Source organism: Monodon monoceros, unplaced genomic scaffold (genome assembly GCF_005190385.1).
Source record: "Monodon monoceros isolate NGI ecotype Baffin Bay Population unplaced genomic scaffold, NGI_Narwhal_1 Super_Scaffold_11, whole genome shotgun sequence".
In the NCBI taxonomy this organism is placed as follows: domain Eukaryota; kingdom Metazoa; phylum Chordata; class Mammalia; order Artiodactyla; family Monodontidae; genus Monodon; species Monodon monoceros.
In genome coordinates, this window is record NW_021703767.1 from 65,995,123 (window position 1) to 66,139,301 (window position 144,179).

The 144,179-nt window shown below is 41.0% G+C and overlaps 2 protein-coding genes across 5 annotated transcripts in view; both read right to left on the minus strand.

Annotated features, from left to right (window-relative positions):
- Positions 1–23,860: 23,860 nt before the first annotated feature.
- On the minus strand, positions 23,861–117,883 carry GPR156 (G protein-coupled receptor 156). Of its 3 annotated transcripts, XM_029215491.1 has the most exons (10): positions 117,757–117,883; positions 84,012–84,489; positions 83,660–83,796; positions 49,221–49,356; positions 48,891–49,001; positions 43,690–43,815; positions 42,592–42,687; positions 39,015–39,251; positions 31,490–31,648; positions 23,861–26,940 (listed from the first exon to the last, which is right to left on the minus strand). In XM_029215491.1, the coding sequence occupies exons 2-10, from the start codon at positions 84,105–84,107 to the stop codon at positions 25,591–25,593; spliced, it is 2,448 nt and encodes an 815-aa protein (XP_029071324.1). In that variant the 5' UTR covers positions 84,108–84,489; positions 117,757–117,883; the 3' UTR covers positions 23,861–25,590. The 3 variants fall into 3 exon arrangements, with proteins under 3 accessions (XP_029071324.1, XP_029071325.1, XP_029071326.1); XM_029215492.1 differs by lacking the exons at positions 83,660–83,796; positions 84,012–84,489; positions 117,757–117,883 and adding an exon at positions 74,386–74,463; XM_029215493.1 differs by lacking the exons at positions 39,015–39,251; positions 42,592–42,687; positions 43,690–43,815.
- Positions 117,884–142,769: 24,886 nt separating this feature from the next.
- LRRC58 (leucine rich repeat containing 58) overlaps positions 142,770–144,179 on the minus strand; it is a 20,223-nt gene continuing 18,813 nt past the window's right edge. For both annotated transcript variants that reach the window (XM_029215095.1, XM_029215094.1), the window contains one exon: positions 142,770–144,179. This exon is cut by the window's right edge and continues 2,700 nt beyond it. The gene's annotated coding sequence lies outside the window, so the exon portion shown is untranslated.

Here is a 144,179-nt window from a genome sequence, read left to right on the forward strand (position 1 = left end):
TCTCCTCCCTCTTGCATCTCCCTCCCACCCTCCCTATCTCACCCCTCTAGGTGGTCACAAAGCACCGAGCTGATCTCCCTGTGCTATGTGGATGCTTCCCACTAGCTATCTATTTTACATTTGGTAGTGTATATATGTCCATGTCACTCTCTCACTTCGTCCAGGCTTACCCTTCTCCCTCCCCATGTCCTCAAGTCCATTCTCTACAGCTGTGTCTTTATTTCTGTTCTGCACCTAGGCTCTTCAGAAATTTTTTTTTTTTAAGATTCCATATATATGTGTTAGCATATGGTATTTGTTTTTCTCTTTCTGATTTACTTCACTCTGTATGACAGACTCTAGGTCCATCACTCAGTATTTTTTTTTTTGCCATCAAAAATATAAATTTTTTAATTGTCAAGAAAATATGTACTTGGTACATTCACTAGAATTAGCAATAACTATATTTAAACAAGCAATTTAGAACAAGATTCAAATAAATCAAGTTGGACTTATTCCAGGGATGCAAGCGTGATTCAACATTCGCAAATCAATCAGTGTGCAACACCACATTAACAAAAGGAAGGATAAAATTAACACAATCAATTCAATAGATGCAGAAAAAGCATCTGACAAAATTCGACATCCATTCATGATAAAAGCTCTCATCAAAGTGTGTATAGAGGGAACATATCTCAACGTAATAAGGCCATTTATAACAAACCCACAGCCAACATCACACTCAATGTTGAAAAGCTAAAAGCCTTTCCTCTAAATTCAGGAACAAGACAAGGATGCCCACTCTTACCACTTCTATTTAACATAGTATTAGAAGTCCTAGCCACAGCAATCAGACAAGAAAAAGAAATAAAAAGTGTACAAATTGGAAGCAAAGAACTAATTGTCACTATTTGCAGATGACCTGATACTTTATATAGAAAACCCTAAAGTCTCCACCCCAAAACTATTAGAATAAACAAATTCAGTAAAGTTTCAGAATACAAGATTAATATAGAGAAATCTGTCACATTTCTATACACTAATAATGAACTATCAGAAAGAGAAAGTTAAGGGGAATTCCCTGGTGGTCCAGTGGTTAGGACTTGACGCTTTCACTGCCAGGGCTTGGGTTTAATCTCTGGTTGGGGAACTAAGATCCCCAAGCTGTGTGGTGCAACCAAAAAAAAAGAAAGAAAAAGTTTTAAAAAACTAAAAATGGAATTACTATATGATCCAGCAATTCCAATTCTGAGTAGATATCTAGAAAAAAATGAAAACACTATTTCAAAAAAACACTTGCACCCCAATCTACATAGCAGCACTATTTATAGTAGCCAAGATATGGAAGCAACCTAAATGCCCATCAACAGACTGAATCGATAAAGAAGATGTGTGTATACACACACACACACACACAGACACACACACACACACACACACACCGGAATGTTAGCCATAAAAAAGAATGAAATTCTGCCATTTGCAGCAACATGGATGGACCTAGAGAATATTATGCTTAGTGAAATAAGACAAAGAAAGACAAACATCATACAATGTCACTTATATGTGGAATCTAGAAAATAAAATAAACAAGCATAAATAACAAAACAGAAACAGCCTCACTGATATAGAAAACAAACCAGTGGTTACCAAAGGGGAGAGAGAAGGGGGAGGGGTAAATTAGGGGTATGGGATCAAGAGATACAGACTACTCTGTGTAAAATAGGTAAGTAACCAGGATATATTGTATAGCACAGGGAACTATAGCCATTATCTTACAATAACTTTTAATGGAATATAATCTGTAAAAATACTGAATCACTATGCTGTACACTTGAAACTAATACAATATTGTAAATCAGCTATACTTTAATAAATAGCATTTTAAAATTTATCAAGAACATTACAGGGGACTTCGCTGGTGGTCCTATGGTTAAGACTGCCTTCCAATGCAGGGGGTACAGGTTCGATCCCTGGTCAGGGAGCTAAGATCCCACATGCCTCAACGCCAAAAAACCAAAATGTAAAACAGAAGCAATATTGTAGCAAATAAAATAAAGATTTAAAAAATGGTCCACATCAAAAAACTCTTTAAAAAATATGTATTCAATATTCACTAAAATTAGCAATAACTATATTTAAACAAGCAATTTAAATCAAGATTCAAAGAAATCCAAAGACCTAGGTACAATATTTGTCTTTATCTGCTTCAGATTTTCTCTCCTATATTTTCTGAATACAAACACCAGAACAATTTTCTTTAAAATGCCAATTTCATCATGTCATTCATGTGCACAAAATCTTTCAATATCTCTCTGTGCCTTTAGGAAAAATCCAGACTCCTGAGCTGGCATTAAGACTTCTCTTCAATGTGGCAGTCCCAATCTATCTTTCCAGCTGCATCTCCCACTCCCATAGTTAAAGCCAAACGAGCCAATGAACAAGCCTTATGCTTTCCTGCCTCCGGGCTCTGTTCATACAGTCTTCTCCATACAATAAGCTTTCACCAGCTCTTCCTACCCATATCAATTTTACGTATCTCTAAAAACCGGGCTCATACCTCATGTTCCGTGCGGAGACCTCTCTGACTCTCAGCTTAGTTGAATCAATACTTTGAATTCCTATAGCAAAAACCATCCAACTATCCAGTTTAAAAATTTAATTAATTAATTTATGGCTGCATTGGGTGTTCGTTGCTGCACGCAGGCTTTCTCTAGTTGCAGCGAGTGGGGGCTACTCGTTGTTGCGGTGCACAGGCTTCTCATTGCAGTGGCTTCTCCTGTTGCGGAGCACAGGCTCTAGGTGTGCGGGCTTCAGTAGCTGTGGCTCATGGGCTCTAGAGCACAGGCTCAGTAGTTGTGGCGCACGGGCTTAGTTGCGCCGTGGCATGTGGGATCTTCCCGGACCAGGGCTCAAACCTGTGTCCCGTGCATTGACACGCAGATTCTTAACCACTGCGCCACCAGGGAAGTCCCAGCTTTCCAGTTCTTAATGGTGATGTCAGGTTGTGAGGTGTATCGCCATTTGTTACCACTAAGCATCAAAGCAGGAGATTGTAAATTTTAAAATAATTAATTAACTGAAGCAATTTTAAGATTCTCTCCCACATTAACACCACCCTCCATCACTTGAGCCCCAATAGGCTTTCTAGATGGGGAGCTACCTTTCAGCACTGGTGATTACACATAACCATGGGTCTGCCCAGGTGTGTGTCTCACTGTATGATTCTAAGTGCGGTATCCCATCATTCACTCAGCCTGCCTTTTCACCTAGTACTCAGGGATCATGTTGGAGGCCCAGAGGCTTGTAAGACATTGAGAGCCCCATGCAGAGATAAAGGTATGGGGGGGGCCTTTGAGATGACTCTAAATCTATAATGGGCATAGTTACCTATGGGGTGGAGATACTGGGGAAGGAGTTACAGTTTGGATGTAGAGACATGCAGGAGGTAACACCAAAACTTTCAGAACAGAGAGGGGTAGAAGGATGGATGGGAAAGATCACTCTGTAACAGAAAAAACCTTGTTTGGGAAAACACAAGAGACCACCTCCACCCCAATCCTAGCTTAGGGACTCCCAGAAATAGGTGGGTGGACTTTGAGAGTGGTCAGATTTCTCAAAATTGAAAGTGACAGCAAAGCCTGAGAAATGCCATTTTTACCATTACTGTGACTCTATTTTATTTCAGACAGGTGTGGCCTGGGACAACATGGGTTATATTCAGATATGTTTGTCATTTTAAGGCACACAGGAATGATAGATAAAAATACCTGTATTTAGGTGAAGGGGTTATGGGTAATTTTTGTGGTTTTACAACAAAGTTTAAATAAAGAATAAAAAGTTTAATAACAACTATATATAGTTATTATTAAGCTGTTACCACACAATAAATATTAAAAATTAAAATGTTATTAAACTGTTACCATAAAATTTTACATATAAAATATACATATTCATATATATGTATGTATGTAAAATGTATACACATTGTTCACATTGGTCTGGGAACAGTTTCTGACAGGACACTTCATGGGTCAGTGACGGCTTCCACACGAGGGACTGTTGGCAGATTCTGTCAGGAAAGCCAATGGGGTTGGAGACAGAGGAAGAAAGGGTTCTATTAGGACCCGAGTGGGAGAAAAGGGGCAAGCAGTCACTTCCTGCATACCAAGAGAAAGATAAAAAGGAGAAAGGAAACAATACAAGCCCTCTACACTCAAGGTCAGCTCAGGGTAAAATTGGGTTGTAAACAGAATAGGTCTTCAGTTCCAATCCCATTCTGTTTTTATCTCCTTGGATCTCATTTTCTTCCACTTCTACTTTGTATCTTTATTAAAACTTATGAAGTATGCTTCCTTTCTTCGCCCCACTTAGTTCTGTTTCTTGGAACTTGCTTAGCACAACAGCTCCTTCTCTGCCTGTCTCCTGAGGCCAGTTCTGGCTTTATTGTCCAGTCTGCACAATGCCTTGCAGGCCCTCAGGAGAGTCCTCACATTAAGCTGGCCATGAACACCACACTGGCTGCCTAACCCCCAGGCTGCCACCTGCTGTCTTGCCCTATAGATGTTCCTTTACCAGGGATGCACCCTGGCAATCTGTATACTTTCATGAATGGCATGGCCTCCTTTCCCAGGTGGACTCAATTCCTATCATCCCTGAGAACATGTTCTGCTCTGACCCCTTACTCATCTGACCTCGGAAGGCCTGGGAACAGTGTGTTGCCCCAATTACAGAAAGCAGAGTGTGGTTGAGGTCAGCCCCAGGCCATCCTTGCTGGACTACTACCCTGTGGAGGATTCCTGGGGTTGACCACGGTTTAGTTAGGGGCGTCTTCAGACTCCATGAATGTCACTCAAGTAAGCCCAGGCTGTAACTCTCCACAGGTCCCATGACTCCCTCACTCCCACCCCAAGTGGCCTGCTAATTCTCAGACTTGTTTGATACAGTTACTGAGAAAACCTCACCTGGACTGCAGTGGTTCTTCAATGCCTGTGAGAAAACCTTCATTTTGTCTTTACCTGGTCTATACGCTATGCCAGGTGACCACAGGTATCATGGCCTGGTTAATGTTGAAGAATATTCTGAAAGCCTGACAGAGACCATGGTCTGGGGTACAGGTTGCCACCAGTTGGGGCTTTATAGTTAACTCCTAATAAACTAAAGAAGTGTCCCGGCTGTTTAATGTCTGAACATTGCCAAATAACGGGCTTTCTGTTAAACATCTAAAGTGTGCAGAATTTGACTAATCCCACTGTGACCCTGACTTTTTGCGATGAGACAGAGCACCCCAGAGTTTACACAGACACCACGCCCACTATGAAATACTGTGGCCTCAAGGTATGCTGTAGATCAGTCTTCTTACACTTTATTGTGCATGTAAATCACCTGGGGATGTTTGTAGAAATGTAGATTCTGATCCAGCAGAACTGGGTGGGGCCTGAGATTCTGCATTTCTAGCAAGTTTCCAGGTGATATTAATACTGCTGCTCTGAGGACTATACTTTGAGTAACAAGACTCTGAAGGAAGCAGAGCAGGTGGAAAATATTCTAGGACATAATTCCAAATTGTGTCCTTCTATGGACAATTTTCTTGCAGCTAGAAAGGAAGTCAGCTTTGAGACAGACGGAAATGGCCTTCGTTCACTTGGCCACTTCTCCCAGACAGATGACATTTCCTTGTGAGCAAGCAGAGATAAGGGAACTGATTAGCATCCAAAAGGAACCCCGCCATATGTCAGCATTTCCACACCACAGCGCATATACCTCCTCAAATCCTCACCTAAACACACCCCATTCCTCAGCCACCCACCTAGTGATTCAGCTCTTTAGGCCCTAGGACAGGGCAGAAGAGATGACGTGAAATTGCCCAGTGACTGGATAATGCTTAGTTCTGATAGCTGGGATTTTCAGAGAAGGTAACAGGGTTCTCTTCTCTTCAGTCTCCATCTGCTGTCCAGGTGGTGGTTGGCAGCTCGCTGGGCTGGGCACGATGAAAATCAGAAATGAATAAAACCTTGTCCCTGCTCTCTAGACACTTGCCATCGAGTAAGGAAGACACGTGGGCAAATAATGATGGAATGATGAGTTAACGCTTTATAAGTCTTATGACAAGTAACTGTTTTGAACATATCTGGTGAAAGGGTGGGTCTAAGGTTTGGGAAAGGATGTAGAAAAGGCTTCACAGAAGAGGGGCATGGGAGCTAGGACTTTTCCAGGTGGAGAAGGAGGCACGGGAGGGTAGCCTAACCGGAGTATCCTGACAGGGCTCCTTGAGAGGAAAGCTGGGAAGAGAGGGCAGCTCCAAAGAGGAGTCCCTGGGACCAAGGTTTTCCAAAGCACACAACATAAGGAAGGCTCCTGCTTACTTATCTCCTACTGAGGTATAAGGGTTTTCTCTTTTCATTTTTAATGTTTCTCTGATTTTAGAAGTATTTCTAGTAAAGTTAAGATAGATAAGAAAGAGTTGATTGCTGTAATGAAAGGGTGTTTATGAGCTTCTCAAAGATCTTTGTCCCAGAAAGACATGCAAGTCAGACTGCAGTGCTCCAGGGACAGGCCTGTTATCCAGGGCTACCTGCAACAGTGGAGAGGGGTATAATTGCCATCTAGTGGCCCAAACCCACACGTGTGAGCTCCATTCGAGGCATCTGTAGTCTCTTCAGGTGTGGAATCACTATGGCCTCTACAAGTCATTTAGCATAACTTCCTCTATCCTCTTCCAGGGCCTAGCCCCTTAGTTTGCTTACTGGAGAATATTGATTCAACTATGAAAATATCAAATGGGCAGTATACACAAGAAATTAATTCATACTAAAGTGTAAAGAATTACTGAAAACATGTCAAGCCGCGGATGCTGCGCCCATGCCTAATTTGATGGAGGAGAGGAATTGATGGCCAAACCGTGGAGGGTAGGAAAAGCAGTGGGGTGGGGACGGGGGAATGGGTCCTCCCTGAGAGAAGAAACAAATACAGGAAGAGGCTGCTGGAGCAGCAGCTGCCTTTGATTTTACTTGTTTACCTTCTCCTGGGAAGGGGCAAATAGAAGCTACTCATGATACTATTTTTAGAGCTATTTTCAAACAGTGTGGCTAGAAAGGGCTGCTGTGCTCTTTGGCTATGAAGAATGTTTAGCATGCCTAATTTTCTTCCAGGAGGGCTTTGTCCCCGGGTGCACCAGCAATGTTAAACACTCTGAAGTGTTTAATCCATATCAGTGCCCCCGAATGATGTGTGGTGTCTCCTTTGGCACCGCGAGGGGCCCCGGCATGGCCTTCTTCTGGTGCCAGCAGGGGGTGGTCTAAATTACTGTTTCCCCCAGACTCCACTTCTCCAGGGTCCCTTACTATTTGCCAAATCCTTACATTACTCAGAGAGAGACCAAGGGCTCCTTTTAGCCTCCGAAGAAGGTCACTTCGGATGAGGAGGCTATAGCGAGGTAGAGCCGTTACAGAGTAGGTGAGAGAGAGGCCAGGGAGGCTACGACAAGGAAGCAGAAGGGGCAGGGACCAGGGATTTGACAGCCAGACATCCTGGCTTCTTAGGACCTGCGCGACCATTTAGGCAAGTTAGCTCATCTCCCCGGCCGGCCTTAGTTTCCTCTTCTACAAAATGGAGGTTAAAAACAATTAGTGTTATTGTGAAGATTTAAAGGAGAAGAAGAAAGTTAAAGCAGAGAGTCTGGCACCTAGTAGGTGCTCCATCATTTCCTTTCAATGCCTACCTTCAAATCTCCCTTCTAGTCACCGCATTTCCTCCGCCGCTTCTCTTTACTTCTTGTTGGAAGGGTACCTCAGTCTCCAGTGTTGAGCCAAGATCCCCGCCTTCTAGGAGTTCTCATTTGGTGCTAAACAAAAGGATGTGCTACAGCTGAGACTTTGGCGCTCCGCCAGGGGGCGGGGCCTTCTCCTTTCAGAATGTCCAGCTCCGCTTTGGAATCACTTCCTCCCTCCCAGGCCCTGGGGCTGTCAGGGGCCCCTTACCAAAAGGGGTGGGTGGCTCAGTCTGAGCGAGAGATGCTCTTTCCTGGGGCACTGATTCTTTGGTGCCCTTTCCAAAGGGGGTCTTTTCACGTTCTGAGCGTTAAAACCTCGGAGGTCTAGGTTAAGCATCTAGGCTTGAGGGGAAGATCCCAGAGAGATCCTCAGCTGCTCTTAGTTTGGGCTGGGATTTCTCATATTTAAGTAAGGTAGAGGCCTCTCTCTCTTTTTAATTTGGTAAAATAGAAATAACATAAAATCTACCATTTTAAGTGTTAAATTCAGTGGCAGTAAGTGCATTCATATTGTTGGGTAACCATCATCACATCTCTCTCCAGAAATCTTTCATCATCCCAAACTGAAATTTCACACCCATTAAATAATAACTCCCCATTCCCCCTTCCCCACAACCCCTAGTAACACTATTCTACTTTCTGTCTCTATAAATTTGACTATTCTAGGTACCTCACATAAGTAGAATTATAAAATATTTGTCCTTTTGTGTATGTACAGGCCTCTTTTTTTTTTTTTTTAAGCGGTGCGCTGGCCTCCCACTGCCGCGGCCCCTCCCGTTGCTCCGGACGCGCAGGCCCAGCGGCCATGGCCCACGGGCCCAGCCGCTCCGCGGTACGTGGGATCCTCCCGGACCGGGGCACGAACCCGCGTCCCCTGCATCGGCAGGCGGACCCTCAACCACTGTGCCACCAGGGAAGCCCTGTACAGAGCTCTTTTAAAGGAAAAATTATACATTACAGATAAACTCGGTCGCCTATTCTGATGTTGCACACACAGATGCACACATACACATATGTATGTGTAAAAGTAGGTATAGAATCCTATGTGTACAGCTCTGTTTACAGGTTAGGCAATTAGAAAACCAAATCATCAAACTGAACCTAAAAATCCACAAAATTCTATATAATTATTATTATTATTATTTTTTGGTATGCGGGCCTCTCACTGCTGTAGTCTCTCCGGTTGCAGAGCACAGGCTCCAGACGCGCAGGCTCTGCGGTCATGGCTCACGGGCCCAGCCGCTCCGCGGCATGTGGGATCTTCCCGGACCGGGGCACGAACCCGTGTCCCCTGCATCGGCAGGCGGACTCTCAACCACTGCGCCACCAGGGAAGCCCTGTATAATTAAGTTTAATGTGAGAGATGATATTTTGTTTTAGCAAAACAAAAGTTTTAGACCCAAAGTTGTTTAAAAATAGAAAACGTTTTGGTTCTGGATCCATGTTTAGTTTTTGTCTGCATTTTGACTTCATTTTAATGCAGAGAATAACTGTTTGCTTAAGTATGTTATAGGGAATGTCACTAGTATCATCAAAGCTTGGTTTGATAGTTCAGAATAATCAGACCACACACTTAACCATAATGATGCCAGCAAGCAAGTCTTGAAGACCAATTTTAAAGAAGTTTTACTAGATAATAATGTAAAATTATCTTTTCTTACAGATAAGATTAGCATTGTGATGTTACCGAAATCTGAATTAAAGGAGGCATCTAATCTAACTCTTATAGCGTTGGGAATGAAAAAAAAATCCTTTATTGTAATTACTTACTATGCTTGCTGCTAATGAACTGTTGCAAGTTGGTACATACAAAGGTAAACTCTGAGCATTAGAATCTGAATATGAAATCATCAGCGATGGCAAGGTCTTCCTGAATCCAGCATGCTTATAAAACTGTTTGAATCATCTACTGCTATGAAATAAGCCATCCCAAAATTAGTGGCTTAAGACAGCAACATTTATTTTGCTCAGAAATCTTTGATTTGGGTTGAGGCTTGGTGGTGACAGCTTGTGTCTGCACCCTAGGACTTACCTGGGGTGGCTTGAAGACCGGGGGGCTGGAATCATCTAATGCAGAGGTTGGTAAACTTTTTCTGTAAAAGATGAGATAGTAAATTATTTTTGCCTTTGCAGACCATATAGTTTCTGTTGCAACTACTAAACTCTGCATTATAGCACAAAAGAAGCCATAGACAAAAAAATGGGTGTGGTTGTATTCCAATAAAACTTATAAAAACAGGCAATAAGTCAGATTTGGCCTACAGGTAAAAATCTGCTAACCCCTGATCTAAAAGCTTGTTCACTCATGTGCCTGGCAGTTGACGCTGGCTTCTGACCCTTATCTGGGTCTTCCAGCCAGAATACCCACGTGTGGCCTCTCCATGGGGCCTGAGCTGTGTTCCAAGGGCAAGTGTTCAGAGAGAAAGAGCCAGGAGGAAGCTCTATCTTTTTCATGACCTAGCCTGAGAAGCTATGCAGCATCACTTCAACCACGTTCCATTTGTTGAAGCAGTCACAAAGGCCCACTGAGGTTAAAGGGGAGGAAATATAGACTCTACCTCTTAAGGGGATAGTGACAAGGTTCTGGAACAGCATTTAGACCAGGAATATCGCTGAGCCCATTTTTGGACAATACAATTGTCTACATTTACTATCTGCCATGTGATGATTCAATTCTCCCACTAGTTTTTTTACATTCAAACCATTTCAAAATCCTCGCTTATGCAGCAAGCCCTGACGTCATTTGAGCTTCATTTATTATGAAAACATTCACAAGCACAATCTTTGGTACTGAAGTTTCACGGAACATTCTAAAAGTCATCCAGATGATTCAAAACAAGCTAAAATTTGCTTTTATATTATCATTAAAATAAAAAGCCAAATTTCAAAAAAATCTCAAAGAGATCTTGAAAATATCGTCTCCATTTGAGAAACACTAATTCAAGCCTTAGGCCACAGGGGAAAACAAATTCCTTCCGGCCTTTACAGGATCCAGTCCAACTTCCCAGAGTGAAGGTCGAAAGTCCTGTAATTATAAGCTGTGTGCATTTGCTGCCAGAGTCCTCTCCCCAGAGCTCCCGGGGGAAGCTGTAGTCCAAGGATTTGGTCTCATTCCCTCAGAGACACTACTAACAGCCCCTCATTGTTTTTAACCATTTTCACTTGCACTGTGGTTCTTCAGCAGCCTCTTCACAGCAGTGAAAATGTTCTCTCCTTTATTATTGGCTGGAATTTGGAATGATATGCCGTAGCTTTCTGGATCATCTTCCAAAAGTTTCTCTTAGGGTTTTGCTTGGTGTCCAACCTGGAGAACTGAATATCTGCTATAGATGGAAGAGAAAGTATGGGAACTCTTTCCTGTGTAACCATCTGACTTCTTTTTTTTGATTATCTGAACAAACAGATCTTAAGAATGCTGCCCCACTTTGACAAAGCCTTGCTAAGATCTTCATTCAACAATTTTAGTGGTGAAAGAAGACATGGGAAGCATGTCTTCAGGTCTGGAATACCCCCATTCAGAGAATCTGAGGTGGTTGGACTGAGATGCCGTATCTGAAGTCTGTAGGGAATGATGTAAGCGCATAATAGAGCTCAGTGAGCGTCAGGCAGGATGGAGGTAACGGCTCACACCTCTCACACCCATGTGTCTTGTTTCTGGGTTGTTGGATGTTGAGCTTTTCACAGTTGGTCCAGGGACTGAGGGCGGGGGGCTCAGCTGGTGTAGAGCTTTGGAGACCTTTACTGAGCAGCTGGAAGGGAAGTAGCAGCATATCCAAGGTGCGAAGACACTTGGTTAAAGCTAATTGCTGTTTCTGTTGCATTTGGTAACTGAGAGGCTGAGCTGTGGGCCCTCCTTTTCTCCTGTACATCTTGGTAAGGGGTCTCTATCTTAAGATGCTCTCACTCTTTCCTGCTGTTCATTCCCCTACTGAGAGCCAGACCTTCTCTCTGTGACTCATGTAGTTGCTGTAGAGATAATTCTGATGTCAGAAGCAGAGGCCATTGATGTGAGAGGAAGAAAGTAATGACTATTCAGAAACAAGTCTCCTCTCATCATGCAAATACCCCTAATTAAGAAATCTAGACAGATTCTGTGTCATGGAAACATAATTTCCATTGACTCAGAGAATTCCAGGAATTGCTGTAGGCTATCAACCTTTCTTGATTTCCTGAGTTAAATGGCTTTGCCTTCACTCTGGGTTTTCTTCAATAAAAGTGAATTCAATCTGACATTTGTGAAATATCTTGCATGTGCCAGGAATGGTCCTAGTAACCTGAGAGATAGGTACGAACAAAGAGTTCCTGCCCTCAAGGAGCTTACAACTGAACAAAATAATCTTTTAGTGGTAAACTCTGTGGATCCTGTTAGAAAGGTGAAATCTTCGTTTGGACACTGTAATGGGTTGAACTGTGTTCCTCCAAAATTTGTATGTTGAAGTCCTAACCCCCGTACCTCAAATGTGACCTTAACTGGAGATAGGGTCTTTACAGAGGGAATTAAGTTACAGGGAGGTCATTAGGGTACACACTAGGGAGAGAGGCCTGGAACAGATCCCTCACAACTCTCAGAAGGAATCTTGCTGACATCTTGATTTAGACTTCTAGTCTCTAGAACTGAGATAATAAATTTCTGTTGTTTAAGTCACCCAGTATGTGGCGTTACCACAGCCCTAGCAAAATAATATAGACACTCAGTGGCCCCCTTCTGCTTTTGTACAAGCTGGTGAGGAAAACCCTGGGTGGATGTAAATTAAATGTTTGTGGAGTTTGCATTTACTAGACATTTGATAAATTCACTCATTGATTTATTTATTCATCCATTTCCTATCTCTTTACCCTGGTTTAATTATTTTTTATTACACTTGCCACTATCTGGGAAATTTTATCTTTTACTTACTTGTTCACTGTTTCTCCACCTGCTTTATGATAGAAGTGCAATAAATATTTGTTGAATAAGAATTTATCCTCTCTCATTCCCTTCCCTCTCTCTCTCTATTAATATTTAAGCACCTCGTATGTCTACTGTGTACACAGCATTCCATGCTCATCCCTGTCAGAGCATAAAGACATTCAAAGAATGGCTCTTGGACTTCCCTGGTGGCGCAGTGGTTAAGAATCTGCCTGCCAATGCAGGGGACACACTTTCGATCCCTGGTCAGGGAAGATCCCACATGCTGCGGAGCAACTAAGCCCGTGTACCACAACTACTGAGCCCAAGAGCCACAGCTACTGAGCCTGCATGCCACAACTACTGAAGCCCTCGCGCCTAGAGCCCATGCTCTGCAACAAGAGAAGCCACAGCAATGAGAAGCCCGTGCACTGCAATGAAGAGTAGCCCCTGCTCACCACAACTAGAGAAAGCCCACGTGCAGCAACGAAGACCCAAAGCAGCCAAAAATAAATTAATTAATTAATTTTAAAAAATGGCCATCTCTCAAACCACTAAAATAAAAAAAAAGAATGGCTCTTGTCTCCGAGGAGTTTGTGATTTCGGGAGAGAGATGAATATCCATGCGAGGGGCTGCACGCCTCACATGAGTGAGTGTGTGCTGGGCAGCTGTTGGATCACTGCTGTTGCAGAGGGAGGGCGAAGTGGGCTGAGGTGTGCGGGAAAGGGTCACGGAGGAAGAGGGACATACACCTGAGATGAAGGGAGAGAAGTGGAGAGAGTAAGGGGAGAATAGAATGTTTATAATCCATCTACCTTCCTAACCCCTGCGGTCTATGCTTAGGAAGGGGTAGGATTGCTCCAGGCCAGGAGTTGGGCAAAGCGTAGGGATGGAGATGGTGGCAGGACCCAGAAGCTTCATTCTGGTGTCCCAGGAGATCAGAGCCAAAGCCCAGGGGCTCTCAACTCTGGCTGCACATGAAAATCACTTTGGGAACTTAAAATACTAATGTCAAGACCCTACCTTGATCTGGGATGTCCTGGAAATTATAGGCAGGACTTCAGATGGAAGAAAGTTTTTAGCATGTGGCTTGAGAGCAGTGGCTTCTGTATGCAAGACTCAGGCCACTCTGGGCCAGTCGTGAGACTCCTGTAGTTCCAGAGTGACAGGGATAACTGTTGGAAATAAGACATCTGGCTACATTCCACTGGTACGGCCCGGCCTCCTTTTCCTGAGTGTAAAAGTGCCTGCTTGTGACATCAGAAGAATGTGTTGACAGATCTGTATCCTGTTTCCGACTCTCCATTATATTTTATGGTGGGAACAGTGGCAACAACAGCAGAAACAACCTGGTGTCCCTTTTCTTAAGGAGGCTTCAGCTTTCTTTAGGTGTTCATAGATGGGAACAATCCAGAGGAGTGGCTTTCACTGCTGCTGATTTTTATTTGTTTGTTTTGAGGATGTTGGGGAAATTGGGTCCAGAGTTTTAGGGATCTTACTACTTGGGTCCCGTTAGCTTGATTTCTTCCGGCATTATCTGCAAGCCTCTATCATAATGCTTGGCATGTAATGGACTCTCAACTAATGAGACAGCAGAGGTCCTCTGAAATGCTATACTTCAAGTACAGTCTGAGAGAAAAACACTGCAAACTCCTGTTTGTTTGCTCAAGACCCACTTGGTACAAACAGAAAGGTGGGAACAAAGAGAGAGTTGGTCAGTCTTCAAAATAAACCTAGAAATGTTGATTGAGATCTATGAGGCATCAGGCACTGCGCAAGATATTGTGGACGTGCAATGATAAATTGGACACGGCTTTTGACCTCCAGTCCCTAATAATCTAGTAGGAGAGGCAAGAAATGAACATGTGAAAAGTTAACAATGAAGGACTTATATAACAGCTCAAGATAATAAATTCCGAGACCAGTTGAAACTGGTCAGAGGAACGCAAGGTCACTTTAGGCTGGGGTGGTTAGAGGGAGGGAGGGGCTGGTGTGAACAAAAGTGAGAGCCTGAGGTGGGTGCTGGCATGCTCTGCTTAACGTACTGTAAACCCATTTGGCAGGAACCAGGAGGGGAGTTTTAGGCAAGTTGAGAATGGGGGAGGGTTGAGATCCATAAGCGAGGGCCTCGAATCCCAAACCAAGGTGACAGTTCATCCTGCAGGAAGTGGGAACAATGAAAGTTTTTCAGCAATGTAGAGACTTGGGTGGAAGAGATTCTATGGCCCTCCCCCAGTCTCTGCAGAAGCCCTGTGGTCTGCACCACTTCTAGTCATCATGGGGTCTTCTGGGACCCTTGCCTAGCATCATCTTTTTCTCCCACTTAAAGGGCATGACACTTGAGAAAACACTTTCAGCTTGGAGGACTTGGTTTTGTCTTTTTAAACAAGGGACTTGCTTGTTTTCAATATCCCGTGTGTTTGGCATTAACTTCCTGAAGGGGGCAGGAGTGACTGGGTAGCTTTAGAAAGTTTCCTTCCAGGGAGTGGCAGGATGTATTTAAAGTGATGAAAGGGAAAAACCTACAACCAAGATTACTCTACCCAGCAAGGATCACATTCAGATTCGACAGAGAAATTAAAACCTTTACAGACAAGCAAAAGCTAAGAGAATTCAGCACCACCAAACCAGCTTTACAACAAATGCTAAAGGAACTTCTCTAGGCAGGAAACACGAGAAAAGGAAAAGAACTACAGTAACAAACCCAAAACAATTAAGAAATGGTGATAAGAACATACATATTGATAACTAATGTAAATGTAAACGGATTAAATGCTCCAACCAAAAGACATAGACTGGCTGAATGCATACAAAAACAGACGCATATATATGCTGTCTACAAGACCCACTTCAGACCTAGGGACACATACAGACTGAAAGTGAGGGGATGGAAAAAGATATTCCATGCAAATGGAAATCAAAAGAAAGCTGGAATAGCCATTCTCATATCAGACAAAATAGACTTTAAAATAAAGACTGTTACAAGAGATAAGGAGGGACACTACATAATGATCAAAGGATCAATCCAACAAAAAGATATAACAATTATGAATGTTTATGCACCCAACATAGGAGCACCTCAATACATAAGGCAAATGCTAACCATGAAAGGAGAAATTGACAGCAACACAATAAGAGTAGGGGACTTTAACACCCCACTTACACCCATGGACAGACCATCAAAACAGGAAATAAATAAGGAAACACAAGCTTTAAATGACACAATAGACCAGATAGATCTAATTGATATTTATAGAACATTTCACCCAAAAGTGGCAGAATACACTTTCTTCTCAACTGCACATGGAACAGTCTCCAGGACAGATCACATCTTGGGTCACAAATCAAGCCTTGGTAAATTTAAGAAAATTGAAATCGTATCAAGTATCTTTTCCGACCACAATGCTATGAGACTAGATATCAATTACAGGAAAAAAAATCTGTAAAAAATACAAACACATGGAGGCTAACCAATACAGTACTAAATAACCAAGAGACCACTGAAGAAATCAAAGAGTAAATCAAAAATACCTAGAAACAAATGACAATGAAAACATGACAACCCAAAACCTATGGGATGCAGCAAAAGCAGTTCTAAGAGGGAAGCTGATAGCAATACAATCCTACCTCAAGAAACACAAAACATCTCAAATAAACAACCTAACCTTACACCTAAAGCAATGAGAGAAAGAAGAACAAAAAACCCCCAAAGTTAGCAGAAGGAAAGAAATCATAAACATTAGATCAGAAATAAATGAAAAAGAAATGAAGGAAATGACAACAAAGAACAATAAAACTAAAAGCTGGTACTTTGAGAAGATAAACAAATTGGTAAACCACTAGCCAGACTCATCAAGAAAAAAAGGGAGAAGACTCAAATCAATAGAATTACAAATGAAAAAGGAGAAGCAACAACTGACACTGCAGAAATAAAAAGGATCATGAGAGATTACTACAAGCAACTATATGCCAATAAAATGGATACCTAGAAGAAATGGACAAATTCTTAAAAAAGCACAACCTTCCAAGACTGAAACAGGAAGAAATAGAATATAGAAACAGACCAATCACAAGCACTGAAATTGAGACTGTGATTAAAAATAAATCTTCCAACAAACAAAAGCCCAGGACCAGATGGCTTCACAGGAGAATTCTACCAAAATTTAGAGAAGAGCTAACACCTATCCTTCTCAAACCCTTCCAAAATACAGCAGAGGGAGGAACACTCCCAAACTCATTCTACGAGGCCACCATCACCCTGATACCAAAACCAGACAAAGATGTCACAAAGAAAGAAAACTGCAGGCAAGGGCTTCCCTGGCGGCGCAGTGGTTGAGAGTCCGCCTGCCGATGCAGGGGTCACAGGTTTGTGCCCTGGTCTGGGAAGATCCCACATGCCGCGGAGTGGCTGGGCCCGTGAGCCATGGCTGCTGAGCCTGCACGTCCGGAGCCTGTGCTCCGCAACGGGAGAGACCACAACAGTGAGAGGCCCGCGTACCGCAAAAAAAACACAAAAAAACTGCAGGCCAGTATCACTGATGAACATAGATAAAAAATCCTCAACAAAATACTAGCAAACAGAATCCAACAGCACATTAAAAGGATCATACACCATGATTAAATGGGGTTTATCCCAGGAATGAAAGGATTCTTCAATATATGCAAATCAATCAATGTGATAAACCATTTTAACAAATTGAAGGAGAAAAACCATATGATCAACTCAATAGATGCAGAAAAAGCTTTCGACAAAATTCAACACCCATTTATGATAAAAACCCTCCAGAAAGTAGGCATAGAGGGAACTTACCTCAACATAATAAAGGCCATTTATGACAAACCCACAGCCAATATCGTTCTCAATGGTGAAAAACTGAAACCATTTCCTCTAAGATCAGGAACAAGACAAGGTTGTCCACTCTCACCACTATTTTTTTTTTTTTTTTTTTTGCGGTACACGGCCTCTAACTGTTGTGGCCTCTCCCGTTGTGGAGCGCAGGCTCTGGACGCGCAGGCTCAGCGGCCATGGCTCACGGGCGCAGCCGCTCCGCGGCATGTGGGATCTTCCCGGACCAGGGTGCGAACCTGTGTCCCCTGAATCGGCAGGCGGACTCTCAACCACTGTGCCACCAGGGAAGCCCCTCACCACTATTATTCAACATAGTTTTGGAAGTTTTAGCCACAGCAATCAGAGAAGAAAAAGAAATAAAAGGAATCCAAATTGGAAAAGAAGAAGTAAAGCTGTCACTGTTTGCAGATGACATGATACTATACATAGAGAATCCTAAAGATGCCACCAGAAAACTACTGGAGCTAATCAATGAATTTCGTGAAGTAGCAGGATACAAAATTAATGCACAGAAATCTCTTGCATTCCTATACACTAATGATGAAAAATCTGAAAGAAAAATTAAGGAAACACTCCCATTTACCACTGCAACAAAAAGAATAAAATACCTAGGAATAAACCTACCTAAGGAGACAAAAGACCTGTATGCAGAAAACTATAAGACACTGATGAAAGAAAGTAAAGATGATACAAACAGATGGAGAGATATATCATGTTCTTGGATTGGAAGAATCAACATTCTGAAAATGACTATACTACCCAAAGCAATCTACAGATTCAGTGCAATTCCTATCAAACTACCGATGGCATTTTTCACAGAATTAGAAAAAAATAGATCACAATTTGTATGGAAACACAAAAGATGCCGAATAGCCAAAGCAATCTTGAGAAAGAAAGATGGAGCTGGAGGAATCAGACTCCCGGACTTCAGATTATATTACAAAGCTACAGTAATCAAGACAGTATGGTACTGGCACAAAAACAGAAATATAGATCAGTGGGACAGGATAGAAAGCCCAGAGATAAACCCACACACCTATGGTCACCTTATTTTTGATAAAGGAGGCAAGAATATATAATGGAGAAAAGACAGCCTCTTCAATAAGTAGTGCTGGGAAAACTGGACAGCTACATGTAAAAGAATGAAATTAGGACACTCCCTAACACCATACACAAAAATAAACTCAAAATGGGTTAAAGACCTAAAGGTAAGGCCAGACACTATAAAAGTCTTAGAGGAAAACATAAGCAGAACACTCCATGACATAAATCACAGCAAGACCCTTTTTGACCCACCTCCTAGAGAAATAAAAATAAAAACAAAAATAAACAAATGGGACCTAATGAAACTTCAAAGCTTCTGCACAGCAAAGGGAACCATAAACAAGACGAAAAGACAGCCCTCAGAATGGGAGAAAATATGTGCAAATGAAGCAACTGACAAAGGATTAATCTCCAAAATTTACAAGCAGCTCATGCAGCTCAATATCAAAGAAACAAACAACCCAATCCAAAAATGGGCAGAAGACCTAAACAGACATTTCTCCAAAGAAGATATACAGATTGCCAAGAAACACATGAAAGGATGCTCAACATCACTAATCATTAGAGAAATGCAAATCAAAACTACAATGAGGTATCACCTCACACCAGTCAGAATGGCCATATCAAAAAATCTACAGACAATAAATGCTGGAGAGGGTGTCGAGAAAAGAGAGCCCTTTTGCACTGTTGGTGGGAATGTAAATTGATACAGCTACTATGGAGAACAGTATGGAGGTTCCTTAAAAAACTAAAAATAGAACTACCATACAAGCCAGCAATCCCACTACTGGGCATATACCCAGAGAAAACCATAATTCAAAAAGATTCATGTACACAACGGTCATTGCAGCACTATTTACAATAGCCAGGACATGGAAGCAACTTGGGCGTCCATTGACAGATGAATGGATAAAGAAGATGTGGCACATATATACAATGGAATATTAGTCATAAAAAGAAACGAAACTGTGTTTTTTGTAGTGTGGTGAATGGACCCAGAGTCTGTCATACAGAGTGAAGTAAGTCAGAAAGAGAAAGACAAATACCGTATGCTAACACATATATATGGAATCTAAAAAAAAAAAGGTTCTGAAGAACCTAGAGGCAGGACAGGAATAAAGACGCCAACGTAGAGAATGGACTTGAGGACATGGGGAGCGGGAACGGTAAGCTGGGATGAAGTGAGAGAGTGGCATGGACATATATACACTACCAAATGTAAAACAGATAGCTAGTGGAAAGCAGCCGCATAGCACAGGGAGATCAGCTCGATGCTTTGTGACAACCTAGAGGGGTGGGATAGGGAAGGTGGGAGGGAGATGCAAGAGGGAGGAGATATGGGGATATATGTACACGTATAGCTGATTCACTTTGTTATAAAGCAGAAACTAACACACCATTGTAAAGCAATTTTACTCCAATAAAGATGTTAAAAAAAAGAAAGCTCCCTTCCAGCCGTGAATATGCTGTTCAATGACTCAGCAATGGAGGGTTTTGCAATAGGCTTACAGAACCAGACCAGCTTGCTTTTCCTAAGGAAACCTTGGTGTCCTGAGAAAACCTCAGTCTGGGTCCCTGCCCTGCCAGGTTGAAATTCCTTCTGTCTTCTGGTAGCACGCCTGTAGCACATGCTCTGGAACCAGCGTTGGGGTGTCCTAAAAGGGCTTTGGAATCAAGTCAGATTTCAGTTAAACTTTGGCTCTGCCTCTAACGAGTTGTGTGACTTTGGGCAAGTTACCCAACCTCTCCCAGTTACAGTTTCCTCATCTGTAAAACAGAAATAACTACCTTGTAGGGTTGTTTTAAGTCTTGAATAAGACAAGTATTAAGTGGCACATAGTAGGTACCCTATATATTTTTATCTATTATAAAGTGCATAATATTTCTGTAAAGGAAAATAGTTGTCTTTGGCTCCACCCTAAAAAATCAGATTTCCTGACTTTCAACTGTACTTTTCCCTAGGCCTGCCCTAATATTTGAGTCCTGCAGGTGGATGTTCACCCCACAGTAAGTGAACCTGACCTAGAAGGGGTTCAGGGAGAAACTTCTGCTGTCCTAGAAGTGGGCTGAAGGGGTTCAGGGAGAAATTTCTGCTGTACTAGAAGTGGGCCATCCTCACGTTACCAGATCTGTTTAGAAGACCCTTCCATCAGGAACAAATTGAACACAGGAATGGGAAATTTGGAATAAAGCAAGAAAACATAAAGAGGCTTTTAAAATATAAAGCTGTGTTTCCCAAACAACTTTCTAAGACAAACACTTATATAATGTTTACTATGTGCCAGGCAGAGTTCAAATCAATAATTAATATTAACTTATTTAACCCTCATATCTGTATGAGGTAGGTGTTATTATCCCAGTTTACAGTTGGGGAAACTGAGCTACAAAGAGGTTATGCAACTTGCTGAAAGTCACACAGTCACATGGGTGACTCTAAGCCCTGGCAGTTCATGGGGAAAATTACTGTACAAAATTTAGTGGAGAAGAGAGCCCATCTGAAATGCCTTCTTTTGAGAAAGGGTCCGGGCACTATCACAGAGCATTTAAACTTCAGTGAATCAACAGCACTGTAGTTCAGTCCACGATGAGACATCTAAGCCCTGCTTCCCAGGTGACCTCAGCTCTTACGAGTGGCCTCCCTGGGGTCCCCCTTGAGACAGTTCTGGCGAGGCCACTCTTTTCTTGATTTCTTTTGACAAACATCTGCTGAGCATCAACCCATGCACCAGGCACAGTGCTGGGTGCTGGGGACACCCAGATAATTATAACAAGTTGCAGGCTCAAGAAGCTCACGGTCTAGCGGCAAAGTAGAGAAATGAACCAATGGTTACATATACACTAAAGAAAGGGCTCTGCAAGGGTTTCCCTGCCCTTCTTCATAGAAGTGAGCCCCACTTTCTCTCAGCTCGGACAGGAACCAGCACATTCATTTACAAGAGAGGCAATGTCCACGGACAAAGCTAAGCAGGGTGCCTTTGGTTCTCTGTCTTCCTCCTTCACCCCATCTCCCTCATCTCTCAGTTTTCTGCACTTCTTGCCCTCCTTCCCTCCTTTTTCCATGCCCTCTTGCTTTTCTCTTAGTCACCCACAGACCTTTCCAGGGCCCTTCCCAAGCACTTATTCTCTGAACCTACGTGTCTTGCTAGTATATTTAGACATCCAAAGGTAAGTCAAAGAATGAAAAGGGTTGGGAAGCATTGACCCCAGATCTTGTCAAACTCGTAACAGGTTATTTTGCCTCATGACACTGGCATTTCTTTTCTCTTTGTGACCTTGATAGTGAACCGAACGTTCTAAGATATTCCCTTATTCAAATGCAGTTTGGCTGGGGATGCTAACATCAGAAACAATTCATGGAGGAAGAGACCAGAGTGGGTACCAGATGTGAGGAAGAGCAAAGCTTGAGGACAAGTAACCTCTCTCCTGCTTTCAGTCCCAAAGCTGCCATCTCTGCATTAAGACCTCCCTTAACAAAGCCCAGAGGCTGTCACTGGGAGACATGCAGCAGCCAGAGGGAACAGAGACAACTGTTTTGTTTGGGGCTCTGGGAGAGGGGACTCAGGAAGATGATGGTGAGAAAGATGAACAGACTGTCCTCCTGCTAGTACTGCTGGCTACTTAGTTACAAGCCTGTGAGGAAAGCATCTTTAAGAGAACACCTTTAACACAGTAACTTTCTCTTCCAGTAACTCTGTCACTCTACCTCACCTCCCTCTAAGAGACGTAAAGTACTGTCTTTTTCAGAATTCAGTTACTTCTGGGTTCTTCAGTGATGTTGTTTCTTGCTCTTACCTCATCGAAAGGCAGTGAAGCCAGATGGCTCTGCCTCCCTTTTTGCTGCATTACAGGTTCTCTGCCTTCCTTTGTTTGTTTTCCTCTGTTTCATCCACTTATCTGCCCAGAAATCCATCCATCAAACATTTACTGGGCTCATACTCTGTGCAAAGCTCTCTGATGGCTACTCTTGAGGATACAAAGATGCAGAAGACACACTCAGTGCTTTCAGGAACTTGCAATCTGTGAAGGAGACACATCTAAATATAATAAAATAAATATAGACACAGAAGAGATTTTTGTGGAATGTGCATTGACTTTTCTCTTTACCGTTTTCAAAGTGAAATGGTTCGTTAAAAACATGCCTCCTACATCTGATGCTCTTTTCTCCTGAGCTCCGGGGAGGCCAAGTTGATCCTTTAAGGAAAGAGAGTTTGACCCGGGCCAGAGACAGGGGCAGACTTTGGGATCAGGATGGACACCTCCAACCCTAAGATTTCAATCAGCAAAGCAACATATACTTGGGTAAGAAGCAGGCTGGGCTTCATGCCAGACCTTACGACCAACAGAGACAGGCATAGCCCCGATGAAAACAGCAGAGGCAATGTTTACTTCTCTAGGATTTCTTTGCACCAAGTTTCTGCCCTTTCTTCAAGAGCATAACAATCAAGAGCAGGCCAGAAGTCATGGCATACTCATCCTTCCAAGAATTTCATCACTAGATTAGCTGGTCTTGAGTAAAAGATCTAGGGAAGAAGCTGGTGAGGAGTGGGTGCGGAGGTAGTACACAGCAATAGATTTGGAGACAGTTTTCTGGGGCAGGAAGTTGTGGTGCTTGGCATACAGTTTTCAAACCAAATGATAAATAAGGAAAATATAGGGTAGATTCTCCATCTTTTCAACAAAGTCTAGCAAGTGTTACAAAGTTATTCTAGGAAAAATGGATGCTAGAAGCTTCTATACAACTAAGTGTGAAGCATGGTCCCCAAAACATCTTTCTTCATTTAACTAGGGGATGTCATTTTTACCTGGGAATGCTCTACCTGAGCCTTGAGGGATGAATCATTCACAAGATGCACAAAGAGGGGAAAGAAAGTCTAGATAGAAGAGAGATGGAGATGTGGAAGGGCTGGGATGAGGGAACTGAGGGTGTAGGAGCAGAGAGAGTGAGAGAAGCACTGCCAGGTTTAGAGCCTGCATATTCCACACTACTGAACAGTAGGCTGCTAGCGGTGACATACTGGGAGGAAAGGAGCTGAAGGAGGTGAAGCCCGACCACAGGATCCCCAGTGGGTGGGAAGAATTGAGGGTCTCCAGAGTTTCCTCTACCCACTGGGGCAGGTGTTTCTGGGATAGGAAGCTGCACGGGGAGACCACAGAAGAATCTGTTACAAATGGAAGTGTGGTAGAAGATACACCTGGAACCCAGGGTAAGCCAGCAGCAACTCTAATGGCTGCTGCATTTCCACTCCTTTGGGTGGTTCAGTCTTGTCTGTGCCCCTCCTCCCCAGCCCCAAACTACAATTTCTTTAGAGACTTGCCTTGAGAGCCATTTCTTTTATTAAGGTCTCACTTGGACAGCATACAAACAGCACAATCAGAAACTACAAGCCCACACACAGAATAAATTATGATATTTGTATTTAAAAGTAGACAACTTTTGTGTTACCAGGAGGGCCTCTTGGTCTAGTGTCTGGAGATTCACAAGGTGTCAGCAGCCACCAAGAGTCTGTGATACATCTTCTGTGAGACATTTAAAGCCACGTGCTCCCCTCCAGACATACCTAATGAGGCCCAAACTCCTGCACACAAGCATAAGTACACACACAGATGCACGCACAAGTGAACAGGCAGGGAACAGCCTGTAAACAACAACTAGCTCAGCAACAAGTGAAGTGGACCCAGCTGTGTTCTCTGTGTGGCTCTGGCAGCAGATGAGATCCTGGCACTTATCTTTCACCAACTCCCCGGCTGCCGTGGGAGGTGTGAGTGGGCCCGAGGCAGTGGAGGGCTCTTCCCGAGGTGAGGGGCCCAGTTTTGTCATCCTGGACTGCAGGGTGAGTGCACTGCAGCTTCCTACACTACCCCTGCTTTGCTGTCTGGCCTGCCATGCTCTGCCCGCCACTCCCAGAACAAGTGAAGAGATGTGCCCCAGGGAAGTCTATCCACTTGGAGTCCTGTGAGCTGTGGCCAAGTCTCACATGGGCCTCTACATGGGCCCCTCTCCAGCAATGTGACGCTGGGGAAGCTACCTCAGCTCTCTAAGCCTCATCATCTCCATCTGTAAAAGTGGGAGCGAGAGTATCTACTTCATGGGGTCATCATAAGGAATTACCAGTACTTGATATTTCCAAGTACCATGCTAGACTCAAGGTAAATGTTCAAAACCTGTTTTCTTTCCTACCTTCTCCCCCATTTCTTCCTTTCTATTTTCCCATTTTCTGTTTTTAGGTTTATGTAGCCATCAGTGGTCATGTAGCCCTAGTTGGCCTCCTCTTGACCAATAGGGCCTCCCCAACCTCAACAGAGATTGTCAGTGCGTGCTTCCTGCTATTGCAAAACTGCACCACTGACAAAGTCAATGCGGTGGGCCTCCGGTGCCATCTGAACCCAGGAGAGAGATCTGGGTCACCTGTGGCCCCATGGACACCTGACTGTCTCAGGGATGATGCTGAGGTGCCACAATGGTATAAAGACATGAACACCAAATAGAGGTGTACAGTTGGCTCTGAGCTGAGTCTGGCTGGAAGCTGGGACCTAGGGGTGGTGCTGTTCACAAAGTTGAGCAGAAACAAAACAACCCCCTGCCAAGAGTGGGCCACCCAAAGACGGAGGAGATGTCTTCCTAGCAGGTCTGCCACCAAAAAGCCAGTCTGATGGATCACAGTTCACAACTCTGGTTCTGCAGAAATTTTCCTTCCATTTCTCCATCTGTCTGTCCACCCAGCCATCCATTTGGTATATATGAAGAGTTCTGTACATTATAGGCTGACCAGGACAGAAGACCCTCTGTGCTCATTTAGCACCTTTTATCCAAGGGTATCCTTTATGGGCACTCGGCTGGAGTCTTTTACAGGAATGCAGTGAGGTAGGAACAAGACAGGCAATATCCCTCTTTGTATAGATCGAGAAGTGCTCCAGGTACCACAGTGCTCAAGTGAGCATAGTTGAAACATGGTAAGGGCCGGTCCAATGCAAGGCACTGGTCTATTCCCCGGAGGCCACAACAGGCCATGGTATGGCTTGTCCTGGACAGAGCTCTATGTCCAGACTTGCTCTGCTGTTCACACCAGTGTGGGTTTCAAGTCATCTTTGAAGTTCACGACAGGCTTCGAGCGGGCCCACAGCTTTTCCCAGGAAGCCAGCCTCCCAGCAGGCTCAGGGTCGCTGTCTGACGAGCCACTGTCACTGGAATCAGAGGAGCTCTGGAAGCAGATTTCACAGTAGGGCCTGTGGCAGCGGCAGAAGAACTCATCCGAGCTGCTGGATTCTGTGTCGAGGTAGCTGTGTGGAGGAGACAGGGAAGAGCAGCCTGGGGGCGCTGGGGACCGCTGCAGCCGCTCCTCAGGCAGGTCCGGCGAGGCTCTGGCTCGGCGTGGGGCAGCGGGGCACAGCGCCCGGCCAGGACCAGAAGGCTGGTGAGAAAGGGCTGCACGGCTCCCTTCGGCTCCCTGGGGCTCTGTCTGGCACTGTTTGCTGCCCTCCGGGGAGTCTGCCTTGCCTTGAGGAGCTGGGAGCAGTAAAGGCTTCCCGGAAGAGGGTCTTGCTACTCTGGAATCTGCAGTTTGGGGGTCCAGGCAGGGGCTGTCCCTGTCCTGCACATTTCGCCCAGTGCGTGCCCCAGAATCAGCCCTGTTTACCCGACGCCCCACAGAGGAGGGCACAGAACCTGGCAAGTGCGAGCGAGCCCGCTGTGCCGCGCCCCTTCTCCTCACCATGTACGGGCTGAAGCCCAGCTCCTTGGAGAGGGGCATCTTCTGGGGGCTGCGGCAGGCACTGCTCTTCCAGGGCTGCTGGGGACAGGATGGGGGACAGGGGACAGGAGCCTCAGGGCTCAGGCCCAGATCTTGGAGGACTTCCTGAAGCTTCTCCCTGATCACTGAATTCACCCTTGACGGTCGCGCTTGGGGCGCCTCTGAGTTCTCCAGCTGCCCCTGTCTCTGGGGAACAGAGCCTTCTCCACCTGGTGTGAGACCCTGCTGGAGGGCCATGGGTACCTGGTCTCTTCTCTCCACACCCTGGCTTTGCTCAGCCCGCGGCTTCTGGCTGCAGCCCAAATTTAAATGGTCAGAAAAGTCTTGGGAGGCAGCAATTTTCTCCTTCTGTCCCGGGGAGGGGCTGGTGTCCTCCACAGGCCCCTTGGCGCCTTGTACACCTGAGGCGGGTGCTGAGGTACTCTGGGGGTTCTGGGTGGCCGGGCTGGTATCACTCAGAGAGTCAGGGAGACATTTCAAAGACCCTTGAGCTGCTAGGCTATGGGGAGGGGCTGCAGCCAGGATGTCCTTGCTGTGGGAAGAGGCAGGCGGGACAGCCCCTTCGGGGGGGTCATAGGTGCACTCAGCTGACATCAGCCTCACCAGCTTCTCTTTGGCGTTGTTTACTTGTTCTTGCAGGCTTTCAATCACGGCATTTTTCTGTAAAACAAAAGCAAAACCATCAACAAAAGATGCTGCTGAGGGCTTTCACACTGTCTCCCATGGTGGAAAAGGGTGGCATCAGAAGACGTTGGTTTAAATCCCAGTTTCTCCACGTATTGGCTGGTGATCTTAGGCTCTGAGGAGGTCCCTCCTTGAGGTGAAATGAGATGATGCATACAAAGCATTTGGCACAATAACTGCCGTGTGTGCTCAGTAACGGTTTACTATGATTTACTGTTGTATGATCTTAGTCTCCCCATTCACCCCCAGGCTGTGGCGCTGTCTGCGAGAAGGGCGGTCAGGGGAGGTACAGTCCAGCTGCCTGCTGGCTGCTGCAGCACCCGCTCAACTTTGCTCAGAACACAGGGTTCCGGTCACTCTGCAGGACACCAGTCAGAGCAGTGTTTGGGATGGCCCAACTCTGGGTATATCATACTTCTGCAAAATACAGATGACCCTGAGGCATCTCTGAAGGGGATGACGGAACAGGGAAACAAGCATTTTGCCACTTGCTAAACAGCCTAGAAAGTGGGAAGAACAAGAAGGATGGAGATTCCTGGGCCAAAGTGACAAGACTGGAGCCAGGGGTGCGGGGGGCGGTTTAGGGGGGAATGAGAATCTCAGGTTGGTGTTATCACCTCCCTTGGCTGGAACTTGCGGGTAGGAGGCCAAAGCTACCAATGTGGCCCTATCAGCTGTCGGTATCTCCCAAAGGAGTGCAGGCATCAGAATTACTGGAGAAGCTCAAAAAAAAAAAAAAAGGATTATTGGGCCTAAGTCCCTGCTTGATTCAGTAGAACTAGAAGGGAGCCCAGAAGATAAATGAAGTTGGGCAGTCCTGCTAGTGAGCTGCCTACCTGCTGCATGGCTGTCAGTTGATAAACAGGCAGTGCCCGGGAGGCTGGCAGGTGACAGCTGCAGAGATGTGCCTGTTCTAACTGCAGGACCATGGGGCATGAAGTAGGAGGAAGAGTAACAGCAGCGGGTGTGCCCTGAGCATCCTTCGGTGCTACAGCAGCTGATCGTCTGGTTTAGACCTGATGTCCACCTCCTGGAATTTCTGATGTTCAAAAGCAGTGGAGCAGGAGATCATCGTGGGGAGCTGATGGGTCTTGGGGCAGATGACACGGGGTCGAGAGTTTGGAGAAGATAATAAGAAGCGTTTGTCCAAATACCAAAATGCTGCCTCTCTGCTGTCATCCTCTTTAGAAGCTGAGGACGAGCCTTTGGCTGTCCATTTATTATGCCCTAGAAGTAAAAGGATGTTCCCCTCCTTTCGGATTCCTGACACAACTTGCCTATGAATTGAATTTGTGGTTTCTTCTCAAGTAGATATGGAAGAGTTGCCCAGAAGTGAACCTTTGAGGGAACAGTAAATTAGGTAAACTAGTCCAGCAAGAGTCTTCTGGCAGCAACTCCAAGGCAAACCTACTGCTCCCTACTTATAAGCAGGAAGGTGATTTTTCTGATTATTGGTACTCCCAGTTTCATCCTGGTTTAGACTTCTCTTATCCTCAGGAGAGAGTTCTGAACCAGTGAGCAACTGGTGAATAAGCGGAAGGACTTGCAGCTGAGCACCTGCCTGCTCATTCTCCCTTTTCCTCAGCCACAGAGCGGTAAGGGCTGGGCGTTGTCGCGGAAGTGTAGGTGACTCAAGGACTCGCCAGGAGCAGAGCGGGTGAGTAACAGGAAGACGTTCACTCAGGCTCTTCGTGATATCTGGGTGGTGCCAGGTATCTCTTTGAGCATCTCACGGGGGTGACTGCGCTGGCTGCACTGGAGGGACCCCAACTCTCTTCCTCCTCACCAGCCCTTCCTCGTGAAGCCCACCTGGCACATTCTCACGCTGGCTTCAGGAGGCCCTACCGCCTCATAGAGTTGGGAGGGAGCCATCAGCCGATGACAGCTACCCCAGCAAGTGAACTCTGAGTGCTGCCTTTTTTTTTTTTTTAACATCTTTATTGGAGTATAATTGCTTTACAGTGGTGTGTTAGTTTCTGCTTTATAACAAAGTGAATCAGTTATACATATACATGTGTTCCCATCTCTCTTCCCTCTTGCGTCTCCCTCCCTCCCACCCTCCCTATCCCACCCCTCTAGGTGGTCACAAAGCACGGAGCTGATCTCCCTGTACAGCCACTATGGAGAACAGTAAGGAGGTTCCTTAAAAAACTACAGATAGAACTACCATATGAGTGCTGCCTTTTTGTGCCTTATCCACAAATTCCTTAGAGTATAGGAAAACAGTATAAACCTTGAGTTGGGAATAATACTCTTCTCTAGCAAACCAAACACCTGAAGCTGGCTGGTGACAGATTTAGAAACGTCAGCCTAAGCAGTAAATCTCCCTTCTTACAGAAGAGGAAGTGGGACTCTGTTTTCACCATGGCCGCATAGTAATCAGCGTGGTTGGCCACGGTGAGACCAAAATCTGACTGACCATGGCAGCTGCACCGAAACGAGCTTATTAATGATCACTTTGGGCACACCCAGGGAAGCAAAACATCCACAGGCATGTTTCCTAAGGTGCAGGCCACAGGGAGAAATGGAATCTCCCCCTCTTTCTGTGTTTCAAGGAAGAAAAGTAAAGGTGAGTTTCCTCTGCTGCAGAGCGTAGAAGGGAGGTTCTTCAAGCTCTGAGAAGGTTCTACCTGCTGGCTTCCACACAGCCTGGGATGTCAGGGATGGATGCTGCCCCAAACAGCCTTTGGGGACCATTGCCATGGCGAAAGGGAGGCAAGAATGAGAAGATGGACTGCCCAGATGGTGCGAAAGTAGGAGGAGGACACTGGGGCAGCAGAGGGGCTGCAGAAGAGGGAAATGCAGCCGAGAAGCTGGGGTTATGGAGGCAGGAGAGATCCTTGTGTTCATCCACTGGGCAGTGCTGGAGCTGGGGATTCAGATACCCGAAACTCTCTAGGCCTGCCGCAGGGCTCTGGGATGGGCTGCTGGTTCTCAGGCCTGCTCTGGGAAAGGTGTTCAGGTGTGGGGTGTCAGGGACAGGAGTCCAGCATTTTACTACCAAAGCATCTGCTCCCCATTAGGGCCCTGCCTCTGCAGACTCAAGGCATCTTTTTGGTAGAGCGGATTCAGTCACTGCATGGGAAACAGGGTAGCATGGCAGGAGTATAAAAAGAACGTCACAAATTACCATAAGGCTAAAGAGTCAGGCCACTTGGCTGTTCCAACATTAGCTGATTGTGAATGAAAACCATCCTGGGTGTTCTCGCCAAGTTTCTGGCCTTCTGTTTAGCTGAAAAAAAAATGTTTCTTTGAAGACTTCAGAGAGTATCAATGGCAATGCTACTCCCTTGCCAGGTGGGAAGAAATCTGGCTCTGAAAAAAGGTCCTGAATGCTTGATAAATAGTAAAGAAATAGTAAAGAATAGTAAAGAAATAGTAAAGAAAGGACAAGTATTACTCTGATGGAAAAAAAGGTCCAGAACCAAGGGAATGGTGCGAGGGACTGAGGGTGCTTGGGGAGCTGAATCCCTTCATTGGTTACGTTCCTTAGGTCCCCATCACACCACCCTTTCGCATAGGGACTATTGGCACCCAGTGTCAGTCCAATATGAAAAAGCATAATTTCCCATATAGCACCTACTCAGGTATGTTCTCTACTAAAACAAAAATATGGAATATAATTTAGTTAGTGTGAAAAAACTGGCTAATTCCTCTGGGCCCCATGCCTCCTCTCTGAGGCAGTGCAGCCTCAAGCTGTCCCATGTGCTTTCTTCAAGCCCACATCACTCTGTCCAGTTCTGGGAGAGGTGCCAAATCTGGCTGAAGAACAGAGAAGAAAGAGGACTGGGGGCTCCCTTGTCTCTGCCTTGGTGCTACTGCGATATTCAGAAGCTCTATTCATCCTTCCTCCCCATCTTTAGACACCTCTTAATTTTCTGGGTTGGTAGGATGACTGAGATTTCTAGTTAGCACCTGGAAAAGACAGTAAGGAGCCCCATAGGATCTTGGAAACAAGGGCACTACTCTATGTAAAGAAAGAATGTATCACACAGCAGAAGCTAGCATCCACTACTCCTCAGGGCCTTTACAATGCTGTTCCCCACACTTGGAATGCTTTTCCCTGCACTCTTTGCCTGGATAATTTGTAGTTAACCTCAGAGAGTCTTTTCCGACCCCTCTAAATTAGGTTCCCTTGTCCTCACCACTCTTTCTTCCCACTCTGATTTTTCCCTTCATAATTCTTATCACCATTTATAACTATATGGCTACTTGATCCGTATCTATTTCCTCCACTACACTGTGAGCTCCATGAAGGTAGGGACTCTGTTTGTTTTGTTCATCAGCACTTAGCACAATGCCTGGCACACATCTGTCCAATGAATGAATGAAGTGGGTGAGGGTCAGCAATGGGAGGGGCACTGGGGAAATGTTGAGGTTTTGCTTGTTGCTAAGGGAGACCAGAATGGCTAGGAATTGGGGAAATGGGAGGAGGAGAAAGAATGTTAGCAATGAGGCATATGGGGCCCACCAATGCATGACTGGAGTTCTTTACAGAGAATCCAGCAGGCAGGGTCTCGCTTACTTCTGTGAGGAGTCTCTCCATGGAGTTTTTCTCTCCTCTAACGTAGCAACTTTGCTCCTCACCATACTGGGTGTGCAAGCTTTTGCTGGGAGTGCTGAAATATTTGGCCATGCGTCTGATTGTTTGGTTTTCCTCTTCAAATGCCTTCCATTGCTTCAGCTGTTGGATAAAAGAACACATGTTATTTATTTAATTACACACCCAGAAACACATTCTCTCACTCTTCCTCAAAAACACCAGGGAATGACAGTATCACAGATAAATGCACAAACTATTCTCTCCTCAAAATGTACTTTACTCTGGAAAGTTCACAGACAGCAATGACAGAAGGTTTAGAGAATGTAAAGGTTATATCATTTAAAAAATGCCAAAGGAAGAAGATGACAGGTTGATGAAACAGAACCATCGGCTGGGCTCATCTACCAACCCCACTGCTGGACTGGTCAAAGAAAACCAGAGCTGAGGTGGACTTCTAGAGCCACATTCTCAAGCCAGAGTTTAGGAGCTATAACAGGGTTAAGCAATCTAAACACTGTATTTCAAATGAAGCTGGTTTTAGTTGTATGCAGCTGTTCTTAATTATTCTCATGTGTTGAGCGATGGTGTGCTTACTGCTATTGAAAACCCAGGTCCGGGCTTCCCTGGTGGCCCAGTGGTTGAGAGTCCGCCTGCCGATGCAGGGGACACGGGTTTGTGCCCTTGTCTAGGAAGATCCCACGTGCCGCGGAGCGGCTGGGCCCGTGAGCCATGGCCGCTGAGCCTGCGCTGTCTGGAGCCTGTGCTCCGCAACGGGAGAGGCCACAACAGTGAGAGGCCCGTGTACCGCAAAAAAAAACAAAAAAGAAAAAGAAAACCCAGTTCCTTCTAGAGGACTTTTTTTTTTTACATTTAATTTATTTTTTTATACAGCAGGGTCCTATTAGTTATCTATTTTATACAAATTAGTGTATACCTGTCAATCCCAATCTCCCAGTTCATCCCACCCCCACCCCTGCCTTCCTTGCTTGTGTCCACACGTTTGTTCCCTCTAGAGGACTTCTAACCCAAGTCAGTGATCAAGGCTCAGAGAAACAGAAAACCACAAATGTCAGTAAAAATGAATAAAAATGATAGAACATCAGGTCTGCGATCTGTCTTTTTTCCTTGACAAATGAGGAAAGTCTCAGAAGGAGGATGATTTGTCTAGGTCCACATGGCTACTTAGCATCAGAGTCACAGCTGTAATGAGGGCACTGTGCCACACTGCACGTCCTCAACACAGCTGATGAGAGAGACTGTCAACTGTGAGGGTCCTAGGGAACGTTTTTCAGGAGATACTGGTTTTGAGAACCAGTCTATGGATGCACAGGCTGGTTTAGTTTAACAGGGATGGGACTGAACAGAGAACATTCACAAACAGGGACACGCTCCTGAGCCCGTGGGACACTGTCTCCTCCTGGTGAATGCTAGGGACGTGATGCCAGGGGAGGCCACAGTGCTGAAGGCATCTTTTCCCTTAGGGATTCTCATAATTAAGAGCCCTAGTGATGGACGCTGGGCACTCTGGGACCTTAGCTCTAGAAATGATGCTGAGATACCTGTGGGGAACCTCACAGGGATCCTGGGATGTCTTTGTTCGCTCATCAAACATTTACTGAGCTCTGACTATGGAAAGTAACCTAAATTTGGTAAATCTCAGATAGGATTCTAAATCCTGCCATCAATTTCAATACCACATTCTGCCCAAGTCCTCTTGGGTCCTCTGTTAACTCAGCATGAGTCCTTCATGGTACCAGGAGTCTGTGTGACCTGTGCTGGGTCGGGCCAGGAACCGCCCTGTCAGATGCCCTTCTTGAAGGCCCCCTCCCCAGGGTGCTGTCCTCTCAACACCCTGCTCAGGAGCTACTGGAGCCCAGCACTACAGGGTCACTGTACAGCCATGGGTGGATGGCGCTGACCGCCAGCGCTGCTCTCCTAGCACTGGCCCTAGCAGTGTTGCACTATCTCTATGTCTCCTCAGGGCCCCCTCATTTCCCTAGCAGCACAGCTTTTCCTTTCTCTTCCCCCACCACCTCCAGACCAAGCCCTCCCTGCAGAGCTGCTGGAGGAACTGCTCAACATTGGTGTAAGGGCACTTCCAAGGCTTTTCGTCTGTCTCACCCTAAGCTGGCTGGGTGGAGCCAGGGTGGCCCCTGACTAAAGCCCCCTGGCCCTCCAACCCCCTCCCCCTTAATTCCCCATTTGTGAAGGTCCTGGTCCTTAAGACTTGACTCTTCAGGATTTCTGGAATATGGCTAGAAATGACCCTTAGGTCATAATTTCAGGACCTCCCCACGGCCCTTCCTTCAGAAGGACAGGGAGTCTTGTTTTCTCGGCATCTGGGTATGTGCATGTAGCAGGCAGAAAATGGCCCCCCAAAGACGCTTCCCTCCCAGTCCAGGAACTTGTAAATATGTTACCTTACATGGCAGAAGGAATTCTGCATACGTTATTGAGTTTAAAACTGTGAGATGGGGAGATTATTCTGGGTCATCCAGGTGGGCCCAATGTCATCACAAGAGTCCCTATAAGAGGGAGGCAGGACGGGAGATGTGACAATGGAAAGAGAGGTCAGAAAGAGAGACTTGAAGATGCTGCGCTGCTGGCCCTGAACATGGAAGGAGCCGTGGATCGAAGAAAATGCAGGAAAATGCACGGAAACAGATTCTGCCCCAAAGTCTCCGGAAGCAACGCAGACCTACTAACAACTTGATTTCAGCCAAATAAGACCCATGTTAGATCTCTGACCTCCAGAACTATAAGGCATTAAATGTGTATTGTTTTAAGGCACTCTGTTTGTGGGAATTTGTTATAGCAGCAATAGGAAACCAAGCAGTGGGATTAAGTCTCGGGTCTTTAATGGGGTGCACCGGGGCATTCAGAAGTTCACCCCATGTGCCTCTCTCACCTCCTGCCACTCTCCCCTTGTTTCAATTTGTGCTTCGAAAAGAGCAAAGGCTCATGGTGTTCCAAACACCTCTTCTTCTCTCTTATACCTCTTTGCCTCTGTCAGAGGGTTTCCTCCGTCGGAAATGCCACCCACAGCTCTTCCCCAGTCTGAGCTGTGAACATTTCTTACTCCTCATTCAAGGTGGGCCCAAGCACCTCGTTTCCTGAGACGGTGTTACCGAGTTCCCAGACAGGCTGGGGTACCCCTTCCTTGACATCGTGTAACATCCTCAAACACTATAACACAAGGGTTATAAATCCTTTCACGTCAGCTCCCAACTAGACCTAGAGTGAGGCCGTGTGTTTAACTGCCTGTTCCCAACAGTTAATATTTGGATGGACAGATACATGGACAAATGAAGGAAGCTTTCCTTTAGAAAGCTCATCTGTCTGGTAAGGTGCTGAGACATTTACAGAGGACTACAAGGCAGAGTAGAAAGTCGTGAGTACCTTCCTGGAGGAGCAGATGAAACACTTTGCAGGTTTAGAGGATAAAATAATGTCCTACCTCAGGACCCACCTGCCTCTCAGAGGTGGAGGGAGGGGGTGTGTGTGTGTGGGAGGATGGGTCACATCTAAGTCACAAAAGCAGAGGCTGGCTCACTACTGGTGATGACCTCAGCGTTTGGCGTAAACACTTAGGCATTTCCTGAGGGCCTGTGGAGAATGTTACTTAGTCCGCTTAGCTCTTCCGTCACATCGTCCATTTCACTCAGCTTTCTGGCACTGCCTACCTGCCCTTGAGGTGTCTGTGCCTTTGCTTTCCTAAATCCCTCCCATCACAGTCCAGTTTGAAGGCTCAGTAGCAAGAAAGAAGCCTGCCTCCCTGCTCCCTTCCCTCATCCTCGTGGCTCTCCTCACACACTTCTCCAAATTCGCTCAGCTGTCCTACTGTCCTGGGAATATCCAGTCTCTGGTCTCACAGGGAGAATATTTCTTCAACCAAAGGCCACAGAGTCAGAGGGGAAAATCAATTCAGGGGCACACAGAAAACCTGAAAAACCTCAGTTACTTTTATATTTTGAAAAACAATTTACCTCCTACACCTAAAATACAATTGACTATAAAATATATTTTTTTGTTTCAGATCATGGTCAGTTCAAGAGGAGGAAAAGCATGAGAGAGAAAATAGAAGAGATACAGTTTGAGAAAGGAAGCTCAAGACAGCTAGGAGAGCTGAGATAGAGAGAAGGAAAGAGAAAGGCCAACACAGTCCATCTGCCCAGTTCTGGTACCCCAGCCCCAATAATTCCATTTCCACTCCCACTTCAACAAACCAAGTGCCTGTCCTTAGTTCAAACCCGGAAGACCGATTCCAAGATCAACTTCATCTTGTATTTTTATGTCTGTGTATAAGATGGAAGTGCACCTAAATATCACTATGGTCCCAGGTCCTGAGGATTTAAACACGGAGGAAAGTGGAAATCTTGTGTCTGAGGCTTAGGATACAAGAGGGACAGAGGCGAGTGTGGGGGGAGAGAGGAAACCCAAGTAGGGCCACATCAGGGAGTTTACTGATTCACTCAATTTTCAGATGAAGGTCTTGTGTTAGATCAGGAAAGCTTTCTTCTAATAAAGAGTTCCTTGGTGATTATACTTCTGCTCTAAATTATCTTGTTCTCTTTCAGAGACTCCTATTAGCTTTAAATCATATCCTTAGACCTGCTCTCCATATTTTCTAGTCTCTCATTTTTTTCCTGTGTCCTTGTTTTCTGTTTCCTTAAATTAACCCACTAATTCAGTATTTTGCCACGTCCAGCTGCCTATTCAATGCTTCTATTGGCGTTTTAAATTTAACACAATCTTTTTCATCCTTATTCAATATTTCATGATCTAAGATTATGTCGTTTTCATAATGGTTTGCTTTAGTCAAAGAGGGGCAATAACCTTTGAATCCTATTGATAAGACTAATCAGATACCTTCTAGAAACATTCTATTTTCCTTCAGAGGAAGGTAGCTTCTCTAAATCTTCAGAAATTTGTGGTCCTTTTATTGTGAACTGCAGAATCTCTTCATAGATCCTTTCCCCCTGAATTTATAGTCTTACGTGGGAAAAGCTATAGTTTCCTGGTATATAATAAATACATTCTCTTGGCTTTTCCCTCATCATCACAAGATGGCTGCCATAACGTCAAGCATCAAAAACATTCAAGGTAGGAAGAAAGTAGAAGAGGCGATGCCAGCCACCCCCATAGCTTCTTTTTAGGAAAGCAAAAGCTTTCTCAGAAGCCTCCCAGAAAACCTTTAGTGTTCAAAACTGTGTTACATGGGTACACCTAGCTATAAGGGAGGCTGGCAAAGCAAGTGTTTAGCTCTTTCAGACTATATAGTAGAGATGAATCGAGGAACAAAGGGTTTGGCAATGGGTGGATGGGTTACCAATCAACAATGTTGGCTCCAGGTCCTCAGGAGTGGGCTTCCCAAAAGTCTCCTCTCCACTCTCTTTTACCCATCTCCCAGGGAGGAACAGCCCTGGCATTTCATAGCCCTTTTCTGCTACATCCCAGACAAATAAGACTCAGCTCTCAAAGGCTTCCTTCAATCCAGTTCTTAAAACATTAAGATTCAACAAAAATTCCTCTAGTTTCTGGCTCAGAGGCAATGCTCATCCTTGATTTTTTTTTTTTTTTTTTGCGGTACGCGGGACTCTCACTGCTGTGGCCTCTCCCATTGCAGAGCACAGGCTCCGGACACGCAGGCTCAGCGGCCATGGCTCATGGGCCTAGCCGCTCCGCGGCATGTGGGATCTTCCCGGACCGGGGCACGAACCTGTGTCCCCTGCATCGGCAGGCGGACTCTCAACCACTGCGCCACCAGGGAAGCCCCCATCCTTGATTTTTAGTGCTGCTGCTACAGATTTTTCCATATCTGTTCATCCTCTTGAGTATTTTAATGAGAATTTATGAAAGGGAAAAAGAGTAAAGGGCCTCTGCCTGTGTCATACTATCGTGCCCCAAAGTGCACTCTTCACTTTTATAAATACACTGCCACCCTCCATCAGGCAACACTTTAATTACCGGTTAGCTCCCTCATGGAGAAGTCATACATGGTCAACTGGTAACTGCACTGGGAATAAGGAAAGGGTAGTGAGGGTGTCGTGGGATGAGGGAAGCCTCGGGAGGAAGAAAAAGAGAACTAGAAGGGACACAAAACACGTGCTTAATGCCAAGCTCATTAACTTGGATGTATGTGGCTCAGTGGTACCCTGGGGCATAACGTGAATAATTTAACATCTCTTTCCTTTCAGAGCTTATGGATTCCTTCACCTTTCTCTCTGACTCCCTTTCTTTCTGTTTGCTGTCTGGATATTTCTCCTTCTATCTTCCTCCCTTGTTTGATTTTTTCTTAATCCTCATAATAAGAAATACATTTTATTTTATTTTTTTAACATCTTTATTGGAGTATAATTGCTTTACATTGTTGTGTTAGTTTCTGCTTTATAACAAAGTGAATCAGCTATACATATACATATATCCCCACATCCCCTCCTTCTTGAGTCTCCCTCCCACCCTTCCTATCCCACCCCTCTAGGTGGTCACAAAGCACGGAGCTGATCTCCCTGTGCTATGCGGCTGCTTCCCACTAGCTATCTATTTTACATTTGGTAGTGTATGTATGTCCACGCCACTCTCTCACTTTGTCTCAGCTTACCCTTCCCCCTCCCCGTATCCTCAAGTCCATTCTCTACGTCGTCGTCTTTATTCCTGTCCTGCCCCTAGGTTCTTCAGAACCTTTTTTATTTTTAGATTCCATATATGTGTGTTAGCATACAGTATTTGTTTTTCTCTTTCTGACTTACTTCACTCTGTATGACAGACTCTAGGTCCATCCACCTCACTACAAATAACTCAATTTCGTTTCTTTTTATGGCTAAGTACTATCCCATTGTATATATGTGCCACATCTTCTTTACCCATTCATCTGTCAATGGATACTTAGGTTGCTTCCATGTCCTGGCTATTGCAAACAGTGCTGCAATGAACATTGTGGTACATGACTCTTTTTGAATTATGGTTAAGAAATACATTTTAAATTTAGTTTTTACTTTTTCCTTATTGTAAAAAGAAAAGGAAGGTCCTACATTTTCCTCTTTTTATTAAAAAGAAAGAAAAGGCATTTTAAATTTCATAAAGACCCAAATTTACTTTTCTCTGAATGTGCAATTGCAAACAGGAAAGAAGGAAAGGTTCCTCACTGCCAGGCTAGTACAAGAAATGACATTATCAGGATGAAGGGGGAACTGGGGATGCATGCAGCAGACTGGAGGGTGGGTAGAAAAGCAGGTCTGTGAGGCACCCACCTGGGCAGAAGCGGTGCCACTACTTGGCTACTCTGGTCAGCCCTCCTGACCGACTGGGAGCAGAGTGGCTCCTTCAGGACAGCGAGGAGGGAAGAACAGAGGGAGCCAGCTCACTAGGAACCCCACCTTCCTTCTGACTCTCTAATCAATGGCACCCAAAAGTCTCAGTAGGAAACAAAGTGAACAATTTATCACACCCAGCAAAGTCTCTGGAATGATGGGGTGGCCTGGTCCTCCAAGTTCTCCCTAGAGCATACCTGGGGAATGAAGATGAAGCAGTTGATTGTGGTTGTGCAAACAAAGATACTTCCAGATGTGAGTCCATAGACCAGGTTGGGCCAGGAGTGCAAGTATCTGGTGACCACAAAAAGAAGTCCCGCAGCCAGCACCACGAGGTTGACCCCAACCATGATGGTTAAAGACTGATTCACAGGAGGAGAGCTGACATGGGCAGTCAAGCCAGCCAGGTAGGCCCCATAGAGCAGCAGCAGGCCCTGGACAAAGAGGAGAAGAACCAGAGGCTCAGAGAAGTGAAATATCAGGCTTGGGGTCCAAGAGCAGTAGGGTTGGGACCAATTTCCTTACCTGTAAAATAGGGATAATAATACCTACCTTAAAGGGTTGCTATGAGGAGGATTTACTAAGATAGCACTTGGGACTACCCTTAGGGTCGTCCCCTTACACCTCATGTATGTGTGATAAATTTCATTTTCCTCTCCTCTGAGAATTAGTTTATCAGAGGTCAGCAAGTCAGCCATCAGAGAGGACTCTGCCAGGATGAGGTACAGGATAGGATGATACATGCAGGTAGGAGCCCTACAGAAAGGACTGCCAGGCACTGGGAGGGCAAGGGGCGCACCATGCTGCTGGTGGTGAGGGCTTCCGCATCCACTGTGTGCTTCTGCACTGCATGGAGCTGAGGGGCATGCAGAAGCTGAAATAGCCCTGTGGTCCCCTTGTCAAGCCATGTGCCATGGCAGGGGAAACACTGGAGGAAGGGGCTCTTTTTTCTAATGTTCCCAAAGGCACCATCTGCTTGCCAAGCCCTGCACCTGCAAGACTGCATCTGCCCAGAAGGGATGGCTTTTTCTAATTCACACAAAGGATCTCTATAGGCTAGCAGCAGCTCTGTGCCAGTGGGTGTTTATGGGAGACGAAGAGTGAAAAAAGAAGAGAACAAAGGCAGGCTGGGACCTGGACAGGACCGTGGGACAGGCACAGGCAGCAAAGGCCTCATCTATACCCTTCACCCTCTTTGTGACATTCCCTGCCCCACCCCCCAGAACCCAGGGCCCTATTCTTTCCTCTTTGTCATGAATGTAAACCCGCTCTCAGATTTCTCATTTGTACTACACAGAAAATGGCTCACAGCTTCTTAAAGTGCTGCCTCTCCTAGAAGGAGCTACATTTAAACAGAAATCAAAGCTTTAATCAATAATACATAATATATAGATTCAACGTATGTTCGCCTGATTCGGGGCAAAGCTCTGTGCTGGGGTAGGTGTAGGGCAGGAAGCAGTGTTGCCAAGTGGAAGTCATGGTTCTGGCTTTTAAGAAGCTCAGTCTGGTTGGGAGATTTAAGGCAAGCACCCAAATATCAATGTTTTATGACACAGGATATGAAGCTGCCACGGGGGATGAGGTGGGGTGGGAACTACAGGGACTCAGAGGGAGAACTAATAATAAAAGTAAGGTCAGGTATCAGCAGGGTACCTGCCAGTGGCCCTGAAATCACACGATCTGACCAACTCCATCTGCAGGGATGGCCCTTAAGACAACTGTTTGGAGGACTGGCTGTGCCTACAGTGAAGGAGTAAGCACAGCAGAGATGCTGTCTGGGTGCCCCGAATGCTCAGTGTCCCAAAGGGGGCCAAATGTGGCCGCCCTGAGATCTTCAATGACTACAGGACATACAAGTCAGCAGGCCAGTGGAGCCTGACTTTTGGATAACTGACGCCATCAGGCGGCATTTGGCAGGGTTAGATCATTAGTAATTTAATCGAAGGCAAATAAAATTAATTCTATGATTCTGAAATGCTCAAATCTGATTCTATTAAAATGCTTTAACTCCATTAAAATTCTTTCCAAAAGTGAATCAGGTATGAATAAAGCATCTATACATGCATGACTCGTGTCTGAGTGAATCACATCTGATATTTGTGTGTCATTCGCCCTCACTGCTGAGAAGCGTGGGGTTGCGGTCCGGGGACTTAATGTGCAGATTTGGGGTCCTCCTCAGGAGCTGCCCGAACAGGGAGCCCATGGGGGCCTGGCTCAGTCACCTTCCTGATGGCTCAGCACTCTTTCCCCTTTTTCTTTCTTTGTCCTATAGAAAGATATTGCCGTGAAATAAAATGGAAATGGGATTATATAAAAGGCAATGGAGAAAATAAATCAAGTTGACTTGCAGAGGGAGTTGCTATGGGGGAAGTGCTGAGTTTCTGTGCCGGGAAGGACGTGCTCTTCTACAGGGGCTCGAAGAATGGGAAAGGCACTGTGCTTTCAAAACTGTCTGGGGGCAGGGGTGGGCAGTGGAAGATTAATAATAAAAGCATCTAACGTGTATTTAGCTCTTACTATGGGCCAGGAGTGAACGAAAACTCAACATGCATTAATCCTTTCAAAACTCAGACCCCTTCTGAGAGGATGTTATCATCATCCCCATTTCACGTATGAAGGAATCGAAGCTCAGGGAGGTCAAATGAGGTTCAGGGTCAGCTAGGAAGGGGCTGAGTCATTATTCAAACCCTGTTCTGTCCTATTTTGAAACTCAATTTCTTAACCACTAGTAAACTAGAGATCAAAAGCTATTCACTTCCTACCATTTTCTCTTAAAAATATTTCTATCAAAGTAATACATGCACATGGTTAAAAAGCAACATTTTCCTGTCCCAGCCCTGCCCATCCTCAGGCCTATTTCTCAGAAGCAACCACTTGAACACTTTCCTAGTGGTGAAGTGAGTAAACTTTACCTTTAGAGGCCATCTATTTCTACAAGACCTCCTTTTCCTCTGCCAGCAATCAATCAGCCAGGCCCCTCTCTCCTAATACTCAACAGGCAGCCTCCTGCCATGCAGGGCTCGCCTGTTCATTGAAACAGACCTGCCCTATGCCACTCCCCCCCTCCCCCGCCCCAAGCCAGATTCTCTGTCCCTCCAAGCTGAAAACCAGCTAACAGGATAGTTGGTTCTCCTTTAGTGCCCTGTATAGTATCCTGTACCCTCTGGAAATAATATCCTCCTTTTGCCATCTAACAGAGATAAATGAGTCGAATGATGGGAGATTCAGGGCCGTACAGGAGACACTTTGAGGCAGCTGGAACCACTCAAAGGACACCATGGATGTTGCCATTTGTCTTAGGGCCAACCATGCTTCCAATCAGAGCAAGAAAGTTAGGCAAGTGGAAGGCAGCAGGTTACCTTGACACAAATCTTGAAGAAGGACCCAAGAGGAGTGATAAGGGCACTTAAGAGAATAGGTTAAGCTGGCTAGAATGTCTTCTTATAATTCCCCTTGCAGGTAGTTGGGGAGAAAACTGGTATTGACAAATCAATGAAAAAAACAGACCAAGAAATGGGAGAAACAGTGGGTGAATTCCACATGATTTGGGGGAGGACTCAATGAGGAAGTCCAAAGATTTCGAAACGTGACCCTCAAAACAAATAGAGTACAGAAATAATAAGGGTCATGGCTTTGAGACGTATGCATCAATAGAGGTCTCTTCTGATTTCAATACTCTTTGCAGAAATCACCTCATTAATTCCTATAATTCCTCTTTATAACCATTTTGTTGGTAACAGAGAGATAGTATCCCCAGGAGATGAAGTTACCAACCTTGCATCCCAAAACGAGAGCAATCCAAACATCAGAGTACCGGGAAGCACAGAAGTGTGTGCTAGTCAGAGAGCAGGACACGTCTCTACCTGTCACCTAGAAGGGACACAGAGTCAGGAATGAGGGCACCCACAGTTACCAGGAACACACATACACAGCAGATCTTTGTAAACATTCTAGTTTGTGAAATCCTCTATAGCATATAATTTCTCCCTTAATATGTAAAAACTATAACATTTAGGTGACTCCATTAGAATCTAAATGAGAGTAACTATGAGTTGGAGGAAAAGACGACAAAGTTGGGCTGACATGTGGATTCTTGGTGCCAGCAGGGCTTACCCCTGTTATGTGCTTTGCTACCACAGTGATTCAAATTAGTGCATCAGCAAAATTACAAATTATTTCACATCCTCTTTCTGCTATTTGTTAACAGTTAAAACCTTCAATATTGAACCTGCACTGTCAAGATTCCCCTGTATTCCTCAGCTCCTTTGTTAGGCTGGAGATATAATGCTTCCTATTAACTGAACACTATATACTGGGCACAGTTGAGTCCTTTACCTGCATTGTTTCCCTTAATCTTCACCACAGCCCTATGAAATAGGTAGTATTATTATCTCCATTTTACCTATGAGAAAATAGAGACTTAGACAGGTTAAATAACTTTCCCAAGGCTGGTAAGTGGTAGAGCTGGGATTTGAATTGGGGTTGACTGACTCCAAAGAACACCTCAAAATACTACCTTTACCTTTCAACAGTTAGGGTAAAGAAGCTCTCTGTAGCTGAAAACTCTCATTACTGATAAGGTAGAAGCAGAGATAACTGCCAGGCAGATCTCTGTTTGCTGACATCTTAGCGGTTGCTGCTGGAAAACACTCGGGGCGGGAGGAGCAGTGGGAGCGGAGCAGACCCTGCAGACAAGAGGCAGGTGTTCATGGTGGCCACAGCTCCTGACTCGCCAGCCTCTTTGGGTCATTTATCTTCTCGTTGGGAGGATGTCCACACAGTGAATGCTACTGGGAGAATGACCCCCGTGTACCCACAGAAGCCAGTCCCTCCAGTTCAGGAACTAGATTCTCCAGGGATTAGGCCCCTCACCGTCATACTGACACTGAGAATCTGGAGGCACTGGATGGGATCAGTCAGCACCCACGTCATGAGCAGGATCACATCTGCTACCACCAGGGCTGCCACCAACCCCAGGAGCTGCAGGTCTTTGATTATCTGCAAAAGAGTCAAGGTCATAACTTTCCTTTGCTCACTGGCTATACAACACAGGGGCTAGAGAGTCCTATGTGCTCTGAGATAGAGGCTCCAGGGTTAACCTTTCAAAGGGGCTTCAAATCCAGCCATCAAAGATGAAACAGACACTAAACACATGCAGTGGTTTCTATGTGCATATCATCATTAGCACCATTAAACATTTTCATTTGTTTGTCCCTTCCATATCCTGCCTTTTCCCACAAAGGAATTCAAGGGATATTATAAAATAAATACACTATTATTTCTATATGTTTATATAGCACATAGATAGATGTGGAAAATTTTACATAAAACTATTAACAACCATTAACCTGGAGGGTCAGACTGAGAGATGATGGTGGTGGAAGAGAGATTACTAGCATTTTCTTTAAACATATGTGAAGCATTTGACTTAATACAAAAAGAATGTGTTATTTTTGTGGTTACAAAAATAAGATTTAAAAAAATGTATGCAGCAACAGGATGAAAAATATTAAGGAAAGAGACAATAAGGAGAATTATGATGAATGCTCAGGTGAGGAGAGCACATACCATTCAAGAACTGGGGCAGAAACATGGGTCTGCATTTTTGACAACCAATGAAAAGAAGGAAGCACAACTAATTACATGATTCATGGTGCTTGTAAGATAAAAACAAATCAGTTGCTGAACCAAAATGCTCCAAACCAGTGATAAGGAGAAAATCTTCAAATCAACTAGCAAAAAATGACACAGTACGTATAGCAGAACAAAGATAAGGAAGACATCAGATTTCTCATGAGATACACAGACAAGTGAGAAAACAGTAGAGGGAAATCTTCAACTAAAGAAAATATCAACCTAGAATCTTATATCCAGAAAAAATATCTTTCAAAAATAAAGGTGAAATAAGGACTTTTTCAGATAAACAAAAGCCAAAAGAATTCAGCATTAGCACACTTGCATGAGAATGTTAGATATCCTTGAAGTAAAAGGAAAATAATACCAGATGAATATAGGGATATATACGAGGAAATTAAGGGCTCTGGAAATGTTAACTTCATAGAAAAATATATGATTGATATTTACTATTTAAATATCTTTAAAACATAACTGATTGTTTAAACAAAAATTAATAACAATTGTGTGGGGCTTATAACATATGTAAAAGTAAAAACAACACAAAGATTGGAGAGTGGGGAACTGGAAGCACACTATTGTAAATGAAATACTTATGCCATAAGTAAATGACAATTATATAATTATACACAAACTCTTCCAGAAATTGAATTGGAGGGAATACTTCCCAATTCATTCTACAAGGCTGCCATTACCCTGTTAGAAAACCAGAAAAAGATTTTATAAGTAAAGAAAGCTGCAGAGCAACATACCTTAAGAACATGAACACAAACATTATAAACAAAATTTTATGAAAATGAATCCAACAATATAAGAGGGTAATACATAATGATCAAGTGGAGTTTGTTTCAGGAATGCAAGGTTGGTTTGAGATCCTAAAATCATTTAATGTAATTCACCATATGAGCAAGCTAAAAATGAAAAATCATACGATTAACAGATACAGAAAACACATTTGATAAAACCCAACATTAATTCTTTATAGAAACTCAGTAAAATAGGAATAGAAGGGAACTTCCACAATTAGATAAAGGGCATCTATGATAAAACTACAGCTAACATCATTCTTAGTTTTGACTAAGATAGGATGTTTTCCCCATATGATCAAGAACAACTCAAGGATGTCTGCTCTCAGCACTTCCATTGAACACCGTACTGGTGTTTCTAGCCAGTGACATCATACAAGATTGAAAAGAAAATTTCTTTTACAGAAGATATGAATCTATATAGAAAATCTGATGGAATCTGCACAAAAGCTACTAGAACTAATAAGTAGTTTTGCAAGATTGCAGCATGTAAGATCAGCTTACAAAAATCAATTGTATTTTTATATATTAGCAACAAAAAATTGGAAAGTGAAATAAAAAACAGTAACATGTATAATACCATAAAAAATAAAGTACTTAGGAATAAATTTGATAAAAGATATGAAAGACCTCCACTGAAAACTACAAAAAAATTGCTGAGAGAAATTAGAAAAGACCTAAATATATGAAGAATTATACTGTGTTCATGGGTTAAAAGACACAACATTGTTAAGAAATCAGTTCTCCACAATCTGATCTACAGATTCAACACAACGTCAATCAAAATCTCAGCAAAAAATTCGCAGAAATTGGCAAACTGATTAAAAAATTCATATGGAAATTCAAAGGACCTAGATTAGCCAAAACAACACTGAAAGAGAAGAACTAATACTCCTTGACTCAAGATTTAACATAGGACTTCCCTGGTGGCACAGTGGTTAAGAATCCGCCTGCCAATGCAGGGGACACAGGTTTGGGCCCTGGTCTAGGAAGATCCCACATGCCACAGAGCAACTAAGCCCGTGCGCCACAACTACTGAGCCCACATGCCACAACTACTGAAGCCCATGCACCTAGAGCCCGTGCTCCGCAACAAGAGAAGCCACCGCAATGAGAAGCCTACGCACCACAATAAAGAGTAGCCCCCGCTTGCCACAGCTACAGAAAGCCTGTGCGTAGCAATGAAGACCCAACACAGCCAAAAATAAATTAAAAAAAAAAAAAGATTTAACATAAAGCTACAGTAATATGGTATTGGTGTCAAAATAAACAATGACATCAATGAAACAGATTCAACAAAGGTGCAAAGGTAATTCAGTGAAGAAGGGACACTCTTTTCAACAAATGGTGCCAGAACAATTGGATATCCGTATATTAAAAATGAACTTCAATCCACAGATCACATATTTCAAAATTAACTCAAAATAAATCATAGACCTAAATGTAAAAACAAAAACTCTTAAAACGTCTAGAAGTAAACATAGGAGAAAAACTTGGCGCCTTGGGTTAGGCAAAAGTTTCTTAGATCTGATACCAAAAACATGATCCATTAAAGAACAAAGTAGTAAACTGGACTTCATCAGAATTAGAAACATCTTCTTTGTGAAAGACATTCTTAAGTGAATGAAAAGTCACAAACTGGAAGAAAATCTTTGTTTGATAAAGGACTGTATCTGGAATATAAAAAGAACCCTCAAAACGCAATAATAAGAAAACAAACAACTAAATTAAAAAATAGGTGAGAGATTTGAGCAGATACTTCATCAAAGAAGGTATATGGATGGCAAATAAGCATATAAAAAGATGCTCAACACTGAATCAGGGAAATGCAAATTAAAACATAATGAGAATCTACCATACATACCTATTAGAATGACCAACGTGAAAACGACCAACAAAGTCTAATGTTGGGAAGGATGTGGAGGAAAGGGACTGACTCATACACTGTTGGTGGGAATGTAAAATGGTGCAACCACTTTGTTAAACAGTCATGCAATTTCTTTAAAAGGTAAACATATACCTACCATATGATCCAATCATTCTATGCTTAGGTTTTGTTTTTTTGTTTGTTTGTTTGTTTGTTTTGCGGTACGCAGGCCTCTCACTGTTGTGGCCTCTCCCACTGCGGAGCACAGGCTCCGGACGCGCAGGCTCAGCGGCCATGGCTCACGGGCCCAGCCGCTCCGCGGCATGTGGGACCTTCCCGGACGGGGGCACAAACCCGTGTTCCCTGCATCGGCAGGCGGACTCTCAACCACTGCGTCGCCAGGGAAGCCCCTACGCTTAGGTTTTTAACCAAGAGAAATGAAAGCATATGTCTACACAAAGATTTGTACACAAACATTCATAGCAGTTTTATTTTTAATAGCCCCAAACTGGAAACAAACCCAAACATCCATCAATAGGTGAATGTATAAACCAACTATAGTTACATCTACACATTGGAAAATTACTTAGCAATAAAAAGAAAAGAACCACTGATGCAAGTAACAACATAGATGAATCTCAAAATAATTATGCCAAGTAAAAGAAAGATAAAAAAAATACATACTATATAATTCCATTTATATAAAATTCTGGAAAATGCAAACTAATCTATAGTAACAGAAAGCAGGTCAATGGTTGCCTGGGGACAGGGACAGGGGATGTAAGAATTGGACAGGAGAGGGAGATGACAAGGGTGCATGAGGAAACTTGTAGATTATATCCCACATTTCACAGTGTATACATATGTCAAAACATATCAAACAGTAAATATGTGCAGTTCATTGGAGGTCAATTATACCTCAATAAAGCTATTTTTAAAAAAAGGAATTAGTGTTCTAGAGGGATGAATGAACTTACTGTCCTTTAGGTAAACTTTTTCATATGTATGGTTACTCACAGTGGAGCTTTTGATAAATATTCACCATAATTTAACAATGTTTGCTAAAAAAAAAAGTCTTGTCAATCCAGAGAAGTAAACTCCAACTGAGTAATATGTTAGATCTGGGCAGGGCCTACATAGACAAAGGGTTTGATGATCAGGCTTTGAGGTGTGGACAGCTCTATCAGGAAACCTGATAAAATGGGGGAATGTGGTTAGGATGACACATGATGTCAGGCACATGTAGGTGGTCTGGCTGCCACATAGCTTCTAGGGTTGATTCTGTCTGCTGAAATGGGTATGCTCTTCCTTGCTCACTGCTCCAGGCTCATCCTTCTTAGTGCAGAGAATGGCCTTCTTAAATGGAAAAGAATCAGGCTCCAGAGAGGGAAATAACTGCTTATCTGCTATAGCTTCTCTGTAATCACTCTTCCTCTGTCCACTTTCAGCTCACACCTGTGCCAAGCAACAGCCTCTCTGGGCATCTTGCTCTCCCTCAAACTGGTGCCAGATATGGACCAGCTCACACATCCCCCAGAGCAGTACCAGGGCCTGGGGTGCATATGAAGCAGAACCTTTGTTTAAAGACCTATATCCCAATAGCACTGACACCGGCCATGTGACTCCAAGGTTTGAAGTAAGGAGCAGGAACTTCAGATCATCATAAAAGGGCCAGACCCAGTAATCTGGCACAAGTTTCTCTAGCTTTTACTCAGTAGTAGAGCTGCTGTCTGTGATCAAGCATTGTGTACTTGTTGCCTACTCACCACTCTCTTGTCTGGAACCCTCTGGGTAAACACCTTGTAGAGTCGCCAGCTCTTTCCCAGAATGGGGCCAAACACAAGGGAGGTCCCAATGCACAACATGGACAGTCTTACCTATAGGCGGAAAGGGACAGAAGCAAGAGGCAGGAGAGAATCCTTTGTGGTTCTCCATACATTCTGATCTGTAAAGCCTCAGTCCACAGAAGACCTGGGGCAGAAAGTGGACCTCACTGACTCAGCGTTCCAGGGATTGCCTCTGAAAGTGCCCACAGCAAGGATAAATGTAACCACCACCCGCATCATATTCAAAACAAAATTGAAGACTTCACCTACCTGAATGAGAGTTTCCATTGACCTTCCTGCTAAAGCACCTTGATGGTGAATCCCAAAGAGGTAAGCGCTACTGTAAGTCAGACAACTGCCCAATAAGGTCACAATGTTCAGATTGGGACTGGACATCTTCACAATCCTACAGGAAACCAGGAAGAAAGACACCTACAGTCATGTCATTTGCCCTGGGAGTGGGCCAGAATAATCTCCAATGCAGCCTCAGAGTAAAAGGCCATAGGGAAGAAACCACTTTACAAATCTGTGAAAAATTTAAATAAAATTTTTAAAAAATTAAATAAATATGACTTATTTAAATTTATTTTCAAAAAGAACTAAATTCTGGTATTTCTTGCTTGTATAACTCCAAGTCTTTTAAAAGAAGGTCACTTCCTAAAAACAGGTGGTATCAGAGAAGAGTTAGCATTTTTCCATGAAGTTTATGGTTGCTAAGAGACTGCTCTATGCAGCCTAGTGAATAAATAACTAGCAGGTAGATACCTAAAGAGATACAGTTTGGAGCCTTTAAAAATGCACTGTAAGGTAAACTACTATTTGAAAAAAACAGACAAAGATACCACAAAAAAAGAAAATTACAGGCCAATATCACTAATAAACATAGACACAAAAATCCTCAACAAAACATTAGCAAATCGAATCCATCAATACTTTAAAAGGATCATACACCATGATCAAGGGGGATTTATCCCAGGGATTTTTCAATATCCGCAAATTCATCAGTGTGATACACCACACCAACAAACTGAAGAATAAAAACCATACGATCATCTTAATAGATGAAGAAAAAGCTTTTGATAAAATTCAACAGCCATTTATGATAAAAACTCTCCAGAAAGTGGGTATAGAGGGAACCTACCTCAACATAATAAAGGCCATATATGACAAACCCACAGCTAACATCATACTCAAGGGTGAAAAGCTGAAAGCATTTCCTCTAAGATCAGACAAGGATGGCCACTCTCACCACTTTTATTCAACATACTTTTGGAAGTCCTAGCCACAGCAACCAGAGAAGAAAAACAAATAAAAGGAATCCAAGTTGGAAAAGAAGAAATAAAACTGTCACTGTTTGCAGATGACATGTTACTCTACATAGAAAATCCTAAAGATACTACCAGAAAACTACTAGAGCTCATCAATAATTTTGGTAAAGTTGCAGGATACAGAATTAATACACAGAAATCTATTACATTTCTAGACACTAACAACGAAAGATAAGAAAGAAAAATTAAGGAAACAATCCCATTTACCATTGCATCAAAAAGAATAAAATATCTAGGAATAAGCCTACCTAAGGAGGCAAAAGACATGTACTCCAAAAACTATAAGACACTGATGAAAGAAATCAAAGATGACACAAACAGATAGAAAGATGTACTGTGTTCTTGGACTGGCAGAATCAATATTGTCAAAATGACTATACTACCAAGGCAATCTACAGATTTAATGCAATCCCTATCAAATCACCAATGGCATTTTTCACAGAACTAGAAATTTTTTTTTTTAATTTGTATGGAAACACGAAAGACCCTGAATAGCCAAAGCAATCTCGAGAAAGAAAAATGGAGCTGCAGGAATCAGGATCCCTGACTTTAGACCATATTACAAAGCTATGGTCCTCAAAACAGTATGATACTGGCACAAAAACAGAAATATAGATCAATGGGACAGGATAGAAAGCTCAGAAATAAACCCACACACATATGGTCAATTAATGACATGACAGAGGAGGCAAGAATATACAATGGATATACACCCTCTTCAATGGGTGATGCTAGGAAAACTGTACAGCTACATGTAAAAGAATGAAATTAGAACATTCTCTAACACCATACACAAAAATAAACTCAAAATGGATTAAAGGCCTAAATGTAAAACCGAATATCATAAAACTCCTCAAGGAAAACATAGAACACTCTTTGACTTAAATCACAGCAATATCTTTTTCCATCCGTCTCCTAGAGTAATGGAAATAAAAAGAAACAAATGGGATCAAATTAAACTTAAATGGTTTTTCACAACAAAAGAAACCATAAACAAAACAAAAAAGACAACCTACAGAATGGGAGGAAATATTTGCACATGATACGACCAACAAGGGATTAATCTCCAAACTATACAAATACCTCATACGGATCAATAACAACAACAACAACAAAAACCAAACAACATAATCAAAAAATGGGCAGAAGATCTAAATAGACATTTCTCTACAGAAGACATACAGATGGCCAAAAGGCACATGAAAAAATGCTCAACATCGCTAATTATTAGAGAAATGCAAATCAAACTACAATGAGGTTATCACCTCACACCAGTCAGAACGGCTATCATCAAATAGTCTACAAATAATAAATGCTGGAGAGGGTATGGAGAAAAAGAAACCCTCCTACAGTTGTTGAGAATGTAAATTGGTACAGCCACTATGGAGAACAGTATGGAGGTTCCTTAAAAAACTAAAAATAGAGCTACCATAAGATCCTGCAATACCACTCCTGGGCATATACCTGGAGAAAACCATAATTTGAAAAGATACATGCACCCCAGTGCTCACTGCAGCACTATTTACAATAGCCATGACATGGAAGCAACCTAAATTTCCATTGGCAGATGAATGGATAAAGAAGATGTGGTATGTATATACGATGGAATGTTAGTCAGCCATAAAAAAGAATGAAATAATGCCATTTGCAGCAACATGGCTGGACCTAGATGATCATACTAAGTGAAGTAAACCAGACAGAGAAAGACAAATATCATATGATATCACTTATACATGGAATCCAATTAAAAATGAGGCAAACGAACTTATACACAAAACAGAAATAGACCCACAGACATAGAAAACAAATTTATGGCTACCAAAAGGGAAAGGTGGGGAGGGATGAATTAGGAGTTTGGGATTAGCATATACACACTACTATATATAAAACAGATAACCAACAAGGACCTACTGTATAGCATAGAGATCTATTCTCAATATTTTGTGATAACCTATAAGGGAAAAGAATCTGAAAAAGAATATATATAATACATATATTAATATATACATGTATGTATAACTGAATCACTTTGCTGTATACCTGAAACTAACATAACATTGTAAATCAACTATACTTCAATAAAAAAATAAAATAAAAAAATAAAATAAAATGAGCTGTAAGGTAAACTACTTTTTGACAAAACTTTGGGGAAATTTTCATCCACTATTTACTTTATTTGACATGTAAATTGTTTTCCTCTCTCTGTTTGACCAAGAGAGGAAGAGAAAGCAGGGATTGAAAGCAGGAAATTTGGGAAGGGTTGTTTCTTAAGTGATTTTTAAATGAGGTTATAGAGCACTTTGAAGATTATAGGGAAATGTGGACAATCACGGTCTGACACAAATCCTGGGCACCAGTAGAGGCCTGGGACAAGACAGAAATGTGTGAATTGGTTAACCTAAGGAGAAAAGCAGGTTTACATTGGACTGTGATTGATAACAATTAAGAAATAAAAATAACTAGTAACAGTTAAGAAGTAATGTAACTGTACTTAAGAGTTTTAGTCTAAATAGTGTATTCTGCATAAATGCAATATTTATACAACTAGTCATTTGGTAATTATACATTTAGTTTTTTCTTAAACTCACCTACATTTTCTTTAATTAATTAATTAATTAATTAGTTATGGCTGCATTGGGTCTTTGTTGCTACGCGTGGGCTTTCTCTAGCTGCGGCAAGCGGGGGCTACTCTCCATTGCGGGGTGGGGGCTTCTCATCGTGGTGGCTTCTCTTGTTGCAGAGCACGGGCTCTAGGCATGCGGGCTTCAGTAGTTGTGGCACATGAGCTCAGTAGTTGTGGCTCGCGGGCTCTAGAGCGCAGGCTCAGTAGTTGTGGCGCATGAGCTTAGTTGCTCCACGGGATCTAAGGGAAGATGTGGGATCTTGCTGGACCAGGGCTCGAACCTGTGTCCCCTGCACTGGCAGGCGGATTCTTAACCACTGTGTCACCAGGGAAGTTCCCTATATGTTTATTTTTAAATAGTAACAAAGGGGGAAAGCATTCTTATCTATGTATCTGGATTACCTGGCTGACCACCTTAAAGGCCAGAGCGAAGGCAAAACCAGCTACTTAGTACAGCCTACTTTAAGGACAGGCAACGTACCTAGGAGGCATTAAACAAACAGTTTGGCAATGCTGTACTTAGAACCATCACAACCACCATCGGCCCAGCTTGATTACTTCATAGCCGGCAACATAATTACGTCCACACATACAAGAACACCAAACCTCTGCCTGCGACTCAGGCCCCAAGTACGGTCACCGTAAGCCAATGAGTCCAGCTGAGCCTTACCTAGTCTTGGAGCAAAAATCTTGATTTTTTCTCTTCCTCTAAAAGTGAGAACAACTGCCTTGTAAAATGGGGATAATAATAATACACGCTCCCCTCCTGCCCAAACCAAAGAGTTGTGAGGATTCAAAGGGGCAATGTAGCCAAGTGTGTGGCACAGGGCCCAGCATGTAGCAAGCATGTTGCAAGCATGTTGCCAACATAGCTGATGATACTGTTAACCTCATCATCTTCCAGGCTTTAGAAACCTGGGAATCACCTTTTCCCTCTTCCTTTTCCTTCTCCACCTCTACCCAATCAATTGCCAATTTCTTTCACTTGTTATTTCAAAATCTCTCTGAGCTATCCCTCACTCTCCATTCCTGCTACCACATTTATCCAGGATACAGTCGTGTTAGGAGAAATGGAACTGGAGTCGGTATGAGATGGGAATCCTGGCTCAGCCAGTCACAGCTGTGTGACTTTCATAGCCTCATTTAACTAGTCTAGGTTCCTGCTTCCTCATTTGTGAAATGAAGATAATATCTTCTTTTGTATCCACCCACAAGGTACTGTGAGGATCAAATGAGGTGTGTGCTAAAACTCTTTGAATACTCTAAGGCGATGCAAAAATGTTAATCTTTAGATTTTTTGGTGTAAGCTTCAGCTCTCTGTAACACCAGTTTTTCCCTGTCCTAATACATCTTGCATATTGCTTTCACACTTATTTTCTTAAAATACCACCTTCATCACTTACCAAGAGAGCTACATGTATAAAGAACAATTTTCTATTGTTTACCTTAAGTCTCCTGTATCCCCATTTAAGATTTAGCCCTATCCTACCTATCCACTTCTTCCTTCAGGATTGCTTCCTCAGTCATCATGTCTTCAAACTGTGGGCTTAGAGTAATCTTCCCTAGTTTCTTTGTCTCTTCCCATAAGAAGGGGGAATATGTGCTGAATATTGTATACCAAAATAACAATGATTATCAGCAGCTTCGCAAAGCATTTGTTAAGAAAAGTATACATTAGAGAGACCAGTGCTGACACTGATTTAGAAAAGAGGGCACCACTGACCAAGACTGGCCACTCAGTGCAGCCAGAAGCTTGGGCGGTGGTAAAACCACTGGGTGGGATCCTGCAGGACCAAGAACTGAGGCTGTTCTTGCCCGTGGCCTCTCACAAGCTCCTAGGCATCAGCTATGAATATCTGATGATGAGGTTCTCACCAAGCAAATGCCCAGGTTTCACAGCCACACGTCTGTGTTGTCTAGATCACTGATGTACGGTAGGTTTCTTTCTCAACTCCTCTCTGGACCATTTTATTTGAACACCACTTTACAATCAGGTCTCCTTTGTGTAATTCAGTACTGCATGGATCCTGATTTAGAATTCCTCCCCCTCCTGATTTAGTTAGGAGGAACTCAATTTAGTTTTTTTAAAAAACAAAATATACATTACATAGTCTTCACATCTCAGAAGTTGATGCAAATTAATTTTCAAATGGACATGTTATGGACTTATATATGTATGTTTTGATATTTCTCCTAAACAATGATACTGAAAACTTGCCTCAGAAAAAAAAATGAATAGAAGATGATTTACCTATTGTGTTTGGCCAAGTTAACACCTGTGAAGTCACTGAAAGGTGAATCATCTCCAATTCAGCAGGTGAATTATGTAAGTCTGGAGAATGTCTTTGCTACTTTGATAGGAATTCAACCACCTATATCATTTATATTTTTCTATTGAACTAAAAGATGAAGACTGCATATGCTGAATATTTTAATAACCACAAACATAATTTCTACAAGGGAAGAAGATTTAAATATTATCTACTTATAAATAGCTAGGCCCATCTAGATTACTTGTGTTTCATTTATGAAGAGACAAAAAGCCCAGACTGGGTTACTGACAGTCAGAAACAAGGTGGCATTTTTTTTAAAAAAGGATTTTATAGCTACCTCATTATCTTTTTTACTTCATTTACTGATTGGCAATATAAGGCAAGAGTTTTCTTGATTTCTCTCTTCTCAAGTAAGGTTTCAATACATAGAGATAAATATCCATCTATATCTGCAGAACCTATATAAACCTGTATTATCATTTCAAAGTCTTTAATGAATTCAGATGCATAAATGACATCTACCAGTATGATGTTTTAAAAATCTTTATCAAATATCAGTTTCTGAACTTGGTCTTTCATTATACTTGGAGTTATAGAGACACTGGTATCCTGTTGTTTCTTCTTAATGATGTTAAGGACAGAGTTTGGAAACATAGCCTGTGAATGGGGCTGAGGGTACTTCTTGGCTTGCTGTTACTATTAGAAATTTTCCTAAAATGTCACAGGGCCATGCTTTCTAAAATGCTACATGAGTCGATATAAATAGTATCATTGAGCTTTAAACATATCTAAAAACATACCCAAAAAGCTTTTTAATAAAACAATTAAGATTAAATTGTGAAATTTATTGAATTTCTTTTTCAGTCCACTGTTTTTGATCCACGCTACAATGGGATTATAAATCTAACTCATCTGGATATGTTCCAAACAGTTTTATCATAATTTTGTCTGGTGTGTTTCAGCAAATGTGATCATTTATCATTTTGCTTATTTCTAATGTATTAAGTTCAATTCAAATTCTGAACACCTCAAACTAATATTTGTGTGACCTGTAGCTATTTATATTCAAACTTTGTATTTTAAGGGTGAGAGCAGCCTGGCGCTGCTTCTTCCTCTCCTGCCTGGGCCACCATCCTAGGAGACCGTCCTAGGAGATTTCATTAACCTTTCAACTTCCAGAGTTTAAATTCTTTAATCATAACAACTTCACTTTATTCCACTTTCAGACACCCTGGATCACACCCTGGGTCTTATGATCATTCAGAATGGTTCCACTTCAGAAAATTTAAACGCCAATATCTCTGATTTCAATGCATCCAAAATTTAACTCCTGGTCTCCCCCCTCAACCTGTTCTTACATTCTTCCTCAGTTCAGATAATAGCAACTTCATCTTTATATTTGCTTGGACCAAAAATCATGGAGTCATACTTGACTCTAGCTCACCTCCCACATCCAATCTGTCATGAAATCCTATTGGCTCTATCCTTAAAACACATCCAGAATCCAACTACTTCTCACCACCTCTGCTGCCATCACCCTGATCAAAGTCTGACTTTGCATTTCTCATTTGGATTATTACACTAGCCTCCTAACTGGTCTCCCTGCTTCTACTCTGGACCCTCCCGACTTCCATTTTCAACATAGCAGCCACAGTGATCATGTCACTTCTCTGCTCAGAACCCTGCAATGGCTTTCTATCTCACTCGAAAAAAGCCAAAGTCTTTACCAGGGTCTACAGTGCTTACACATTTGGTCCCCATTATCTCTCTACCTCATTTCCTACTTCTTCCCCTTGCCCACTCCACTCCACACACCTCCTTGCTATTTCATGAAAACACCAGGTGCTCTCACACTTCAAGGCTTTAAAGTGGCCGTGCTCCCTGCCTGGAATATTTTAATTCACATATGTGCATGGTTCATTCCCTCTCTCCCTTCATATCTTTATTCAAATGTTACCCTCTCAACCAGGGCTATGATGACAATCCCACTTAAAATCACACTCTTCCACTAGATACTAAATCCTTATTACCCCACACTATTCTCTCCATCCCCATCCCACCATAGTACTTATTACCTCTAACATGTTACATAATTTACATATTTATTATTCTTGTTGTTTATTGTCTTCTCCTGCCAATTAGAATTGTTCATGATGTACTCCCAGCACTATAACACTACCTCACATATTAAAATCACTCAATAAATTTTGCTGTACAGCAGAAACTAACAAAACATTGTAAAGCAACTATACTCCAATAAAAATTAATTTTAAAAATCACCCAATAAATACTTGATGAATGAATGAATGAGTCTCCTATCCTCAGCCCTCTACTCTCATAGGCTTACATCTAATACACTTGCCCACTGACAACCTCCAGACCTTCAGTTCCTTGGTTCTTTAGCTTTCTCACAGTCTCTCTTCCTTCCTCTACTCAATTTCAAACCTCTGGTTGGTTATTGGGACTGTTCTCTCAACAACACCCAATTCCCTTTCCAAACAGGCCCTTTTGTTGCACCTGCTCGACAAAACTCGCATCAAAAGTTCAATCCATTGATGTTACTCAGCCATAAAAAGAATGAAATATTGCCATTTGCAGCAACGTGGGTGGACCTAGAGATTATCATACTAAGTGAAGTAAGTCAGAGAAAGACAAATATCACATGATAACACTTATATGTGGAATCCAAAAAAATAGTACAAATCAGGGCTTCCCTGGTGGCGCAGTGGTTGAGAGTCTGCCTGCCGATGCAGGGGACACGGGTTCGTGCCCCAGTCCGGGAGGATCCCACATGCCGCGGAGCGGCTGGGCCCGTGAGCCGTGGCCGCTGAGCCTGCGCGTCCGGAGCCTGTGCTCCGCAACGGGAGAGGCCACAACGGTGAGAGGCCCGCATACCGCAAAAAAAAAAAATAATAATACAAATCAACATATTTACAAAACAGACTCACAGACATAGAAAACTTATGGTTACCAAAGGGGAAGCGGGGGAGGGATAAATTAGGAGTATGGGATTAACAGATACACGCCACTATATACAAAACAGATAAACAAGGATTTACTGTACAGCATAGGGAACTGTATTCAGTATCTTGTAATAACCTGTAATGCAGAAGAATCTGTACACCGGAAACTATCATAAACTGTAAATCAACTACAGTTAAATAAAAAAAAAAAATTACAGTTCACTGTCTGCTTTTACATCCAGGCTGCTGACTGCTGTGGGGGAAAATTGTAAAACCTTGTAGACTGTTGCCACCAAAATCAATCAGCCAAGCTTACTGTACTACCAGTCAATCTTTTTATTTGTTCTATGAGTTATTTCTTCATATTTCCTTTGTGAGTGACTCACTTCATTGGATTCAAAGAAATAAGAGCACGTGTCTGTCTGGATGATGCCCTCAGTCTAGGCTTGGTGCCCTCCTCCACGTCCTTATACTACCCCAGGGTATATGTGCATCAATACAATTGTTGTGTTATATTACATGACAATTGTATTGATTTTGTTGTCCCACTAGACAATTTATACTCCTCAAAAGCCAGGATGTTTCTTATTTGTCTGTATTTCAGCCCCTAGCACAGGCTTTGGAAAATGGCAAGTGTTCCATAACCATTTGTTAGATGGATGAATGAATGAATGAATTCATTAATGGACATGGAAGGCCCATTGTTTCTTCCTTTCTTTGTTGTCTTCCCTAATCTCATTTTTCCCTGGCAACGCTCTCCTCTGTTAGGTGGAGGAAGGAGCCTCTCATCCTTCCCAAAGTGTGCCAAATGGCCATAAAGTGGCAGAGATCCTTGACAGTCAGAGGGAGAGTCAAGAGCCGGTTCAATGGGTGCTAAGGCAAGAGGGGTACATTCTGGGTAATGGTAGGAGCTTTAGGAGGATCCCCTTGGTCACTCTTAGAATGGCTGGAAACTCCCTGGCATTACTGAACACAAAAGGGCCAAGATATTTTACGTGCCGTGGACTTCCACAGACACAGGGTTTTAACCACCTGGCAAATCCCCAGCCCCCAAACCCTCACTGAAAAGCTGCGTCATCTGGGTGAGCCCCTCCTCTGCTTCCTCTCTCAGCATGGTGCCAAGGGAGTCTAAAAATAAATGAGAGAAAGGATCCTAATGGGATGCTTGTGAAGCTTTTTGCTCTCCCATTCTTTGTTTCTAGGAAAGTGCAGCATCTTGGGGATGTGTATACTCACACAGGCACACATGCATATGTGTTCACTTGTCTCCAGTGAAATCAGGCCACTTGAAAGATTCCTTTCCATTGGCTGAATTCATCTTGGAGAATCCCCCCAGGAAATGCCTTTGTCGAATATGTCTCTTACATCATGTGTCGAGGGCCATGTAGGCCCAGTGACATGATTGTTGTTGAGCAATTGATGGATGAAACCTCATCCTCATGACCACATAGGCTACAGGGTCTCAGGTGACATCTGCTCAGAGGTTAACAACACGCATCCCATTCTGACTTCAGAAAATCTGCTGATCTTGATTTGCTGCTTGCAGCTAGGCTGCAACGCATGCCTTCTCTTTACATCCTTGCAGGCAGTAAATGATGTTTTGTCATGAACTAAAACACTAAGCCCTGCTTCTTGTCCTGAGTGGGCCTGGCCTCTCTAAATGTGCCTGCCTTCCTGTAGCCATTAAGCGCTTGCAGAGCCTTGTTTTACACGGAGAGACCAAGGTCCCTACCAACTATTCTGTCAATTCAGGCCTATAGCACTGAAGCTGGGGAGGAACTAGATGAATAGGGACATTCTGCCTGCAGAAGAGCCAAATGGTTAGCAGTAGTTTGACTTGATGAAATCTAGGGCCCCTTCCAGCTCTCCCCTTCTCAACTTATTCCAGAAGCAAATTTCTTTTCCCTGCTCTGGCTTATTAATAAGCCAGTCACACTTTGCATTTCTTTTTTTCAAAAGATTTTTTTTTGGGGGGGTGTATGGTTGTTTTACAATGTTGTGTTAGTTTCTACTGTGCAGTGGAGTTCCCTGTGCTATAGAGCAGGTTCTTATTAGTTGTCTACTTTATACATATTAGTGTATATATGTCAGTTCCAGTCTCCCATTTCATCTCACCACCACCCCCCGCTTGCCCCCCTTGGACCCTTTGCATTTCTGCTTCTCTAACTTAAGCAGGAACAATAGGCTGACCTGGTTACCAGAGATGCATTAGAATTTATGTCTCAATCAATTCATCAAAATATTTAGCTATTAAGTGCAAAAGAAAACTTGGTATACATCCTGCCCCTAAATTTCCCTCTAACAGATGATCTTCGTGTCTCCATGTTTTATTCATTATTATCTTTTTAATAAACTTTCTGCATCAGACATTAATTCAACAATTCTTAAATATCTACTTGTCAAGGTATTAAGAAGAACTGGAGACAGGAAAGCAAATGAGATCTAATTTCTGTCCTCAGCTCATTAGGATTCTACCTCTCTGGTTTCTAATGTTTTCATGGCAAAGACAATTTGCTTATTCTGTCACCTTTTAAAATAGAATAAAAATTTAATTTAATATTACCAGTTATTTTCTCAGTATACACTGAGCAATTTAACAAAATCTATGTATATGAATGTATGTTTAATATGGATATTTTTATGTGACTATGAATATAAATTTCTAGTATACAAATTTCAAAATGCACAGCTCTCATGGAATATAAAAAGGCCTAAGGATCAATTTTAAAATGCAGCCTTGCAAATATTTTTAAAGCTGAAATGTGAATATTTAGATATAAGACCCAATGCCCATTAATTACTTCATTATACCAGCTCAAGTTTAGGACAGTGGTGAAAAAGCATACTGATAGATTCAAGATAAGCTGGTGATGAGAGGGAAAAAAGAGTACCAAAGGGTACCCTTACTAGAAAGGAGCTTGTATGGTTTTAATTAGGAGTATTATGGCCACATTCCACATAGATTTTTTAAAAATTAGTTTCTATGTCTCATGCACTTGTAATATATTTTAAATGTGTTTTTAAATGCTGGTGAGGGGGAAACACTAGAAACACAAAAAGTCCTCTTCTGTCATATAACCTCAGACCCTAGAGGGTAGGCATGTGCTGTAATTTATGAAGCAGTGATTTCAACTTCCTTTCTCCCCTTAGCTGTGGGAAAGGCCTTGAGCAATTCCTAGCAGGAGACTTGTAGCACTTCCCAAAGGACAGAGCAGATGCCCTGATTTTAAGTAGAGCATAAAGCACAGCACAATTGGCCACGTGAAACACCCAATCACAGGGCGTCTGCTGTGAACCAGAATATTATCATTTACCAGGTGACATGTAAATTGATCTCTCTGAGGCACCAAAGACTGGCCTGCCATCTTGGGGAGGTTTCCTTTCCCTCTTTCCCTTCTTTCTCATCCTCAGGTTTGTGGTGTTAGAACTTTGGGCCTTAGTGAATCTGAGTGAAATCCCCAACAGCTACAACTGCTGGAATCATCCCCCACTGGGCCACAATCTGGGAATTCATGATGTTGGGACTGGGTTTTACTCAGCTTTGTCTCTATCAGCACCATCTACAGGGCCCTGAACCTGGTGGAAACCTATTAAATGTCTCTTATCCTGGATAAATCATGAGTCTTGGAAGAGTACTCCAAAGAGAAAAAGGGAGACTTCTAGAAAGGCAGGACCTGCTTGCTCCCCACCACTCTGCCCCCCACAAATTGCCTAGGACAGGCTTTGAGTCTTAGGGTTCTAAGGAACATGGCTTAAACCACTGAGTGAACCTGATTCCCTTATTTTAAGATGAAGGGACCAGTATGCAGTTTTACAGCCAGATAGGGACCACGTGGGGACAGCTAATGTAGATGTCCTGACTCCTGGTTCCTTCTGGTGTTCTCTCACTTCCCTCCAGTCTACCCCAGCCACCTGGGACCTGTGTCCATCCTACTGATCAACGAACTTGTGCTAGGGCCTTCCTGACCCTGGTTTCTAACGTCCTGCACTAGCTCTGGCAGGCCCAGGGTTTTCTTTTCTTTCTTTCTTTCTTTTTTAAAATATTTATTTGTTTATTTATTTGGCTGCGCTGGGTCTTAGTTGCGGCATGTGGGCTCTTCATTGCCACATGCAGAATCTAGTTCCCTGACCAGGGATTGAACCCGGGCCCCCTGCATTGGGAGCGCAGAGTCTTAACCACTGGACCACCAGGGAAATTCCAGGCTCAGGGTTTTCACCTCTGCCTTCTCACCTTTAGCTGGAATTTACCATCAAGAGGAGATAGAGAGGTAGTCTGAGTTCCCTGGAGTGCCTTCTGCTGGGCATTGCCTGCCTCTTCCAATTCTGATTGCCGGCCTGGACCTCAGACCTTGGCAGGGTTCCCTACGACTCCTGGCTCGACCTACTGGCTGCAACCCCAGACTGAATTCTTGCTACAGCTGGCTTTGGGCTCTTGGTTTCCATCATTGTCTAGTGTTCAAGTCTTGGCCCCAGCAATGGCCTGGAAGTATCTGCCTTAGGCTGACAGGAGTTGCATATTCTGTCCTGTAATCTGATGTGAAAGGAACAAGTGTTAGTCTGTGTGTATGTTTAAGCAGCTTTCATGGATTAACACTGAGGTTAATACTGAGGTTAATACTGAGGTAACATAAAGTTGTGGAAAAGGCGTGGCTTTGAAATTGGACTGACTAGATTGACTAGCTGTGTGTGATGGGTGATCTGTCTAACCATGCCAAGGTGGTTTCTTCATCTCAGTTTATCCTCCTGAGTGCTATATGGGTTAGAGATAATGTACCTAAGGTAAAAAGCAGATAAGAAGCCTGTGATAGAAAGTAACAACTAGTACCTTTAAGTTAAATTGTCTGTGTGTACACATACAGGGACTAAGTGCTCATTTCATGATGTTTGAAGTAGTGAAGGATCCTGAAGTGCCTCTGGATCATCAAAAATTACATTATAGTCAGAATCATATGAATACATGTTTTCTCTACTACTTAGAATATTGATAATTATACAGAATAATATTAAAAAGAGTAGGCAACATCAATTATATATTTAATATGTGCTAGGCTGTGCTCTACATAAACTACCTAATGCAATCTTCATAGCCTTCTGAGATACACAGTATCATTACTCCTATTAAAAAAAATTTTTTTTAACTTATTTTTATTTTTATTTTTTGGCTGCATCACCCGGCATGCGGGATCTTAGTTCCCCAATGAGGGATCGAACCTATGTCCCCTGCAGTGGAAGTGCAAAGTCTTAACCACTGGACTGCCAGCGAAGTCCCATTACTCCTATTTTTAAATAGAGAAGTGGGATTTAGCAAAGTTCATTAAAGTGATCAAGTCACATGCCTAATAAGTGATGGAGCTGGGATCTGAGGTGGAGTTTGATTCCAGAGCTTGAGTTCTTACGCCATTTAATCTTTCACTGGGCACACCTTTAACCTTGTTAAGGGATGTTAACTTTTTTTTTTTTTTTTTGGCCGGACCACACGGCATGCAGAACTTCCCTGACCAGGGTTGGAACCCTGCAGTGGAAGCAGAATGTCTTAACCACTGGACCACCAGGGAAGTCCAGGATGTCAACATTTTTTAACCCCTCTTTCCAATTTCCCACCTAGGCCTATTGAGGAAAGGTTTTCCTCCCACTCTCCCCATGTGGGAAACTGCTGAGGAGGAAGCTTTCACCTCCCTCTCCACCCCAGTACTCACTCTTCCCCGAGCGAGCAGGAGCCTGCAGTCACACTGGAGAGAGGTAACAGGCCTGGGCCACGTCCTACCAAACAGTCTCCAAGGCAGGAATTTCCACTCCACTTCCCTCCTTTCCCATCTCCACCGGGCAACGAACTCGTCTCCCTTCCTGGGGCCCATTTTAGAGTTGCGTCAAGCAGCGCTTTCTAATTTAGCTTTCACCAGAAATCCCTGTGCTTTCTTTTTCTCAAAAGACTTTTTCTTTTGCAATTATTTGACTCACAGGGAATTGCAAAACAGAACTGAGAGTTTCTGTGTACCCTTTGCCCAGCTTTCTCCAAAGATAACATGTTACATAACTAGAGTACATTATCAAAACCAGGAAATCAACACTGGTGCAATACTATCAACTAAACTATAGACCCTATTCGAATCTCACCAGTTTTTACATGCACTCTTTGTGTGTGTAGATCTATGAAATTTACCACATGTATACATTAATGCATTGATAACTACCACCATAATCAGGATACGAAACTCTTCCATTATGCAAACAAAACAAAACCTCCCTCCAACTACCCGCTCCAAGTCACACCCTTCCCTCCAACCATAACCCCTGGCAACCTCTGATCTGTTCTTCATCACTATAAATTCATCTCTTGAGAATGCCATATAAATAGAATCATACAGTATGTAACCTCTTGAGACTGGCTTTCTTCCCTCGGCATAGTGCCCCAGCTTGTTCCCTTTTATTGCTGGGCAGTGTTCCACTATATAGATGTACCACAGTTTGTTTATCCATTCACCTGTTGAAGGATGTTTGGATTGTTTCTAGGTTTTGATTATTACAAATAAAGCTTCTATAAACATCTGTGTACAGTTTTTTTTTTTGGTGAAGATAAGTTTTGATTTCTCTAGGGTAAATACCCAGGAGTGTGATTGCTGAATTACACAGTGAGTGTATGTTTGACTTCGTACAAATCTGCCAAACTGTTTTCCAGAGTAGTGGTACCATTTTACCCACCAGCAATGTATGAGAGATCCAGTTTCTTTGTATCCTTGCTGACACTTGGTCTTGTCAGTATGTGTGCTCTTGGCTAGTGTGGCACATGTCAGCTTTTAAGAGTAGAAACCTTGGACACCTTCTGATTATTAGTGCTGTGTGTTTGTATGCACTCTGACTGGACCGAATCCTGGAGGGGAGTAGAGTGTGCTTAAGGTTCCAAATTCTTATCAAGCGTCTCCTGTATGCCAGACACTGGTAGGTGCTAGGAAATAAACAAAAATATTGTATTTGAATTTGAGGACTCAATATGAGGCAGAGGAAATAGATAAGTGGATGGGTAAATATGAAACAACGTAGCAACTACCATGGTATATGCAAAGTGCTGTGGACACTGATAAAGGAATTGTGCCTTAGAACAGTGGCTCTTAAATTTTAGAATTGGTAAGAATCACCTGAAGAGCCTGTTAAAGTACAGATCTGGTCATCATCCTCCAAAGTGTCAGATTCAGTAGGGTCTACCGTAGGGCGCCAAGAATTTGTATTTCTAACAAGTTCCCAGATGCTACTGATGCTGCTGGTCCAGGGCCCACATTTTGATGGACAAGAGTTTGTCTTAAAGGATGAATAGGAGTTTATCAGGTGAAAAATGAGAAGAATCATGAAACAAGGAAGAGCATGAGCAAAAGCTGGGCGATGAAAGTGCATGGTATACTCTAGGAATGGCCATTATCTTGTATGATGCAAGTACAACTTAATTTAAAGGGAATAAACAGAAATTGTAGATTAAGGCCAGACTACAAAAGATCTTAAGCGCTTACCTTAGGAGTTGGGTAGGCAATAGAAGTCTATGTTTGAAGAAAAAAATGCTGGCAAGAGGGCAAAAGCTGAACTGGAAATGGACAAGACCAGTTAGGGGGCTCCTGCAAGAATTCAGATGAAAAGTAGATCAGTACTACACTTGGGCAACAGAGGTGGATAATAGGAGAACAATTTTAGAGACATTTCAGAGATTAAATGTCTAAGACTTGGTGACTAACTGGATGTGTAGGGAGACAAGGAAATCCAGAATGAGAAATGTGGATGGTAGTGCTATTAATGGAGACAGGAAATACACAGAGGTAGAGAAAGATTAGTGGTAAGGTATGAGTCTGTTTTTTGGTCACCAAATCTGAACTGACTGAGGAACATCCATCTAACAATATCAACTATGAAGTTAGAATGTGGGATTTGAAAAAGGCAGGGCTTCGGGATATGTCACAGGAGGGATTAAGACCAGGTGATGGGTATAGTCTAAGAAGTGAATTAAGACGGGAACCGAAGATGATATCAACATGAAATGGGTAGGTGGAATACAGGAGCCAGTGAAAGCAGCTGGTAAGAAGCAAAGAGCTAAAACCAGGACAATCATGTATGGTAAAGTGAAGAACAGAGAAGTTTTCAGAAAGGAGGAACAGAGGAGATGGTTAAGTGTTAACGTGGCTTGAGGCTAAACAGGATGGCATCTAAAAAGAGATGAGTTGATTTAACGACGTTGTCAAAGGCCATTTCACTGGAATCAGGGCATGAGTTGAAGAATGCGCTGGAGATGAGGAAGTGGAGGTGGCTGAATACCACTCTTCTAAGAAGCTTGGTGGTAACAGGAAGGAGAGGGCCAGGGCAATAGCTTCAGAGAAAGGCATGACTAAGAGAAAAATTTCTTCTGGAGGCCTTCAAAAGTCTCAAGACGAATGTCAACAGTTTCCAGTGGCTAATCAATATTTATTTGTCTACCTGACTTGAAATATGCAAAACAGAGAAAACTATTTGATCAACTACTACTGATTCATTCATAGGAGGCAATTTGAATGTGGTAATCACTGTGGTATCTTTCTCAATAAATTCAGAGGCACATAATTAGTTTAGACGTATTGTCTTTTGGTCTCTGAGCACTCCCTGTGCCCCACTATTAACAGCAAAAGATCCCACTGTTATTCTAAGCTTCTTCCTTTTAATAGATTTAAATAATCCCTTTATGTGTTTTGGACTCTCTTCAAAGGTGCTTCTCAAAGTCTTTTTTCCTGTTTTGTACCTAACCTGACATACTCTGTGGACTCCCTGATCTCTTCTGGGTAGCTTTTTACAGTCTTTGAGAGATGTCTTTTTCCCACCACAATAACCATTGTGACTATCACATTTTTAAGTGCTTGGATTTTTTTCTTTTTTTAAAATTCTCAGTTACTCTTTTAACTGGAAGTACTCAGTTACTTCCAATAGAATCTCTTAAAACAGTCTCCAATCTTCTTATGACTTTCAAAGCCTATGTTTCAATCTTCTCCTAGCTAATACTCATATTTTGTCATAGTTTCCCTTTGAACACTGAATGACTGAGATAAATTTTCTGGGCTTATGGATTGAATGTGTCATGATAACTCACCTTAATTGGCTCACCCATGGTTACCTCCTAAGACCAATGCCTAGTCACAAGGCAAGAACCACAGCCAGGACATTTTTCTAACTGTAGGTGGTTTGAAACCTCCTGTTATAGGAAAGTTCATTCTATCAAAAATCTCTGTTAAAAAGCTCACCTCTACCTCTTGACCTGATTAGACTTTTTACAATTCACATTTAGTGCAAGTTTTAATACCTGGCATAATTTCTAAGTTTCTAAATCTTTAACATTTGTATATTGGTATCATCAGCTTGGTCACCTAGTCTAAGGCACTGGTTCTCAAACACTGGAATCACCTGGAAAGTTGGAAAAAACTGCTGCTATTGTCCCACCCCCAGACATTCTGATTTAACTGGTCTAGGGTGAAGCCTGGATATCAGGATTTTTAAAAGCTCCCTAGGAGATTCTAATATAAACCAAGTTTGAGATATCACTGGTTTATATTCCTAAGATAAATAATCTAATTTTTAAAATTGTGAAAGGATTTGAATAGACATTTCTCCAAAGAAGATGCACAAATGATCCATAAGTAAGTGAAAAAATGCTCAACATTATTAGCCATCAGAGAAGTGCAAATCAAAACCACAAAACCACTTTATACACACTAGGATGGCTAGAATAAAGAAGACAGATAATAACAAGAGTCGGCAATTATGTGGAGGGAACTGGAACCCTCAAACATTGCTAGTGAGACTGTAAAATGCTAGAGCTACTTTGGAAAAGAGCTCAGCATTTATGTAAACACAGAGCCACCACATGACTCAGAAATTCCACTCCTAGACATACACCCAAGATAAAGGAAAACATAATGTACAACAAAAACTTATACATGAATGTTCATAGCAGCATATTATTCATAATAGACAAAAAAAGGGGAAATAACCAAATATCTCTCAGCTGATAACTGGATAAACAAAATGTGGAATATTCATGCAACAGAACATTATTCAGCCATAAAAAGGAATGAAGTGCTGCTTCATACTACAACATGGATGAACCTTGTAATCATTATGCTAAGATTATGCTAAGTGAAAGAAACCAGATACAAAGGGCCACATGTTGTATGACTTTATACATATTGTCCAGATAAGGCAAATTTATAGAGATAGAAGTTAGACTAGTAGTTGCTAGAGGCTGGGGGAGGGAAGAAATAGGGAGGGACTGCTAACAGGTATGAGGTTTCTTTTCAGAGTAATGAAATTATTCTGGAATTAGATAGTGATGATAACTGTCCAATCTTCTGAATTGTACACTTTAAAAAGATGAATTTCCGGGTTCCCTGGTGGCGCAGTGGTTAAGAATCTGCCTGCCAATGCAGGGGACAGGGGTTCGAGCCCTGGTCCGGGAAGATCCCACATGCCTCAGAGCAACTAAGCCCATGAGCCACAACTACTGAGCCTGTGCTCTAGAGCCCACAAGCCACAACTACTGAGCCCATGTGCCACAACTACTGAAGTCTGTATGCCTAGAGCCCGTGCTCCACAGCAAAAGAAGCCACCACAGTGAGAAGTCCGTGCACCGCAACGAAGAGTAGTCCCCGCTCGCCACAACTAGAGAAAGCCCGCAAACAGCAACGAACACCCAATGCAGCCAAAAATTAATTAATTTATTTAAAAAAGATGAATTTCATGGTGTGTGAATTATATCTCAAAAGAATAAGTATATTCTTATTGTTATCTTATGTGTCTGAGGAATTCTTACCCATGGAGATTTGAGAAAGACTCTCCTTGCCAATAACTTTTCTATTCTACTACTGTTTGCTGTATATCTCACACAAAGCTAGGCCACCTCCTTCCCTTTCTGGTAAGAATCTAAAGCCCAGGGTAAAGTATCACAATGTGCCAGAAGGAAACATCTGGCTTTCGTCACCTTTACTAAAGAAGGATATGAGGAAAATAAATAAATTCTGGAGAAGAAACGCTGAGTGGCAGGGTCTCTAAAGAATGAGGACAGACCACTCTGCAGCCTGGAAAGGAGAAGACCAATGGGGATGTCATAGAAACCTATTAAATCACAAAGAGATCTTGTGTATACTAGAAGGAAATCCTGGAATACTTGAAAGAGGTGATACCATTTAAAGGTTCAGAAATGTAAAGTTAGGACATGAAAAATAAAGTAACAACTTCACAAAACAGGTAATGATCTAAGGATGATCATTATCATTATTCCCCTGAAAGATAGTACAGGCAATAAAATACAGTTTTAAGGAAATGGCCCTATAGTAGATTATTTTATCAAAATAAGTTACTACTAATAGGAGTTTTAGTTTTTCTCTTTAAAATTTAAAACGATTTTAATTGTGGTAAAATAAAAATAAAATTACATACAATAAAACATAAAATTTACCATCTTAACCCTGTTTAAGCGTACAGTTCAGTAGTATTAATTATATTGACATTGTTGTGTAACCAATCTCCAGAACTTTTTCAACTTGCAAAACTGAAACTCTATACCCATTAAACAATAATTTCCCATTTCTCCCTCCCCCCGCCCAGCCCCTAGCAACAACCATTTTATTTTCTATTTCTATGAGTTTGACTACCCTTGATATCTCGTATAAATAGATGCATACAGTATTTGTCTTTTTGTAAGTGGCTTATTTCACTTAATGTCCTCAAGATACATCCGTGTTGTAACATATGTCAATTTCCTTCCCTTTTAAGGCTGAATAATATTCCATTGCATGTACATCTCACATTTTGTTTATCCATTCATCTGTCAATGGACACTTGGATAGCTTGTTTTTTGGGGGCAGGGGGGAAGATGGGACCAAATACTAAAGTTGATATCCAGAGGATTAACCTGTCTTCTCCTAATAAGGCGCTTGGTATCACTATCAGAGACAGAAAGCTGGTAAGAATTGGGGCTCAAATGGTGGCCAAAGAGGTTAGACCAGAATTCAGGAGTCTAGGCAGACTCATAGGATTAAGACACACAAACCAGATACTGGGAGCATGAAAGGAAGAAGAAGCAGTGGTAATTTAGGGATTGAACATGCAAGGATGTCTAAAACCAGGAGATCTTGGTACAACATTGTGAATCAACTATATTTCAATTAAAAAATGTTTTAAAAAAGTAAAACCAGGACATCACTTTGAGGAAGAGAAATACAGAAGAAAGAGTCAAAAAGGGACTTCCCTGGCAGTCCAGTGGTTAAGACTTTGCCTTCCAATGCAGGAGGTGTGGGTTCAATCCCTGGTCGGGGAGCTAAGATCCCACATGCCTCATGGACAAAAAACCAAAATATAAACAGAAGCAATATTGTAACAAATTCAATAAAGACTTCAAAAAAATTAAAAAAAAAAAAGAAAGAGTCAACAAAATAGTGAAGTATGAGTGAGAATCAAAGTCCGCCAAGAAGGGTCAGGAAGTACAGAAAATTAGCAGAGGACCCAGTGAGTGAGGGGTTGTACCAGAAAGGGAGGATATACTACAGGCTAGTGTAGGTATCTAAGGGAGAGGTCTAGGATTCTAGGAGGCAGTATGCCACGAGGAAAGGAATGAACAGACTCTAAATAGACACTGGCTGCTCCACTCTGGCCTCTGCCCTAGGGTATGTTGATTTGACAAGAGAGAGGGGGAAAATGAAAATAGATAGGCCATCCAGAGAAAACCATAATTCAAAAAGATACACGCACCCCAATGTTCACTGCAGTGCTATTCACAATAGCCAGGACATGGAAGCAACCTAAATGTCCATCAACAGAGGAATGGATAAAGAAGATATGGTACATATACACAATGGAATATTACTCAGCCACAAAAAGAACAAAATAATGCCATTTGCAGCAACATGGATGGACCCAGAGATTCTCATACTGAGTGAAGTAAGTCGACAGAGAAAGACAAATATAAGATAGCGCTTATATGTGGAATCTAAAAAAAGACTACAAATGAACTTATCTACAAAACCGAAATAGATTTACAGATATAGAAAATAAACTTATGGGAGCTTCCCTGGTGGCACAGTGGTTAAGAATCCGCCTGCCAGTGCAGGGGACACAGGTTCAAGCCCTGGACCGGGAAGATCCCACATGCCGTGGAGCAACTAAGCCCACATGCCACAACTACTGAGCCGTGCTCTAGAGCCCGCAAGCCACAACTACTGAGCCCGCGTGCCACAACTAGCCCACGTGCCTAGAGCCCGTGCTCCGCAACAAGAGAAGCCACCACCATGAGAAGCCTGTGCACTGCAACAAGAATAGCCCCTGCTCGCTGCAACTAGAGAAAGCCCGCGAGCAACAATGAAGACCCAACGCAGCCAAAAATAAAATAAATAAATTTATTTTAAAAAAAAAGAAAAGAAACTTATGGTTACCAGGGAGTGGGAAGGGGAGGGATAAATTGGAGGACTGGGATTGATGCATACACACTACCATATATAAAATAGATAACTAATAAGGACCTACTGTATAGCACAAGGAACTCTACTCAATACTCTGTAATGGCCTATATGGGAAAAGAATCTAAAAAAGAGTGTATATATGTATTTGTATAACAGATTCACTTTGCTGTAACCTGAAACTAACACAACATTGTAAATCAATTACACCCCAATAAAAAAATTTTTTTTAAGTAAATAGATAGGCCAGATCTAGGAAATTTATACTGCATTCTGGAGCTGACTCTCAACATCCAAAACGGTGTGGCTACTTTGATTTCCATCCAGTCTAGTGTCAATATTGGCATGGGTTGGATTTGGTGAGGCTGCAGGGATATCTACGCAGCGGGGATGCCTGGGGTCCAGAGAGTGTTAGTTATAGTCTGAAAGTTGTTAGCGGGGCCTGCTATAATATGAATTTAGTGCTAATTTACACCACTTATTTTCTTGTGCCTACAGCCAAACTATGCCCAGATTCCAGGGATGGGACCAAACTGATAGTTGAAAGTTAATGGGTGGGGGGGCAGATACAAAAAGAAGAAGGGTATAGAGATTAGAAGACAATCAGTTCTTTGCAATCCTAGGCTATACAGTAATGTTACTGGTCCACTGTGAAATTTATCAGGATGAGACATAACTGTTCAGATATTACATAAACAATATTACCAGTTTGTTTTTCTTTTCTCTCTTTCTTCTTCTTTAAAAGAGTTTAGAGTACATAAGTACGATGTGCAGGAAAAACATGTTTCTAGAAAATTATATTCACAGATAAGCTTCTCTAATTTGCCAGTTCTACTCTGCTGAGGCATGTTTTCCAGCAAACAAAATGCACTAATAAATCTATCAGGGACACAAAGGCAGTGGGGGACAGCTGCAGCCGCAGCATCCAGGAGTGACAATGATTAATTCCTACATCTGCTCAGTCAGATAGAAGCAAAGGTCACTGTGCATAGATTAGCATCCTGATCACCACCTCCTCCTAACACACACACACACACACACACACACACACACACACATGGGTGCGCGTGCATGCACGCACACAGGAATAGCATCTTCCTCCATTGATCACGGCAAAGTTCAGAATATGAACTGAAATATGTCTACTGTCTGAAAACTTCCCTCCCCCCAGAAAGCAAGCTCTTTAGTGGGACAGAGACGGAAGAAGGAATAGAATAGGATCAGCAACCGATTAATGTCAGATTACTGTCTAACCTTGTTAACATCCAAATTAAGTGAAAATCTGATGCTCAGCTACATTTACGAAAGCCAAGGGAACAGGAAATTTAAGAACAAATCCTGATGCAGGAATTTGATCAAAGTAAGAAAGGCTATTATGGTGAAGCAGTTGAACACGTGGACATCTGGCATTATGTAAGGAAGGTATTTAGAAGCTGACTCTTTGTCCTCATGTTCAGCAGTCTCCTGAAGACATTGCCACTTCCTATTCATGACTTCTACACTTATAGATACCTGACAGGTTGACTTTTTAAAAAAATAATCTTGGACCAGGAAAGGTATTTTTTAAGTGCACAAATTATAAATGTTTAGCTCAGTGAATTATTACCAAGAAAACATCTATGTAATTATCATCCAAGTCAAGAAAAAGAACATTTCAATACCTCAAAACCTCCACTCATAATTATTACCCTTTCCTTCCTCCCTAAAGGTACACCACTATCTTGACTTTTTTTTTTCCACTAGCTTGACTTTTAACACTATACTTTAGTTATGCCTGCTTTTAAAATGTATTTAAGGGGAAGCATATAGTACATGTTCTTTTGTGGCTAGCTTTTAAAATTTGTTTATGAGATTTGGTCATGTTTCTGGGAGTTAATAACTTGTTCATTTTCATTGCTGAATAGTATTTCATTGCAAGAATGTACCATAACATTTATTCCTTCTACTGTTAAAGGACAGTTGGGGTGACTACAAATAATGCTAGTGTGAATATTCTTTATACAACTTTTGGTATAAATGTGCATACATTTCTCATGGGAATAATTTAGAAGTGGATTTGCTGGATCACAAAGTATATGAATTGTTAATTTTAGAAAATATGCCATATAAGAAAAATAAGTACTAGGGATGTAATGTACAACATGGTAAATATAATTAACACTGCTGTATGTTACATATGAAAGTTGTTAATAGAGTAACTCCTAAGAGTTCTCATCACAAGGAAAAAGTTTTTTTCTATTTCTTTAATTTTGTATCTATACAAGATGATGGATGATCACTAAACTTACTGTGATAATCATTTCACGATGTATGTAACAAATCATAATGCTGTACACCTTCAACTTATATAGTGTTATATGTCAATTATATCTCAATAAACCTGGGAGAAAAAAAATTTTCACAGGAAAAAAAAAGAAGATATACCAAATCACTTTCCAAAGTGGTTGTACCAATTTGCACTCTCACCATGAGCAGACAAGAATTTCACAGTTTTGCATCTTTATCTTTATCTTTAAAAATTTAAGTCATTTGGTGTATATCTCATAGTACTAATTTGCTTTTCCCTAGCCATACGTAACCACTAACCTACTTTCTGTCTATATAGATTTGTCTATTCTAAGCATTTTAATAAATGGAATAATAAAATATATGGTCTTCTTCTCAAAAAGGGAAAGAAACCCAAACATAACACTAAAGATAGTCTTCAAATCAAAAGGGAAGAGAACAAAAGAAAAAAGGAACAAAAAAGAACTAAAAAAAACACAAAACAGTTAACAAAATGGCAATAAGTACATACCTATCAATACTTTAAAGGAACATGGACTAAATGATCCAATCAAGCCGCACAGCACAGGGAGATCAGCTTGGTGCTTTGTGTCTACCTAGAGGGATGGGATGGGGAGGGTGGGAGGGAGATGCAAGAGGGAGGAGATATGGGGATATATGTATATGTGTAGCTGATTCACTTTCTTATAAAGCAGAAACTAACACACCATTGTAAAGCAATTATACTCCAATAAAGATGTTAAAAAAAATGATCCAATCAAAAGACATAGACTGGCTGAATGGATACAAAAACACCACCCATATATATGCTGCCTACAAGAGACTCACTTCAGATCTAAAGACACACAAAACTAAAAGCAAGGGAATGGAAAAAAGAATACTCCATGCAAATGGAAATCAAACAAAAGCTGGGGCAGCAATACTTATATGAGACATAATAGATGTTAAAGCAAAAACTGTAGCAAGAAACAAAGGAGGTCATTACATAATAGTCAAGGGATTGATACAAGAAGATACAGCAATTATAAATACATATGTGCTCAACATAGGAGCACATATAAAAAACTTTATATTTATATATATAATAAAACATTCCATCCCAAAGCAGCAGAATACACATTCTTTTCAAGTGCACATGGAATATTCTCCAGGATAGATCATTTGCTAGGCAACAAAACAAGTCTCGGGAAATTTAAGAAAACTGAAATCATATCAAGCATCTTTTCTGACCACAATACTATGAGACTAGAAATCAATTACAAGAAAATAACTGCAAAAAACATAAACATGTGGAATCTAGACAATATGCTACTAAACAATGGATCACTGAAGAAATCAAAGAAGAAATTTTTTAAAAATCTGAAGACAAAAGAAAATAAAATCACAACAATCCAAAAACTATAGGATGCAGAAAAAGCAGTTCTAAGAGGGAAGTTTATAGCAATACAAGCTACTTTAGGAAACAACAAAAAATCTCCAATAAACAACCTAACCTCATACCTAAAGAAGAACAAACAAAACCCATAGTAGAAGGAAAAAAATCATAAAGATCATAGCAGAAATAAATGAAATACGGACTGAAAAACAATAGAAAAGATCAATGAAACTAACAGCTCGTTCTTTGAAAAGACAAACAAAAGTGATAAACCTTCAGCCAGACTCATCAAGAAAAAAGGAGAGAGGGTCCAAATCAATAAAATCAGAAATGAAAAATGAGAAGTTACAACTGGCACCACAGAAATACATTCTTGCTGGGTATGGCCACAGGCAAGGCCCTGACTGCTCCTTAACTAGACCATTTCTCAGGGCTGTGTTTGCAGTGAGCAACCTTGAGAGATGAGGTAACATACCCCACCCCCCAGACAAAGAATAGGCTTGTTACGATTCACTATAAAAGTGATGAATTCCCCAGGCTTAGGTTCCTTTCCTTTAATGGTAGCCCCCTGTGTGTGCAAGTATCATCCATCATGGGCCCTGCATCATCCCCATGGGACTGATGGCATGGGAACCAGCACAAACCCAACACGAAGCTCTGACTACTGCTTTCTACCATGAGTAATGAAGTACTTTGTTTCTGACCCAAGAGTCTTGTGTCTTTTGCTAGCATAAAACAGTAACAGGCTAAGTTGTTAACTTATAAGTAAGGCAAAATCTCATACCCTACACAATTCTTTTCCTTTGATTGATTGATTTATTTATTTATTTTTGGCTGCATTGGGTCTTCATTGCTGCGTGCAGGCTCTCTCTGTGGTGGTGAATGGGGGCTACTCTTCGTTGCGGTGTGCGGGCTTCTCATTGTGGTGGCTTCTCTTGCTGCGGAGCACAGGCTCTAGGTGCACGGGCTTCAGTAGCTGCGGCATGCAGGCTTGGCAGTTGTGGCTCATGGGCTCTAGAGCACAGGCTCAGTAGTTGTGGCACACGGGCTTAGTTGCTCCGCAGCATGTGAGATCTTCCTGGACCAGGGCTCGAACCCGTGTCCCCTGCATTGGCAGGCAGATTCTTAACCACCACGCCACTAGGGAAGCCCCCCCTACACAATTCTTATTACTCAAACTTTTTGATTTCCCAGGTAGTAAAACCCCAGCTACTGGGGATTATTGTGGGAATGCTACTTTCAATTCTGAGAAGTAACAATATGTAAATAACTACCATCTAAATCATTATCACAAATGGCAGTGAGATAAGGTCTTAGAATAAAAGATAGTCCTTTAATTGAACAAGTTTATCTTCATGCAAAACTTATGACATTGCCCTTGTTTTGTGCATTTCAGAGGAGGCACCAGGAGAGCCTCGCTTTTGACATGAAAGGTCTACTTTGCTCCAAGAGTTAATTTGGTCCTTATTAAACTGCATGAGGAATCTAGGAAAAAAGAGTGCATTCTCCCATATCAGTCATTAATACCTAGCACACTTCACAGATGGGTTTTAGGTCACCTAGCAGGGCCCTTTGGAAAAGGACACCAAATATGGTATACTTTTTCACTCATGAGAACCTTCTCAAAAAAATAAGAATGTTTATGGACTACATTTTTAATAGCTTTAATGAGTGTAACTGACATACAATAAACTGTATGATTTTTGAGGATTATATGATTTATTAAGTTTTGATATATGTATATACCTGTGAAATATTCGCCACAATGAAGGTAATGAACCATCACCCCCAAAAGTTTCCACATGCCCCTTGGTCATCCCTCCTTCCTGCTCTTCTGTGTTACCCCCGACCTGCAGGCAACCACTCATCTGATCTCTATCACTACAGATTAGTTAACAATAGATTAATTTTCTAGAATTTGTATAATTGGTATTATATAGTATACAATCTTTCTTGCCTGTCTTCCTTCACTCAGCATAATTATTTTGATATCCATCCATGTTGTTCCAAATATTAATAATTATTTTAATGTTGAGTAGTATTTCATTGTACGGATATGCCAAAATTTGTTTATCCATTCACTTGTTGATGGATACTTTTTATTTGCAGTTTTTGGCTATTACAAATAAAACTGTTATGAACATGGTATACAAGTATGGTATACGTATAGCTTAATTTCTCTGGGTAAAAACCTGAGAGCAGAATGACTGGATCATATGGTAGCCATATGTTGAACTTTTAAAGAAACATTCAGGCGGTTTTCCAAAGTGGTTGTACCATATTACATTCCCACCAGCAGTATATGCCAATTTAGCCAGTCTTTTAAAATTTCAACCATTCTAATAGGTGTGTAGTGGTATTTCATTGTGGTTTTAATATGCATTTCCCTATGACGAATGGTGTTGACTATCTTTTCACATGTTTATTTGCCATCCATATATCTTCTGTGGTGAAGTGTCTGTTCAAACCTTTCACTCATTTTTTTGTTGTTGTTGGATTGCTTCTTTTATTATCAATTTTTAGTATTATTTATATATTCTGGATACAAGTTGTTTATCAGATACATGACTTGCAGATATTTTCTTCCAGTATGTGGCTTTCTTTTCATTTTCTTAAGTTTCTCTTTAGAAGAGAAGATGCTTCTAATTTTGATGAAGTTCAACTCATCAATGCTTTGTTTTATGGATTTTACTTTTATTGTTGTACCTAATAAATCTTTGCTTATTATAAGGTCACAAAATTGTTATACTATGCTTTCTTTGAGAAGTTTTACAGTTTTAGATTTTTTTAGATTTAATAGATAGGTCTATGATCCATTTTCAGTTAATTTCTAAACATGGCACAAGATGTAGATCAAAGTTCATTTCTGCATATGGGTATCCAATTGTTCCAGCACCATTTGTTGAAAAGACTGACTGTCCCTTCTCCACTGAATTGCCTTTGCACCTTTGTTGAAAAGCAGTTTCCCATATATGCATAGGTTTATTTCTGGATTCTATCTGTTCTGTTGATGTATATGTCTATCTTTACCCAATACCAAACTGTCTTCATTACTGTAGCTTTGTAACATCTTGAAAACAGGTGGTCCTAGTCCTCCAACTTTATTCTTCTTTAAAGTTGTTTTGGCTCTTCTAGGTGCTTCATATTTCCATGTGAATCATAGAACCAGCTTGTCAATTTATACAAAAAAAGGCCAGCTGAATTGTGACTGTGATTGGGTTTAGTCTATAGATCAATAAGGGGAGAATTAACAACATTGAGTCTTCTAACCCATGAACACAATATGTCTCCATTTATTTAGAATTTCTTTAATATCTCTCAGCAATGTTTTGCAGTTTTCAGTGCACAAGTATTTCACATTGTTGGTTAGATTTATCCCTAAATATTTCATATTTTTTATGCTACTGTAAATGGCATTACTTTTAATTTCACTTTTCAATTGTTTTTACTATATAGAAATACGGTTTTGTACATTGATCTTGTACCCTGCAAACTTGTTAAACTAATTTATTAGTTCTAATTGTTTTTTTTTAAAAATAGATTCCATTGAATTTTCTATATAGATCAGGTGACCTCAAGGTAAGCCATTTTAGTTCTTCCTTTCTAAGTCAGGTGACTTTTATTTCTCTTTGCATTGGCTAAAACCTTCACTGTTGAATAGAACTGGTGAGAGCAGACATCTTACTTCTGGTCACAATGGGAAAGCATTTAGTCTTCTACCATTAAAAATGGTAGGGAAGGGGCTTCCCTGGTGGTGCAGTGGTTGAGAGTCCTCCTGCTGATGCAGGGGACACGGGTTCGTGCCCTGGTCCGGGAAGATCCCACATGCTGCGGAGCGGCTAGGCCCGTGAGCCATGGCTCGGAGCCCGGAGCCTGTGCTCCACAACGGGAGAGGCCACAACGGTGAGAGCCCCGCGCACCGCAAAAAAAAAAAAAAAAAAAAATGGTAGGGAAGGCAGCTATGCTCACCACTATACCACCAACGCACACCAAACATAAAATAGATAGCTAGTGGGAAGCAGCCACATAGCACAGGGAGATCAGCTTGGTGCTTTGTGACCACCTAGAGGGGTGGGATAGGGAGGGTGGGAGAGAGGGAGACGCAAGAGGGAAGAGATATGGGGATATATGTATATGTGTAGCTGATTCACTTTGTTATAAAGCAGAAACTAACACACCATTGTAAAGCAATTATACTCCAATAAAGATGTTAAAAAAATGGTAGGGAGTTCTTTTCTATTTTACTTTGTTGAGATTTTATCAGGAATGGATGTTGAACCTTGTCATATGCTCTTTCTATGCCTATTAAGATGATCATATGGTTTTCTTTTTTAGTTGGTAAACATGGTGTATTATATTGATTGATATATGGATGTTAAAACAACTTTGCATTCCTGGAATAAACTTCACTTTGTCATGATGAATTATCCTTTTGATATTGGTTGTACTCAATTTGTTAAAATTTTGTTTAGAATTTTGAATCTATGTTCATGAGCCTATAGTTTTTTTCTCTTCTAAATTCTTTGTTTCCTAACTCATTAGAGTAAGTTAGGAAATGCTTCCTTATTTTCAGTTTCTTAGAAGACTTTGTGTAGAACTAATAACATTTCTACAATACAGGCACAGTTTAGCAGGGTGCCTCTAGCTCAGGGTCTCTCACAAGTATACCCCTTGGTGAGCCACGGCTGCAGTCCTCCAAGGCTTGACTGGGGGAAAATCTGCTTTTTTCCTGCTCTTAGCAGGACTCAGAAGATCTATTTTGAAGCTCACTGACATGGCTGTTAATAAGCCTCAGGTCCTTGATGGCCACAGACTGGAAACATCAGCTCCTGGCCATGTGGGCCTCGCTGCAGGGCAGCTCACAAAATGGAAGGTGGCATCCCTCAGAGTGAGTAAGTGAAAGAGTGAGAGGGATCCAAGTTGGAAGCCATAGTCTTTTTGTAACCTTATCCCAAGTGACTAATAAGCAAATCAGTCAGTCTAGCCCATACTCAAGGAGAAGAGATTTCACAATATTGTGACTACCAGGAGGTAGGACTTATTGGAGAACATTTTAGAGACTGCCTACCAAAGTTGTTCATGATATTAACTTATTTTCCTTCTAATACTTATAGAATCTTTAGTGATGACAGCTCTCTCTCCCTTACTTGGGTAGTTATATATTCTCCTTTTTTTTCCTGGTCACTTGGTCTAGAAGTTGGTCAATCTTATTGATCTTCATAAAGATTTTGGTTTTGCTGTTTTTATCTGTTGCTTTTCTGTTTTTCATTTTATAAGTTTCCACTTTGATTTTTATTATTCCTTTCTTCTGTTTATTTGGGGACTCATCTGCTCTTGTTTCCTGTTTTGTAAGGTGGATCTTTCTTCTTTATAATATGGAGTTTAGTGCTCTAATTTCCCCTGAAGTACTGCTTTAATGGCATCCAAAATTTTTTGATATATTGTGTTTTCACCTTCATTCAGTTGAAAATACTTCCTAGTTTCCCTTCTGATTTCTTCTTTGACCATGGGTTATTTTAAAGTGTTCTATTTAGTTTCCAAATATTTCAGAATTTTCCAGAGATCTCTCTGTTATGGATTTCTAATTTAATTCCATTCTGGTCAGAGAACATACTTTGTATAATTTGAATCCTTTTAAATTTAATAAGATCTTCTCTATGGCCCAGAAGATGATCTATCTTGGTAAATGTTCTGTGTGTACTTGAAAAGAATGTGTATTCTGCTGCTGTTGGGTGTAGGATTATACAAATGTCAATTAGGTCAAGTTGGTTGATGGAGTTGTTCAAGTCTTCTGTATCTTTACTGATTTTCCCTTGTAGACTACATTTTAAAATGTTATCAAAAATGCAGTATTGGTGACTGAACTTGAACATTGCTACATTATTTTTATTTTATTAAAATGTTTTTCTTACTCTGGCACACACATGCATGTGTGTGCACACACAGAGTCACATTCACAAATTTAGAGACCACAGAACTGGAGTGAAATGAGGCATCTAACTGTGATGCTGCACCTTTGAACAAATTTTACTATTTAAGAAAGCACTTTTGAAACTGGGTTATTTTATGTTTCCTTGTCTGACCTTGTAAGCTACTTAACTGCAAAATGTGTTTTTACTCACAGTGCCTCTTAATATGTTATTTTTTATGCCAAGTCATGCTCCCACTGCAAGCAAGACAAGGAACAAAGTCTTTAGTAGAATGAAACAAATATAGGTGCTTCTACTATAACACTGTTTACAAGTGTTCAGACATATAAATGCTTTTTAAAAAACCTCGCATTCTACAAAATTGTGGATAAAAGTAATGGCTTATGGGAAAAATAATGTGGGGCTATAACATATGAAACACATTTAACTTTGTAACCAGAATACTAATAAAAAATAATAATTATCTCAATTAAAATACTAGTACTCAGTAAATGTCCACTACCACTTGTACCCAGGATCACAGCTGATTTTTACAGTCTTAAATCTGCAAAACATAGGTCCTTAAGGGCATTCACCTCCAATAGATAACATTGTCATCAAAATCTAATTTGGATCTCTGTTTTCTTCAGCAATCAATTGTTTTTAAATACGAGGGAAATGTCTTCTTCATGTCTTCATCTACTCCTGCAACTTCATCAGATAGCGTCACATTGTAGGTAGAATACCAGTTCTTGAAGCCATTAAACCAGCTACTGCTTGCACTGCTATCACAGTATTCTTAGCTTAAGGCTTCCTTCTTTAACTGTAAGAAAGCTTGCCCCTGGATGCTTTAAACTATTGATTAGCTGGGGGAAAAATTACATATGAACCAATGATGTTATTTTCTTATTTGCCAATTGGGTACTAACTTGCATTATAGAAATGTGTTGTAACTGAAAATAGTATACTCCATAGTTTTCTAACCTTGGAATGTGTGATTTTCCTAGTCATTTTCTTGGCAGCAGCTACTGCTGGGATTTAAATCTCCTTACTCCCAGGATCACTGAAAACATATTTACTGAGCACTTACTACGTTCCAGTCTGTTCTAAATGCTGCAAACAGTGGTGAGCATGACAGACAAGGTCCTTGTGTTCACAGACTTTACATTCTGGTGGGGGATGCAGACAATAAACAGGTAAATCAATAAATATGGTATTATCAGAGAGTGATACTTGCTATGAAGAAAATAAAACAGGGTGATGGGATATGGCATGAGATGCAGGGGGCTGGGTGGCCATTCTGTAGAGACGCTACCTTAGATAGGATGATCAGGGAAATCCTCCCTGAAGAGATGACAATTGAGACAAGACCTATCAGATGAGAAGGAACTAGTCATGGGACGATCTGGAGAAGACTGTCAGGCAGTGGGAACAGTAAAGTGACAGTAAATCAAAGGCCTTAAGACGGGAGTGGGCTTAGTGTATTTGAGGAACAGAATGAAAAGTGGCTGGGGAAGCTTCAGGGGTGCACCCAGGGCCAAGTGCCACTCCTCACTGCCATGCTGAGGTTGACCCAGCAGATCAAGCCACTGCTGCCTAACAGTTCCATGTCCTCCAAGCCTCAGATGGCCAGTGGCACCCCAAAATGCCTGCAGACAAATCCAACTGACTGACCCTCATCTGAGTGCCAAACCCAGGCAACGGAACATAATACACTTGATCGCCACAAAGTGTCAGGCTGCTGTGGGGACAGGCGAGTTTGGCATCTCTGAAGGGGTTGTTGAAATCTGACATGGGCTGCATCCAGAAATCACCTGTAGACCAGGGAGAGAACGCTGGAGCAGGGCTTCTCAGGAGGGAGCCTGGGATAGCTGGGGCAGGAGGATGGCACAGAGTGGGAGAGATGGGGTGGGCCTTGAGGGAAGGACTGGATACCAGTGAAGGAAAGATTCTGCAAGTCCCTTCAGAAAAAAAGCCATCACTTTGTTTCTTTTGTCAGTCCTGGGTGCCATATGCCCTTACGTGGATGAGCCAGTGACTTTCCAACCAGTCACAATTGCCTAGCAGAATAGCCAGGTAGTGGGGCTTCACTATTTTTACGGAAACCTTAGCTTACCCAGACTGGTTCCAATTGTGCTGCCATAAACTTTAATGTTGCTTTGGAATATTTCTCTACGTGCTCTCTATTTTTAATACAAATACCTCGTCTTCTCAGAAAGATCTCACCATCCTTTATGAGGAGAGACTCCTTCATTCTCTTCTTTGTATATTCTTGTAGTAGTTAGCACAAGAGTGGGCCAGACCTTCCTCCTTCTCAAGAGGGAATTGTACTGCAAAGCCAGGCCTCCTTCAGGGACAGCTTCTCACATAGTTTAATGCCACAGTAGAACACAAGCTTTGCTGATACCAGCCAGCAGCTCGTGCTGCCAAAATGACACTAACACTCTGGGTTTCATGTTTCAGGCAACGAGATATGAGAAACTAGGCATGGGGCTGCTTACCTGTTCTTCCTGCAGCGAATTGTGAAGCCAAGAAAGAAGGCTATCAGCAGAAGTCCACAGCTGAGGAAAGTCCAAACAACACCCAAGAGGGCAGGAGATAATGAAGAAATGGTCTTACTGCTGTGGTGGGAAGAGGTCTGAGAACAGAATGAAGAGAAGCTGTTAGGAATGAAGGCTCTTCTATAGATCAAACGTGAACTGCCCCCATCACCCCCAGAGCTGGGACATAATGTCCTGCGTAAGCATTTCCTCCTTGTACTTCTCCCCCCTCCACCGCCACTACCATCATCAACAATAATAACAACAACGTGTACATCTAAGCAGCCCTGACACCCCATGGCTGCTCACTTACAATTGTTGTCCTGCAGAGATCATGAAGGGGTCTCCGCTCCAGCTCCTGGCCAGGAAAACCATCACACAATTCAGAGCAGTTTATTTCAGGCTCCATGTCATCATATGCCCCTCTTGGTATGTGCTTATTCACAGTCTTGGTTACCCACCAGTAGATAACCAGAAGATCTTTGAGTAAAACAGAAGAGCAACTCAAATCTTTTCTTCAGAGGTGCCATTTTGAAGCTGGCTCCTGGTGCAGAATCTGGGACGAACAATCCATTCAGGTGGAAGTGGAGAGTTATTTCACTAAGCTCCTTCATCAGACACCCTCCAGGCTCTCCTCGTCCCCTGCTGCCAGGGCAGACCATGTGAGTCAAGAGTGGGCATCTTAGTAACCACGAAGTCACACACTGCGATGATTCTGGCTTGCCACCAGATGGCAGTCGCTGCTCCAAGTACTCTCACACAGGTCTCAAAGGAGAAGAAAGCAATTAAGCCTGTTAAAAAACAAATGTTATTTATATATAACACACACAAATAAACACAAACACACACATATATGTAAATGGCTTATTACAGAGGTTTAAAATATTTTACACATTTTAACTATATATTTTTATTATATGTAGTTATATACATTATATATAACAAAGGTTTAAAATATAGTATATATTTAAATAAATATATTTCAAAACCTCTTTAATAAACAATACTTTAAAAACAAAGACAAAGCATACCTAACAATTTATTATTATACAGCTCTACAGTCCCTCTTCTGATCCCTTTTATGGTCCAGCACTACAAGAATTTTAGTTTCAATATGTGAACACATCTTCTTTTTTTCCCTAGTGGAAACCCCCCCTGCCCTTCAAAGATCTTTCTATGCAACGTAGGGATTAAGCTCTGTCTGATCCTGGGTGGTGGTAGGCTCAGGTGCCCCATACTGTCTGCATACATTGTCTGTTGGTTGGTCCTGTTCACTCCTGTTAGCTCAGTGAAGGGAGGAACATTCTATGCCCAGTCAGCTGGGATCTCAAAAGGATATGCAAGCCCTTTGCCAAGAGTTTTCTGTTTGTTTATTTTTTAACTGTTAGACTACTAGAAGTGGGATAGGCTACTCAGGTAATAGGGAGAGAAACTGAGGGTTCTAAGAATTCCCACAGAGTGAGCAAGTGGCCAGAGGATGGTGTTATTTCTCTCAGAAGATGATTGCAATATGAATACTGTGATCTAAAAAAAAGCTCTACCTTGCAGAACAAAAGAAGAAATGCTCAAAAGTAGAGAGGCTTAAATTAACTCCAGCAGAAAAGGCAGACATGTCCCCAATACTTTGAAGCAATCTACCCCGTAACAGAGAAACAGATTTGAAATTTTACCAGTGGGAATTTAAAAAAGGATGCCACTTCTGCTTTGTGTTTCTGAAACAGCTTAGCACAGTTTTCTTTTATTGTGGAGGAAACTTGGAAGAGGAAAAAAATCAATTATTATTATTCCAATGGCCACTGAATACAGGACTTGTGTTTAAGTCAGAACAATAGTGACTGGTGTAGAATGCCATCTTTGGATTCTGCATGCTTAGACAGGAACAATATAGCACCAGGTGCTGCCCATATATTGGCCTCTCATATCTTCCTGAATTATTTACCAGGCTCATTACAATGAAATCCCAAGAGAACTAAAAGCCACTACCTCCTGTCAAGACATTTAAATTCTTGTGAAGTCTGATCAGATTACTGAATGCAAAATTAAGGAGTAAATATAAAAATCTGACTATTTGCATCTTAATTTAGTTGAAAATTTAATTGCTAAAAAGATAATTTTTTTTTTCTTAAAAGTTAGACATCCCCTATTGTGCTTTCTAGCATAGAGCAATACTGGAAGCCACAGGGAGGACTATATGATGGACTGAAAAATATATTTTTCCTATATTGCCCTTTTAATCATACTGGCAAATAAGTACACTTACATTTAAACCATTATTAAGTCCCTGTCTGTGTATCCTTACATCATATAGATGTGTGTGTGTATATATGTAAAACCTCATTTTGTTCTCACAACTGTGTCATGTGAGGTAAACAAGACATCTCCTCATTTTCACATAAGAAAACTGAAGAGCAGAAAAGTGAAGAATCTTGCTCCAAATCTGCAGAGGCGGGACTCAAATCCAGGAGTTTAACTGAAAGGTCAATGTCCTCCCAGTTAATACCCTGCATGGGGTAGACACCCTGGACTGACCTCACCCCAAGAAGACACCAATGGCCTGTTAGGTTTCTTCATGTTTAGTTCCCAGAGCTTCACATCTATGGGATCTCTGGAGTGTGGCCCACAACAGTATGTCTATATCAGTAACTCTCAACTGGGGCAATTTTGCACATCCAGAGGACATTTGGCAGTGTCTGGACACATTGTGGTTGTCAAAACTGAGAGGAAGGTGCTACTGACATGTGGTAGGTAGAGGCCAGGGATGCTGTTAAACATCCTGCAATTCACAGAATGGTCCAAATAACAAAGACTTATCCAGCCCCAAATGTCACTAATGCTAAGGTAGAGAAACCCAGTTCAACACTGTGGATTTCAGAAGGGCTAACAACCTTAAGCCCAAATCATCTTTGGGAGATTCTGTGAACATGATAGGATTGTCCAGCTGAACATAAATTTCTGAGTACATTCTAAAGGTCACCTTGGACAGACTGAACTCACTGGCATGGAACTTTGAATGCTTAGGCACCCCTCCAGTCCATGGATATCCAGTGTAGGAACTTTATAAACCATGATACTAGGCTCTTCCACGGGGCAGGCATTCAATTATAACATTAGCACACATTTACAGAGATTCACACATGAAGAAGTGGTGAAACATGTGAATGGCTTAGTTATTGAGAGGACAGAGTTGAATGATTTCAAAAAGTATTGAGTGATTGGGAAAGTGGGTGGGAAGTAGTGTGTCAGAGGGGATAATAGTGAGGCATTTGACCATAAGATAGATACAGAATCCAAGGCACAAAGAGAAAGGCCTGCCAGGCTCCTCCAAGAGCAATTCCCGCCCCCACCAAAGTCTATAGAGGTCAACTGTCTAGTCCACAGACAGTAGCAGGCCCAAGAAGATGAAATGGTAGGGTTTACAATTTATTTGACAGAATCCTGCCCGGTGATTAGGATCAGCAAAACAGATACTGCATCAACTACACTGTTCCAAAGAGCAAGATGGTCCTTTACAGGTTCACAACTCTCAACAGCCCCCATATCTTTCCACAAAAATCTACCCTATTCTTCTACACATTATTTCTGGCTATTGAAAAGCTAGTCCTACAATTACTGTCTTTTAAAAATTTGTTTTGTAGTTGGTACAACTTCTGCTTCTGTTCATGAAGAATTAACTGCTACTGGAATTGCCGTCCTGCTGTAAACACTTCGAAAACCAGACAAAATATACAAAGCAACTCTTACCAGATATTGGATAACAGATTTCACAGGACTTTGGAAAACAAATGAGGTGAACCTACAGTTGACTGACAGAGATAGAGTGAAATATAAATAAATAAATATATCCTTCCAGTGACAATAATTGATCCCAAGTTACTGCCTGAAGGCAGTTCCCAGGCCACAGCACAAAGAGGGAAACCCAAAGAGAGCCTAGAAGTCTTGCTGAGGTAAGGAGAACAGATTGCAGTTTAGGGACATCAGGCAAACAAATTTGTGAGGCAGAGTAATGAAGAAGATGGAGATGCCAAGAAAGAGAGTGCTTTGGAAACCTGCAGGGGATCCTCTCAGTCTTTTTCTGAGTATTGATCTAGGCATGAGTGAGAAGAAACTACTTGAAGTGAAAGAAATAACCACTGGTAGGCAGTAGCTGAACATTTCCTGGAGTTCACACAGGGTTGGGAATACTTTGTGTTCCCACCAGCCAGAGTGGAGAGACCTCATAATATACAGGACATTGGATACAATTCTCAGAAAAAAATGGGACTAAATAAACCCTAGACTAGAAACTATTCTGGACCTTCCCTAATAATGCTCAAAAGTAAGCCTTAAAAGGATCAGATTGATCCACAAAAAGCTTAACTGCATTCCAGAACAAAATACAATGTTGGTTCAAGGAATACAAGAGCCAGCACTCAACAACATAAAATTCAAAATGTCCATCATCAATAAAAAATTACCAGGCATGCAAAGAAGCAAGAAATAAGACCTATAACAATACACTTTAAAAATTCAATAAAAACATACAGAGGGACTTCCCTGACAATCCAGAGGTTAGGACACCGCACTTCCACGGCAGAGGGCATAGATTTGATCCCTGGTCAGGGAATTAGGATCCTGCATCCTGTGCAGCGCAGCCAAAAAATAGAAAAAAAATACAGAAAAAATTTTTTTCTTTTGCGGTACGCGGGCCTCACTGTTGTGGCCTCTCCTGTTGCGGAGCACAGGCTCCGGACGTGCAGGCTCAGCGGCCATGGCTCACCAGCCCAGCCGCTCCACGGCATGTGGGATCTTCCTGGACCAGGGCATGAACCCGCGTCCCCTGCATCGGCAGGCAGACTCTCAACCAGTAGCGCCACCAGGGAAGCCCACATAAGGACTTTAAAACAACCATTATAAATATGCTCAAAGATATAAAACAGAACATAAACAAAATGAAAGGAGAAATGGAGAACATATTTTAAAAACCCAAACAGAATTCTAGAGATTAAAATGCAATTACAAAATTAAAAATATAGTAGATTAGACACTCCAAAAATAAAATACTGGTGATCCACCAGAGGGGAGACAGCAGAAGCAAGAAGAACTACAATCCTGCAGCCTGTGGAACAAAAACCACATTCACAGAAAGACAGACAAGATGAAAAGGCAGAGGGCTATATGCCAGATGAAGGAACAAGATAAAACCCCAGAAAAACACCTAAATGCAGTGGAGATAGGCAACCTTCCAGAAAAAGAATTCAGAATAACGATAGTGAAGATGATCCAGGACCTCGGAAAAAGAATGGAGGCAAAGATCAAGAAGATGCAAGAAATGTTTAACAAAGACCTAGAAGAATTAAAACACAAACACCTAGAAAAATTAAAGAACAAACAAACAGAGATGAACAATACAATAACTGAAATGAAAAATATACTAGAAGGAATCAATAGCAGAATAACTGAGGCAGAAGAAAAGATTTTTAAAAATTTAAAAAAAAAGAAGAACAGATAAGTGACCTGGAAGACAGAATGGTGGAATTCACAGCCATGGAACAGAATAAAGAAAATAAGAATGAAAAGAAATGAAGACAGCCTAAGCGACCTCTGGGACAACATTAAACGCAACAATATTCGCATTATAGGGGTCCCAGAAGAAGAGAGAGAGAAAGGACCCAAGAAAATATTTGAAGAGATTATAGTCAAAAACTTCCCTAACGTGGGAAAGGAAATAGCCACCCAAATCCAGGAAGTGCAGAGAGTCCCAGGCAGGATAAACCCAAGGAGAAACACACAAAGACGCATAGTAATCAAACTGGCAAAAATTAAAGACAAAGAAAAATTACTGAAAGCAGCAAGGGAAAATCAACAAATAACATATAAGGGAACTCCTTATATATATTTCTCAGCAGAAACTCTACAAGCCAGAAGGGAGTGGCATGATATATTTAAAGTGATGAAAGGGAAGAACCTACAACCAAGATTACTCAACCCAGCAAGGATCTCATTCAGATTCAATGGAGAAATCAAAAGCTTTACAGACAAGCAAAAGCTAAGAGAATTCAGTACCATCAAACCAGCTCTACAACAAATGCTAAAGGAACTTTTCTATGTGAGAAACACAAGAGAAGAAAAGGACCTACAAAAACAAACCCATAACAATTAAGAAAATGGTAACAGGAACATACATATCGATAATTACCTTAAACATGAATGGATTAAATGCTCCAACCAAAAGACACAGGCTTGCTGAATGGATACAAAAACAAGACCCGTATATATGCTGTCTACAAGAGACCCACTTCAGACCTAGGGACACATACAGACTGAAAGTGAGGGGATGGAAGAAGCTATTCCATGCAAATGGAAATCAAAAGAAAGCTGGAGTAGCAATACTCATATCAGATAAAATAGACTTTAAAATAAAGAATGTTACAAGAGACAAGGAAGGACACTACATAATGACCAAGGAATCAATCCAAGAAGAAGATATAACAATTATAAATATATATGCATCCAACATAGGAGCACCTCAATACATAAGGCAACTGCTAACAGCTATAAAAGAGGAAACCAACAGTAACACAAAAATAGTGGGGGACTTTTAACACCTCACTTACACCAATGGACATATCATCCAAACAGAAAATTAATAAGGAAACACAAGCTTTAAATGACACAATAGACCACACAGATTTAATTGATACTTATAGGATATTCCATCCCAAAACAGCAGATTACACTTTCTTCTCAAGTGCACATGGAACATTCTCCAGGATAGATCACATCTTGGGTCACAAATCAAGCCTCAGTAAATTTAAGAAAATTGAAATCATATAAAGCATCTTTCTGACCACAACGCTATGAGACTTGAAATCAATTACAGGGGAAAAAACGTGAAGAACACAAACACATGGAGGCTAAACAATACATTAGTAAATAACCAAGAGATCACTGAGGAAATCAAAGAGGAAGTCAAAAAATACCTAGAGACAAATTACCATGAAAACACGATGATCCAAAACCTATGGGATGCAGCAAAAGCAGTTCTAAGAGGGAAGTTTATAGCTATACAAGCCTACCTCAACAAACAAGAAAAATCTCAAATAAACTATCTAACTTTACACCTAAAGGAACTAGAGAAAGAAGAACAAACAAAACCCAAAGTTAGTAGAAGGAAAGAAATCATAAAGATCAGAGCAGAAATAAATGAAATAGAAACAAAGAAAATAGCAAAGATCAATAAAACCAAAAGTTGGTTCTTTGAGAAGATAAACAAAATTGATAAACCATTAGCCAGACTGATCAAGAAAAAGAGGAGAGGACTCAAATCAATAAAATTAGAAATGAAAAATGAGAAGTTACAACAGACACTGCAGAAATACAAAACATCCTAAGAGAGTACTACAAGCAAACCGATGCCAATAAAATGGACAACCTGGAAGAAGTGGACAAATTCTTAGAAAGGTATAACCTTCCAAGACTGAATCAGGAAGAAATAGAAAATATGAACAGACAAATCACAAGTAATGAAATTGAAAGTGTGATTAAAAATCACACTTCCAACAAACAGAAGTCCAGGACCAGATGGCTTCACAGGTGAATTCTACCAAACATATAGAGAAGAGCTAACACCCATCCTTCTCAAACTCTTCCAAAAATTGCAGAAGAAGGAACCTCCAAACTCATTCTATGAGGCCACCATCACCCTGATACCAAAACCAGACAAAGATGCTACAAAAAAAGAAAATTACAGACCAATATCACTGATGAATATAGATGCAAAAATCCTCAACGAAATACTAGCAAACAGAATCCAACAACACATTAAAAGAATCATACACCATGATCAAGTGGGATTTATCCCAGCGATGCAAGGATTATTTAATATATGCAAATCTATCAATGTGATACACCATACTAACAAATTGAAGAATAAAAACAATATGATCATATCAATAGATGCAGAAAAAGCTTTTGACAAAATTCAACACCCGTTTATGATAAAAACTCTCCAGAAAGTGGGCATAGAGGGAACCTACCTCAACATAAAAAAGGTCATATATGACAAACACACAGCAAACATCATTCTCAATGGTGAAAAACTGAAAGCATTTCCTCTAAGATCAGAAACAAGACAAGGATGTCCACTCTTGCCACTATTATTCAACATATTCTGGAAGTCCTAGCCATGGCAATCAGAGAAGAAAAGGAAATAAAAGGAATACACATTGGAAAAGAAGAAGTAAAACTGTCACTCTTTGCAGATGACATGATGCTATACATAGAGAATCCTAAAGATGACACCAGAAAACTACTAGAGCTAATCAATGAATTTGGTAAAGCTGCAGGATACAAAATTAATGCACAGAAATCTCTTGCATTCCTATACACTAATGATGAAAAACCCGAAAGAGAAATTAAGGAAACACTCCCATTTACCACTGCAACAAAAAGAATAAAATACCTAGGAATAAACCTACCTAGGGAGACAAAAGACCTGTATGCAGAAAACTATTAAGACACTGACGAAAGAAATTAAAGATGATACAAACAGATGGAGAGATATACCATGTTGTTGGATTGGAAGTATCAATATTGTGAAAATGACTATACTACCCAAAGCAAACTACAGATTCAATGCAAGCCCTATGAAATTACCAATGGCATTTTTTACAGAATAAGAATAAAAATCTTAAAATCTGTATGGAGACACAAAAGACCCCGAATAGCCAAAGCATTCTTGAGGGAAAAAAACGGAGCTGGAGGAATCAGGCTCCCTGACTTCAGACTATACTACAAAGCTACAGTAATCAAGACAGTATGGTACTGGCACAAAAACAGAAATATAGATCAATGGAACAGGATAGAAAGCCCAGAGATAAACCCGCGCACCTATGGTCAACTAATCTATGACAAAGGAGGCAACGATATACAATGGAGAAAAGACAGTCTCTTCAATAAGTGGTGCTTGGAAAACTGGACAGCTACATGTAAAAGAATGAAATTAGAACACTCCTTAACACCATACACAAAAATAAACTCAAAATGGATTAAAGACCTAAATGTAACACCGGACACAGTAAAACTCTTAGAGGAAAACATAGGAAGAACATTCTTTGACATAAATCATAGCAAGATCTTTTTTGATCCACCTCCTAGAGTAATGGAAATAAAAACAAAAATAAACAAATGGGACCTAATGAAACTTAAAAGCTTTTGCAAAGCAAAGGAAACTACAAACAAGATGAAAAGACAACCTTCAGAATGGGAGAAAATATTTGCAAACGAATCAATGGACAAAGGATTAATCTCCAAAATATATAAACAGCTCATACAGCTCAATATTAAAAAAAAAACCAACCCCATCAAAAAATGGGCAGAAGACCTAAACAAACATTTCTCCAGAGAAGACATACAGATGGCCAAGAGGCACATGAAAAGCTGCTCAACATCACTAATTATTAAAGAAATGCAAATCAAAACTACAATGAGATATCACCTCACACCAGTTAGAATGGGCATCAACAGAAAGTCTACAAACAACAAATGCTGGAGAGGGTGTGGAGAAAAGGGAACCCTCTTACACTGTTGGTGGGAATGTAAATTGATACAGCCACTATGGAGAACAGTATGGAAGGTCTTTAGAAAACTAAAAATAGAATTACCATATGACCCAGCAATCCCACTACTGGGCATATACCCAGAGAAAACCATAATTCAAAAAGACACATGCACCCCAATGTTCATTGCAGCACTATTTGCAATAGCCAGGTCATGGAGGCAACCTAAATGCCCATCGACAGCCGAATGGATAAAGAAAATGTGGTACGTATATACAATGGAATATTACTCAGCCATAAAAGGGAACAAAATTGGGTCATTTGTAGAGACGTGGATGGATCTAGAGACTGTCATACAGAGTGAAGTCAGAAAGAGAAAAGCAAATATCGTATATTAACGCATATATGTGGAATCTAGAAAAATTGTACAGATGAACTGGTTTGCAGGGCAGAAACAGAGAAACAGATATAGAGAAAAAAGTATGGACACCAAGGGGGGAAAGTGGCAGGGGTGGTGGTGGTGGTGTGATGAATTGGGAGATGGGGATTGACATGTATACACTAATATGTATAAAATGGATAACTAATAAGAACCTGCTATATAAAAAATAAATAAAATAAAATTCAAAACTTCAAAAAAAAGAAAATTAAATCAAAGAGAAAATAAATATCTACAAATTAGAAAGCAAGCTGAAACAAATTATTATCATCAAGTTAATGACATAACCACATAGAGAAGAATTATTTTAAGTAAAAGTAATTTGATTATATACCCGAAAGACAAAAAATAACCACAAAGAAATCTTAAATGGCATTAAGTGGGTATTGTCCTTATTTTATATAGATGGATATAAATACATATACACATACACACATCTACCTATTAGATAAAGCAAATAAGTAATTATGTTCATGTCAATGGGAACTAAGAATTTCAAAGTAAGAGAAAAAAATATGCATATAAAATAAAATAAGTTAAAAATCTCTCAATCTTTTATTTAAATGGGAAACATCAGTATGGACTCAAAATTTTTCTTTTCCTAAAATATTCATATTTCCTAGTCTTTTAACTGAAGTTTGGAAGTAAGTACAACACGGCAACAATAAGCACTCCAAGTGCCCAGATTGTAGTGTCTAAAACCATTTTTCACTAAAAGGAATCAGGTTTCTTTAGTGAAATAGTCAATTTAAGTTATGGAGCTGGAAATATATGAGATGAAGCTGGGACATTTTGTCATACTAGAGCATGAAAAATTATCAGACTACAGAGAGTACAGAATCATGTCAAAGGGATGCAGGAGTCAACAGGCTTCCACTGGTCAATGACAGGATAATTTGAGCATCAAAAAGAACAATAACTGTAACGCACTGAAACATATATGACACATAGTAGGCATGCAATAAATGATTATTGAATAAATGAACAAAATTAGCATTGTAGGTATTAGTAAAATATTGTCGAAGGTGTGGTCTACAACACTGACTTAGTGGCTCCTCCATGAGGACAGATGGTGGAAATTTCTCTTCCTTTCAAATACCAGGAAAAGTTGTCTTTTTCTGGAACATTTTCATGTCATGAGTAGTACATTTCTTTCTCTTTTGGCTGCTGGGAAGCTTGGAATCAAATATGTGGTTCACTTATAGCAACTGTGCAGTGTTAGGTATTTCTGGCTCCTTTTATTATCCTATGACTATTTTCCTTTTTTCTGGATTTCCTTATTCCTTCATTTTTCAACCCAATACATGCTTTATATTAAAAGCAGAAGGGACAGCTGAAGTAATACCAATGTTTCTACCCAATGTGAGCAAACAGATACATTGTTTGAAGAATCTCAGCCTCAGGTTATCCATGAAGAAGAGGTAAGTCAGAACCACATGCAAATTAATAAAAAATATATCTATTCAAACCACCACCAATAGCATTGACTAGATACTAACGTTCCTTCTGGCATTAGTATTGTCTCAACTGTTACCTCCACATTAACTATGTTAATATAGGCAGCAGATACATGGATAATTATAAACAGCAGGGAATGTAAAATGCATTTTAATTGTTTTTGAATGCACTGTGTTATGTTCTGGTAGCAGATTTACAAACATGCTGCATATGGGTCACTTATACTAACAGTAAAATTCATGTCTCTTGCCTAAGCATACACTGCTCTTTGTGGAGGCAGCAGACAAGTACACACAGGGCGGAGGGGATTAAACCTCCCCTAACAACCGCCCACCACAGAGATCCTCAACACAGAAGATGGCTTACAGTTGTAAATTCTTTCTAAGAGAGGATGAGCATGAGATTAGGGTGGAAAAGTACTGCGTGTCTATGAACAAGACAGTTCAGTCAGGAAAGTATGTGAAGTCACAGAATATTGGAGATGGAAGCAACCTCAGATATAATCAAGTCCAGTCTCCATTTTATGGGTCAGAAAACTGCCCCACAGAGGTTGGGAGGTTCAGGGATCACATGGTGAGCCTAGGAAGAGAATCTTGGTGCCCCAAGTTCAGTGCTCTTTCTATACTACTTTAAAGGTCCTTTAAAGGAAGTTATGATTGGCCTTTCACGCACTTGAAACATCTGGGGCAAAGGCCTGGGCTTGGGGAAGGGAAGATGGAGACTGTGTGTGTGTACAGGGGAGTGCCGGATGGGAATAGTGACCAGCAGGAAGGCAAGTTTGATGTGAATACACAGAATGTGTGCAGGGCCAGTGGAGGCAACTGGAGAGAGCAGGGCCATAGGGGTAACAGCTCTAAGGCTGTAGTTAGAAGTTTGTGGAGGAGGTCCGAGAGAAAAAAGGAACACTGTGGAAGGGGAAAGAATATTCTCTTGGAAGAGTATAAGTTTTGGAACTTGTACATTTTCTGCCCAACAATGTAAAGTGTACTGAATTAATCTGCTTCTCAGAACCTCAGATTTGCCTTATAAAAGAGGGAGAAATGATAAAAGTTCTCTTTTAAAGCCTCTGAAGTGCCTCCAGTTAAGTTTTCCACATACTTTCATGGTTTCTGAATAATCATCCCCAGGACCCTGGAGCAGGGCTCGTGCAGAGAATCTTGATTCACTGGAGGGAATATCAAGGGGAGGAGAGACAGCTGCTCCAAATACATCCCTCTTAGGGGAGTTTAGAAGCAGAAGGGAATCACTGTCCCTTGACAGGGTTGGGAAGAGGACAGGGTGGGGTGAAGGAGAGTGGACTTGATTCACCACTTTAATGTGAGTCTTAGAGAAAACGAACCTTTCGGATCCTTGGGCTCTGTATGAATTCTTGGATTATCCCACCATTCTTTCCTAATCCCTGTGTTCTAAAGCCTCTCCTCTCCAGAGCTTCCCAGCGCACAGTCAGTGATTTTTTCCGCAATCTGTAGGACATTTTTGTTCAACATTACAGAAGGCCATACTCAACCTTTTAATTTGATATTACTTGTAAATTTTCTTCTATGAAATCTGACTTCTCCCTCTGCTTACAGTGTTTAAATATTTCTGGCTGCTTGGTAGAATTAAAGTGAATCAGACTGTCTATTGGAGTGGGTCCCCCACAGGATCTGAACAACAGTGCTGTAAGCAGTAGGTTTACTGTAAACAGTAGATCAACTGAACGCAGGGCACACCTCAGGGTCCCGGGGTCAATTCAGCCTCCATCCCAGTACATGGAGTTTGGCTTCATTTCACACATCCTAGGACCATTGGGTATAATGAGTGATACTGCAATGGACAAAGCCCAGGCTGAATTTAACTCTCAGCTCCATCATTTTATATCTGTGGTGTCTTAGGTTAGTCCCTTAACTTCTCCAATTCTTAGCTGCCTCCTCAGTGAAATGAGGATAATACTATCTACACCTCACAGGTTTTGTTGATGATTAAATCATATGATGTCCAGGATGCATGCACATGGAACTGATATACTAGATCGTCAATAAATATTGGCTTCTTTCATTTCCACAATAGAGAAGGGTCGTCTATACAAAATACTTGGATCATATAGCCAAGGTTATCTATCTTGTTTCTCTAAAGTTTCTAACAGAATCCCAAGTTCTAAATCATTGTTTCTTCTAACATGAAGAGTAACGGTCTTTATATTGTATTTAAAATCAGATTTTGTAAGGATACTGAATTATAGATCCCTGGTGGTAGAGACCATGATCGTTAATTCAATAAATGTTGACTGACCAACTATTATGGGCTGGTCACTAAGACCTAGGGATGCAGCAGGGAACAAGACAACGTGGTCTTGCTCTACCACCTAGCACAGGGCCTGGTGATCAGTACATATTTGGTGAAGTGAACCCAGAGGTGTTTAGAAAACATTATATAGGATAGGAGTCCTATACTCCTGGGAACAATCCTCAGGACAGTGAGATACTCCTATAACTCAGCAGAAACAGGAGATTTGATTTCTAAAGGAGGGCTGGAAAATCCCCCTGACTACTGTGGGAGCATCTCCTACTTTCAGAGGCCTGCCCTGATGTGTTTTGTGACCCTCTGCACTCTCAGGTATAAACTGGCACAACCACACGAACTGGGCTGTGAGCCACTACTGCCTTATAGACGGATCCGAGAGACATGTGAATATTCCACACTACTGCCAGGGATTGGAGTTGGGAATTAAACACACAAAAAAACAAAAAACTCCAGCAACATACAAAAACCCTCACCAACTTCTCAGAGTTGCACTTAGGTACTATCATGCAAATTATATATGCATGATTTCCATAAAAACCAGTCACAAATGTCAATTAGTGTTCATTAATATGCAGTAAAATTCTCACTTGAAAATTATGAAGAGCCAAGAATGAATTCCACTTGGCTGCCCTCCTTTAATGAGAACTGCTGTGAAGTGCTCTGTGCTATTTCTCATCAGCGAAACAGTAAGGTGTCACGACAAATCAAGCTTCAGGCAACAGAAGGACCAGAGAGAATGATCATTTGAAGGTTTCAGAGGCTGCTTTTGGACAGCTCAGGTTTTAGGCTGCTATAGCTGAGACCTCAGTCCTGTTGGATACCCAGAACATAGGCTGAGTGAATTCATTAATCTACCTTTGCCAACGGAGCCATGGTGATACTGAGTACTTCTTTAAAGGATGTTTGTGAGGATGCCGTACAGCTAGAAAAAGGTAAATAACACTTCGTTCCTGAGGTTCAGTCTGTTGAGGAAACAATGTTCTACTCCTCGAAAGCAGCAGTGATCCAAGGCCCTTGGAATTAATGGGACTCATTCCTGAAAAGTCTTCTGGTTCGAATTTTTATGAGTGAACTCACATGCTGTGTCTGCAAATTCCAGTTTTATCTGGACATTGGATTTCTCTGAACTGTTGCTCAGTGTTGCTGTGCAACCCAAGACACTGTGTGACAGTGATTCAGGCTCTTTGAGGATAAAGAGATGGAAAATATAAGCTGTTGACACTGGACTGTTCATTCTGCAGCCACTTCCTTATCAAAATGTCCTAAACTTGGCCTGAAAGCAGGGGGTACGAAATAGACTTTTCTAAGAATAGTTTAACCCAGTGGTTACCAAACTTTAGTGCACATCAAAATCACCTGGAGAATGCCTTAAAAAATACTGATTGCAGGCCCTTTACTGCCAGAGTTTCTGATTCAGTAGGGCCTGAGAAAGTACATTTCTAGTAAGTTCCCAGGTGATGCTGCACCTGTTGATCTGAGAATCATTCCATGAGAACCTGAGTCTAGCTTAAGGAAACATAAGGCTTTCATCAGATTGTGTGGAACCACACAATCCTTGGAATAACCTTTAACTTGCTACTCCAAGCTACTGTGATGAGGCTCATGTACATACATACAGATCAAATCACTTGAATCGTTCACTAGAAATTAATTTCAGAGAAGTACTAAGAAATTAGACACCTAGAATATACAATGGAAGAAAGACAGTCTCTTCAATAAGTGGTGCTGGGAAAACTGGACAGCTACATGTAAAAGAATGAACACAAAATAAACTCCATATTAACACCATACACAAAAATAAACTCAAAATGGAATAAAGACCTAAATGTAAGACCAGACACAGTAAAACTCTTAGAGGAAAACATAGGAAGAACACTCTTTGACATAAATCACAGCAAGATATTTTGTGATCCACCTTCTAGAGTAATGGAAATAAAAACAAAAATAAACAAATGGGACCAAATGAAACTTAAAAGCTTTTGCACAGCAAAGGAAACTATAAACAAGACATTAAGACAACCCTCACAATGGGAGAAACTATTTGCAAACAAATCAATGGACAAAGGATTAATCTCCAAAATATATAAACAGCTTCTGCAGCGCAATATCAGAAAAACGAACAACCCAATTAAAAAATGGGCAGAAGACCTAAATAAACATTTCTCCAAAGAAGACATACAGATGGCCAAGAAGCACATGAAAAGCTGCTCAACATCACTAATTATTAGAGAAATGCTAATCAAAACTACAATGAGGTATCACCTCACACCAGTTAGAATGAGCATCATCAGAAAACCTACAAACATCAAATGCTGGAGAGGGTGTGGAGAAAAGGGAACCCTCTTGCACTGTTGGTGGGAATGTAAATTGATACAACCACTATGGATAACAGTATGGAGGTTCCTTAAAAAACTAAAAATAGAATTACCATATGAGCCAGCAATCCCACTACTGGGCATATACCCTGGGAAAACCATAATTCAAAAAGACACATGCACCCCAATGTTCATTGCAGCACTATTTACAGTAGACAGGTCATGGAAGCAACCTCAATGTCCATTGACAGACGAATGTATAAAGAAGATGTGGTACATATATATAATGTAATATTACTCAGCCATAAAAAGGAACGAAATTGGGTCATTTGTAGAGACGTGGATGAACCCAGAGACTGTCATACAGAGTGAAGTAAGTCAGAAGGAGAAAAACAAATATTGTATATTAACGCATACATGTGGAATCTAGAAAAATGGTACAGATGAACCAGTTTGCAAGGCAGAAATAGAGACAGATATAGAGAACAAACATATGGACACCAAGGGGGGAAAGCGGGTCGGGGGGATAAACTGGGAGATTGGGATTGACATATATACGCTAATATGTATAAAACAGATAACCAATAAAAACCTGCTGTATAAAAAAAAAAAGAAAAGAAATTAGACACCTAGTGCAGCACTCAATTTATTCATTCTTCAAACCATGATTCTTAAATAGTTTTTTGGACATGAAATACTGATGAAAACTACTGATCCTCTCCTGAAAAACATATATAAATATGTAATACTTTACATACAGAATCAGGAGGGGGGAATCATAGCCCACCCATTAACCCCTCCTACAAACCCCACTCATGTCAAGTGAAGAGGCTCATTTCAAACCACAACTCAGGTGAAGCTAGGGATAAAAATTTTTTTAATTAAGGTTTCTCTTTATATTGGTCTCATAAATCAAACATTTCTTTGTGGCTACCCACAAGTAAAGCATGGTGCATTAAAATGATGAAGGCTGGGCTTCCCTGGTGGCGCAGTGGTTGAGAGTCCGCCTGCCAATGCAGGGGACACGGGTTTGTGCCCCGGTCCGGGAAGATCCCACATGCTGCGGAGCGGCTAGGCCCGTGAGCCATGGCCGCTGAGCCTGCGCGTCCGGAGCCTGTGCTCTGCAACGGGAAAGGCCACAACAGTGAGAGGACCGCGTACCACAAAAAAAAAAAAAAAAAAAAAAAAAAGATGAAGGCTATGAAAAACTCTGTCACCAATTATAACATTTTAATAATCCTTTTTAATATGTCTGTTCTTTATCTAGTACAATAATCTTTGTCTTTTAATTGGAGTATTCTATTCGTTCTTTTTTTTAAACATCTTTATTGGAGTATAATTGCTCTACAATGGTGTGTTAGTTTCTGCTTTATAACAAAGTGAATTAGCCATACATATATGTATATCCCCATATCTCCTCCCTCTTGCGTCTTCCTCCCACCCTCCCTATCCCACCCCTCTAGGTGATCACAAAGCACCGAGCTGATCTCCCTGTGCTATGTGGCTGTTTCCCACTAGCTATCGATTTTATATTTGGTAGTGTATATGTGTTCTGGAGTATTCTATTTATTCTTAAGATCATTACTGACATAAATGAGTTAAAATCTATTATGTTACTATTTGTTTTACTTTCTCAATCTGTCCTATGGGTTTTTTGGGGTATTTTAGAATATTTTGTATTTGTATTTTATCCCATTTTCCTAGTAGGCTTTTAAATAAACGGCTCTATTGAGGTATAAATTATACACCATAAACTGCACATATTTAAAGTGTCAATTTGATAAGTTTTGACATATGCATAAACCTCTGAAAACACTCTTGCATTCAAAATAACGAACAGAGAGCAATAATCCTCCAACTTTGTTCCTTTTTTGAAAGCTGTTTTGGCTATTCTAGATACTGCACATTTTCCCATGAATTCTAAAGTGAGGTTATCATTTTTACAAGAAGGTCATCTGGGATTCTGATTGGGATTGTATTGAATCTATAGATCAATTAGGAGAGAATTAACATCTTAACAATATTGAACCTTCTAACCCATTGTCTTTCAGCCCACCTGCTATAACAAAATACCATAGACTAAGTGGCTTATAAACAACATAAATTTATTTCTCACAGTTCTGAAGACTAGAAGTTCAAGATAATGGTGCCAGCATGATCATGGTCTGGTGACAGTCCTCTTCCAGTCTGCAGATGGCTGACTTCTTGTTATATCCTAACATGATGGAAAGAGAGCTACCTAGCTCTCCGGCCTCTTTTTATAAGGGCACTAATCTCATTCATGAAGGCTTCCCCCTCATGGCCTAATCATCTCCCAAAGGCCCTGTCTCCAAATCCATTACACTGAGGACAAGATTTCAACATATAAATTTTGTGGAGGACATAAACATTCAATCAATAGCACCCATGAACAAGGTATATCTCTCCATTTATTTAGGTCTGCTTAAATTTCTCTCAATAAGGTTTTGTAATTCTCAGTATATAGGTCTTGCACAATTTTTATCAGATTTATCCCTGAGTATTTCATATTTTTGATGCTATTATTTTTTTAACTTCCAAATTTGATTGTTCAACATTGGTATTTATATGCACAAACGATGTCTGTATATTGATACTGTATTTTTATGCTCAACTCATTAATTAGTTCTAGTGGCTCTTCTGTAGATTCCATTTAATATTCTAAATAGATGATCAGGTCTTGTGCAAATAAAGACAGTTTTACTTCTTCCTTTCCAAACTGGATGCCTTTCATTTCTTTTTCTTACTTTACTGCACTGGCTAGGACCTCCAAACAGTGTTGAATAGAATTGGTGACAGTGGACATCTTTGTCTCGTTCTTGATCTTAGGAGCAAGGTCTTTTACTATTAAATATGATGTTACATGTAGGTTTTCCATAGATTCCCTTTATCAGGTTAAGGAAATTCTCTTCTAGTTTGCTAAGACTTTTTCTTTAATAGATGTGGGCTTTCAAGAACTCTAAGACATATTTAATAAACTTTGGTAGTTTGTGTCTTTCAAGGTATTTGTTCTTTTCATCTAAGTTGATGGAATTATTAGAAGAAAGCTGTTTATAATATTTATAGAATTTGTAGTGTTGTCACCTCTTTAATTCATGGTGTTAGTAAATTGTATCTGTTCTCTTTTTATCTTGATCAGGCTCACTAGAGGCTTACTGATTTTATTGATATTCTCAATAAATCAGCATTCACTTTGATTTTCTCTACTTTTTTGTGTATCTATTTTATTGATTTCTGCTCTGATATTTATTATTTCCTTTCTTCTGCTTACTTTGGGTCTCATTTACTCTTTTTTGTTCTAGTTGCTTGGGATGGAAGTTGAGGACATTGAGACTTTTCTTCTTGTAAGTCCTCAGCACTATAAATTTCCACCTAAGTACAGGCATACCTCAGAGATACTGAGAGTTCAGTTCCAGACTATGACAATAAAGTGAATATTACAACAAAGTGAGTCAAATGAATTTTTTGATTTCCCAGCACATATAAAAGTTATGTTTACATTATACTATAGTCAACTGAGTGTGCAATAGCATTATGTCTTAAAAAACCAACGTATATACCTTAATTTAAAAATACTTTATTGCTAAAAAAATGTTAACCATCATCTGAACCTTCAGCAAGATGTACTCTTTTTGCAATTGTAACATCAAACACCACTGATCACAGATCACCAGAACAAATATACTAATAATGAAAAAGTTTGAAATATTGCAAGAATTACCAAAATGTGACACAGAGACACTAAGTGAGCAAATGCCATTGGAAAAATAGCACCAATGGACTTGCTCAAGGCAGGGTGGCCACAAACCTTCAATATCTGCCAAATGCAATAAAATGAGGTACACCTATACTGCTTTTTACATGTAACTTTCCATTCAGTCCAAACTAATTTCTCATTTCCCTTTTGATTTCTTCTTTGCCTGAAGAGCTATTTTGAAATGCATTACTGTTTTCAAATACTTGAAGATTGTTATTATTGATTTCTTAATTAATTCTACTGTGGTCAAGAACATACTTTGTATGACTTGAATCCTTTTAACTGTATCGAGACTTGTCCTACAGCCCAGAATACGGTCTCTCTTGATAAATGTTCCGTGTGTACTTGAAATGAATGAATATTTTGCTGTCAATAGGTAAAATGCTCTATATCAATATCTAGAGTTCTATATCTAGATCAATGAGGTCGAGCTGATTATGTTGTTTCCTTCTTCTATATCCTTAATTATTTTGTCTTCTTGCTACATGCATTAAAGAAAGCTAACGAAATTTTGGACCACAATTATGGATTTGTCTACTTCTCCTTGAAGTCATATCATCTCTACTTCATGTATTTTGGAGCTCTGTGATTAGGTGTATAATATTCTTTGCTCTGCGATCTACTTTATCTGATACTAATATTGCTACTCATCTATATTTTGATTGGTGTTAACACGGTTAAACGTTTCCACCCTTTTAATTTATTTTTGTCTTGATATGTAAAGTCTGTTTCTTATACACAGTATATAATTAGCTTTGCTTTTTTATCCTATCTGGAAATTCCTGCCTTTTAGTTGAGGTGTTGAGATCCTTTATATCTAAAGTAGTTATTGGTATATTGGTATTTTTAGGTTTAAATGTATCATATTGTATTGTTTTTTATTCTTCTTTCCCTTTTCCTCCTTTTTTGCCTTTTTTAAAGTGAATTATTTTTTTATTTTTTTTTTTGCGGTACGCGGGCCTCTCACTGTTGTGGCCTCTCCCGTTGCAGAGCACAGGCTCCAGACATGCAGGCTCAGCGGCCATGGCTCACGGGCCCAGCCGCTCCGCGGCATGTGGGATCTTCCCGGACCGGGGCACGAACCCGTGTCCCCTGCAACGGCAGGCGGACTCTCAAACACTGCGCCACCAGGGAAGCCCTGAATTGAGTATTTTTTATGATTCCATTTTATCTCTCTTTTGGCTTATTAGTTATACTTCTTTTTTGTGACTGTTTTTGTGTTTATAGATACATCTTTAACCTATTGCAGTCTACCTTCAAGTGATATCACATGACTTCACATGTAGTATAAGAATGTGACCAAGAATATATTTCCATGTTTCCACTAACAGCCTCTGTACAGTCATTGTCATACATTTCCTTTTAAATATGTTATAAACCCCACAATACATTGTTTTTATTTTTCTTTAAACTGTCAATTTTACTTAAAAGAAGTTTAAATAATAAAAATCTTACATATTTTCCCATGTAGTTACCATGTCTGGTGCTCTTCACTTTTTTGTATATATCCATATTTCCTCCTTGTATCATTTTCCTTCTGCTGAAAGCACTTCCTTTAACATTTCTTGTAGTGAACATCTGCCAGTAAAGAATTCTTTCAGCTTTTATATATCTGAAAAAGTCTTTTGCCTTTGTTTTGAAAGATATTTTCACTCGGCATAGAATTCTAGGTTGAAGGGGTTTTTTTGTTTTTTGTCTTTCCAGTACTTTAAAGATGTTGTTCCATTGTCTTTTTGCTTGCACTTTTTCCTGATGAAATCTCTATTCCCAGCCCTGTGTGACTGGCAAGTACTGGTTCCTCTAATCCTTTTGAGTGGTTCTTCTTCCCTCCCTAGGTAGCTTCCTCACACTCATGTGCTCATTAGTACTCAGCTTTGTACTTGAGGTATACTCTGTGAGAATCTCTGGAGTTCTCTCTGAGCAGCTTTCTCCTCTTCAATACTCATTTTGCAAACTCCAGCTGCCTTTGGTCTCCCTAGACTTGAAACTGTCTTCTCAGCTCAGGGACTCTACATTCTCCCTTTCTGCACCGTATTCTGGAAAGAATATTTTGGTATGCCCCCTTTTGTTTTGTTTTGTTTTATTTCACTTAATATCAGAGACCATATGTTAAGAATACAGAAGCTCTGGATCATTTTCTCTTTTCCAAAGGATATGTTTTTTAGCTTCTGTTAGGGTGTTAGAATAAAACTGATTATCTTTTTTTTTTTGCGGTATGCGGGCCTCTCACTGTTGTGGTCTCTCCCGTTGCGGAGCACAGGCTCCAGACGCGCAGGCTCAGCGGCCATGGCTCACGGGCCTAGCCACTCTGCGGCATGTGGGATCTTCCCGGACCGGGGCATAAACCCGTGTCCCCTGCATTGGCAGGCGGACTCTCAACCACTGCGCCACAAGGGAAGCCCCTATCTTTTTTCTTTTTTAGTTGGAAGAAAATGTTTATTTCGTAAAAAGGTATGAAGGTAGAAAACCAGTGAGAATAGGGAAAGGAGAACTTAACAAGTGGGGGATTTTGAGGCAACTAGGAAGTGATTTGGACAAAACTTTCATTGGCAAGAGAGCTTCATATACCATAACCACTACACTGAAAGGCATCTAATAACCAGCCAATTTTATTTGTATCAGTAGTACTAAGAATAATTTTCTACACTTCCACCTTTACTAAGGAAAATGTAATCAGTTAAGACCTAGTTGGCTTTAATATTTTCAGTGTGTCTCGAGTTATCAAAGATTAACTGTAAGAGAGTAGGATGAAGTAGAAACCTGCATTTTTGTGTTGAGAAAATATTAACCTTTAATTGTGCAACTTAATTATTGGGTATGCCTTTGCTGTTTGATTTTTCTTTATTCTTCCCTACAACATTAGCATGATGGAAGTATAATTACTTGGTCACCACTTAACATTTCAGTTCTGTTTTTCAACATGTAACCAAAGGTACAATTAATTTAAACACTTTTAACAGTAAACAATTGTGTATATGGTAAAATAAGTTGGCTTTTTTCAAATTTAAAGGGTATAGTATCAACTGAAACTAACTCCACTCAAGAAATAATTGAGTGTCTTCTATTAAGCAGGCACAGTGCTGGTGGTATTACATGAATATTACCTCCTACTAATCATTCTAAGAACTTTAGAAAAGACTTGTGAAACCAGAGAACTACCAGAGGACTAACTGTAACCCTTCACACCCTGTGGTCTATTTTTCTTGCCGTTACAAGAAGTAACATGAAGTATGGCCACTTTGTAGAACCAGAGAGATAAAATCACTGTCATATGGCTAGAAAGTAGCAGACGCTATAACATGAACCCAAGGCCTTGATTCCAAGATCAACTCTTTTATACTGCCATTATGATGCCTTTATACAATTCTTTAGCAGACAGTTTTCTCCACCTCGCAGTCATTTACTTACTTTAATTTTTTATAAGGAAAACATTGTGAAGAAGCAAAGTAAAAAACTGATTTAATCCTTGGTAGTACAGTGGCAATTAAATAGCTGTTTTAAAAAAAGTGTTTTGAGAACATGCCCAGGATTTTTGAGAACATTTCTACTGGACACCTTTGCTCCAAGCTTATCTTCCATTGAGAGAGGGAGGGGACCGTATTTAAAAACAAGAATAGGGTGGTCCAGTGGTTAAGACTCCGTGCTCCCAATTCAGGGGACCGGGGTTCAATCCCTGGTCCGGGAACTAGATCCTGCATGCTGCAACAAAGGGCAAGGTCATTAAATGAGTGCAGTGCAAGGACACACGGTTTGATAGGGTTTGCCTTCCACAATGTGGGTGGGCCACATCCAATCAGTTGAAGGCCTTCAGAGCAAAAAACAGAGGTTTCCTGGAGGGCTCTGGCCGAGGGGCCGGGCGAGGGTGTTGGGGGTTGTGCGAGAAGGCCACCGGGCCACCCACCGCGGCCCCCACGCTCCTGCGCCCACTCCGGCCGGAGCCAAAACTGATCATGTTAATCCAGTCAGTGGCTAATCTGATTGGGGACTGGATTTCAATTGTTTATAAGATCAGGTCTATTTCTGGGCTAACTCCTCAGGCACAGTCCTTCAGGAGTCCCAACCAAAAGCTTAGGGTATTTGTACTAGTCAGGGTCCTCCAGAGAAACAGAAGTAATATTTTATATATAAATTAAAAAGATTTATTACAAGGTTCTGGCTCACACAATTAATTATGAAGGCTGAGAAGTCCCATGATCTGTCATCCACAAGCTGGAGACACAGGAAAGCCAGTGGTGTAGTTCAAAGGCCTGAGAGCCAGAGAGCTGATGGTGTAGGTGCCAGTCTGTGTCCGAAAGCCTAAAAACCAGGAGTGCCAAGGGCAAGAGAAGATCGATGTCCCAGCTCAGTAGTCAGGCAGAGAAATTTCAACCTTCCTCAGCCATTTTGCTCTATGCAGGCCTTCAACAGACTGGGTGATGTCCATCCACATTGAGGAAGGCCAACTGCTTTACTTAGTTCCCTAATTCAAATGCTAATCTCTTCCAGAAACACCCCACAGATCCACCCCAAAATAATGTTTAACCAGATATCTGGTCATCCTGTGGCCAACACAAATAGACACATAAAATTAACTGTTGCAGTGTTTTTCAGGCCCTTCCACTTTGGTGGGCCTAACACTCCCATTTTAATCTCCCCAGCACAGTAAGACTGTAATAGCTCTGGTTACCTTAGCTTTTCAGCACCTGCTTTCTGTTTGGCTTTCTTACCTCTTGGTCTGTGCTACTTATACATTGGTGAATGACTTATAAGGAAAATGGTTCAAACTTATCGGGCTGATTCCTCTGTGCCTCTTTTCTTTCCATGAGCATGGCCTCTTACGTCCCGGCTCACTTAGTATCCTTGAATTGCCCCTTTTTTCCTTCCCCAGCCCTATCAGGCTGCAGAATGTTCTGCTCAGCTTCTCTGAGTCTTAGCAGCCGCTTTTTGCTTGGGTTCTTAGCTTCTCCACACATGCTACTTACTAAATGGTAAATGTCTCAAGGAAAAATGCAACCTAGAATGTAGGGCACTCAATGAATTTCTCTTCTTTCTAAGGTCTTAGCTCTCAAGCACTGGCTGCCTTGGTAGGTCTTTTACGCCTTCAAATAGATTTTTGAAATCCAGCTTTTCTAGATGTCCCCTCTGGGAGCAATTGTCTACTACCAGGTAGACCGTTATGGCCAGAAGCAGATGCTTCAAGTCTTGTAATATGTTTAACCTTAAATTTTTTTTACTGTCAAGACCAAACTGTTTAAAGATAATCTTTACAGATGCAAATCACAGTGCAAACAGTATAAGACATAACTATCCTTACTATTGCCTGTGAGACCAGTTCAGATACATTATAGAATCCCTAAGTTATAAGAGACAAACCTATAATAGGGACTGGTTTAACTATCATTATTACTCCATCAGTGCATACTTGAAAATAAAAGTTGATGTTAAAAGTATGAACACAAAAGATGATGCTTATGCTTCAGGTTTACATATGTCCAACCTAAAGTTAAAATTTCTCCTTAGAAATTAATCACAATAACTTCTATTCTGGTTTTCATTTCTTTCTTTAGTTTTCAATCTAGGACATAAAAATCCATTTCAAAGCTACTGAGCAAAAACTGCAGCATGTGTTATAGAAGCCAACAGCAAAATGTCTGCCATAGGACTTCATGATTTTATTCCCTCCACTTAGCTTATGTTTGCATTCTGAACACAGAATCACAACTGGGTTTGTAATATAGATTAGAGATCACAGATTTCCATAGGGTGTCCATGAACTCACAGGCCTACACAGCAGCCTTCAGCTGAGGATTTAAAAATCTCATACTTCTTGCTACTTTGTCAGTTCACCATTTATATTTCACTTGTTCATGCTCACCAGCTTCCCTTAATGCTTCTCTGATATTTTCTCCAGCCCTGGTATGGTGAGGAATCCCACTCCTCTCCAGTCTTATGGGCTAGACTGAATTTTTACATGCAAACAAGAGCAAAAATAAAAATGAAAGCCAAGTAGTCCTGGGAAGCTCACTACTAATACCAGGATGAGTAAAATCATTTGTTTAAAAATGTTCGCATCTGTTGCTTGGCACTGATCCTTAAGCTCCGAGACCCCTACCTTTTCAACTAATTATCCTCATGTCAAGTAATCAATTGTAGTTGATTGACTATATACTCATAAAAATCCCCAGATCCCAAATCCCTCAAAATAGAGGGAGAAGACCGGGATGGAATCAAAGAACTTTTCTCAATCCAACTATTAAGGGAAGGACATAACAAAAACATTAGCAGATACCGCGTTGTGAGAAAGCATTGTAACAGCTTATTCTCTCTGAAAGCGGCCCCCTCCCCACTGATCATGCTGCTCCTGCCACAGATGAAGACCATGTGTAATTCCTCAGCATGGAATAAATGAGTGAGGGGAATTGTAAACAGTCTGGCCAACCAGAAGCAATAGAGACACAATGCAACCAAGACACTGCAGACCCTGCTCCCCACTGAGCTGATATAATCCACACTTGGCAAGGATGAGGTCTCACTGCAGGGCTCTCCTGCCTAAATACACAGGCTCCCCTGGAGAAAGGCGGCGGGAGAGGGGAGAGCAAGACAGAAGGAGGGAGGGAAACAACTGCTGTAGGGGAAACCCACAGTGAGCAGTAAAATTGTATATGTTCCCTTTGACCCAGAAATGCCAATTTGGGGGATTTTCCTATGGAAATAAAAACCAAAATGTAAGGATATATGTAGAATGTTTACTGTGGCATAGTTTGTTGTATAAAAAAACAAAACAAAAAAACACTGGAGGAAAATGCAGAATATCTATCAATACAAAAATAATGGGAAAAATTACGGAACTTTTCTGCAGAGGAATATTATAAATGAATAAAGGAATATAATAAAATGAAACAGAATAATTTGTATTATATGATCCCATTTACATATGAAATAGAAAATAACTCTACCTATGTTTGTTTGAAAGTAGAAAAGGGGTGAAGAAGTGGTTTTGTCAGGAAGATGGAAAGGAAAGTAGGTGGAGATTAGTAACATTTTCTTTCTATACTGCTATTTACTAGACTTGTTATAATGAGTGTGTATTACTTTTATAATTTAAAAAAGTAATAAATTAAAAATATAAAAAGGATTTATTGAGACTGTAATATTACGAGTAATGCCAGACCCCAGAGTTCAGTGGGGTATATAGTTCTCTGGCATTTGCTTTAAATTGATCCTGGTGGGTAAAGGTAGACAGCAACTTCTGCTCCCGGACAGAGGCCTCACCACGTGTCCCTTAGTAGAAGCCAATTAAAGCACAGACTCGAAAGTGCCTCTAGAAAAGGCCAGTGGTTGTGAAATGAAAACTACATCTACCTCTCCAAAGGCTCAGCTGCAGACCTTCCCAAGGGGTTGCCTGAGCCATTGAGCAGCAGGCAGAGGCATGGATGAGAATAGAACAGGGTTTTGTCTGGGAAAATCCCATTACTCCAACTACAGACAGCTTTTGTTGGTCCCTGTTCCATATTCCAGAGATGAGATGCACAAGGCTGGCCCGGCCATTGCAGGAATAAATATTAAACTCTGTGGAAAAGATGCTGCCGCCCAGGTTGAAGTGTTCTATGTTAGCACCTTGGTCGACATCTGTAAGCCAGTTGTGGGATTTCCAATTGTCACCCACAGGATTGCATTAAGGCCTTGGAGGTATGACACTTGGCTGAGTATTTGCAATTTGGTTTCATGCTAATAGAAGCTTCCAGATCCTTGGGGCAGGGGGCAGGAGATATGATATTCAATAATGAACAAAAAAATATGCAGAAGTTAGCAGCCTGAAAAGAATTAACTTTTTTGTTCATTCATCTTCCAACATTTTTTTTTTCTATTCTTGTACAATCCTACTGTCCTCCATCTATGCCTCTTCTTCTTTCTCCCTACTTAGACCCTTAAAAGATTTTTTTACTTAATGTTTTGCTGACTATCATAGAAATCCATACTTATAACAGCAATCATGGAAAATAGGGATAAGTTTAAAAAAAAGAAAAGGAATCATTTATAATCCCACTGCTGGTAATATTTTAGAATAGTTTCTTCTTATCTTTATACTTACTTTATAAAGTCAGTCTGCATTTGTGTATCTTTGTAAGTACAGCTGAAATGTCTCACATACATAACTAATATTATGAATGAATATGAGAAAATGTGATGGAAGCGCGAAGGGGGTTTGGACACTGTATTACTGCTGGGATCTGCACGGTTGTGGTGTAGCTATGTGTTCTGGTGTGTCAAGCCTGTATTAATATTCCTCAAACTGACTGAAAGCAGCCTCATGTCTCCACCCTTCTTTTCTCCTCACAGCTGCCTTGGAAGGCAGCAATATTTGCACATAAAGATTCCCATGGGTGGTTATTTGATGTTCTTTCATCCCAGTCTTTCACCTGCAGATAACTGGCTGCCTAGGACCCCAGCAGGTCACTACTCTCTTCCCTTTCCTGTCTCCTGCCATCATCTTTCCTGCTTCCTCTTTACTCCAATCTCCTGGGTTTATCTAAACAGCATCCAAAAGCAGGCAACCATCACCAGCTAGGGCACAACACAGAATTACTGAAATGTCCATTTGGAAAAGGCACTCAATTAAGGATGTACATTGTTCACCTGTTCAGAGGAAATACTACAGCTAATGTGGCCCTTGGAAGATTCCACTTCATACAAAAAATCAGGAATGTCTTAAATAAGAACCAAGAAGGACGTTGTTGGTCCGGAGTCTTGCCATTTCCCTAGTTAAGACTTTCGCTTCTGCCTCCTCTCCCAAGGTGTCCCCAATCACCCTTGGAAAATCAGGATGATGAGCTGACAGTGCTGACTGATAGTCTGACATTGCAGCATAGACAGACGGCAGTGGGGAGGCTCAGAGAATTCTTTCTTGGGTGTTCCCAATGTCACTCTAGAACAGGTACCCACAGCAGCAAGAGAGCAGTTCCAAATAGCAAGGTCCTGGGTAGAATCATGAAGTTTCTCTAAGAGGTCCTCCCATGCCTTATTCTGTCCTCACACCAAGAAATCGCTTCTCCCCATCAGAACTCCAGAGCTCTCCAGCTAATCTACACATATGCAAAGTTCCTCACCACAGCACTGAAGACTGACTATCCCCAGACCATCACGTCTACAATTCTCTCTTCCTCATCACAAACACCATAAAGTGGAGATGACCAAGAGGTTTCACACCCCTCCTGACCTCCTTATTTTTATTATGGATTAAAAATAAACATCCTGAGGCACTTTTGAATAGGAATCTGTGATCTGACGGGAGAACACATGTGGAAGGTGGCCGAGCAGTCCTGTCTATGGTTTGTCAATCTGCATGGCCTCAACCCTCTACTGCCAGTTGCCTCTCTAGTCACAGCCCAGGAACCGGGTTGAAGCAGGCCTTAATCTTGCAGAGGTGGTCTGCCGGCCTCATCGCTTGGTCCTCTGTTGCTTGGCAACCCAGCCTGAAGTATACTGACCCAGATATAGGTTCAGGTGATAAAGGGGTACTTAGAGCCTCTCAATTCCCTCCCATTGAGGCAAAGTGGCCATGAAAGAGATCAGAGGATGCAGCATACGCCCATGAATTCAGTTTGACTTGCAGCATTCTGAGTATTTGTGTGATGGGTGAGATCTGTCTCTGGTTAATCCCAGGAGTTTACTGAATGAATCTGACCTCCTCTTGTTTACATCCCTTAGAGTAGATTGTACAAAGTCTCTAGACTGGATTGGACACAGGAGAATATTCTGGAAGTGCCTTGGACATAAACAGACCTCAAGGCCTTGCTTGGGCTGGAGGCACTGCCCAAGAATTGCTCAAAATCCGACCCAATCAAAAGTTACATGGCTCCCTACAACGAACAGACTAAAGTCCAGGCCCCTGTGTCCTTTACCATTGGCCTTTAGCTCTCCTGCTCTACCACTTACTGCAACCTGCCCTACCCCTCTCTGACCCCCGTCTTCACCTCACTCAAAGCCACACCAGCACTTTGGCCCTGACTCAAATGTCTGCTTAAGTTACTCTGTCTGTCTGGAAATGCCCTTCCACACCACAGCTGCCAGTCAGAGAGCCACACCTCCTTCAAAACTTGACTCAAAAGGCACTTCTTCCTTGGATGAAAATAACAACTCCTCCTGAAATAGCTAGTTTTCTCCCCCGGCCCCCCCACCCCTGGAAACGCTGGCTAGCCTCCACTCCTTCTCCCATATTTTCATAGCAGGTGTGATAATTATAGCACTCAGCACAGCTGCCTTATACAGGCCTTGTCTACATTGCAGTCAAAGGAACTGTGTCCTTTAAAGGCTGATTTCTTTATTCTTCTATTTGGAACGAATGCATTCCATCTTAATTAATCCCTCCTCACACTGACAAGCTCTTTTCCACCATCCCCTCTGGACTCACACCCTCAGGGGCACTCCATTAACAGGCCCTGCTTTTCCCAAGTCATTGTTGTCAGTCTTTCTCCCGATCCAGATATTATGAATGCTCATTCTTCTGAAGCCTCATTTGTCCCCATCCCTAGAAAGCAAGGTGGGTTCAGTATTACCAATGTTCTCTGGCTGTATCATCTATCTCTGTCTGAGCAGCTCATAATTATGACAAGTGTCTCCAAAAAAACGCCTTGAGAAGTCTAGATGGAAACCAATGCCCCATGGAAACACATAAATATTTTATCAGGCTCTGAACAAGACTCTTACTCATAAATATTTAAACCCCTCGAGAACAGAATGCTCGATGGCTAATTAGAGTCAACTTGTACTGGGATGGGGAGCTGAGAGGAGGAGGTGAATACAACAGCAATGGCGGCAGGCATTCTACAGTCTCTTTTAAGGATCTAGAAACACTGAAAGTGCACCGGAGGGCTCCCCAGTTTGCCTGCCCACTCCTTTTCCAAGTGCTTTCCCTCTGCAGTGGAAGTCAGCACCCAGTGGGGCTGTCTAGGAAGGGCACTGTTGGGCTGCAGGCAGGCTGCCACATCGGTCATAGCCACCATAACCTTGCCATACTTCTCTCAGCACTGGTGGCACAAAGATTTTCAAAGAAGTACATAGAAGCCAAAATGAGGCAGACTCTATAAGAATGTTCATGGCAGCTTTATTCAAAATAGGTCCAAACTGGAAACAACCCAAGTGTCCATCAATAAGAGAATGGATAAATAGAAGGTAGATATTCATATTGTGGAATACTATCTTGAAATAAAAATAAACAACTTTTATACTCAACCACATGGCTGAATCTCACAGACATTGTGCCAAGCAAAAAGAAGCCAGACACAAAAGTACATACTGTGTGAATGCATTTATATGTTCAGGAACCAGCAAGACTAATCTATGATAAAAGAAATCATAACAAAAGTTGCTTCTGGGGATTGGGAGTAACTAGAAAGGAGCAAGGGGTAAATTTCTAGGATTGAAATTTTTTGTATCTTGTTTGGGATAAGGGTTTGTCAAAACTAGCCCAGTTTCTAACACAGGATTCAGCTTCAAAGCACTGTGGAGATAAGAGTGGCCACTGATCTCTAGGATCACCATTTACCTATAAAATATTGATTAACCTGAATTACTTACAAGGACTTCTAATATTTTACCAAGGGTTCTGTAACCCTTATGGGAGGCAATGTCTTGTCTGTGTCATTTAATTATCTAATTAGTTCAACAATTATTTATTAATTGCCTACAATATGCCAAACAGGAACATAGCCATGAATAAAACAAAAAATTTCTTGTCCTTACTGAAGCTTACATTTGAGTGGGGGCTATATGGATGATTAATAAAGAAAGAGATATACTATTTAATGCTGGGTAATGGTAAGTACAGTGAAGAAAGCTAAAGCAGGGTCAGAGGACAGGGAGTGACAAACTGCGGTTTGAGATCAGGTGGTCAAGGAAGACCTGATGCAGGAGGTCACATTTGAAAAGAGCCCTAAATGAACTGAGGAAAGAAGCACTGCCAGTATTGAGGGAAGAGTGTTCAGGCAAAGAAAAGCAAGGAAGACAGTAAAGTGAGGGGAGAGTGACAGAATAGAAGGGCAAAGAGGCCAGATCACATAGGGCTTTGCTAAGTCCTGGTAGAGAGTTGGATTTTCTTCCAAGTGTGAGGGATTTTATTCCATTGGAGGGTGTTAAGCAGGGGAGTGAGACCATCCAACTGATGTTTTAAGAATGGGGAAAAAGGAAGCAATGAAGAGATGTGCCTAGGATTCTTAGGGAAGAGTCAGAAGAATAAGATCCCCCCCCACCCCGAAATGTCAATATCTTTCACTCATCTATTTCTTAACCACCTTCTGATTTGAGTTCTGTACGTCTGAAATTTTTCACAATAAAATGCTGGAGAAAAAAAAAGAGAGGTAGGAACTTGGATCCTTTATCAGGCAAAACTCATCAGTAACTAAAGGTAAGTGTTATGGTTCTCAATGCCCTTCTGCAAAATAAAGGCTCTGATTTTTAACTAAATGTGGAACATTCTTTTCAACTTTCAAATCCACCTTCTGGGCCCAAGTCAGTCCACGTTCCATTGTCTCTGTGGAAAGGCAGAGCCTCAGTGCTTCTTTCTTCTCTCTCCCCCTGCCCTCACTTACTCTCTGAAAACCTACAACGGAGTTGAAAGAAATACAAATTTGGGAAAAGGAGGGACTTTTCAGAGAAGTTCTATACTCCCCCAACTCCATCTGGAAATGCCCTTATGGTCAAACAACAAAAAGGAAATAGTAAAACCCTCAGCAGGAAACAAACTGTCAAGCACCTACTGTCCTCCCCAGAGAATCTCTTTCCCTCCATCATTACCCTCCCACTCTTTTGAGAGCCTTCTAGGCTGGAAGTCTAGGCTGGAAGTTGCTTCACCCCACCCACCCCGAGTCTCCCCTAGGCCACAACTCTGCTTTCACCAGACTTGGAAGTTCTCTATCCCCAGGTCACCATAACTCTGCCTCTGCCAAGCTCATTGCTAGCCTTTACTGGGGAACAGGGAAAAGCTAAAAGCTGGAGGGGGAAGAGAAAGGGGAATACAGGGAGCACTCCAGAGACAGTGGTGGCCCTGAAGTGGAATTAGGTTGGCAAAATGGGGACCAGAGAGGCACCAGTCCCCTCCCAAGAGATCCCTAACTCAAGCAAAGCCTGCCAAGGCATTTTCTTCTCCAGACTCAAACTGCCTTACACTATGTACAACCACTTCCTCAGCCATTTATCTCCATTTATTTAGCCATTTACACATTTGCTACAACTGCAGCAGGGGAAGAAGCTACTGTTTTGCAAGCCTGGCTGCTACCCAGCCTGCAGGGAGGCCTTCTATGCTGCATTTAGCCATTGGTGGAGAAAAATTAGTTTTCCTTTGCAGGCCTTGCTGCCTCATACAATTATATCAACAAATTTCCCAGCTTTTAATCCCCACCTGAAAATCTTTCACTTAGGGGTGCAATAATTTAATGTTGCCCTCCATATCCTGGTTAAAGGACTACACCAGCAAAGACATTTCATTATAGGCTAGGACATAATTTTCCTATTATTCATGCACGCATGTACCTAGGAAACCAACAAAGGGAAGAGTAAGAGAGCAAGTAATGACGTCTCTCCCCCACAGATTCCTATTCGAAAATGTTAACAACAAATCTCAATTTTAAAGAAAAACCTCACGGTTCATATTCCGCAGCGTAGCATGTATAACTAGACATAACACCATCCAAGTTCTAACAAGTGGCCTCTAGTTTCGGAGAGAGCTACAAGGATGCGGCAGCTCCCGGGCGACTCTCCTCTGCCCAGAACAAGGCAGTTCGACAGACCGCAGTACAATAAAACTTTCTCTGTTCAGGACCTCACAGTGCCCGTGAGGGAGTCCACCCTATCCGCCACCCGGCACCCTGGGGTGCACGTGCCCCCGCCCTCCGCCACCAGGCAGGTTTGGGGACAAGCTCGGTGAGGAGGCTCTGGGAGGTCTACACGCTGTTCCCGGATCCCTCCGATTCAGCAGACTGTCGTTCGTTTAACAAAACAAACAGCCGCAGCCCCTCTTCCCGACAAATACCAGTAACCCTTCTCTTCTCAGGAAGCTGCCACGGGCATCACTGGTCAGGGACCCCGGCTCGCCTCCAATTTCTAAGATAGTTTCTTTACCGTTTCCAAAGAAGCTGCCCAGATTCTGGAGAGGAGAGAACGCCCTTTCCCCCTTTCCACTTTAGAATTTAAGTGTTTAATGTTTTGTGGATATATCGTGTCCACAGAGAGGTCCTGCAAACTCCCGAATTTGGGATCCTCCAGGGCGCGCTGCTCACCTCACCAGGTCCCGGAGCGCCGAGGAGCGCCAAGCCCGCGGCCGGCGGCGGGACGCCCGCGGTGCCCGGGTCTCTCGCGGGTTCGCGGGGCCGGAAGGGACGGGGAGGGGCGGGGACAGCACCAAAGGGCGCCGCGCCCATCTCCGAGCCAGGAGCCGGGAGGCGGGCGCTGAGGCGGCGGGACGGCGGCGCGGGGCCCTGAGATCCGCACTGGGCGTACGGTGCCTTCGGGGCCGCCCCTGGCCGGCTAGGGCGGGGCCGGGCCTCCTGCCCCTCCCCTGGCACCGCCCCGCGCGCCTCGCCGGACGCGGCGCTGTGGCCGGGAGGGCGGGTCGGCCCCGTATGGCCCCGTATGGCCCCGTATGGTCCCGTACGGCTCGGGGCCGCGCGGACTCGTGCGCCGCGCCGGGCTGTGCGTGAGCGGGGCTTCCCCTGGGGACTCCGCGGCGGAGCGGGGAGGAGGACGCTTAGGCTCTATTTCCCAGGAGCAGGAATTATGTCCGAGATTTTATCCAGGACTTTTCCCAGATCTCTCATTCGATACGGCCAGGCCCTTTCATTTGGAACATGCGGACAGTGAGCGGAACCAATTTGATCCTCCTCCTTGGGGGCTGCTTTAGTTAAGAAGGCACGTGGGTTTATCTTCTCCTTAGGACAGCTGACTTAAGAGACCAGAACCAGGGCTTCACTTCCGTGGTTCAGATTGAGGATTTGTCCTTCCCATCTCTGTGGGGCTTTTATTTTTCCTCAGAATTTCTCCTTGCTTTTAGCCCATTATTCTCACCATGTTCTGCAAGATATTGGAATATTTCTTCCAACGTGGTCCCCACCTTCAGTCCCAGTGTTCTTTTTCTCAAATTGAAGTATCCCCAAGCCCTCAGTTGGCCAGGCGCAGAAGGTTTTCCATCTTCCACCAAGGCCTGCCCTATTTACCTCAGAAATGTTTCTGGAACCTTTCCCCTCCTCTGCATTCCCATATTGCTGCTCCTGTTAGACTTTGATTACCTTGGCCCGAATCATTTTAAGTTTCCTTGCCTCCTGTCTCTCCCCACTCCCAAAACAGAACTAAGAATGTTGCTCTCCTGACAAAATAAGCAAAACATACCTCCCCTCCTCTGCCACAGACCTGCAGTAAACCCCCTCTGCAATTGGAATACAGTCCAAACTACTTTCCCAATTGGAAACCAGCTTACCTTTCCAACCTTCGGTCCACTCAACACCTGTGTTCCAGTTATACTGAGTTGCACCAATTGCCATTCTTTGAATATACCCTGGGGCCGGATTTTTTTTTCTGAGTCGTAATTCTTGATGCTACTAGTTGGTTAAAGTGTGGGAAGCCTGGAAATTCTGGTGGCTTTCAAGTCAATTTCAAGGTAAAAATTCTGGGACCTTATTTTAAATTCCTTGTGGAACAAAATTAAAAGGGAGTCAAGATGAGGAGCTGAGAGGGTGAAGTATGGAGGGTATCTTTTTCTTAAGAAGGATTAGCATGAACGACAGGAAGGGGAACCTTTAGGGGCTTAACTTGGTCAGAGTTCCAGTGCTAACTTTAATCCATTTTGGATTTATTGTGTGTTTTGGTCACTCTGTTCCCTTATCCTGGATTTCTCTTTATCCCCTTCTTTACCTGCTGAATTGCTCCCAAGCCTTCAGGACCCAACTGCCTTCTCCTTTAACGAAGTTCTTCCAGATCTTCCCAGTCAGATCTGGGAGATCAAATAATTCCCTTTCCCAGCACTCTGTGCTTCTGTTACAGCACTCACTAAGTTGGTCTGTATGCTACAGCTGGCCGTTGTCTTCTTGTCTCCCCACTGTCAGAGCTTGCAAGGCAGGAGGTGTTTCTGACTCAACTTCATCCCCCATGGCGATTGGCCACACCCGTTTTAAAATAAATAACCATTCTTTGGTTGTATATAAACTGTGCTTGTTGTAAAAATTCAAATACTTAAATGTATAAGGAAGGAAGTTAACCCGCAACACACTGAAATAACCACTGTTAATGTTTTGATGATCGTATTTTCATGAATATCTTTATGCATATGTCCCTCCACCATATATGCACAAATGGAATGATTTCATGTATGCTATGTTTAGGACACCCTCTGTTTTAGTTTTCTCCCCTCACTACTCTCCCTTATTCTCAACTATTTAAAAAGTTAAGCATGCTAATATAACCATATATATTGATATCTATCTATATATTTTACAAAGTGAGTAATTATAGTGTAAACATTTCTCTGCTTCTTGCTTTTCTCATTAAACAATGTTATATAAATCCTTCCAGTTCACCTGGTATAGCCCTGATTCGTTCTTTTATTTTAGAGACTGCATAATGTTCCACAGTATGGATGTACCAAAATTTATTCAAGTTTCCCTATTCATGACATTCAAATTCTTTTTAAAAAAATTGTCACTGCCACCAACATTTCAATAAACATCCTTATGTGTATATCCAAATGCCCTGGTACTTTAATTTCTGAGGGACTGATTCCCAGGTATGAGATTGGTCTATTTAAAATGTTAATAGATTGCCTTCTTAAAGACTGTAACAATGTAGTTTGCATAATTTAGCCATTCTGGTAAGTGAATAGTGATAATTTGTTGTTCCTTTAATTTTTATTTTACTGACTACTAGTGAAGCTGTTCATGTTTTCTCTTTCTTTCCCCTTTTGGATTTTCTGTTCTGTAAATTGCTTAATCATATACTTAATTCATTTTTCTTTTTGAGTTACTGGTCTTTTCAAAGTGTAAGAATTTCTTGTATATTATAGATAGTAATCCTATATATGTTGTATGTTAATATGTTGTATGTTTTGCAAGTATTGTACTTTCCCCAATCTCTCATTTATCTTTTAACTTTGTTTGGAATTTAAAAACCAACTACAACTTATTCCAGTTGGTGTCAAGTTAATATCACATGTCTTATAACAAGTCAACATAGCACTTAGGAAACTAAAATAGATTTTGCTGTTTCAAACTTCCTTGGGAAACCAATCTTCTATTTCAGTATTTAAAAAATTTGACATACCATCCTACTCTGTAATCCCATACTCAGTCACTATTAATCACATTGCCCCATCACAAATATACTTCTGTTTATAGTATAATATAAATTTGCTATATATTATTATCTGGCAGAGTCACATTAAATAGACCATTTTGATTCACTAAAATTATGGTTAACAAAATGTTAACTCATTTAGTCGTCATCACTTATTTATTTATTTTTGCCCAAACCTACTTATTTTGGAAAATGCCTCCCATGTAATTCTAGAGGTCTGCCAATCTTGTAACCCCACTCTTTTGAACATAATAGTGGGCATGACCCACACTAGAACAGATAGACTCTATGTCCCAGGAATTTGAATCTTGAATTTTATTTTTTATTTTATTTATTTTTTGAATCTTGAATTTTAGATTGACACTCTCTTAAAATAACTGTCCTTAATCCCAGCCACTAAAATCCTCAGATTTGCCTTGCTTCTTTCAATTGTATGTATTCAGTAATTTTCTTAGTGGGTGCCCTGGCATTGTAGTTAACATCTGTGCTTAAAATAATCTAATTTGGAGTAAGACCAACTTAATTTCAATAGCATACAAAGTTTTGCTCCAGTATAGCTCCATTCCCACTTTTGTGATATTATTTTCACACAAGTTATTTGTATCCTTTTTGTACTATAAGCTCATCAACACAGTTTTAAAATTAATTACTTTTTTCATGCAGTTGATTTAAAAATCAAATAGGAAAAGAGAGTTACAAACAAAAATATATTTATACTGTCTTTTGTATTTATTTGTGTAGTATGTTTACCAGTGCTCTTTATTTCTCCGTGTGGATTTGAGCTACTGTCTAGTGTCCTTTTATTATAGCTTGAAGGACTTCTTTTAGCATTTGTTGAGGTCAGATCTGCTAACCACAAACTCTTTCAGTTTTTGTTTTCTTGGAATGATTGAATTTCTCCTTCACTTTTAAGGACAGTTTTGCTGGATATAGAATTTTTGGTTGACAGTTTTTTCCTTTTATTACTTTGAATATGTTATCCCACTTCCTTCTGGTCTCCATAGTTTCTGATGAAAAGTCAGCTGTTAATTTTTATTGAGGATCCCTTGGATGTGAAGAGCCATTTTTCTCTTTCTGCTTTAAAGATTCTATCTTTGGTTTTCTAAAGTTTGACTATGATGTGTCCAGGTATGGATCTCTTTGTGTTTATCCTACTTACAGTGTGTTGATCCTCTTGGATGTGTAGGTTAATTCTTTTCATCAAATTTGGGAAGTTTTAAGCCATCATTTCTTCAAATATTGTTTTTGCCCTTTTTCTCCCTCTCCTCTCCTTCTGGGACTCCCATTATGCTTATGTTGGTACACTTGATGGTGTCACACAAGTCTTTGAGGCTTTCTTCATTTTTCTCTTTTCTTCTTTCTGTTCTTCAGATTGCATTATCTCAAGTGACTTATCTTCAAGTGTGCTGACTCTTTCTTCTATCTATTAAATCTGCTGTTAAGCCCCTCTAATTTGTTATTTCATTTGTAATTTTCAACTTCAGAATTTTAACTTGGTTCTTTTATTTTAATAACTTCTGTCTCCTTATTGATATTCTAGGTTTTGTGAGACATCATCCTCATTCTTTTTTTTAAATCTTTATGTGTGATTTCTTTTAATTCTTTGAACATATTTATAATAGCTGACTTGAAAACTTTGTCTAGTAAATCCAAAATGGATTAAAGTTAGCACTGGAACTCTGACCAAGTTAAGCCCCTAAAGGTTCCCCTTCCTGTCGTTCATGCTAATCCTTCTTAAGAAAAAGATACCCTCCATACTTCACCCTCTCAGCTCCTCATCTTGACTCCCTTTTAATTTTGTTCCACAAGGAATTTAAAATAAGGTCCCAGAATTTTTACCTTGAAATTGACTTGAAAGCCACCAGAATTTCCAGGCTTCCCACACTTTAACCAACTAGTAGCATCAAGAATTATGACTCAGAAAAAAAAAAAAAGAATTAAGACTCAGCATCCAGCTCAGTTCCCTAAGATGCTCCCTGCCTGACCTCAAATTGACCTCCAAGGACTGGCTCCAATTTGCACTACCATGTAGAGGGCTGTGGCTGGTTTGTGAATGGTACATTCTAAAAATGGACTATTATCAGAATGGCATGCATACTATTTTTTTTTGCGGTACGCAGGCCTCTCACTCTTGTGGCCTCTCCTGTTGCAGAGCACAGGCTTCGGACGCGCAGGCTTAGAGGCCATGGCTCATGGGCCCAGCCGCTCTGCGGCATGTGGGATCTTCCCGGACTGGGGCACGAACCCATGTCCTCTGCATCGGCAGGCGGACTCTCAACCACTGCGCCACCAGGGAAGCCCCATGCATACTTTTGTTATTATTTTTTCAACAACTACCTATCAAGTGTAGGAGATAACAGCCTCTCCCTTTCCGTAACTTCTTGCCTTGGTCCAAAACATAGTTCTGCTCTCTCAGAAGTGTTAAGGAGAAAGTGTCAATCCTTTGTTCTTTCACCTCCCACTTGTTTCTTATGGGAAATACAATGATTTGTGTGATTGTTATTTTAGAAAAAGGATCTTTGCATTTACATAGCCAAGTCCTTCTTTGACTTTCTGTGGAATGATCCTGCTCACAGGAGGTATACGTTCTTCTTCATATGGTAGACTAACTAGAACAGACCCTGCTTCTTTAGATGGCCTGTGTTTGTACAAGTTCTGCCTGTGCTTGGGTGGTTCAGTTCAGTTTGGGAGGAAGGAGTGTGAAACACATTTTGATTTCTAATCCAGGCTGTGTTCTCCAATCTAACATTACCATAAAAAGCTGATATTTGGGGAATTTCCTGGCAGTCCAGTGGTTAGGGCTCCACACGTTCGCTGCCGAGGGCCTGGGTTCGATCTCTGGTTGGGAAACTAAGATCCCACAAGCTGCACAGCACTGCCAAAAAAAAAAAAAAAAAAAGCTGATATTTGAATTATAGTCTGGTTCCTGGATTTATATTTCTATTTTTCAGAACTCAGAGGCAAAAGGGATATGATTCTCCTTCTAGCACTCCAATTATTGGTGTTCATTTTGTACAATATATTGCTAGGAGCTATGAGGAATTCAAAGGATTATGTACATGGTCCCTGCCCTTTAAGAAATTTGTAGTTTTGTAGTACTGTAGATCTAAGACATAAACAAATAATAACAATTCAAATGAGAATATCATCATAAAATATTTTGGAATCATTTTCTGGTTTAAGGTTTTGTGATAGGTACTAAGGATACAGATATGTTATGGTTTCTGCTTTCAAAGACCACACAGAGCAATCTTCACAGAGAAAAGGGAATTTGACCTCATTTAAGAAGGATAAGATTTCAAAGAGCAGAGATGGGAGAAGATATGCCAGGTAGAGGAAATAACATGAGCACGAACTCAGAGGCAGGAATCAAGGCAAGCAGTCCATTTTGTTAAAACTGGAGGGAGCCGGGCACGGTGGCGCGCGCCTGTAATCCCAGCTTCCCGGGAGGCTGAGGTCGGCGGATCGTGGGTGCCCGGGGGTTCGGGACTACCGCGCTGTGTAGAGCGGGCGTCCGCACTGGGCCTGGCACCAACATGGGGCTCCCGGGGGAGCCCGGGGGTACCAGGTTGTCTAAGGAGGGGGGGACCCGGCCCAGGCCGGACACGGAGCAGGTCAAACTCCCCGTGTTGGGCGGCGGTGGGACCGCGCCTGCGAGCAGTGCCTGCAGTTCTGCCCGGACATCCGACGAGACCCGGTCTCTATAAAATAAAAAAATAAAAAATAAAAAATAAAAAAAATAAAAGAAAAACTGGAGGGATATTTGAGCAAAGCAATGGAAGATAACTAGACAGGTAATTGGAACTAGATTGTGTGGTTTCTTGATTTCTGGCCTAATCAGAGGCATTAGAGCCTAATGGTTAAGTGTCAGTGGCTCCAGGTAGAAAGAAAGGCTCCCAATAGAGGCTCTAAATGTCTTAAGAGGAGGAAGATGTCCCCCAAATAAATACTTTCCTCTACAATTTACTTGGTACACAGTTATAGAATATCAAAACTGGCAATGACTTTAGAAATGTGCTAGTTCAACATTCTCATTTTTAAAATGAATAAAGAAGCTCAGAGAAATGAAGTAAATATTCATACCTAAAAAACTTAAAGATGATGCTGATGTCAGAAATCTATCCCAAGAAATAAAAGCAGCAAGAGCATCATTATTGAAAAAGAAGGGCAGATGCTCTCCAGAATTCCAATAACACAACAGGTAAGAACTGTTTCAGGAACACAACTTGAATGATTTCCTATAAAGCAAGTGGGAAGATTTCTGGTCCTTATATTTGTGGATACTGGTCTTGTGTGAACCAGAGGGACTGAGTCACAGTAATTAGTAGATTATTTTTAGTTTTTTTTTTTTCATGTTATAGTCATGCCCCTAAATGACTCTTAGGTTAACTTTTCAATCTCCAGTAAGCCTTTAAAAGGTAATAGACATCTTTTGTTGGTGCTTGCTGGGATGATGGGTGGCCATTGGAAAGGGTTGCCATTATGAGTCTTAGCAGGGAACCTGTCTCCTAGGCGTTACTTGTCAAACAGTTCTGTGGAACAGGCAGGAACAAGATACAGAGAGGAACAACTGTGGGAAACAGAAGTAAACACTATATTAAGAATAATTAAATTAATAAAATGGACATTCTGCAAACTACTTTTGTCACCAAATGTTTAATGCACTGTGGCCCCACATAGCCAGAGGGAGAGTTTTAATGAGCATAATAAGACTCCTTGAAACTAGATGTCCAGAATCCAACACAGTTGACGCAAGCTGCCAGTCCTTTGAGGCTGAGAAGCTTTCTGGTTGTCCAGCACTTCTTGGGGATAGAAGTTGAGAAGGGCTCATCCTTAGTGCTCTTAGGCAAATGTCTTTTTTGCTTTTTTAAAAAACAAATTTATTAATTCACATAACATACAATTTACCCATTCAAGCTTTACAGTTCGGTAGTTTTTAGTATATCCACAGATATGTACAACCATCATATCATCATAGTCAATTTTAGAATAATTTTATTACCTCAGAAAGAAACCCTAGATGATGAGAATGAAATGTAGAATTACTATATGATCCAGCAATTGCAATTCTGTGTATATGCCCAAATGAATTGAAATCAGGAACTCGAACAGATATTTGTATATTCGTGTTCATAGTAGCATTATTCACATGAGGCAAAATGTGGAAGCAGCCTAAATGTCCATCAGCAGATGAATGGATAAACAAAATATTGTATACACATACAACAGAATATTATTCAGCCTTATAAAAGAATTAAAGTCTGATACATGCTACAACATGGATGAAAATATTATGCTAAGGGAAATAAGCCAGTTACAAAATGACAAATATTGTGTGATTTTACTTATATGCAGGATCTAGCATAGTCAAGTTCATAGAGACAGAAGTAGAATGATGATAGGTGCTTGTGGTAAGGTTACAGAAACAGTATGGAAATATAAAATTTAGAATGTATTTCATAATTCCTCCATACAGATATATCTTCACTTAAGAATATATCATGACATTTTTCATGTTAGCTCACAAGAATTTATTTCATTGTTTTTAACAGTTGCTCAGTACTGTAGTCCATTATATGAATGTGCCATTATTTGTTTTAGCATTCTCCATTGATAAAATTTGTGTAGCTTCTACTTTTTCACTGAAATGACACAATCAAGATATTTACACTGTTTCTTTGTGCTAGTGTTTCCTGGAAGTGGGATTTCTGAGTCAAAGGTTATGGAAATACAGTGTTGTGTAACCTGCTTTTTTAAAAAAACCTATTAATATATTATGATCCTCTTTTCAGGTCATTAAATATTTAATTTAGCTGCCTAATATAATTTATGGATGTATTAAATTTTATTTTTCCGATCTCCTAACATTAGAAATTGAGTTATTTCTAGATCTTCACTAGATTGTTTGATTATAAAAAACTTTGCTTTAGGAGCTTCCCTGGTGGCGCAGTGGTTGAGAGTCCGCCTGCCGATGCAGGGGACATGGGTTCGTGCCCCGGTCCGGGAAGATCCCACATGCCGCGGAGCGGCTGGGCCCGTGAGCCATGGCCGCTGAGCCTGCGCGTCTGGAGCCTGTGCTCCGCAACGGGAGAGGCCACAACAGTGAGAGGCCCGCGTACCGCAAAAAACAAAAAAAACAACTTTGCTTTAAACATTACTTTAGCTAAATCTTTGCACGCAGCTTAAAATTATACTCTTAAGATGAATTCCTAGGTATAGAATTGCTCATTCAAGGAGTATGTACACTACAGAAATAATACATAGTCATTCTAGATTAGAAAAATATAGATAGGCAAGAAAATCAAACATGCATAACCTCATCACCCAGAGGTAACCATTGGTAACGATGTGGAGGTAACCATTGGTAACTGTTTTGTCTGCATACTTTTTCTTTACACAAATGCAAATAGAGAGTATATGCTGCTTTGAACTACCTATGATAAGCATGCTTTCATTTATCTCCATTACCACTTTTAACATCTGCACAGTGTTCTAGCTTATAAATGGGCCAAAATGTATTTGCACAGTCCTTACTGCTGGGCATTTAGGCTCTTAATGTACATATTTTGAAAACTTTTCAGGTGAATGCAGTACACACAGGGGCAATCATCTCACTGTCAAGAAGCTCTGAACAAAATGTCCCTGCCTTTTGTGGATCTGTGAGCCAGGGGGAATGAGAGAGAGAGAAGGGCTAGTAGTGCAAAGGTACTGACTCGAAGTAGAGAAAAGTGCTTCAGCCAAGGCCCCCAACAAGGAGGACTCTGAATGGAGACATCTGGGTTAGGAATGTAGATATGTGTGTGACCATGGCTGGTTGGATTAGGCAGAAGGAAGGCTGAGTCCTTGACCACAACCCCTCCAGAAAATTGCAATGGATTGGCAGTGCATCAAGTCTGGTGTGGGGAGGGCAGCTTCGCCCCGTGAGGCCTGCCAGGTAAAGCCCTGTAATTTTCAATGATCAGTTCTAAACTATCACACATACGATTTTGGCCTGGAGCTGGACTCTTCAATAAATAATGACAAACTGCCGAAACTTGTCCAGTATCCCTTCCCACCAGAGTATGCAAGAGTGCCAGTAGAAATGGTAGTTTGTCAGGGACCCAGTAGAGAAGACTGAAATGATTTCTTTTGGGGTGTGTAAACTGACATCTGAGGGCAGGACAAAGAGTTCCAGCACGACTGGGCAATGGAATGAGGCCAAGAATCCTAAGCACGCTGAACCAGGATCTGATGTAATGGGTCCACTCCTTTTGGGAGATGAGGCTGAGTCATCTCCATTGTCCACTCAGCCGAGGGCTCTACTTTTGGAGTGAATTCTAAGCACATGTTGTGTGAATGCTTGGCTCTGCTCCGTGACCTTAGAAACTTATGATAAATTTCCTAAATTTTTATTTTTTCTTAAGAAGAACGTAGGGGCAGGACAGGAATAAAGACACAGACGTAGAGAATGGACTTGAGGACATGGGGATGGGGAAGGGTAAGCTGGGACGAAGTGAGAGAGTGGCATGGACATATATACACTACCAAATGTAAAACAGATAGCTAGTGGGAAGCAGCCACATAGCACAGGGAGATCAGCTCGGTGCTTTGTGACAACCTAGAGGGGTGGGATAGGGAGGGTTGGAGGGAGATGCAAGAGGGAGGAGATATGTATATGTATAGCTGATTCACTTTGTTATAAAGCAGAAACTAACACACCGTAGTAAAACAATTATACTCCAATAAAGATGTTTAAAAAAAATAAAATAAATAAAATAGATAATCAACAAGTATCTACTGTATAGCATAGGGAGGAACTCTATTCAGTATTCTGTAGTAACCTACATGGGAAAAGAATCTGAAAAAGAATGGATATATGTATATGTATAACTGAATCACTTTGCTGTACACCTGAAACTAACACAGCATTGTAAATCAACTATAGCCCAATATAAAATAAAAATTAAGTTAAAAAATAAGAAATAAAAGAAATAATCTATTTTGGTTTGTCCCTCTTAAGTTTCCTCTAAACCTTATAGATATTTTTAGCTTGCACTATTTCACTGAGTAATGGATTCTCTCATTCCATTTCCCACTGTGTATACTTCATGTTTTCAATTTTTCTGCTTCAAGCTTTAAATACTTTGAAATGTAATGGAGAGTAAGCATTGTCTGGTTATAATGGAGAGTAAGCATTGTCTGGTTATCTCATCCACAGCCTTCATGATTTCATAAACATTTTATCACATCTCCTTTCAGTCTTCATTGTTTTGGCCTGGTCTATTCCTTTTTTTTTTTTTTTAATTTATTTTTTATCTTTTGGCCAAGCTGTGTGGCATGTGGGATCTTAGTTCCCCGACCAGGGATTGAACCCATGCCACCTGCAGTGCAAGTGTGGAGTCTAGCCAGTGGACCACCAGAGAAGCCCCTGTCTATTTCTTTTTAACCTATTAGATGGATGATTCTCAAGCCCTTTGGCTACCAGAGGTGGACCTTCCTGTTTCACTAGATTATTATTGTGATTATTACCAACACTATTATTATTTTAAGTATCTATCATAGGGAAGCACCACTGTAGGTTCTCAGAGAGGGACACATAGTTGAATAACTTATGATCCCTGATGAACCTACTATTCTCTTTGCTTGGCCTGTAGAAGTAGCCCCCTGGGCCAAGTGTTTAGAGCAGAGATAAAAGAAGACATTCTAGGTGGATAATCTCTTTGCTAGGCCACAGAGCTGTTTGACTCTTTAGTAATGAACATAAATAGAAATTAATTTTTTTAACTCTTTTTGTCATGGAAGTAGATTCTCCGCAAGGGTGAGGGTTATTAGGCCTCACAGTTCTAGTTTTGCCTAGAGATTCTCCCTCGGTGTACGGAGTTCTGACACCAACTACCTAGAGTTAGTGCAAACTTCACAGGTTAAGGGTACAGTCCTCCATAAGACTGTCTTTACTACAAACACCAGCTGCAAATTGGTGTTCATTAGCATAAACTATCAGGTATGACCTGGGGAGCCAACCACAAATAACAAAGACACTTTTATCACTCTGAAAATTTCAAGGATTTGGAGGTGGATTCCCAGGACCTGGGGAAAAAGGCCAGTTAAATTTTAAAAAATACAACCCCCTTGGGGGTCTCTCCCTAGGCAACTAAACATTAGCCTCAAGGGGTGCTAGCTTCTCCTCTACCCTCCAGGCTCAGTATTCACAACAGATCCACTGCCTTCTGTTAGTACCTGTTCTCAGGGCTGACAGAGGCAAGACATTACTCTGTAGCTAATTATTAGAGGTCAAGTATATCCACATAAAATAGTCCAACATCTACACAGCAAATACTCATATGATAGCAGGGGAATTGGGGCTGTGTATTCCCACTCCGATTTCTTTTTCTTCCTGCTCCTGCAGAAGACAAAGTAAACTGAGAAGTTTGGTTCTACCAGGAGTTTTGGTCTTCAAAGATGTTGAAGGGAGTATTAGGGAGGGTTTGGTAAACAGGCATTCCCATTTGCTGTTGACTGTAGTGTAGATCAATATAACCTTTTTGGAGAGTAATTTGTAAGTAGCTAAATGCATGTAACAAGAAATTGAGAGGGACTTTTTCTCTTCCTAAATTGCATTTAAAACTGTAAGCTTACACTATTAGACACTAGATAAGAAAAACTATATCTATATATATATACATTTTTAAGACAGCCATCAACTGATTACCTTAAGATGGGGTCAAATACCTCCCTAGGGCTTCTGGAAGGAAGCAAAACTGGCAATACTATCATCAACACACCTCAACAACCATGCTGAGTCAAGTTAAGAAGACTGGAAAAGAGTGGGATGAATGATGAGTGGTGGTCTTGTGAGAAAAGACTACCATAATCACCATGAGAGTCTTTTCCCTTCTTTGTGAGAGGAAAGGAGGGATGTTTTCCCCTCCCTGAATCCAAATGAGTGTGGACCCCAAGGGTAGCAAGGGGACTTTATTGTTCTATGGATTGAGAGAAGAGGACCCTATACAAGGTTTCTGGGCTTGAAATATCTTTCCAGTACTGCATCCAAGAAGGTTACCCATTCAGGGAGCAACAGCTGTGAAGTGGACCCTAGTGGTCCAGTGGTGGGCGCTCAGGAAGAAGCTGAGCTAGAGCCATGTCGCCCACACTGGGGACTGTGCAACAGAGAAGGAGGCCTCACAAGACAGACACACAAAAATCTTGATGCCTGCCATACAAATAACATCAACTATCTCCCTGGTCAGCCAGAGAAACAGCACAGCCAACAAGATACAATTAAAGTCAAGAAGTGTTTGCTTTGTTCCCACCACCATTCTTCCTCTGCTTCTCTCATTGAAGGAGCCCTTCCAAGTATCTCAAGGGAAATGGAGAGCTTTGAATCAACTTTGAAGTTTTAAATGGACTGGAAAGTTATGGAATGTGCTCAAGATGCCTTAAAAGCCTGAAGGGTATTCAAAATAACACAGTTGAAAATGATGGTTTGAGAAACAAAACCATTTCACGTTTAGACTCTACAAAGAAGAGAGTCTTTTAAATAAACCAGTTACATGCATATGCTCTTTGATTCTGGAATTCCACAGTTAGGAACTGAGACTAAAGATATAGTAGCTAATGTATGACACATTATATATACAAGGATGGTTACTGCAGCATTATTTGTAATAGCAAAGACAGCAGTAACAAAAAGAAAAAAACAATAGCAACAAAAAACTAGAAACAATATGATGCTATCAATTGGATACTGGTGAGAGAAGACAATGTGAGGATGAAAGGAGAGGTCAGAGTGATGTGGCATCACAGGCAACCTCTAGAAGTGAGAAAAGGCAAGGAAATGGACTCTCTCCCGGAGATTCCAGCCCTGCCAACCTGGTCTCGTGTTCTGACATCCAGACATTAAAATAATAAATTAGTGGAAAAAAATCCTACCAAGATTGGTTCAAGATAGCGGAGTAGAAGGATGTGCTCTCACCCCCTCTTGTGAGAACAGAATCACAACTAACTGCTGAACAATCATCGACAGGAAGACATTGGAACTCACCAAAGAAAGATACCCCACATCCAAAGACAAAGGAGAAGCCACAATGAGACAGTAGGAGGGGGGCAATCACAAGAAAATCAAATCCCATAACTGCTGCGTGGGTGACTCACAAACTGGAGAACATTTATACCACAGAAGTCCACCCACTGGAATGAAGGTTCTGAGCCACACGTAAGGCATCCCAATTTGGGGGTCCGGCAGTGGGAGTAGGAATTCCTAAAGAATCAGACTTTGAAGGCTAGTGGGACTTGACTGCAGGACTTCGACAGGACTGGGGGAAACAGAGACTCCATTCTAGGAGGGGACACACAAAGTAGTGTGCGCATCAGGACCCGGGGAAGGAGCAGTGACCCCATAGGAGACTGAATCAGACCTACCTGCTGGTGTTAGAGGGCCTCCTGCGGAGGCAGGGGGTGGCTGTCTCTCACTGTGGGGACGAGGACACTGGCAGCAGAGGTTCTGGGAGGTACTCCTTGGCGTGAGCCCTCAGAGAGTCCACCATTAGCCCCACCAGGGAGCCCGGGTAGGCTCCAGTGTTGGGTCGCCTCAGGCCAAACAACCAACAGGGCGGGAACCCAGCCCCACCCATCAGCAGACAAGTGGATTCAAGTTTTACTGAGCACTGCCCACCAAAGCAACAGCCAGCTCTACCCACCAACAGTCCCTCCATCAGGAAAATTGCATAAGCTTCTTAGATAGCCTCATCTACCAGAGGACAGACAGCAGAAGCAAGAAGAACTACAATCCTGCAGCCTGTGGAACAAAAACCACATTCACAGAAAGATAGACGAGATGAAAAGGCAGAGCGCTATGTACCAGATGAAGGAACAAGATAAAACCCCAGAAAAACAACTAAATGAAGTGGAGATAGGCAATCTTCAGGAAAAAGAATTCAGAATAATGATAGTGAAGATGATCCAGGACCTTGGAAAAAGAACGGAGGCAAAGGTTGAGAAGTTGCAAGCAATGTTTAACAAAGATCTAGAAGAATTCAAGAACAAACAAACAGAGATGAACAACACAATAACTGAAATGAAAAATAGACTAGAAGGAATCAATAGCAGAATAACTGAGGCAGAAGAATGGATAAGTGACCTGGAAGACAGAATGGTGGAATTCACTGCTGCAGAATGGAATAAAGAAAAAAGAATGAAAAGAAATGAAGACAGCCTAAGAGACCTCTGGGACAACATTAAATGCAACAACATTAGCATTTAGGGGTCCCAGAAGGAGAAGAGAGAGAGAAAGGACCCAAGAAAATATTTGAAGAGATTATAGTCAAAATTTCCCTAACGTGGGAAAGGAAATAGCCACCCAAGTCCAGGAAGTGCAGAGACTCCCATACAGGACAAACCCAAGGAGAAACACGCCAAGACTCATAGTAATCAAATTGGCAAAAATTAAAGACAAAGATCAATTATTGAAAACAACAAGGAAAAAATGACAAATAACATACAAGGGAACTCCCATAAGGTTAACAGCTGATTTCTCAGCAGAAACTCTACAAGCCAGAAGGGAGTGGCATGATATACTTAAAGTGATGAAAGGGAAGAACCTACAACCAAGATTACTCTACCCAGCAAGGATCTCATTCAGATATGATGGAGAAATCAAAAGCTTTACAGACAAGCAAAAGCTAAGAGAATTCAGCACCACCAAACCAACTCTACAACAAATGCTAAAAGGAACTTCTCTAAGTGGGAAACACAAGAGAAGAAAAGGATCTACAAAAACAAACCCATAACAATTAAGAAAATGGGAATAGGAACATATCGATAATTACCTTAAACATGAATGGATTAAATGCTCCAACCAAAAGACACAGGCTTGCTGAATGGATACAAGAACAAGACCCATATATATGCTGTCTACAAGAGACCCACTTCAGATTTAGGGACACATACAGACTGAAAGTGAGGGGATGGAAAAAGCTATTCCATGCAAATGGAAATCAAAAGAAAGCTGGAGTAGCAATACTCATATCAGATAAAATAGACTTTAAAGTAAAGAATATTACAAGAGACAAGGAATGACACTACATAATGATCAAGGGATCAATCCAAGAAGAAGATATAACAATTATAAATATATATGCACCCAACATAGGAGCACCTCAATACATAAGGCAACTGCTAGCAACTATAAAAGAGGAAATCAACAGTAACACAGTAATAGTGGGGGACTTTAACACCTCACTTACACCAATGGACAGATCATCCAAACAGAAAATTAATAAGGAAACACAAGCTTTAAATGACACAATAGACCACACAGATTTAACTGATATTTATAGGACATTCCATCCAAAAACAGCAGATTACACTTTCTTCTCAAGTGCACATGGAACATTCTCCAGGATAGATCACATCTTGGGTCACAAATCAAGCCTCAGTAAATTTAAGAAAATTGAAATCAGACCAAGCATCTTTTCTGACTACAACGCTATGAGATTAGAAATCAATTACAGGGAAAAAACTGTAAAAAACATAACCACATGAAGGCTAAACAATACGTTACTAAATAACCAAGAGGTCACTGAAGAAATCAAAGAGGAAATCAAAAAATACCTGGAGACAAATGACAATGAAAACACAATGATCCAAAACCTATGGGATGCAGCAAAAGCAGTTTTAAGAGGGAAGTTTATAGATATACAAGCTTACCTCAAGAAACAAGAAAAATCTCAAATAAACAATCTAACCTTACCTAAAGGAACTAGAGAAAGAAGAACAAACAAAACCCAAAGTTAGCAGAAGGAAAGAAATCATAAAGATCAGAGCACAAAAAAATGAAATAAAAACAAAGAAAAGAATAGCAAAGATCAATAAAACTAAAAGCTGTTTCTTTGAGAAGATAACAAAATTGATAAACCATTAGCCAGACTGATCAAGAAAAAGAGGGAGAGGACTCAAATCAATAAAATTAGAAATGAAACAGAAGTTACAACAGACACCACAGAAATACGAAGCATCCTAAGAGACTACTACAAACAACTCTATGCCAATAAAATGGACAAGTTGGAAGAAATGGAAAAATTCTTAGAAAAGTATTACCTTTCAAGACTGAACCAAGAAGAAATAGAAAATATGAACAGATCAATCAGAAGTAATGAAATTGAAACTTTGATTAAAAATCTCTCAACAAACAATAGTTCAGGACCAGATGGCTTCACAGGTGAATTCTATCAAACATTTAGAGAAGAGCTAACACCCATCTTTCTCAAACTCTTCCAAAAAATTGCAAAGGAAGGAACCCTCCCAAACTCATTCTACGAGGCCACCATCACCCTGATACCACAACCAGAAAAATATATCACAAGAAAAGAAAATTATAGACCAATATCACTGATGAATATAGATACAAAAATCCTCAACAAAATACTAGCAAACAGAATCCAACAACACATTAAAAGGATCACATACCATGATCAAGTGGGAGTTATCCCAGGGATGCAAGGATTCTTCAATATATGCAAATCAATCAATGTGATAAACCATTTTAACAAACTGAAGGAGAAAAACCATATGATCATTTCAATAGATGTAGAAAAAGCTTTTGCCAAAATTCAACACCCGTTTATGATAAAAACTCTCCAGAAAGTGGGCATAGAGGGAACCTACCTCAACATAATAAAGGTCATATATGACAAACCCACAGCCAACATCATTCTCAATGGTGAAAAACTGAAAGCATTTCCTCTAAGATCAGGAACAAGACAAGGATGACCATTCTCACCACTACTATTCAACATAGTTTTGGAAGTCCTAGCCATGGCAATCAGAGAAGAAAAAGAAATAAAAGGAATATGAATTGGAAAAGAAGAAGTAAAACTGTCACTGTTTGCAGATGACGTGATGCTATACATAGAGAATCCTAAAGATGTCACCAGAAAACTACTAGAGCTGATCAATGAATTTGGTAAAGCTGCAGGATACAAAATTAATGCACAGAAATCTCTTGCATTCCTATACACTAATGATGAGAAATCTGAAAGAGAAATTAAGGAAACACTCCCATTTACCATTGCAACAAAAAGAATAAAGTACCTAGGAATAAACCTACCTAGGGAGACAAAAGACCTATGCAGAAAACTATAAGACACTGTTGAAAGAAATTAAAGATGATACCAACAGATGGAGAGATATACCAAGTTCGTGGACTGGAAGAATCAATACTGTGGAAATGACTATAATACCCAAAGCAATCCACAGATTCAATGCAATCCCTATCAAATTTCCAATGGCATTTTTTACAGAACTAGAACAGAAAATCTTAAAATATGTATGGAGACACAAAAGACCCCGAATAGCCAAAGCAGTCTTGAGGGAAAAAAACAGAGCTGGAGGAAACAGGCTCCCTGACTTCAGACTATACTACAAAGCTACAGTAATCAAGACAATATGTTACTGGCACAGAAACAGAACTATAGATCAATGGAACAGGATAGAAAGCCCAGAGATAAACCCATGCACCTATGGTCAACTAATCTGTGACAAAGGAGGCAAGGATATACAATGGAGAAAAGACAGTCTCTTCAATAAGTGGTGCTGGGAAAACTGGACAGCTACATGTAAAAGAATGAAATTAGAACACTCCTTAACACCATACACAAAAATAAACTCCAAATGGATTAGAGACCTAAATGTAAGCCCAGACACTATAAAACTCTTAGAGGAAAACATAGGAAGAACACTCTTTGACATAAATCACAGCAAGATCTTTTTTGATCCACCTCCTAGAGTAATGGAAATAAAAAGAAAAATAAACACATGGGACCTAATGAAACTTAAAAGCTTTTGCACAGCAAAGGAAACTATAAACAAGACATTAAGACAACCCTCAGAATGGGAGAAACTATTTACAAATGAATCAATGGACAAAGGATTAATGTCCAAAATATATAAACAGCTCATGCAGCTCAATATTAAAAAACAAACAACCCAATCCAAAAATGGGCAGAAGACCTAAATAGACAGTTCTCCAAAGAGGACATACAGATAGCCAAGAAGCACATGAAAAGCTGCTCAACATCACTAATTATTAGAGAAGTGCAAATCAAAACTACCATGAGGTATCACCTCACACCGGTTAGAATGGGCATCATCAGAAAATCTACAAACCACAAATGTTGGAGAGGGTGTGGAGAAAAGGGAACCCTCTTACACTGTTGGTGGGAATGTAAATTGATACAGCCACTATGGAGAACAGTACGGAGGTTCCTTAAAAAACTAAAAATAGAATTACCATGTGACCCAGCAATCCCACTACTGGGCATATACCTAGAGAAAACCATAATTCAAAAAGACACATGCACCCCAATGTTCATTGCAGCACTATTTGCAATAGCCAGGTCATGGAAGCAACCTAAATGCCCATCGACAGCCGAATGGATAAAGAAGATGTGGTACGGGCTTCCCTGGTGAGGTTATCCAGGACTTCATCCTTGTTCTGCCAGAAGTAGGTCTGAAGGATGGTCATCTTCTCCTGGGTGTCCTTCTCCACTTCAGTGCTGCAACTGCCGTGGGATCCCAGAGCTGCAGCTTCCTTGGCCTTGAACTCCTTCTCCCTCTGCAGGCGGTACTGTTCAATTTCAGCCAGGGTTAAAAATGTAATTACAGTCATACCAAAGCTTGTCATAGGGATCTAGCAATCATCTGATTCGTTTTTAACCATTGGTCATCTACACACATCTTTCTTTTATGAGATGCTGCCCTCAGCAGAAATAAAAAACAGATAGTTTGTTTCAAAGCTGCCTATTGACTTATCCACTACAACGAACCCCTGGAAGTAATCTAAAGGGTAGAATTTTAATTGCAGATTCAGGGGCAAAGTTCTCATTATTCCACTAACACTGCCCCTGGCTGCTTGTGCACTGGTTTAGGAGGACAGATTAAAAGACCCAAATAGAGGTGATTAAAAAGGGTGGGGTGAGTGAAGCCAAGAACTTATAAATATTTGAGAGCTACAAAAATGGAAAGGAGTTTTGAACACAGATAATTGTAGACTCAAAGTAAGGAAAAAACTCAGAGATCATTGTTGAGTTTACAAACAGGTTAAAATTACAAATAATGACAAAATTCTAAAATTGTAGAAGCTTTCTAGCTGTTACATAAGCTTAATTTCCAAGAAGTTAAACTTATTTCACAAATCGTTATTTAATTCAGCTTAAAAAAACCCCAAAGCAACATTAAATCCTGTCTTTATTCATAGAAAGAAAATACCCAGAGTAACATTTTAAGAATATTTTTTCTTTGAGTTTCCATGGCATCATGAGCAAGTTTACTTTTCCATTTAAGTCTTCCATATATTTAGAGGTCTTAAGATTGCATTACTATTCAGATTTAAGCAATGAAATAATCATGTAATCTTATAGCTAGACCTAAAAGAAACTGGGGTAGAAATTATGCATAGTGCTTATAAAAATGTGTAGTTGAGTTGAGCTTTTCTTACTGTTTCTTAGCAAGAGAATCTATGTTTATGGATGAACTATAGTGTTTTCTTCTAGGCAGATGTCTACATGTTCTTATCTTTCGTGGTAATGTCAACTTGTTCATCACCGCTGCTTAGGATGTTAGCCATTTGTTTACCTGTGGTCAAAAGAAGCAGTGTATAGTGACTTGATGAGGTTTTCCTCGCCCATGGAAAGGCTGTCTCCTGCCTTGTGGCTTTATCCTGAAATATTTGACCAAGCCATCCTTTTACGAATGTTTCTAGTCACGTTGATCTGTTTTGCTGCTTTTGTGCTCCATGATTCGGCAGGTACTCCGATTTAGTTGAAGCTGGCTTCAATACAGCCAATTCAGTATTCCACTTGAATATACCATCTTATGTCCAGCAAACGTACATCCATCTTACATTTCGGTTCAAGAAAAGGTAACTGACAGGGAGAAGCAAAGAACATTGGATTAGTAATCAGCGCCTGGTCTGAAGTTGGCATTCAATTAAAAAAAATTATTTTTTAAAAATAGATGAATGGATTATAGCTCCAGCTCTGTCACGATTTACCTTAAGAGAACCTGGGCAAGTCACTTCATCACTTTGGGCCCATTTCTTCATCTGTAAAAATCCTACTTCACTGACCTCAAGTTATCATGAAGGGATTTTCACAAAAGAATCATCATCCTTGCTGGGTAACTGAGTCACAGAGAAGAGCTCAGTGGGCATCAATAATTATTGATGCCCAGACTTCACCTCTAGAGATCAGGTTTCAATTGGTCTGGGGATGGGCCCAACTTTTGTATATTTTGAAAGCTCCCATAGTGATTCTAAAGTGCAACCAGGGTTGAGAACAGCTGCCCAGAAGAAATCTTTTTAGATCTTTTTCCACCCTGTGGGAGAAATACTAATTGGGCAGCACTACAAGGCTTAAGATTTGACTTGACCTCCTTTGGATCTGTGGTGTGTTAGGGTCAGTCTTGTGAAATGCTATCTGGGAGTAGAGGGAGTCTGATTTTGGTTGGTAATACTCAATTTACATATAAGTTCAATTTGGATTTGATAAAGCTGATATTTATATCCCTTTCTCAAATCTATGTCAATTTCTTAATTGATTTCAAACTCAGTGGAGGGGATAGGGTGTGACAAAACCACACCAACAAATTTCACCAAGTCTAGTCCTACCTCACAGTGTCATGACGATTAAATAAGGTAGACTCTTGAGTATGCTTTGTAAACATAACGAGCTACCCAGATATTTACTCTCATCTAAGGTTTCCCACTAGATGTAAAGTTCTGAAGAGATGGTGCGGACAGCATCACTTTGATGCCCGTTGGCAAATTACGATGCGGTACCCATGCTGTTACTGATTTCCTGTCACACGACAGAGTATTAAAGAAAAAAGCATACTGTAGTGGAGACAGCACTGACCAATACAGAGGCTTGGATTCAAGATTCCACCATGTGAAGTCTTTTCTTTTTAACATCTTTATTGGAGTATAATTGCTTTACAATGGTGTGTTAGTTTCTGCTGTATAAAAAAGTGAATCAGCTATACGTATACATATATCCCCATATCTCCTCCCTCTTACGTCTTCCTCCCACCCTCCCTATCCCACCCCTCTAGTCCACCATGTGAAGTCTTGAACACATCTCTCTGGGCTTAAATTTTTTCATCTCTCAAACATGAGTTACCTTCAGACCTTTGAGGTTTCCTTAAGCTCTAACATTCTAGGGCATGCTGATGGAACTGCTCATGAAGCTGGCAATGACTGATGTTATGAACGGGACACATCCAAGTCTTACATAGCCCCTGAAATGTTCTGGCGTCCCATGTAGTATTCCACAGAGTTAGACAAGCCATTAAAGAAGTTTCTTCCAACACTTGTTCTAAGGAGAACATCCACAACAGGGCAGGTTAGGGAGCAGTTTTATTCTCAGGAAAGATCAGTTACACCCAATGTTTCTTCTCTTGTGCCCTCAAATTTCTGAGCCCATCTTCACCAAGAGGACTTCCTATATACCAACCAGGGAAGTGCTGAGCTTTTTCCATTTCAGCAATTCTGAAACATCGGCTGTTTTGTAGAGTGTGTCTTTCCTACCCACTCTGTTTACCTCAACTCATAACCAACCATGATATTCTTCCAAATTCTGGAATCTAGAAATATGTCAAGTGTTCTAGGGTCACCAAAATAATGGCACTAATTAAGTACTGCAATATCAACGTGCTCAGTTAATACTATACTACTTTGCACCAAGATTGTATGATTCTGGACTAAATGCAAGAAGTAACTGACCCTCAGTAGCAACGTGACCTCACCAATTTTTTTTTAGAGTATGCATCCGTAAGTCTGTTAAGACTGTGGAAGCAGAAGGAACTATGGTAGAAAGGATCTGGTCTAGTTCATCTTTCATCCTTTGCATCTAGCACAGAGAGTATAAATACTAATACACGCTTAATGTATTATTCATGTATTGAAAAAATTCAATGAATAGATGAGCAATGGTATAGCAAGTAATCAGGCAAAAACCAAACAGTATAAGGATTTTAGATTTTTAAAGTAAATGCTTGTCAATTCAAACTAAAATACTTTTGCTTTTCCAGAATACAGAATTAGATTCCAACAAAACACTTTTAATAAAATAAGGCACAATGTTTGATAAGGCAAAATTCACACAGAGGGTTAATATTAGATCACATTCTTTTGTGTGTCCTGGGGGGATAAAAAGGAGGTATAGAATTGAAGTAGCTTAAATACTCTTTTTAGAGCATTTACCATTACAAGGTAATACATAAATTTGATGCAATAAACTATATCTTGTCCCTAAAATAAAATGTAATTGAGTCACACTGCTGAATTACATTTATTGTTACAATTGTTTTAAATATATATATATATATATACCTACAGATACAGATATTAAGTCACAAGAATGCAAATACAGAAAATTAAGAAATCAGGTAATAAAAAATAATTTGACTAAAGTAAAAGTACATATATTTTTGATATCCTTTGTTGATACTTTAAAGTCTCAAACTTTATAAAAAGTTAAAATACTGGTTAAAATATTTCTCCCATTATATTTGTTTCTCATGAATACAAAGTGGGCTCAGAAATGCAACAGACACCAATTGCAGGCACACCATTTGCTCCATCATTGTTGTAAAGTGATTGTTGAGGTTAATAATCCTTCTCAGTAACACATCATTGTCAACCATTTAAGTTAGTGAAAGGATTCTCTTAAAACACCAGTTGTAGACAGAAGAATTAACCAATTTAGTAATGCTTTTGTAGTGCCAGCAATAGTGATGTCAAGCTTATCCCCAGTTTCTTCCCATAACTGGAATTGAAAATAAAAGAGTTTTACCCAATTTATTCACAGCAAAAGGAAGAAAGTAACTTCTGTTGAATGCAGATAGTCCCTCCAACCATGGCTTTCTAGTATAATGGTATATAAATAATCTTCATACTAACAAATTTTAATATTAACTAGATTGAATACTGTCCCTTACGATACACTGAGACTGACCAGCAAGTGCTAGGTAAAAGTCTAGTAGCACCCAAATCAATATTACCCTGTGAGCGTTCAATAATGTGTCATGTTTGTTGTTAGTGAACTGTTATTTTCTACATCAATTCTTAGCAAATATGAACCAAGTAGAGACATAATATGAACCAAGTAGAGACATAAAAAGAATGGGGATATTTACATGCAAAAATATTAAACCATACCCCCTTTTTAACCTGGTATTACAAAGAAAGCACAAAACGTGCTAGGCTTCATGGCAATAATATCTTTATATGATGCTATTAATATGAATTCGTTAGGAACTTGTCATCCCTTAGTGGTAGCAGATATATTTTCTTTATATGAAAGAGAATATACTTTTTCACTGATTTTATTTCAGGGACTCTAATCCTTCTATGACAGTATGTATGATTGGGGTTCCTTCTCCAAAAGCCCTAGACTCAGAGACATTAGGTCTAGTTTTAGTGGAAGGAGTCCTTCAGGATCACAGTCATTCTCCTTCAACTCAAAGCAAAGCGTCATGAGGCTGTCACACACAACTTATTAAATGACATAGTTCCCCAAACTTTGGCTCCAGCGAGGAAGATTTAAGGCACATACTTTCAAAGCACAACTGAAGGCACTGCTACCTTTAAAAAGATCATGACTATAAAATACAAAATTGGATGCTATTAAATTCATCCGATTAATGTTATAGAGTATAGTGCTTAATACAGGAACAGTGAAGGTCAAATACTTCTTTTCTGTACAGCGGGGATCAGGACTATGAATTCCAGGTCACGTTGCCTAAAACCTATACAGCAGCCTTTACTGTTGTTAAATGCTCAACACAACTTCAAAACTGACTATTTTGGACTAAATGGGGAGTGATAGTTATACTGTCATAATAAAATCTCTACTTTGGATGAGAATAAAGGGAGTCATTTAGGTAAAAATTAGGTATTTCTAAATAAATGCAGCTTAACTAATTTTATATACTATATATACATATTATAACTGATAAAAAGTTCTGCCCACAAAGAGTCTTATTTAGAATAACTTTTTTTTTATAAATAGCTACTGCTAAAATGTTTTTTAAGATCAAACTTAATTTGCAGTAATCATTTGCTTAGTATTTTTTCTCTTTTACATAGTGAAAAGGTAAACATTAACCAAAGGTGTACCACAAATTCCAGGTTAATGAGGTATTACTTTCTCCCTTTGGAAAGAGCAAGGCTGGGTGTAAGAAAATCCAATGATTTGCTAGCCCTTCATTATGGAGGGATGTGGACAATCTCCCACTAGCAGAAACTGAAGAAATTTAGTGATAAACAGGCTTTCAGATGGTAGTTAGTGGGCCACTTAATTTCAAAACAATTCAGTATTACTTTAAAAAACTTTCTTGGCTCAGGGATCTCCTTGGGTGTCTGGTGACTTCTCTTTCCCTGCCTTTTGTGGTTTTTAAAGATTTATTTCATTTTACACTACAGCCATCAGCCTTTCCCTTGTCTTCTTTTGTTTAAATTGGTATTTACAATGTTTGGTAGAACTGGTCTGCAGTATTACCCTGCACTAGTGTGGACTGCTTTTAACTTTACATTAGTAAAAAAATTTCTCAAGTTTGAGGTACAGTTTATAATACAAGTCTTTACTTTTACATTTGTTAACTTTAAGTTCCAAATATCAAGAATTTTAGAGTAAGAGACTCCCCCAGGAAGCATTTAGAAGTAAAATATGAACAGTAACCCTCAGATCTACCTCTACTACACAAATACAGAGAATGCTGAGAACCCTGACTAGCTTGTCCTCAGGTCAGCCAATCCCTGGCACCATGGAAGCAAAACGTTATAGTAGCTAATCTTCCTATTTCCTAAAATCCTAGGACCATTTCACCGACTCAGTTTGGTGACACTGAGAGAATTGGATTCTAGGAATAAAGATTACTAAGAATGTTCAAGGTATCCATTTCAATTCCAAATATTAGCACTGAAGAATTCCATTCTAAACACATTTATGCTTTGGTTAAGTAGTTTTATCCACAGAAGTTTTGGTCACTAAAATTGTCCAAGTAGAGCAGTATCAAAAACTTACACACAAACAAGTGACTGAGCAACTAGAGAGACTTTCAATTTAAATACATAGTTAGCTATATGACTCTGGAACTGTAACTCACTTCTGGTTAATTTCTACAGTCACCAGTTATGAAAACAGGGAAGGTAGAGAAAAGAAACGGGAAAGCTTAGAAATTATTAGCAGCTCAGGAAAAGCTTAGAAATTATTAGCAGCTCTTATAAAAGGTTAGGTCAAAGATTAAAAAAAGATAAAACTAACAGCTAAAATGTAGACTTCAGTAAAAGTCACCAAAGAGAGCTGCATACTGATCAGAGATTTTCAAA

Bases quoted from the DNA above. Each gene is read 5' to 3' on its own strand.
- GPR156 (XM_029215491.1), bottom strand. From the start codon at position 84,107: ATGGAGCCTGAAATAAACTGCTCTGAATTGTGTGATGGTTTTCCTGGC. The intron at 49,357-83,659 runs GTAAGCAGCCCC...GGTTTCCTGTAG, and splicing joins ATTCGCTGCAGGAAGAACAG to GATTGTGAAGATGTCCAGTC. The intron at 49,002-49,220 runs GTAGGTGAAGTC...TTCCGCCTATAG, and splicing joins CAATGGAAACTCTCATTCAG to GTAAGACTGTCCATGTTGTG.